Raw genomic sequence first — 144,179 nt, 5'->3', positions numbered from 1 at the left:
GGATCAGCATTTCCACACTACTCAGAGAATTTTTATTTTCAGAGATGGATTTTTAGCCCAAACCAAGTTGAAGAAAAGTGGTTTCGTGAAAATCGCAGAAAATTTTTTTTCAGAAACTCCGGGGTGCCTGGAGGTCGCGGTGCACCACGCGACAGTTGTATTCCAAAACTGAGTCACTCAGATCACACGAATACCCAAGCATGCTTGAAACTCATTCAAATGCAAGTGCTTCTATCTGTTTCCATGATTGTTTCCCGCTCATTCCTTTTGGTTTGGGGAACATGTCAAAATCCCATGCCCAGAGAACTTCACATAGAGTTCGCGGAAATGCTCAGTGGACACCCCAGGTAGGGTAAGGATCAGCATTTCCACACTACTCAGAGAATTTTTATTTTCAGGGATGGATTTTTAGCCCAAACCAAGTTGAAGAAAAGTGGTTTCATGAAAATCGCAGAAAATTTTTTTTCAGAAATTCCGGGGTGCCTGGAGGTCGCGGTGCACAACGCGACGGTTGTATTCCAAAACTGAGTCACTCAGATCACACGAGTACCCAAGCATCCTTGAAACTCATTCAAATGCAAGTGCTTCTATCTGTTTCCATGATTGTTTCCCGCTCATTCCTTTTGGTTTGGGGAACATGTCAAAATCCCATGCCCAGAGAACTTCACATAGAGTTCGCAGAAATGTTCAGTGGACACCTCAGGTAGGGTAAGGATCAGCATTTCCACACTACTCAGAGAATTTTTATTTTCAGGGATGGATTTTTAGCCCAAACCAAGTTGAAGAAAAGTGGTTTCGTGAAAATCGCAGATATTTTTTTTTCAGAAACTCCGGGGTGCCTGGAGGTCGCGGTGCACCACGCGACGGTTGTATTCCAAAACTGAGTCACTCAGATCACACGAATACCCAAGCATGCTTGAAACTCATTCAAATGCAAGTGCTTCTATTTGTTTCCATGATTGTTTCCCGCTCCTTCCTTTTGGTTTGGGGAACATGTCAAAATCCCATGCCCAGAGAACTTCACATAGAGTTCGCGGAAATGCTCAGTGGACACCCCAGGTAGGGTAAGGATCAGCATTTCCACACTACTCAGAGAATTTTTATTTTCAGGGATGGATTTTTAGCCCAATCCAAGTTGAAGAAAAGTGGTTTCGTGAAAATCGCAGAAAATTTTTTTTCAGAAACTCCGGGGTGCCTGGAGGTCGCGGTGCACCACGCGACAGTTATATTCCAAAACTGAGTCACTCAGATCACAAGAATACCCAAGCATGCTTGAAACTCATTCAAATGCAAGTGCTTCTATCTGTTTCCATGATTGTTTCCCGCTCATTCCTTTTGGTTTGGGGAACATGTCAAAATCCCATGCCCAGAGAACTTCACATAGAGTTCGCGGAAATACTCAGTGGACACCCCAGGTAGGGTAAGGATCAGCATTTCCACACTACTCAGAGAATTTTTATTTTCAGGGATGGATTTTTAGCCCAAATCAAGTTGAAGAAAAGTGGTTTCGTCAAAATCGCAGAACATTTTTTTTTCAGAAACTCCGGGGTGCCTGGAGGTCGAGGTGCACCACGCGACGGTTGTATTCCAAAACTGAGTCACTCAGATCACACGAGTACCCAAGCATCCTTGAAACTCATTCAAATGCAAGTGCTTCTATCTGTTGTCTTGATTGTTTCCCACTCATTCCTTTTGGGTTGGGGAACATGTCAAAATCCCATGCCCAGAGAACTTCAGATAGAGTTCGCGGAAATGCTCAGTGGACACCCCAGGTAGGGTAAGGATCAGCATTTCCACACTACTCAGAGAATTTATATTTTCAGAGATGGATTTTTAGCCCAAACCAAGTTGAAGAAAAGTGGTTTCGTGAAAATCGCAGAAAATTTTTTTTCAGAAACTCCGGGGTGCCTGGAGGTCGCGGTGCACCACGCGACAGTTGTATTCCAAAACTGAGTCACTCAGATCACACGAATACCCAAGCATGCTTGAAACTCATTCAAATGCAAGTGCTTCTATCTGTTTCCATGATTGTTTCCCGCTCATTCCTTTTGGTTTGGGGAACATGTCAAAATCCCATGCCCAGAGAACTTCACATAGAGTTCGCGGAAATGCTCAGTGGACACCCCAGGTAGGGTAAGGATCAGCATTTCCACACTACTCAGAGAATTTTTATTTTCAGGGATGGATTTTTAGCCCAAACCAAGTTGAAGAAAAGTGGTTTCATGAAAATCGCAGAAAATTTTTTTTCAGAAACTCCGGGGTGCCTGGAGGTCGCGGTGCACCACGCGACGGTTGTATTCCAAAACTGAGTCACTTAGATCACACGAGTACCCAAGCATCCTTGAAACTCATTCAAATGCAAGTGCTTCTATCTGTTTCCATGATTGTTTCCCGCTCATTCCTTTTGGTTTGGGGAACATGTCAAAATCCCATGCCCAGAGAACTTCAAATAGAGTTCGCGGAAATGTTCAGTGGACACCTCAGGTAGGGTAAGGATCAGCATTTCCACACTACTCAGAGAATTTTTATTTTCAGGGATGGATTTTTAGCCCAAACCAAGTTGAAGAAAAGTGGTTTCGTGAAAATCGCAGATATTTTTTTTTCAGAAACTCCGGGGTGCCTGGAGGTCGCGGTGCACCACGCGACAGTTGTATTCCAAAACTGAGTCACTCAGATCACACGAATACCCAAGCATGCTTGAAACTCATTCAAATGCAAGTGCTTCTATTTGTTTCCATGATTGTTTCCCGCTCCTTCCTTTTGGTTTGGGGAACATGTCAAAATCCCATGCCCAGAGAACTTCAGATAGAGTTCGCGGAAATGCTCAGTGGACACCCCAGGTAGGGTAGGGATCAGCATTTCCACACTACTCAGAGAATTTTTATTTTCAGGGATGGATTTTTAGCCCAAATCAAGTTGAAGAAAAGTGGTTTCGTGAAAATCGCAGAACATTTTTATTCAGAAACTCCGGGGTGCCTGGAGGTCGCGGTGCACCACGCGACGGTTGTATTCCAAAACTGAGTCACTCAGATCACACGAGTACCCAAGCATCCTTGAAACTCATTCAAATGCAAGTGCTTCTATCTGTTGTCTTGATTGTTTCCCACTCATTCCTTTTGGGTTGGGGAAAATGTCAAAATCCCATGCCCAGAGAACTTCAGATAGAGTTCGCGAAAATGCTCAGTGGACACCCCAGGTAGGGTAAGGATCAGCATTTCCACACTACTCAGAGAATTTTTATTTTCAGGGATGGATTTTTAGCCCAAATCAAGTTGAAGAAAAGTGGTTTTGTGAAAATCGAAGAAATTTTTTTTTCAGAAACTCCGGGGTGCCTGGAGGTCACGGTGCACCACGCGACAGTTGTATTCCAAAACTGAGTCACTCAGATCACACGAATACCCAAGCATGCTTGAAACTCATTCAAATGCAAGTGCTTCTATCTGTTGTCTTGATTGTTTCCCACTCATTCCTTTTGGGTTGGGGAACATGTCAAAATCCCATGCCCAGAGAACTTCAGATAGAGTTCGCGGAAATGCTCAGTGGACACCCCAGGTAGGGTAAGGATCAGCATTTCCACACTACTCAGAGAATTTTTATTTTCAGGGATGGATTTTTAGCCCAAACCAAGTTGAAGAAAAGTGGTTTCATGAAAATCGCAGATATTTTTTTTTCAGAAACTCCGGGGTGCCTGGAGGTCGCGGTGCACCACGCGACGGTTGTATTCCAAAACTGAGTCACTCAGATCACACGAATACCCAAGCATGCTTGAAACTCATTCAAATGCAAGTGCTTCTATTTGTTTCCATGATTGTTTCCCGCTCCTTCCTTTTGGTTTGGGGAACATGTCAAAATCCCATGCCCAGAGAACTTCACATAGAGTTCGCGGAAATGCTCAGTGGACACCCCAGGTAGGGTAAGGATCAGCATTTCCACACTACTCAGAGAATTTTTATTTTCAGGGATGGATTTTTAGCCCAATCCAAGTTGAAGAAAAGTGGTTTCGTGAAAATCGCAGAAAATTTTTTTTCAGAAACTCCAGGGTGCCTGGAGGTCGCGGTGCACCACGCGACAGTTATATTCCAAAACTGAGTCACTCAGATCACAAGAATACCCAAGCATGCTTGAAACTCATTCAAATGCAAGTGCTTCTATCTGTTTCCATGATTGTTTCCCGCTCATTCCTTTTGGTTTGGGGAACATGTCAAAATCCCATGCCCAGAGAACTTCACATAGAGTTCGCGGAAATACTCAGTGGACACCCCAGGTAGGGTAAGGATCAGCATTTCCACACTACTCAGAGAATTTTTATTTTCAGGGATGGATTTGTAGCCCAAATCAAGTTGAAGAAAAGTGGTTTCGTCAAAATCGCAGAACATTTTTTTTTCAGAAACTCCGGGGTGCCTGGAGGTCGAGGTGCACCACGCGACGGTTGTATTCCAAAACTGAGTCACTCAGATCACACGAGTACCCAAGCATCCTTGAAACTCATTCAAATGCAAGTGCTTCTATCTGTTGTCTTGATTGTTTCCCACTCATTCCTTTTGGGTTGGGGAACATGTCAAAATCCCATGCCCAGAGAACTTCAGATAGAGTTCGCGGAAATGCTCAGTGGACACCCCAGGTAGGGTAAGGATCAGCATTTCCACACTACTCAGAGAATTTATATTTTCAGAGATGGATTTTTAGCCCAAACCAAGTTGAAGGAAAGTGGTTTCGTGAAAATCGCAGAAAATTTTTTTTCAGAAACTCCGGGGTGCCTGGAGGTCGCGGTGCACCACGCGACAGTTGTATTCCAAAACTGAGTCACTCAGATCACACGAATACCCAAGCATGCTTGAAACTCATTCAAATGCAAGTGCTTCTATCTGTTTCCATGATTGTTTCCCGCTCATTCCTTTTGGTTTGGGGAACATGTCAAAATCCCATGCCCAGAGAACTTCACATAGAGTTCGCGGAAATGCTCAGTGGACACCCCAGGTAGGGTAAGGATCAGCATTTCCACACTACTCAGAGAATTTTTATTTTCAGGGATGGATTTTTAGCCCAAACCAAGTTGAAGAAAAGTGGTTTCATGAAAATCGCAGAAAATTTTTTTTCAGAAACTCCGGGGTGCCTGGAGGTCGCGGTGCACCACGCGACGGTTGTATTCCAAAACTGAGTCACTTAGATCACACGAGTACCCAAGCATCCTTGAAACTCATTCAAATGCAAGTGCTTCTATCTGTTTCCATGATTGTTTCCCGCTCATTCCTTTTGGTTTGGGGAACATGTCAAAATCCCATGCCCAGAGAACTTCACATAGAGTTCGCGGAAATGTTCAGTGGACACCTCAGGTAGGGTAAGGATCAGCATTTCCACACTACTCAGAGAATTTTTATTTTCAGGGATGGATTTTTAGCCCAAACCAAGTTGAAGAAAAGTGGTTTCGTGAAAATCGCAGATATTTTTTTTTCAGAAACTCCGGGGTGCCTGGAGGTCGCGGTGCACCACGCGACGGTTGTATTCCAAAACTGAGTCACTCAGATCACACGAATACCCAAGCATGCTTGAAACTCATTCAAATGCAAGTGCTTCTATTTGTTTCCATGATTGTTTCCCGCTCCTTCCTTTTGGTTTGGGGAACATGTCAAAATCCCATGCCCAGAGAACTTCAGATAGAGTTCCCGGAAATGCTCAGTGGACACCCCAGGTAGGGTAGGGATCAGCATTTCCACACTACTCAGAGAATTTTTATTTTCAGGGATGGATTTTTAGCCCAAATCAAGTTGAAGAAAAGTGGTTTCGTGAAAATCGCAGAACATTTTTATTCAGAAACTCCGGGGTGCCTGGAGGTCGCGGTGCACCACGCGACGGTTGTATTCCAAAACTGAGTCACTCAGATCACACGAGTACCCAAGCATCCTTGAAACTCATTCAAATGCAAGTGCTTCTATCTGTTGTCTTGATTGTTTCCCACTCATTCCTTTTGGGTTGGGGAACATGTCAAAATCCCATGCCCAGAGAACTTCAGATAGAGTTCGCGGAAATGCTCAGTGGACACCCCAGGTAGGGTAAGGATCAGCATTTCCACACTACTCAGATAATTTTTATTTTCAGGGATGGATTTTTAGCCCAAACCAAGTTGAAGAAAAGTGGTTTAATGAAAATCGCAGAAAATTTTTTTTCAGAAACTCCGGGGTGCCTGGAGGTCGCGGTGCACCACGCGACGGTTGTATTCCAAAACTGAGTCATTCAGATCACACGAGTACCCAAGCATCCTTGAAACTCATTCAAATGCAAGTGCTTCTATCTGTTTCCATGATTGTTTCCCGCTCATTCCTTTTGGTTTGGGAAACATGTCAAAATCCCATGCCCAGAGAACTTCACATAGAGTTCGCGGAAATGCTCAGTGGACACCCCAGGTAGGGTAAGGATCAGCATTTCCACACTACTCAGAGAATTTTTATTTTCAGGGATGGATTTTTAGCCCAAACCAAGTTGAAGAAAAGTGGTTTCATGAAAATCGCAGATATTTTTTTTTCAGAAACTCCGGGGTGCCTGGAGGTCGCGGTGCACCACGCGACGGTTGTATTCCAAAACTGAGTCACTCAGATCACACGAATACCCAAGCATGCTTGAAACTCATTCAAATGCAAGTGCTTCTATTTGTTTCCATGATTGTTTCCCGCTCCTTCCTTTTGGTTTGGGGAACATGTCAAAATCCCATGCCCAGAGAACTTCACATAGAGTTCGCGGAAATGCTCAGTGGACACCCCAGGTAGGGTAAGGATCAGCATTTCCACACTACTCAGAGAATTTTTATTTTCAGGGATGGATTTTTAGCCCAATCCAAGTTGAAGAAAAGTGGTTTCGTGAAAATCGCAGAAAATTTTATTTCAGAAACTCCGGGGTGCCTGGAGGTCGCGGTGCACCACGCGACAGTTATATTCCAAAACTGAGTCACTCAGATCACAAGAATACCCAAGCATGCTTGAAACTCATTCAAATGCAAGTGCTTCTATCTGTTGTCTTGATTGTTTCCCACTCATTCCTTTTGGTTTGGGGAACATGTCAAAATCCCATGCCCAGAGAACTTCACATAGAGTTTGCGGAAATACTCAGTGGACACCCCAGGTAGGGTAAGGATCAGCATTTCCACACTACTAAGAGAATTTTTATTTTCAGGGATGGATTTTTAGCCCAAATCAAGTTGAAGAAAAGTGGTTTCGTCAAAATCGCAGAACATTTTTTTTCAGAAACTCCGGGGTGCCTGGAGGTCGAGGTGCACCACGCGACGGTTGTATTCCAAAACTGAGTCACTCAGATCACACGAGTACCCAAACATCCTTGAAACTCATTCAAATGCAAGTGCTTCTATCTGTTGTCTTGATTGTTTCCCACTCATTCCTTTTGGGTTGGGGAACATGTCAAAATCCCATGCCCAGAGAACTTCACATAGAGTTCGCGGAAATACTCAGTGGACACCCCAGGTAGAGTAAGGATCAGCATTTCCACACTACTCAGATAATTTTTATTTTCAGGGATGGATTTTTAGCCCAAATCAAGTTGAAGAAAAGTGGTTTCGTGAAAATCGCAGAACATTTTTATTCAGAAACTCCGGGGTGCCTGGAGGTCGCGGTGCACCACGCGACGGTTGTATTCCAAAACTGAGTCACTCAGATCACACGAGTACCCAAGCATCCTTGAAACTCATTCAAATGCAAGTGCTTCTATCTGTTGTCTTGATTGTTTCCCACTCATTCCTTTTGGGTTGGGGAAAATGTCAAAATCCCATGCCCAGAGAACTTCAGATAGAGTTCGCGAAAATGCTCAGTGGACACCCCAGGTAGGGTAAGGATCAGCATTTCCACACTACTCAGAGAATTTTTATTTTCAGGGATGGATTTTTAGCCCAAATCAAGTTGAAGAAAAGTGGTTTTGTGAAAATCGAAGAAATTTTTTTTTCAGAAACTCCGGGGTGCCTGGAGGTCACGGTGCACCACGCGACAGTTGTATTCCAAAACTGAGTCACTCAGATCACACGAATACCCAAGCATGCTTGAAACTCATTCAAATGCAAGTGCTTCTATCTGTTGTCTTGATTGTTTCCCACTCATTCCTTTTGGGTTGGGGAACATGTCAAAATCCCATGCCCAGAGAACTTCAGATAGAGTTCGCGGAAATGCTCAGTGGACACCCCAGGTAGGGTAAGGATCAGCATTTCCACACTACTCAGATAATTTTTATTTTCAGGGATGGATTTTTAGCCCAAACCAAGTTGAAGAAAAGTGGTTTAATGAAAATCGCAGAAAATTTTTTTTCAGAAACTCCGGGGTGCCTGGAGGTCGCGGTGCACCACGCGACGGTTGTATTCCAAAACTGAGTCATTCAGATCACACGAGTACCCAAGCATCCTTGAAACTCATTCAAATGCAAGTGCTTCTATCTGTTTCCATGATTGTTTCCCGCTCATTCCTTTTGGTTTGGGAAACATGTCAAAATCCCATGCCCAGAGAACTTCACATAGAGTTCGCGGAAATGCTCAGTGGACACCCCAGGTAGGGTAAGGATCAGCATTTCCACACTACTCAGAGAATTTTTATTTTCAGGGATGGATTTTTAGCCCAAACCAAGTTGAAGAAAAGTGGTTTCATGAAAATCGCAGATATTTTTTTTTCAGAAACTCCGGGGTGCCTGGAGGTCGCGGTGCACCACGCGACGGTTGTATTCCAAAACTGAGTCACTCAGATCACACGAATACCCAAGCATGCTTGAAACTCATTCAAATGCAAGTGCTTCTATTTGTTTCCATGATTGTTTCCCGCTCCTTCCTTTTGGTTTGGGGAACATGTCAAAATCCCATGCCCAGAGAACTTCACATAGAGTTCGCGGAAATGCTCAGTGGACACCCCAGGTAGGGTAAGGATCAGCATTTCCACACTACTCAGAGAATTTTTATTTTCAGGGATGGATTTTTAGCCCAAACCAAGTTGAAGAAAAGTGGTTTCGTGAAAATCGCAGAAAATTTTTTTTCAGAAACTCCGGGGTGCCTGGAGGTCGCGGTGCACCACGCGACAGTTATATTCCAAAACTGAGTCACTCAGATCACAAGAATACCCAAGCATGCTTGAAACTCATTCAAATGCAAGTGCTTCTATCTGTTGTCTTGATTGTTTCCCACTCATTCCTTTTGGTTTGGGGAACATGTCAAAATCCCATGCCCAGAGAACTTCACATAGAGTTTGCGGAAATACTCAGTGGACACCCCAGGTAGGGTAAGGATCAGCATTTCCACACTACTAAGAGAATTTTTATTTTCAGGGATGGATTTTTAGCCCAAATCAAGTTGAAGAAAAGTGGTTTCGTCAAAATCGCAGAACATTTTTTTTCAGAAACTCCGGGGTGCCTGGAGGTCGAGGTGCACCACGCGACGGTTGTATTCCAAAACTGAGTCACTCAGATCACACGAGTACCCAAACATCCTTGAAACTCATTCAAATGCAAGTGCTTCTATCTGTTGTCTTGATTGTTTCCCACTCATTCCTTTTGGGTTGGGGAACATGTCAAAATCCCATGCCCAGAGAACTTCACATAGAGTTCGCGGAAATACTCAGTGGACACCCCAGGTAGGGTAAGGATCAGCATTTCCACACTACTCAGAGAATTTTTATTTTCAGGGATGGATTTTTAGCCCAAATCAAGTTGAAGAAAAGTGGTTTCGTCAAAATCGCAGAACATTTTTTTTCAGAAATTCCGGGGTGCCTGGAGGTCACGGTGCACCACGCGACAGTTGTATTCCAAAACTGAGTCACTCAGATCACACGAATACCCAAGCATGCTTGAAACTCATTCAAATGCAAGTGCTTCTATCTGTTGTCTTGATTGTTTCCCACTCATTCCTTTTGGGTTGGGGAACATGTCAAAATCCCATGCCCAGAGAACTTCAGATAGAGTTCGCGGAAATGCTCAGTGGACACCCCAGGTAGGGTAGGGATCAGCATTTCCACACTACTCAGAGAATTTTTATTTTCAGGGATGGATTTTTAGCCCAAATCAAGTTGAAGAAAAGTGGTTTCGTGAAAATCGCAGAACATTTTTATTCAGAAACTCCGGGGTGCCTGGAGGTCGCGGTGCACCACGCGACGGTTGTATTCCAAAACTGAGTCACTCAGATCACACGAGTACCCAAGCATCCTTGAAACTCATTCAAATGCAAGTGCTTCTATCTGTTGTCTTGATTGTTTCCCACTCATTCCTTTTGGGTTGGGGAAAATGTCAAAATCCCATGCCCAGAGAACTTCAGATAGAGTTCACGAAAATGCTCAGTGGACACCCCAGGTAGGGTAAGTATCAGCATTTCCACACTACTCAGGGAATTTTTATTTTCAGGGATGGATTTTTAGCCCAAACCAAGTTGAAGAAAAGTGGTTTCATGAAAATCGCAGATATTTTTTTTTCAGAAACTCCGGGGTGCTGGGAGGTCGCGGTGCACCACGCGACGGTTGTATTCCAAAACTGAGTCACTCAGATCACACGAATACCCAAGCATGCTTGAAACTCATTCAAATGCAAGTGCTTCTATTTGTTTCCATGATTGTTTCCCGCTCCTTCCTTTTGGTTTGGGGAACATGTCAAAATCCCATGCCCAGAGAACTTCACATAGAGTTCGCGGAAATGCTCAGTGGACACCCCAGGTAGGGTAAGGATCAGCATTTCCACACTACTCAGAGAATTTTTATTTTCAGGGATGGATTTTTAGCCCAATCCAAGTTGAAGAAAAGTGGTTTCGTGAAAATCGCAGAAAATTTTTCTTCAGAAACTCCGGGGTGCCTGGAGGTCGCGGTGCACCACGCGACAGTTATATTCCAAAACTGAGTCACTCAGATCACAAGAATACCCAAGCATGCTTGAAACTCATTCAAATGCAAGTGCTTCTATCTGTTGTCTTGATTGTTTCCCACTCATTCCTTTTGGTTTGGGGAACATGTCAAAATCCCATGCCCAGAGAACTTCACATAGAGTTTGCGGAAATACTCAGTGGACACCCCAGGTAGGGTAAGGATCAGCATTTCCACACTACTCAGAGAATTTTTATTTTCAGGGATGGATTTTTAGCCCAAATCAAGTTGAAGAAAAGTGGTTTCGTCAAAATCGCAGAACATTTTTTTTCAGAAACTCCGGGGTGCCTGGAGGTCGAGGTGCACACGCGACGGTTGTATTCCAAAACTGAGTCACTCAGATCACACGAGTACCCAAACATCCTTGAAACTCATTCAAATGCAAGTGCTTCTATCTGTTGTCTTGATTGTTTCCCACTCATTCCTTTTGGGTTGGGGAACATGTCAAAATCCCATGCCCAGAGAACTTCACATAGAGTTCGCGGAAATACTCAGTGGACACCCCAGGTAGGGTAAGGATCAGCATTTCCACACTACTCAGAGAATTTTTATTTTCAGGGATGGATTTTTAGCCCAAATCAAGTTGAAGAAAAGTGGTTTCGTCAAAATCGCAGAACATTTTTTTTCAGAAACTCCGGGGTGCCTGGAGGTCACGGTGCACCACGCGACAGTTGTATTCCAAAACTGAGTCACTCAGATCACACGAATACCCAAGCATGCTTGAAACTCATTCAAATGCAAGTGCTTCTATCTGTTGTCTTGATTGTTTCCCACTCATTCCTTTTGGGTTGGGGAACATGTCAAAATCCCATGCCCAGAGAACTTCAGATAGAGTTCGCGGAAATGCTCAGTGGACACCCCAGGTAGGGTAGGGATCAGCATTTCCACACTACTCAGAGAATTTTTATTTTCAGGGATGGATTTTTAGCCCAAATCAAGTTGAAGAAAAGTGGTTTCGTGAAAATCGCAGAACATTTTTATTCAGAAACTCCGGGGTGCCTGGAGTTCGCGGTGTACCACGCGACGGTTGTATTCCAAAACTGAGTCACTCAGATCACACGAGTACCCAAGCATCCTTGAAACTCATTCAAATGCAAGTGCTTCTATCTGTTGTCTTGATTGTTTCCCACTCATTCCTTTTGGGTTGGGGAAAATGTCAAAATCCCATGCCCAGAGAACTTCAGATAGAGTTCGCGAAAATGCTCAGTGGACACCCCAGGTAGGGTAAGGATCAGCATTTCCACACTACTCAGAGAATTTTTATTTTCAGGGATGGATTTTTAGCCCAAATCAAGTTGAAGAAAAGTGGTTTTGTGAAAATCGAAGAAATTTTTTTTTCAGAAACTCCGGGGTGCCTGGAGGTCACGGTGCACCACGCGACAGTTGTATTCCAAAACTGAGTCACTCAGATCACACGAATACCCAAGCATGCTTGAAACTCATTCAAATGCAAGTGCTTCTATCGGTTGTCTTGATTGTTTCCCACTCATTCCTTTTGGGTTGGGGAACATGTCAAAATCCCATGCCCAGAGAACTTCAGATAGAGTTCGCGGAAATGCTCAGTGGACACCCCAGGTAGGGTAAGGATCAGCATTTCCACACTACTCAGATAATTTTTATTTTCAGGGATGGATTTTTAGCCCAAACCAAGTTGAAGAAAAGTGGTTTCATGAAAATCGCAGAAAATTTTTTTTTCAGAAACTCCGGGGTGCCTGGAGGTCGCGGTGCACCACGCGACGGTTGTATTCCAAAACTGAGTCATTCAGATCACACGAGTACCCAAGCATCCTTGAAACTCATTCAAATGCAAGTGCTTCTATCTGTTTCCATGATTGTTTCCCGCTCATTCCTTTTGGTTTGGGAAACATGTCAAAATCCCATGCCCAGAGAACTTCAGATAGAGTTCACGAAAATGCTCAGTGGACACCCCAGGTAGGGTAAGTATCAGCATTTCCACACTACTCAGGGAATTTTTATTTTCAGGGATGGATTTTTAGCCCAAACCAAGTTGAAGAAAAGTGGTTTCATGAAAATCGCAGATATTTTTTTTTCAGAAACTCCGGGGTGCTGGGAGGTCGCGGTGCACCACGCGACGGTTGTATTCCAAAACTGAGTCACTCAGATCACACGAATACCCAAGCATGCTTGAAACTCATTCAAATGCAAGTGCTTCTATTTGTTTCCATGATTGTTTCCCGCTCCTTCCTTTTGGTTTGGGGAACATGTCAAAATCCCATGCCCAGAGAACTTCACATAGAGTTCGCGGAAATGCTCAGTGGACACCCCAGGTAGGGTAAGGATCAGCATTTCCACACTACTCAGAGAATTTTTATTTTCAGGGATGGATTTTTAGCCCAATCCAAGTTGAAGAAAAGTGGTTTCGTGAAAATCGCAGAAAATTTTTCTTCAGAAACTCCGGGGTGCCTGGAGGTCGCGGTGCACCACGCGACAGTTATATTCCAAAACTGAGTCACTCAGATCACAAGAATACCCAAGCATGCTTGAAACTCATTCAAATGCAAGTGCTTCTATCTGTTGTCTTGATTGTTTCCCACTCATTCCTTTTGGTTTGGGGAACATGTCAAAATCCCATGCCCAGAGAACTTCACATAGAGTTTGCGGAAATACTCAGTGGACACCCCAGGTAGGGTAAGGATCAGCATTTCCACACTACTCAGAGAATTTTTATTTTCAGGGATGGATTTTTAGCCCAAATCAAGTTGAAGAAAAGTGGTTTCGTCAAAATCGCAGAACATTTTTTTTCAGAAACTCCGGGGTGCCTGGAGGTCGAGGTGCACACGCGACGGTTGTATTCCAAAACTGAGTCACTCAGATCACACGAGTACCCAAACATCCTTGAAACTCATTCAAATGCAAGTGCTTCTATCTGTTGTCTTGATTGTTTCCCACTCATTCCTTTTGGGTTGGGGAACATGTCAAAATCCCATGCCCAGAGAACTTCACATAGAGTTCGCGGAAATACTCAGTGGACACCCCAGGTAGGGTAAGGATCAGCATTTCCACACTACTCAGAGAATTTTTATTTTCAGGGATGGATTTTTAGCCCAAATCAAGTTGAAGAAAAGTGGTTTCGTCAAAATCGCAGAACATTTTTATTCAGAAACTCCGGGGTGCCTGGAGGTCGCGGTGCACCACGCGACGGTTGTATTCCAAAACTGAGTCACTCAGATCACACGAGTACCCAAGCATCCTTGAAACTCATTCAAATGCAAGTGCTTCTATCTGTTGTCTTGATTGTTTCCCACTCATTCCTTTTGGGTTGGGGAAAATGTCAAAATCCCATGCCCAGAGAACTTCAGATAGAGTTCACGAAAATGCTCAGTGGACACCCCAGGTAGGGTAAGTATCAGCATTTCCACACTACTCAGGGAATTTTTATTTTCAGGGATGGATTTTTAGCCCAAACCAAGTTGAAGAAAAGTGGTTTCATGAAAATCGCAGATATTTTTTTTTCAGAAACTCCGGGGTGCTGGGAGGTCGCGGTGCACCACGCGACGGTTGTATTCCAAAACTGAGTCACTCAGATCACACGAATACCCAAGCATGCTTGAAACTCATTCAAATGCAAGTGCTTCTATTTGTTTCCATGATTGTTTCCCGCTCCTTCCTTTTGGTTTGGGGAACATGTCAAAATCCCATGCCCAGAGAACTTCACATAGAGTTCGCGGAAATGCTCAGTGGACACCCCAGGTAGGGTAAGGATCAGCATTTCCACACTACTCAGAGAATTTTTATTTTCAGGGATGGATTTTTAGCCCAATCCAAGTTGAAGAAAAGTGGTTTCGTGAAAATCGCAGAAAATTTTTCTTCAGAAACTCCGGGGTGCCTGGAGGTCGCGGTGCACCACGCGACAGTTATATTCCAAAACTGAGTCACTCAGATCACAAGAATACCCAAGCATGCTTGAAACTCATTCAAATGCAAGTGCTTCTATCTGTTGTCTTGATTGTTTCCCACTCATTCCTTTTGGTTTGGGGAACATGTCAAAATCCCATGCCCAGAGAACTTCACATAGAGTTTGCGGAAATACTCAGTGGACACCCCAGGTAGGGTAAGGATCAGCATTTCCACACTACTCAGAGAATTTTTATTTTCAGGGATGGATTTTTAGCCCAAATCAAGTTGAAGAAAAGTGGTTTCGTCAAAATCGCAGAACATTTTTTTTCAGAAACTCCGGGGTGCCTGGAGGTCGAGGTGCACACGCGACGGTTGTATTCCAAAACTGAGTCACTCAGATCACACGAGTACCCAAACATCCTTGAAACTCATTCAAATGCAAGTGCTTCTATCTGTTGTCTTGATTGTTTCCCACTCATTCCTTTTGGGTTGGGGAACATGTCAAAATCCCATGCCCAGAGAACTTCACATAGAGTTCGCGGAAATACTCAGTGGACACCCCAGGTAGGGTAAGGATCAGCATTTCCACACTACTCAGAGAATTTTTATTTTCAGGGATGGATTTTTAGCCCAAATCAAGTTGAAGAAAAGTGGTTTCGTCAAAATCGCAGAACATTTTTTTTCAGAAACTCCGGGGTGCCTGGAGGTCACGGTGCACCACGCGACAGTTGTATTCCAAAACTGAGTCACTCAGATCACACGAATACCCAAGCATGCTTGAAACTCATTCAAATGCAAGTGCTTCTATCTGTTGTCTTGATTGTTTCCCACTCATTCCTTTTGGGTTGGGGAACATGTCAAAATCCCATGCCCAGAGAACTTCAGATAGAGTTCGCGGAAATGCTCAGTGGACACCCCAGGTAGGGTAGGGATCAGCATTTCCACACTACTCAGAGAATTTTTATTTTCAGGGATGGATTTTTAGCCCAAATCAAGTTGAAGAAAAGTGGTTTCGTGAAAATCGCAGAACATTTTTATTCAGAAACTCCGGGGTGCCTGGAGTTCGCGGTGTACCACGCGACGGTTGTATTCCAAAACTGAGTCACTCAGATCACACGAGTACCCAAGCATCCTTGAAACTCATTCAAATGCAAGTGCTTCTATCTGTTGTCTTGATTGTTTCCCACTCATTCCTTTTGGGTTGGGGAAAATGTCAAAATCCCATGCCCAGAGAACTTCAGATAGAGTTCGCGAAAATGCTCAGTGGACACCCCAGGTAGGGTAAGGATCAGCATTTCCACACTACTCAGAGAATTTTTATTTTCAGGGATGGATTTTTAGCCCAAATCAAGTTGAAGAAAAGTGGTTTTGTGAAAATCGAAGAAATTTTTTTTTCAGAAACTCCGGGGTGCCTGGAGGTCACGGTGCACCACGCGACAGTTGTATTCCAAAACTGAGTCACTCAGATCACACGAATACCCAAGCATGCTTGAAACTCATTCAAATGCAAGTGCTTCTATCGGTTGTCTTGATTGTTTCCCACTCATTCCTTTTGGGTTGGGGAACATGTCAAAATCCCATGCCCAGAGAACTTCAGATAGAGTTCGCGGAAATGCTCAGTGGACACCCCAGGTAGGGTAAGGATCAGCATTTCCACACTACTCAGAGAATTTTTATTTTCAGGGATGGATTTTTAGCCCAAACCAAGTTGAAGAAAAGTGGTTTCATGAAAATCGCAGATATTTTTTTTTCAGAAACTCCGGGGTGCCTGGAGGTCGCGGTGCACCACGCGACGGTTGTATTCCAAAACTGAGTCACTCAGATCACACGAATACCCAAGCATGCTTGAAACTCATTCAAATGCAAGTGCTTCTATTTGTTTCCATGATTGTTTCCCGCTCCTTCCTTTTGGTTTGGGGAACATGTCAAAATCCCATGCCCAGAGAACTTCACATAGAGTTCGCGGAAATGCTCAGTGGACACCCCAGGTAGGGTAAGGATCAGCATTTCCACACTACTCAGAGAATTTTTATTTTCAGGGATGGATTTTTAGCCCAAACCAAGTTGAAGAAAAGTGGTTTCGTGAAAATCGCAGAAAATTTTTTTTCAGAAACTCCGGGGTGCCTGGAGGTCGCGGTGCACCACGCGACAGTTATATTCCAAAACTGAGTCACTCAGATCACAAGAATACCCAAGCATGCTTGAAACTCATTCAAATGCAAGTGCTTCTATCTGTTGTCTTGATTGTTTCCCACTCATTCCTTTTGGTTTGGGGAACATGTCAAAATCCCATGCCCAGAGAACTTCACATAGAGTTTGCGGAAATACTCAGTGGACACCCCAGGTAGGGTAAGGATCAGCATTTCCACACTACTAAGAGAATTTTTATTTTCAGGGATGGATTTTTAGCCCAAATCAAGTTGAAGAAAAGTGGTTTCGTCAAAATCGCAGAACATTTTTTTTCAGAAACTCCGGGGTGCCTGGAGGTCGAGGTGCACCACGCGACGGTTGTATTCCAAAACTGAGTCACTCAGATCACACGAGTACCCAAACATCCTTGAAACTCATTCAAATGCAAGTGCTTCTATCTGTTGTCTTGATTGTTTCCCACTCATTCCTTTTGGGTTGGGGAACATGTCAAAATCCCATGCCCAGAGAACTTCACATAGAGTTCGCGGAAATACTCAGTGGACACCCCAGGTAGGGTAAGGATCAGCATTTCCACACTACTCAGAGAATTTTTATTTTCAGGGATGGATTTTTAGCCCAAATCAAGTTGAAGAAAAGTGGTTTCGTCAAAATCGCAGAACATTTTTTTTCAGAAATTCCGGGGTGCCTGGAGGTCACGGTGCACCACGCGACAGTTGTATTCCAAAACTGAGTCACTCAGATCACACGAATACCCAAGCATGCTTGAAACTCATTCAAATGCAAGTGCTTCTATCTGTTGTCTTGATTGTTTCCCACTCATTCCTTTTGGGTTGGGGAACATGTCAAAATCCCATGCCCAGAGAACTTCAGATAGAGTTCGCGGAAATGCTCAGTGGACACCCCAGGTAGGGTAGGGATCAGCATTTCCACACTACTCAGAGAATTTTTATTTTCAGGGATGGATTTTTAGCCCAAATCAAGTTGAAGAAAAGTGGTTTCGTGAAAATCGCAGAACATTTTTATTCAGAAACTCCGGGGTGCCTGGAGGTCGCGGTGCACCACGCGACGGTTGTATTCCAAAACTGAGTCACTCAGATCACACGAGTACCCAAGCATCCTTGAAACTCATTCAAATGCAAGTGCTTCTATCTGTTGTCTTGATTGTTTCCCACTCATTCCTTTTGGGTTGGGGAAAATGTCAAAATCCCATGCCCAGAGAACTTCAGATAGAGTTCACGAAAATGCTCAGTGGACACCCCAGGTAGGGTAAGTATCAGCATTTCCACACTACTCAGGGAATTTTTATTTTCAGGGATGGATTTTTAGCCCAAACCAAGTTGAAGAAAAGTGGTTTCATGAAAATCGCAGATATTTTTTTTTCAGAAACTCCGGGGTGCTGGGAGGTCGCGGTGCACCACGCGACGGTTGTATTCCAAAACTGAGTCACTCAGATCACACGAATACCCAAGCATGCTTGAAACTCATTCAAATGCAAGTGCTTCTATTTGTTTCCATGATTGTTTCCCGCTCCTTCCTTTTGGTTTGGGGAACATGTCAAAATCCCATGCCCAGAGAACTTCACATAGAGTTCGCGGAAATGCTCAGTGGACACCCCAGGTAGGGTAAGGATCAGCATTTCCACACTACTCAGAGAATTTTTATTTTCAGGGATGGATTTTTAGCCCAATCCAAGTTGAAGAAAAGTGGTTTCGTGAAAATCGCAGAAAATTTTTCTTCAGAAACTCCGGGGTGCCTGGAGGTCGCGGTGCACCACGCGACAGTTATATTCCAAAACTGAGTCACTCAGATCACAAGAATACCCAAGCATGCTTGAAACTCATTCAAATGCAAGTGCTTCTATCTGTTGTCTTGATTGTTTCCCACTCATTCCTTTTGGTTTGGGGAACATGTCAAAATCCCATGCCCAGAGAACTTCACATAGAGTTTGCGGAAATACTCAGTGGACACCCCAGGTAGGGTAAGGATCAGCATTTCCACACTACTCAGAGAATTTTTATTTTCAGGGATGGATTTTTAGCCCAAATCAAGTTGAAGAAAAGTGGTTTCGTCAAAATCGCAGAACATTTTTTTTCAGAAACTCCGGGGTGCCTGGAGGTCGAGGTGCACACGCGACGGTTGTATTCCAAAACTGAGTCACTCAGATCACACGAGTACCCAAACATCCTTGAAACTCATTCAAATGCAAGTGCTTCTATCTGTTGTCTTGATTGTTTCCCACTCATTCCTTTTGGGTTGGGGAACATGTCAAAATCCCATGCCCAGAGAACTTCACATAGAGTTCGCGGAAATACTCAGTGGACACCCCAGGTAGGGTAAGGATCAGCATTTCCACACTACTCAGAGAATTTTTATTTTCAGGGATGGATTTTTAGCCCAAATCAAGTTGAAGAAAAGTGGTTTCGTCAAAATCGCAGAACATTTTTTTTCAGAAACTCCGGGGTGCCTGGAGGTCACGGTGCACCACGCGACAGTTGTATTCCAAAACTGAGTCACTCAGATCACACGAATACCCAAGCATGCTTGAAACTCATTCAAATGCAAGTGCTTCTATCTGTTGTCTTGATTGTTTCCCACTCATTCCTTTTGGGTTGGGGAACATGTCAAAATCCCATGCCCAGAGAACTTCAGATAGAGTTCGCGGAAATGCTCAGTGGACACCCCAGGTAGGGTAGGGATCAGCATTTCCACACTACTCAGAGAATTTTTATTTTCAGGGATGGATTTTTAGCCCAAATCAAGTTGAAGAAAAGTGGTTTCGTGAAAATCGCAGAACATTTTTATTCAGAAACTCCGGGGTGCCTGGAGTTCGCGGTGTACCACGCGACGGTTGTATTCCAAAACTGAGTCACTCAGATCACACGAGTACCCAAGCATCCTTGAAACTCATTCAAATGCAAGTGCTTCTATCTGTTGTCTTGATTGTTTCCCACTCATTCCTTTTGGGTTGGGGAAAATGTCAAAATCCCATGCCCAGAGAACTTCAGATAGAGTTCGCGAAAATGCTCAGTGGACACCCCAGGTAGGGTAAGGATCAGCATTTCCACACTACTCAGAGAATTTTTATTTTCAGGGATGGATTTTTAGCCCAAATCAAGTTGAAGAAAAGTGGTTTTGTGAAAATCGAAGAAATTTTTTTTTCAGAAACTCCGGGGTGCCTGGAGGTCACGGTGCACCACGCGACAGTTGTATTCCAAAACTGAGTCACTCAGATCACACGAATACCCAAGCATGCTTGAAACTCATTCAAATGCAAGTGCTTCTATCGGTTGTCTTGATTGTTTCCCACTCATTCCTTTTGGGTTGGGGAACATGTCAAAATCCCATGCCCAGAGAACTTCAGATAGAGTTCGCGGAAATGCTCAGTGGACACCCCAGGTAGGGTAAGGATCAGCATTTCCACACTACTCAGATAATTTTTATTTTCAGGGATGGATTTTTAGCCCAAACCAAGTTGAAGAAAAGTGGTTTCATGAAAATCGCAGAAAATTTTTTTTTCAGAAACTCCGGGGTGCCTGGAGGTCGCGGTGCACCACGCGACGGTTGTATTCCAAAACTGAGTCATTCAGATCACACGAGTACCCAAGCATCCTTGAAACTCATTCAAATGCAAGTGCTTCTATCTGTTTCCATGATTGTTTCCCGCTCATTCCTTTTGGTTTGGGAAACATGTCAAAATCCCATGCCCAGAGAACTTCAGATAGAGTTCACGAAAATGCTCAGTGGACACCCCAGGTAGGGTAAGTATCAGCATTTCCACACTACTCAGGGAATTTTTATTTTCAGGGATGGATTTTTAGCCCAAACCAAGTTGAAGAAAAGTGGTTTCATGAAAATCGCAGATATTTTTTTTTCAGAAACTCCGGGGTGCTGGGAGGTCGCGGTGCACCACGCGACGGTTGTATTCCAAAACTGAGTCACTCAGATCACACGAATACCCAAGCATGCTTGAAACTCATTCAAATGCAAGTGCTTCTATTTGTTTCCATGATTGTTTCCCGCTCCTTCCTTTTGGTTTGGGGAACATGTCAAAATCCCATGCCCAGAGAACTTCACATAGAGTTCGCGGAAATGCTCAGTGGACACCCCAGGTAGGGTAAGGATCAGCATTTCCACACTACTCAGAGAATTTTTATTTTCAGGGATGGATTTTTAGCCCAATCCAAGTTGAAGAAAAGTGGTTTCGTGAAAATCGCAGAAAATTTTTCTTCAGAAACTCCGGGGTGCCTGGAGGTCGCGGTGCACCACGCGACAGTTATATTCCAAAACTGAGTCACTCAGATCACAAGAATACCCAAGCATGCTTGAAACTCATTCAAATGCAAGTGCTTCTATCTGTTGTCTTGATTGTTTCCCACTCATTCCTTTTGGTTTGGGGAACATGTCAAAATCCCATGCCCAGAGAACTTCACATAGAGTTTGCGGAAATACTCAGTGGACACCCCAGGTAGGGTAAGGATCAGCATTTCCACACTACTCAGAGAATTTTTATTTTCAGGGATGGATTTTTAGCCCAAATCAAGTTGAAGAAAAGTGGTTTCGTCAAAATCGCAGAACATTTTTTTTCAGAAACTCCGGGGTGCCTGGAGGTCGAGGTGCACACGCGACGGTTGTATTCCAAAACTGAGTCACTCAGATCACACGAGTACCCAAACATCCTTGAAACTCATTCAAATGCAAGTGCTTCTATCTGTTGTCTTGATTGTTTCCCACTCATTCCTTTTGGGTTGGGGAACATGTCAAAATCCCATGCCCAGAGAACTTCACATAGAGTTCGCGGAAATACTCAGTGGACACCCCAGGTAGGGTAAGGATCAGCATTTCCACACTACTCAGAGAATTTTTATTTTCAGGGATGGATTTTTAGCCCAAATCAAGTTGAAGAAAAGTGGTTTCGTCAAAATCGCAGAACATTTTTATTCAGAAACTCCGGGGTGCCTGGAGGTCGCGGTGCACCACGCGACGGTTGTATTCCAAAACTGAGTCACTCAGATCACACGAGTACCCAAGCATCCTTGAAACTCATTCAAATGCAAGTGCTTCTATCTGTTGTCTTGATTGTTTCCCACTCATTCCTTTTGGGTTGGGGAAAATGTCAAAATCCCATGCCCAGAGAACTTCAGATAGAGTTCACGAAAATGCTCAGTGGACACCCCAGGTAGGGTAAGTATCAGCATTTCCACACTACTCAGGGAATTTTTATTTTCAGGGATGGATTTTTAGCCCAAACCAAGTTGAAGAAAAGTGGTTTCATGAAAATCGCAGATATTTTTTTTTCAGAAACTCCGGGGTGCTGGGAGGTCGCGGTGCACCACGCGACGGTTGTATTCCAAAACTGAGTCACTCAGATCACACGAATACCCAAGCATGCTTGAAACTCATTCAAATGCAAGTGCTTCTATTTGTTTCCATGATTGTTTCCCGCTCCTTCCTTTTGGTTTGGGGAACATGTCAAAATCCCATGCCCAGAGAACTTCACATAGAGTTCGCGGAAATGCTCAGTGGACACCCCAGGTAGGGTAAGGATCAGCATTTCCACACTACTCAGAGAATTTTTATTTTCAGGGATGGATTTTTAGCCCAATCCAAGTTGAAGAAAAGTGGTTTCGTGAAAATCGCAGAAAATTTTTCTTCAGAAACTCCGGGGTGCCTGGAGGTCGCGGTGCACCACGCGACAGTTATATTCCAAAACTGAGTCACTCAGATCACAAGAATACCCAAGCATGCTTGAAACTCATTCAAATGCAAGTGCTTCTATCTGTTGTCTTGATTGTTTCCCACTCATTCCTTTTGGTTTGGGGAACATGTCAAAATCCCATGCCCAGAGAACTTCACATAGAGTTTGCGGAAATACTCAGTGGACACCCCAGGTAGGGTAAGGATCAGCATTTCCACACTACTCAGAGAATTTTTATTTTCAGGGATGGATTTTTAGCCCAAATCAAGTTGAAGAAAAGTGGTTTCGTCAAAATCGCAGAACATTTTTTTTCAGAAACTCCGGGGTGCCTGGAGGTCGAGGTGCACACGCGACGGTTGTATTCCAAAACTGAGTCACTCAGATCACACGAGTACCCAAACATCCTTGAAACTCATTCAAATGCAAGTGCTTCTATCTGTTGTCTTGATTGTTTCCCACTCATTCCTTTTGGGTTGGGGAACATGTCAAAATCCCATGCCCAGAGAACTTCACATAGAGTTCGCGGAAATACTCAGTGGACACCCCAGGTAGGGTAAGGATCAGCATTTCCACACTACTCAGAGAATTTTTATTTTCAGGGATGGATTTTTAGCCCAAATCAAGTTGAAGAAAAGTGGTTTCGTCAAAATCGCAGAACATTTTTTTTCAGAAACTCCGGGGTGCCTGGAGGTCACGGTGCACCACGCGACAGTTGTATTCCAAAACTGAGTCACTCAGATCACACGAATACCCAAGCATGCTTGAAACTCATTCAAATGCAAGTGCTTCTATCTGTTGTCTTGATTGTTTCCCACTCATTCCTTTTGGGTTGGGGAACATGTCAAAATCCCATGCCCAGAGAACTTCAGATAGAGTTCGCGGAAATGCTCAGTGGACACCCCAGGTAGGGTAGGGATCAGCATTTCCACACTACTCAGAGAATTTTTATTTTCAGGGATGGATTTTTAGCCCAAATCAAGTTGAAGAAAAGTGGTTTCGTGAAAATCGCAGAACATTTTTATTCAGAAACTCCGGGGTGCCTGGAGTTCGCGGTGTACCACGCGACGGTTGTATTCCAAAACTGAGTCACTCAGATCACACGAGTACCCAAGCATCCTTGAAACTCATTCAAATGCAAGTGCTTCTATCTGTTGTCTTGATTGTTTCCCACTCATTCCTTTTGGGTTGGGGAAAATGTCAAAATCCCATGCCCAGAGAACTTCAGATAGAGTTCGCGAAAATGCTCAGTGGACACCCCAGGTAGGGTAAGGATCAGCATTTCCACACTACTCAGAGAATTTTTATTTTCAGGGATGGATTTTTAGCCCAAATCAAGTTGAAGAAAAGTGGTTTTGTGAAAATCGAAGAAATTTTTTTTTCAGAAACTCCGGGGTGCCTGGAGGTCACGGTGCACCACGCGACAGTTGTATTCCAAAACTGAGTCACTCAGATCACACGAATACCCAAGCATGCTTGAAACTCATTCAAATGCAAGTGCTTCTATCGGTTGTCTTGATTGTTTCCCACTCATTCCTTTTGGGTTGGGGAACATGTCAAAATCCCATGCCCAGAGAACTTCAGATAGAGTTCGCGGAAATGCTCAGTGGACACCCCAGGTAGGGTAAGGATCAGCATTTCCACACTACTCAGATAATTTTTATTTTCAGGGATGGATTTTTAGCCCAAACCAAGTTGAAGAAAAGTGGTTTCATGAAAATCGCAGAAAATTTTTTTTTCAGAAACTCCGGGGTGCCTGGAGGTCGCGGTGCACCACGCGACGGTTGTATTCCAAAACTGAGTCATTCAGATCACACGAGTACCCAAGCATCCTTGAAACTCATTCAAATGCAAGTGCTTCTATCTGTTTCCATGATTGTTTCCCGCTCATTCCTTTTGGTTTGGGAAACATGTCAAAATCCCATGCCCAGAGAACTTCAGATAGAGTTCACGAAAATGCTCAGTGGACACCCCAGGTAGGGTAAGTATCAGCATTTCCACACTACTCAGGGAATTTTTATTTTCAGGGATGGATTTTTAGCCCAAACCAAGTTGAAGAAAAGTGGTTTCATGAAAATCGCAGATATTTTTTTTTCAGAAACTCCGGGGTGCTGGGAGGTCGCGGTGCACCACGCGACGGTTGTATTCCAAAACTGAGTCACTCAGATCACACGAATACCCAAGCATGCTTGAAACTCATTCAAATGCAAGTGCTTCTATTTGTTTCCATGATTGTTTCCCGCTCCTTCCTTTTGGTTTGGGGAACATGTCAAAATCCCATGCCCAGAGAACTTCACATAGAGTTCGCGGAAATGCTCAGTGGACACCCCAGGTAGGGTAAGGATCAGCATTTCCACACTACTCAGAGAATTTTTATTTTCAGGGATGGATTTTTAGCCCAATCCAAGTTGAAGAAAAGTGGTTTCGTGAAAATCGCAGAAAATTTTTCTTCAGAAACTCCGGGGTGCCTGGAGGTCGCGGTGCACCACGCGACAGTTATATTCCAAAACTGAGTCACTCAGATCACAAGAATACCCAAGCATGCTTGAAACTCATTCAAATGCAAGTGCTTCTATCTGTTGTCTTGATTGTTTCCCACTCATTCCTTTTGGTTTGGGGAACATGTCAAAATCCCATGCCCAGAGAACTTCACATAGAGTTTGCGGAAATACTCAGTGGACACCCCAGGTAGGGTAAGGATCAGCATTTCCACACTACTCAGAGAATTTTTATTTTCAGGGATGGATTTTTAGCCCAAATCAAGTTGAAGAAAAGTGGTTTCGTCAAAATCGCAGAACATTTTTTTTCAGAAACTCCGGGGTGCCTGGAGGTCGAGGTGCACACGCGACGGTTGTATTCCAAAACTGAGTCACTCAGATCACACGAGTACCCAAACATCCTTGAAACTCATTCAAATGCAAGTGCTTCTATCTGTTGTCTTGATTGTTTCCCACTCATTCCTTTTGGGTTGGGGAACATGTCAAAATCCCATGCCCAGAGAACTTCACATAGAGTTCGCGGAAATACTCAGTGGACACCCCAGGTAGGGTAAGGATCAGCATTTCCACACTACTCAGAGAATTTTTATTTTCAGGGATGGATTTTTAGCCCAAATCAAGTTGAAGAAAAGTGGTTTCGTCAAAATCGCAGAACATTTTTTTTCAGAAACTCCGGGGTGCCTGGAGGTCACGGTGCACCACGCGACAGTTGTATTCCAAAACTGAGTCACTCAGATCACACGAATACCCAAGCATGCTTGAAACTCATTCAAATGCAAGTGCTTCTATCTGTTGTCTTGATTGTTTCCCACTCATTCCTTTTGGGTTGGGGAACATGTCAAAATCCCATGCCCAGAGAACTTCAGATAGAGTTCGCGGAAATGCTCAGTGGACACCCCAGGTAGGGTAGGGATCAGCATTTCCACACTACTCAGAGAATTTTTATTTTCAGGGATGGATTTTTAGCCCAAATCAAGTTGAAGAAAAGTGGTTTCGTGAAAATCGCAGAACATTTTTATTCAGAAACTCCGGGGTGCCTGGAGTTCGCGGTGTACCACGCGACGGTTGTATTCCAAAACTGAGTCACTCAGATCACACGAGTACCCAAGCATCCTTGAAACTCATTCAAATGCAAGTGCTTCTATCTGTTGTCTTGATTGTTTCCCACTCATTCCTTTTGGGTTGGGGAAAATGTCAAAATCCCATGCCCAGAGAACTTCAGATAGAGTTCGCGAAAATGCTCAGTGGACACCCCAGGTAGGGTAAGGATCAGCATTTCCACACTACTCAGAGAATTTTTATTTTCAGGGATGGATTTTTAGCCCAAATCAAGTTGAAGAAAAGTGGTTTTGTGAAAATCGAAGAAATTTTTTTTTCAGAAACTCCGGGGTGCCTGGAGGTCACGGTGCACCACGCGACAGTTGTATTCCAAAACTGAGTCACTCAGATCACACGAATACCCAAGCATGCTTGAAACTCATTCAAATGCAAGTGCTTCTATCGGTTGTCTTGATTGTTTCCCACTCATTCCTTTTGGGTTGGGGAACATGTCAAAATCCCATGCCCAGAGAACTTCAGATAGAGTTCGCGGAAATGCTCAGTGGACACCCCAGGTAGGGTAAGGATCAGCATTTCCACACTACTCAGATAATTTTTATTTTCAGGGATGGATTTTTAGCCCAAACCAAGTTGAAGAAAAGTGGTTTCATGAAAATCGCAGAAAATTTTTTTTTCAGAAACTCCGGGGTGCCTGGAGGTCGCGGTGCACCACGCGACGGTTGTATTCCAAAACTGAGTCATTCAGATCACACGAGTACCCAAGCATCCTTGAAACTCATTCAAATGCAAGTGCTTCTATCTGTTTCCATGATTGTTTCCCGCTCATTCCTTTTGGTTTGGGAAACATGTCAAAATCCCATGCCCAGAGAACTTCACATAGAGTTCGCGGAAATGCTCAGTGGACACCCCAGGTAGGGTAAGGATCAGCATTTCCACACTACTCAGAGAATTTTTATTTTCAGGGATGGATTTTTAGCCCAAACCAAGTTGAAGAAAAGTGGTTTCATGAAAATCGCAGATATTTTTTTTTCAGAAACTCCGGGGTGCCTGGAGGTCGCGGTGCACCACGCGACGGTTGTATTCCAAAACTGAGTCACTCAGATCACACGAATACCCAAGCATGCTTGAAACTCATTCAAATGCAAGTGCTTCTATTTGTTTCCATGATTGTTTCCCGCTCCTTCCTTTTGGTTTGGGGAACATGTCAAAATCCCATGCCCAGAGAACTTCACATAGAGTTCGCGGAAATGCTCAGTGGACACCCCAGGTAGGGTAAGGATCAGCATTTCCACACTACTCAGAGAATTTTTATTTTCAGGGATGGATTTTTAGCCCAATCCAAGTTGAAGAAAAGTGGTTTCGTGAAAATCGCAGAAAATTTTTTTTCAGAAACTCCGGGGTGCCTGGAGGTCGCGGTGCACCACGCGACAGATATATTCCAAAACTGAGTCACTCAGATCACAAGAATACCCAAGCATGCTTGAAACTCATTCAAATGCAAGTGCTTCTATCTGTTGTCTTGATTGTTTCCCACTCATTCCTTTTGGTTTGGGGAACATGTCAAAATCCCATGCCCAGAGAACTTCACATAGAGTTTGCGGAAATACTCAGTGGACACCCCAGGTAGGGTAAGGATCAGCATTTCCACACTACTCAGAGAATTTTTATTTTCAGGGATGGATTTTTAGCCCAAATCAAGTTGAAGAAAAGTGGTTTCGTCAAAATCGCAGAACATTTTTTTTCAGAAACTCCGGGGTGCCTGGAGGTCGAGGTGCACCACGCGACGGTTGTATTCCAAAACTGAGTCACTCAGATCACACGAGTACCCAAACATCCTTGAAACTCATTCAAATGCAAGTGCTTCTATCTGTTGTCTTGATTGTTTCCCACTCATTCCTTTTGGGTTGGGGAACATGTCAAAATCCCATGCCCAGAGAACTTCACATAGAGTTCGCGGAAATGCTCAGTGGACACCCCAGGTAGGGTAAGGATCAGCATTTCCACACTACTCAGAGAATTTTTATTTTCAGGGATAGATTTTTAGCCCAAACCAAGTTGAAGAAAAGTGGTTTCGTGAAAATCGCAGAAAATTTTTTTTCAGAAACTCCGGGGTGCCTGGAGGTCGCGGTGCACCACGCGACGGTTGTATTCCAAAACTGAGTCACTCAGATCACACGAGTACCCAAGCATCCTTGAAACTCATTCAAATGCAAGTGCTTCTATCTGTTGTCTTGATTGTTTCCCACTCATTCCTTTTGGGTTGGGGAACATGTCAAAATCCCATGCCCAGAGAACTTCACATGGAGTTCGCGGAAATGCTCAGTGGACACCCCAGGTAGGGTAAGGATCAGCATTTCCACACTACTCAGAGAATTTTTATTTTCAGGGATGGATTTTTAGCCCAATCCAAGTTGAAGAAAAGTGGTTTCGTGAAAATCGCAGAAAATTTTTTTTCAGAAACTCCGGGGTGCCTGGAGGTCGCGGTGCACCACGCGACGGTTGTATTCCAAAAGTGAGTCACTCAGATCACACGAGTACCCAAGCATCCTTGAAACTCATTCAAATGCAAGTGCTTCTATCTGTTGTCTTGATTGTTTCCCACTCATTCCTTTTGGGTTGGGGAACATGTCAAAATCCCATGACCAGAGAACTTCACATGGAGATCGCGGAAATGCTCAGTGGACACCCCAGGTAGGGTAAGGATCAGCATTTCCACACTACTCAGAGAATTTTTATTTTCAGGGATGGATTTTTAGCCCAATCCAAGTTGAAGAAAAGTGGTTTCGTGAAAATCGCAGAAAATTTTTTTTCAGAAACTCCGGGGTGCCTGGAGGTCGCGGTGCACCACGCGACAGTTATATTCCAAAACTGAGTCACTCAGATCACAAGAATACCCAAGCATGCTTGAAACTCATTCAAATGCAAGTGCTTCTATCTGTTTCCATGATTGTTTCCCGCTCATTCCTTTTGGTTTGGGGAACATGTCAAAATCCAATGCCCAGAGAACTTCACATAGAGTTCGCGGAAATGCTCAGTGGACACCCCAGGTAGGGTAAGGATCAGCATTTCCACACTACTCAGAGAATTTTTATTTTCAGGGATAGATTTTTAGCCCAAACCAAGTTGAAGAAAAGTGGTTTCGTGAAAATCGCAGAAAATTTTTTTTCAGAAACTCCGGGGTGCCTGGAGGTCGCGGTGCACCACGCGACGGTTGTATTCCAAAACTGAGTCACTCAGATCACACGAGTACCCAAGAATCCTTGAAACTCATTCAAATGCAAGTGCTTCTATCTGTTGTCTTGATTGTTTCCTACTCATTCCTTTTGAGTTGGGGAACATGTCAAAATCCCATGCCCAGAGAACTTCACATGGAGTTCGCGGAAATGCTCAGTGGACACCCCAGGTAGGGTAAGGATCAGCATTTCCACACTACTCAGAGAATTTTTATTTTCAGGGATGGATTTTTAGCCCAAACCAAGTTGAAGAAAAGTGGTTTCGTGAAAATCGCAGAAAATTTTTTTTCAGAAACTCTGGGGTGCCTGGAGGTCGCGGTGCACCACGCGACAGTTGTATTCCAAAACTGAGTCACTCAGATCACACGAATACCCAAGCATGCTTGAAACTCATTCAAATGCAAGTGCTTCTATTTGTTTCCATGATTGTTTCCCGCTCCTTCCTTTTGGTTTGGGGAACATGTCAAAATCCCATGCCCAGAGAACTTCACATAGAGTTCGCGGAAATGCTCAGTGGACACCCCAGGTAGGGTAAGGATCAGCATTTCCACACTACTCAGAGAATTTTTATTTTCAGGGATAGATTTTTAGCCCAAACCAAGTTGAAGAAAAGTGGTTTCGTGAAAATCGCAGAAAATTTTTTTTCAGAAACTCCGGGGTGCCTGGAGGTCGCGGTGCACCACGCGACGGTTGTATTCCAAAACTGAGTCACTCAGATCACACGAGTACCCAAGCATCCTTGAAACTCATTCAAATGCAAGTGCTTCTATCTGTTGTCTTGATTGTTTCCTACTCATTCCTTTTGGGTTGGGGAACATGTCAAAATCCCATGCCCAGAGAACTTCACATGGAGTTCGCGGAAATGCTCAGTGGACACCCCAGGTAGGGTAAGGATCAGCATTTCCACACTACTCAGAGAATTTTTATTTTCAGGGATGGATTTTTAGCCCAAACCAAGTTGAAGAAAAGTGGTTTCGTGAAAATCGCAGAAAATTTTTTTTCAGAAACTCTGGGGTGCCTGGAGGTCGCGGTGCACCACGCGACAGTTGTATTCCAAAACTGAGTCACTCAGATCACACGAATACCCAAGCATGCTTGAAACTCATTCAAATGCAAGTGCTTCTATTTGTTTCCATGATTGTTTCCCGCTCCTTCCTTTTGGTTTGGGGAACATGTCAAAATCCCATGCCCAGAGAACTTCACATAGAGTTCGCGGAAATGCTCAGTGGACACCCCAGGTAGGGTAAGGATCAGCATTTCCACACTACTCAGAGAATTTTTATTTTCAGGGATAGATTTTTAGCCCAAACCAAGTTGAAGAAAAGTGGTTTCGTGAAAATCGCAGAAAATTTTTTTTCAGAAACTCCGGGGTGCCTGGAGGTCGCGGTGCACCACGCGACGGTTGTATTCCAAAACTGAGTCACTCAGATCACACGAGTACCCAAGCATCCTTGAAACTCATTCAAATGCAAGTGCTTCTATCTGTTGTCTTGATTGTTTCCTACTCATTCCTTTTGGGTTGGGGAACATGTCAAAATCCCATGCCCAGAGAACTTCACATGGAGTTCGCGGAAATGCTCAGTGGACACCCCAGGTAGGGTAAGGATCAGCATTTCCACACTACTCAGAGAATTTTTATTTTCAGGGATGGATTTTTAGCCCAAACCAAGTTGAAGAAAAGTGGTTTCGTGAAAATCGCAGAAAATTTTTTTTCAGAAACTCCGGGGTGCCTGGAGGTCGCGGTGCACCACGCGACAGTTGTATTCCAAAACTGAGTCACTCAGATCACACGAATACCCAAGCATGCTTGAAACTCATTCAAATGCAAGTGCTTCTATTTGTTTCCATGATTGTTTCCCGCTCCTTCCTTTTGGTTTGGGGAACATGTCAAAATCCCATGCCCAGAGAACTTCACATAGAGTTCGCGGAAATGCTCAGTGGACACCCCAGGTAGGGTAAGGATCAGCATTTCCACACTACTCAGAGAATTTTTATTTTCAGGGATGGATTTTTAGCCCAAACCAAGTTGAAGAAAAGTGGTTTTGTGAAAATCGCAGAAAATTTTTTTTCAGAAACTCCGGGGTGCCTGGAGGTCGCGGTGCACCACGCGACGGTTGTATTCCAAAACTGAGTCACTCAGATCACACGAGTACCCAAGCATCCTTGAAACTCATTCAAATGCAAGTGCTTCTATCTGTTGTCTTGATTGTTTCCCACTCATTCCTTTTGGGTTGGGGAACATGTCAAAATCCCATGCCCAGAGAACTTCAGATAGAGTTCGCGGAAATGCTCAGTGGACACCCCAGGTAGGGTAAGGATCAGCATTTCCACACTACTCAGAGAATTTTTATTTTCAGGGATGGATTTTTAGCCCAAACCAAGTTGAAGAAAAGTGGTTTCGTGAAAATCGCAGAAAATTTTTTTTCAGAAACTCCGGGGTGCCTGGAGGTCGCGGTGCACCACGCGACAGTTGTATTCCAAAACTGAGTCACTCAGATCACACGAATACCCAAGCATGCTTGAAACTCATTCAAATGCAAGTGCTTCTATTTGTTTCCATGATTGTTTCCCGCTCCTTCCTTTTGGTTTGGGGAACATGTCAAAATCCCATGCCCAGAGAACTTCACATAGAGTTCGCGGAAATGCTCAGTGGACACCCCAGGTAGGGTAAGGATCAGCATTTCCACACTACTCAGAGAATTTTTATTTTCAGGGATAGATTTTTAGCCCAAACCAAGTTGAAGAAAAGTGGTTTCGTGAAAATCGCAGAAAATTTTTTTTCAGAAACTCCGGGGTGCCTGGAGGTCGCGGTGCACCACGCGACGGTTGTATTCCAAAACTGAGTCACTCAGATCACACGAGTACCCAAGCATCCTTGAAACTCATTCAAATGCAAGTGCTTCTATCTGTTGTCTTGATTGTTTCCCACTCATTCCTTTTGGGTTGGGGAACATGTCAAAATCCCATGCCCAGAGAACTTCACATGGAGTTCGCGGAAATGCTCAGTGGACACCCCAGGTAGGGTAAGGATCAGCATTTCCACACTACTCAGAGAATTTTTATTTTCAGGGATGGATTTTTAGCCCAATCCAAGTTGAAGAAAAGTGGTTTCGTGAAAATCGCAGAAAATTTTTTTTCAGAAACTCCGGGGTGCCTGGAGGTCGCGGTGCACCACGCGACGGTTGTATTCCAAAACTGAGTCACTCAGATCACACGAGTACCCAAGCATCCTTGAAACTCATTCAAATGCAAGTGCTTCTATCTGTTGTCTTGATTGTTTCCCACTCATTCCTTTTGGGTTGGGGAACATGTCAAAATCCTATGCCCAGAGAACTTCACATGGAGTTCGCGGAAATGCTCAGTGGACACCCCAGGTAGGGTAAGGATCAGCATTTCCACACTACTCAGAGAATTTTTATTTTCAGGGATGGATTTTTAGCCCAAACCAAGTTGAAGAAAAGTGGTTTCGTGAAAATCGCAGAAAATTTTTTTTCAGAAACTCTGGGGTGCCTGGAGGTCGCGGTGCACCACGCGACAGTTGTATTCCAAAACTGAGTCACTCAGATCACACGAATACCCAAGCATGCTTGAAACTCATTCAAATGCAAGTGCTTCTATTTGTTTCCATGATTGTTTCCCGCTCCTTCCTTTTGGTTTGGGGAACATGTCAAAATCCCATGCCCAGAGAACTTCACATAGAGTTCGCGGAAATGCTCAGTGGACACCCCAGGTAGGGTAAGGATCAGCATTTCCACACTACTCAGAGAATTTTTATTTTCAGGGATAGATTTTTAGCCCAAACCAAGTTGAAGAAAAGTGGTTTCGTGAAAATCGCAGAAAATTTTTTTTCAGAAACTCCGGGGTGCCTGGAGGTCGCGGTGCACCACGCGACAGTTGTATTCCAAAACTGAGTCACTCAGATCACACGAATACCCAAGCATGCTTGAAACTCATTCAAATGCAAGTGCTTCTATTTGTTTCCATGATTGTTTCCCGCTCCTTCCTTTTGGTTTGGGGAACATGTCAAAATCCCATGCCCAGAGAACTTCACATAGAGTTCGCGGAAATGCTCAGTGGACACCCCAGGTAGGGTAAGGATCAGCATTTCCACACTACTCAGAGAATTTTTATTTTCAGGGATGGATTTTTAGCCCAAACCAAGTGGAAGAAAAGTGGTTTCGTGAAAAAAGCAGAAATTTTTTTTCAGAAACTCCGGGGTGCCTGGAGGTCGCGGTGCACCACGCGACGGTTGTATTCCAAAACTGAGTCACTCAGATCACACGAGTACCCAAGCATCTTGAAACTCATTCAAATGCAAGTGCTTCTATCTGTTGTCTTGATTGTTTCCCACTCATTCCTTTTGGGTTGGGGAACATGTCAAAATCCCATGTCCAGAGAACTTCACATGGAGTTCGCGGAAATGCTCAGTGGACACCCCAGGTAGGGTAAGGATCAGCATTTCCACACTACTCAGAGAATTTTTATTTTCAGGGATGGATTTTTAGCCCAAACCAAGTTGAAGAAAAGTGGTTTCGTGAAAATCGCAGAAAATTTTTTTTCAGAAACTCCAGGGTGCCTGGAGGTCGCGGTGCACCACGCGACAGTTATATTCCAAAACTGAGTCACTCAGATCACAAGAATACCCAAGCATGCTTGAAACTCATTCAAATGCAAGTGCTTCGATCTGTTTCCATGATTGTTTCCCGCTCATTCCTTTTGGTTTGGGGAACATGTCAAAATCCCATGCCCAGAGAACTTCACATAGAGTTCGCGGAAATGCTCAGTGGACACCCCAGGTAGGGTAAGGATCAGCATTTCCACACTACTCAGAGAATTTTTATTTTCAGGGATGGATTTTTAGCCCAAACCAAGTTGAAGAAAAGTGGTTTTGTGAAAATCGCAGAAAATTTTTTTTCAGAAACTCCGGGGTGCCTGGAGGTCGCGGTGCACCACGCGACGGTTGTATTCCAAAACTGAGTCACTCAGATCACACGAGTACCCAAGCATCCTTGAAACTCATTCAAATGCAAGTGCTTCTATCTGTTGTCTTGATTGTTTCCCACTCATTCCTTTTGGGTTGGGGAACATGTCAAAATCCCATGCCCAGAGAACTTCAGATAGAGTTCGCGGAAATGCTCAGTGGACACCCCAGGTAGGGTAAGGATCAGCATTTCCACACTACTCAGAGAATTTTTATTTTCAGGGATGGATTTTTAGCCCAAACCAAGTTGAAGAAAAGTGGTTTCGTGAAAATCGCAGAAAATTTTTTTTCAGAAACTCCGGGGTGCCTGGAGGTCGCGGTGCACCACGCGACAGTTGTATTCCAAAACTGAGTCACTCAGATCACACGAATACCCAAGCATGCTTGAAACTCATTAAAATGCAAGTGCTTCTATTTGTTTCCATGATTGTTTCCCGCTCCTTCCTTTTGGTTTGGGGAACATGTCAAAATCCCATGCCCAGAGAACTTCACATAGAGTTCGCGGAAATGCTCAGTGGACACCCCAGGTAGGGTAAGGATCAGCATTTCCACACTACTCAGAGAATTTTTATTTTCAGGGATGGATTTTTAGCCCAAACCAAGTTGAAGAAAAGTGGTTTTGTGAAAATCGCAGAAAATTTTTTTTCAGAAACTCCGGGGTGCCTGGAGGTCGCGGTGCACCACGCGACGGTTGTATTCCAAAACTGAGTCACTCAGATCACACGAGTACCCAAGCATCCTTGAAACTCATTCAAATGCAAGTGCTTCTATCTGTTGTCTTGATTGTTTCCCACTCATTCCTTTTGGGTTGGGGAACATGTCAAAATCCCATGCCCAGAGAACTTCACATAGAGTTCGCGGAAATGCTCAGTGGACACCCCAGGTAGGGTAAGGATCAGCATTTCCACACTACTCAGAGAATTTTTATTTTCAGGGATGGATTTTTAGCCCAATCCAAGTTGAAGAAAAGTGGTTTCGTGAAAATCGCAGAAAATTTTTTTTCAGAAACTCCGGGGTGCCTGGAGGTCGCGGTGTACCACGCGACAGTTATATTCCAAAACTGAGTCACTCAGATCACAATAATACCCAAGCATGCTTGAAACTCATTCAAATGCAAGTGCTTCTATCTGTTGTCTTGATTGTTTCCCACTCATTCCTTTTGGGTTGGGGAACATGTCAAAATCCCATGCCCAGAGAACTTCAGATAGAGTTCGCGGAAATGCTCAGTGGACACCCCAGGTAGGGTAAGGATCAGCATTTCCACACTACTCAGAGAATTTTTATTTTCAGGGATGGATTTTTAGCCCAAACCAAGTTGAAGAAAAGTGGTTTCGTGAAAATCGCAGAAAATTTTTTTTCAGAAACTCCGGGGTGCCTGGAGGTCGCGGTGCACCACGCGACGGTTGTATTCCAAAACTGAGTCACTCAGATCACACGAGTACCCAAGCATCCTTGAAACTCATTCAAATGCAAGTGCTTCTATCTGTTTCCATGATTGTTTCCCGCTCATTCCTTTTGGTTTGGGAAACATGTCAAAATCCCATGCCCAGAGAACTTCACATGGAGTTCGCGGAAATGCTCAGTGGACACCCCAGGTAGGGTAAGGATCAGCATTTCCACACTACTCAGAGAATTTTTATTTTCAGGGATGGATTTTTAGCCCAAACCAAGTTGAAGAAAAGTGGTTTCATGAAAATCGCAGATATTTTTTTTTCAGAAACTCCGGGGTGCCTGGAGGTCGCGGTGCACCACGCGACGGTTGTATTCCAAAACTGAGTCACTCAGATCACACGAATACCCAAGCATGCTTGAAACTCATTCAAATGCAAGTGCTTCTATTTGTTTCCATGATTGTTTCCCGCTCCTTCCTTTTGGTTTGGGGAACATGTCAAAATCCCATGCCCAGAGAACTTCACATAGAGTTCGCGGAAATGCTCAGTGGACACCCCAGGTAGGGTAAGGATCAGCATTTCCACACTACTCAGAGAATTTTTATTTTCAGGGATGGATTTTTAGCCCAATCCAAGTTGAAGAAAAGTGGTTTCGTGAAAATCGCAGAAAATTTTTTTTCAGAAACTCCGGGGTGCCTGGAGGTCGCGGTGCACCACGCGACAGTTATATTCCAAAACTGAGTCACTCAGATCACAAGAATACCCAAGCATGCTTGAAACTCATTCAAATGCAAGTGCTTCTATCTGTTGTCTTGATTGTTTCCCACTCATTCCTTTTGGTTTGGGGAACATGTCAAAATCCCATGCCCAGAGAACTTCACATAGAGTTTGCGGAAATACTCAGTGGACACCCCAGGTAGGGTAAGGATCAGCATTTCCACACTACTCAGAGAATTTTTATTTTCAGGGATGGATTTTTAGCCCAAATCAAGTTGAAGAAAAGTGGTTTCGTCAAAATCGCAGAAAATTTTTTTTCAGAAACTCCGGGGTGCCTGGAGGTCGAGGTGCACCACGCGACGGTTGTATTCCAAAACTGAGTCACTCAGATCACACGAGTACCCAAACATCCTTGAAACTCATTCAAATGCAAGTGCTTCTATCTGTTGTCTTGATTGTTTCCCACTCATTCCTTTTGGGTTGGGGAACATGTCAAAATCCCATGCCCAGAGAACTTCACATAGAGTTCGCGGAAATACTCAGTGGACACCCCAGGTAGGGTAAGGATCAGCATTTCCACACTACTCAGAGAATTTTTATTTTCAGGGATGGATTTTTAGCCCAAACCAAGTTGAAGAAAAGTGGTTTCGTGAAAATCGCAGAAATTTTTTTTTCAGAAACTCTGGGGTGCCTGGAGGTCGCGGTGCACCACGCGACAGTTGTATTCCAAAACTGAGTCACTCAGATCACACGAATACCCAAGCATGCTTGAAACTCATTCAAATGCAAGTGCTTCTATTTGTTTCCATGATTGTTTCCCGCTCCTTCCTTTTGGTTTGGGGAACATGTCAAAATCCCATGCCCAGAGAACTTCACATAGAGTTCGCGGAAATGCTCAGTGGACACCCCAGGTAGGGTAAGGATCAGCATTTCCACACTACTCAGAGAATTTTTATTTTCAGGGATGGATTTTTAGCCCAATCCAAGTTGAAAAAAAGTGGTTTCGTGAAAATCGCAGAAAATTTTTTTTCAGAAACTCCGGGGTGCCTGGAGGTCGCGGTGCACCACGCGACAGTTGTATTCCAAAACTGAGTCACTCAGATCACACGAATACCCAAGCATGCTTGAAACTCATTCAAATGCAAGTGCTTCTATTTGTTTCCATGATTGTTTCCCGCTCCTTCCTTTTGGTTTGGGGAACATGTCAAAATCCCATGCCCAGAGAACTTCACATAGAGTTCGCGGAAATGCTCAGTGGACACCCCAGGTAGGGTAAGGATCAGCATTTCCACACTACTCAGAGAATTTTTATTTTCAGGGATGGATTTTTAGCCCAAACCAAGTTGAAGAAAAGTGGTTTCGTGAAAAAAGCAGAAAATTTTTTTTCAGAAACTCCGGGGTGCCTGGAGGTCGCGGTGCACCACGCGACGGTTGTATTCCAAAACTGAGTCACTCAGATCACACGAGTACCCAAGCATCTTGAAACTCATTCAAATGCAAGTGCTTCTATCTGTTGTCTTGATTGTTTCCCACTCATTCCTTTTGGGTTGGGGAACATGTCAAAATCCCATGCCCAGAGAACTTCACATGGAGTTCGCGGAAATGCTCAGTGGACACCCCAGGTAGGGTAAGGATCAGCATTTCCACACTACTCAGAGAATTTTTATTTTCAGGGATGGATTTTTAGCCCAAACCAAGTTGAAGAAAAGTGGTTTCGTGAAAATCGCAGAAAATTTTTTTTCAGAAACTCCAGGGTGCCTGGAGGTCGCGGTGCACCACGCGACAGTTATATTCCAAAACTGAGTCACTCAGATCACAAGAATACCCAAGCATGCTTGAAACTCATTCAAATGCAAGTGCTTCGATCTGTTTCCATGATTGTTTCCCGCTCATTCCTTTTGGTTTGGGGAACATGTCAAAATCCCATGCCCAGAGAACTTCACATAGAGTTCGCGGAAATGCTCAGTGGACACCCCAGGTAGGGTAAGGATCAGCATTTCCACACTACTCAGAGAATTTTTATTTTCAGGGATGGATTTTTAGCCCAAACCAAGTTGAAGAAAAGTGGTTTCGTGAAAATCGCAGAAAATTTTTTTTCAGAAACTCCGGGGTGCCTGGAGGTCGCGGTGCACCACGCGACAGTTGTATTCCAAAACTGAGTCACTCAGATCACACGAATACCCAAGCATGCTTGAAACTCATTCAAATGCAAGTGCTTCTATTTGTTTCCATGATTGTTTCCCGCTCCTTCCTTTTGGTTTGGGGAACATGTCAAAATCCCATGCCCAGAGAACTTCACATAGAGTTCGCGGAAATGCTCAGTGGACACCCCAGGTAGGGTAAGGATCAGCATTTCCACACTACTCAGAGAATTTTTATTTTCAGGGATGGATTTTTAGCCCAAACCAAGTTGAAGAAAAGTGGTTTCGTGAAAAAAGCAGAAAATTTTTTTTCAGAAACTCCGGGGTGCCTGGAGGTCGCGGTGCACCACGCGACGGTTGTATTCCAAAACTGAGTCACTCAGATCACACGAGTACCCAAGCATCTTGAAACTCATTCAAATGCAAGTGCTTCTATCTGTTGTCTTGATTGTTTCCCACTCATTCCTTTTGGGTTGGGGAACATGTCAAAATCCCATGCCCAGAGAACTTCACATGGAGTTCGCGGAAATGCTCAGTGGACACCCCAGGTAGGGTACGGATCAGCATTTCCACACTACTCAGAGAATTTTTATTTTCAGGGATGGATTTTTAGCCCAAACCAAGTTGAAGAAAAGTGGTTTCGTGAAAATCGCAGAAAATTTTTTTTCAGAAACTCCAGGGTGCCTGGAGGTCGCGGTGCACCACGCGACAGTTACATTCCAAAACTGAGTCACTCAGATCACAAGAATACCCAAGCATGCTTGAAACTCATTCAAATGCAAGTGCTTCGATCTGTTTCCATGATTGTTTCCCGCTCATTCCTTTTGGTTTGGGGAACATGTCAAAATCCCATGCCCAGAGAACTTCACATAGAGTTCGCGGAAATGCTCAGTGGACACCCCAGGTAGGGTAAGGATCAGCATTTCCACACTACTCAGAGAATTTTTATTTTCAGGGATGGATTTTTAGCCCAAACCAAGTTGAAGAAAAGTGGTTTCGTGAAAAAAGCAGAAAATTTTTTTTCAGAAACTCCGGGGTGCCTGGAGGTCGCGGTGCACCACGCGACGGTTGTATTCCAAAACTGAGTCACTCAGATCACACGAGTACCCAAGCATCTTGAAACTCATTCAAATGCAAGTGCTTCTATCTGTTGTCTTGATTGTTTCCCACTCATTCCTTTTGGGTTGGGGAACATGTCAAAATCCCATGCCCAGAGAACTTCACATGGAGTTCGCGGAAATGCTCAGTGGACACCCCAGGTAGGGTAAGGATCAGCATTTCCACACTACTCAGAGAATTTTTATTTTCAGGGATGGATTTTTAGCCCAAACCAAGTTGAAGAAAAGTGGTTTCGTGAAAATCGCAGAAAATTTTTTTTCAGAAACTCCAGGGTGCCTGGAGGTCGCGGTGCACCACGCGACAGTTATATTCCAAAACTGAGTCACTCAGATCACAAGAATACCCAAGCATGCTTGAAACTCATTCAAATGCAAGTGCTTCGATCTGTTTCCATGATTGTTTCCCGCTCATTCCTTTTGGTTTGGGGAACATGTCAAAATCCCATGCCCAGAGAACTTCACATAGAGTTCGCGGAAATGCTCAGTGGACACCCCAGGTAGGGTAAGGATCAGCATTTCCACACTACTCAGAGAATTTTTATTTTCAGGGATGGATTTTTAGCCCAAACCAAGTTGAAGAAAAGTGGTTTTGTGAAAATCGCAGAAAATTTTTTTCAGAAACTCCGGGGTGCCTGGAGGTCGCGGTGCACCACGCGACGGTTGTATTCCAAAACTGAGTCACTCAGATCACACGAGTACCCAAGCATCCTTGAAACTCATTCAAATGCAAGTGCTTCTATCTGTTGTCTTGATTGTTTCCCACTCATTCCTTTTGGGTTGGGGAACATGTCAAAATCCCATGCCCAGAGAACTTCAGATAGAGTTCGCGGAAATGCTCAGTGGACACCCCAGGTAGGGTAAGGATCAGCATTTCCACACTACTCAGAGAATTTTTATTTTCAGGGATGGATTTTTAGCCCAAACCAAGTTGAAGAAAAGTGGTTTCGTGAAAATCGCAGAAAATTTTTTTTCAGAAACTCCGGGGTGCCTGGAGGTCGCGGTGCACCACGCGACAGTTGTATTCCAAAACTGAGTCACTCAGATCACACGAATACCCAAGCATGCTTGAAACTCATTAAAATGCAAGTGCTTCTATTTGTTTCCATGATTGTTTCCCGCTCCTTCCTTTTGGTTTGGGGAACATGTCAAAATCCCATGCCCAGAGAACTTCACATAGAGTTCGCGGAAATGCTCAGTGGACACCCCAGGTAGGGTAAGGATCAGCATTTCCACACTACTCAGAGAATTTTTATTTTCAGGGATGGATTTTTAGCCCAATCCAAGTTGAAGAAAAGTGGTTTCGTGAAAATCGCAGAAAATTTTTTTTCAGAAACTCCGGGGTGCCTGGAGGTCGCGGTGTACCACGCGACAGTTATATTCCAAAACTGAGTCACTCAGATCACAATAATACCCAAGCATGCTTGAAACTCATTCAAATGCAAGTGCTTCTATCTGTTGTCTTGATTGTTTCCCACTCATTCCTTTTGGGTTGGGGAACATGTCAAAATCCCATGCCCAGAGAACTTCAGATAGAGTTCGCGGAAATGCTCAGTGGACACCCCAGGTAGGGTAAGGATCAGCATTTCCACACTACTCAGAGAATTTTTATTTTCAGGGATGGATTTTTAGCCCAAACCAAGTTGAAGAAAAGTGGTTTCGTGAAAATCGCAGAAAATTTTTTTTCAGAAACTCCGGGGTGCCTGGAGGTCGCGGTGCACCACGCGACGGTTGTATTCCAAAACTGAGTCACTCAGATCACACGAGTACCCAAGCATCCTTGAAACTCATTCAAATGCAAGTGCTTCTATCTGTTTCCATGATTGTTTCCCGCTCATTCCTTTTGGTTTGGGAAACATGTCAAAATCCCATGCCCAGAGAACTTCACATGGAGTTCGCGGAAATGCTCAGTGGACACCCCAGGTAGGGTAAGGATCAGCATTTCCACACTACTCAGAGAATTTTTATTTTCAGGGATGGATTTTTAGCCCAAACCAAGTTGAAGAAAAGTGGTTTCATGAAAATCGCAGATATTTTTTTTTCAGAAACTCCGGGGTGCCTGGAGGTCGCGGTGCACCACGCGACGGTTGTATTCCAAAACTGAGTCACTCAGATCACACGAATACCCAAGCATGCTTGAAACTCATTCAAATGCAAGTGCTTCTATTTGTTTCCATGATTGTTTCCCGCTCCTTCCTTTTGGTTTGGGGAACATGTCAAAATCCCATGCCCAGAGAACTTCACATAGAGTTCGCGGAAATGCTCAGTGGACACCCCAGGTAGGGTAAGGATCAGCATTTCCACACTACTCAGAGAATTTTTATTTTCAGGGATGGATTTTTAGCCCAATCCAAGTTGAAGAAAAGTGGTTTCGTGAAAATCGCAGAAAATTTTTTTTCAGAAACTCCGGGGTGCCTGGAGGTCGCGGTGCACCACGCGACAGTTATATTCCAAAACTGAGTCACTCAGATCACAAGAATACCCAAGCATGCTTGAAACTCATTCAAATGCAAGTGCTTCTATCTGTTGTCTTGATTGTTTCCCACTCATTCCTTTTGGTTTGGGGAACATGTCAAAATCCCATGCCCAGAGAACTTCACATAGAGTTTGCGGAAATACTCAGTGGACACCCCAGGTAGGGTAAGGATCAGCATTTCCACACTACTCAGAGAATTTTTATTTTCAGGGATGGATTTTTAGCCCAAATCAAGTTGAAGAAAAGTGGTTTCGTCAAAATCGCAGAAAATTTTTTTTCAGAAACTCCGGGGTGCCTGGAGGTCGAGGTGCACCACGCGACGGTTGTATTCCAAAACTGAGTCACTCAGATCACACGAGTACCCAAACATCCTTGAAACTCATTCAAATGCAAGTGCTTCTATCTGTTGTCTTGATTGTTTCCCACTCATTCCTTTTGGGTTGGGGAACATGTCAAAATCCCATGCCCAGAGAACTTCACATAGAGTTCGCGGAAATACTCAGTGGACACCCCAGGTAGGGTAAGGATCAGCATTTCCACACTACTCAGAGAATTTTTATTTTCAGGGATGGATTTTTAGCCCAAACCAAGTTGAAGAAAAGTGGTTTCGTGAAAATCGCAGAAAATTTTTTTTCAGAAACTCTGGGGTGCCTGGAGGTCGCGGTGCACCACGCGACAGTTGTATTCCAAAACTGAGTCACTCAGATCACACGAATACCCAAGCATGCTTGAAACTCATTCAAATGCAAGTGCTTCTATTTGTTTCCATGATTGTTTCCCGCTCCTTCCTTTTGGTTTGGGGAACATGTCAAAATCCCATGCCCAGAGAACTTCACATAGAGTTCGCGGAAATGCTCAGTGGACACCCCAGGTAGGGTAAGGATCAGCATTTCCACACTACTCAGAGAATTTTTATTTTCAGGGATGGATTTTTAGCCCAATCCAAGTTGAAGAAAAGTGGTTTCGTGAAAATCGCAGAAAATTTTTTTTCAGAAACTCCGGGGTGCCTGGAGGTCGCGGTGCACCACGCGACAGTTGTATTCCAAAACTGAGTCACTCAGATCACACGAATACCCAAGCATGCTTGAAACTCATTCAAATGCAAGTGCTTCTATTTGTTTCCATGATTGTTTCCCGCTCCTTCCTTTTGGTTTGGGGAACATGTCAAAATCCCATGCCCAGAGAACTTCACATAGAGTTCGCGGAAATGCTCAGTGGACACCCCAGGTAGGGTAAGGATCAGCATTTCCACACTACTCAGAGAATTTTTATTTTCAGGGATGGATTTTTAGCCCAAACCAAGTTGAAGAAAAGTGGTTTCGTGAAAAAAGCAGAAAATTTTTTTTCAGAAACTCCGGGGTGCCTGGAGGTCGCGGTGCACCACGCGACGGTTGTATTCCAAAACTGAGTCACTCAGATCACACGAGTACCCAAGCATCTTGAAACTCATTCAAATGCAAGTGCTTCTATCTGTTGTCTTGATTGTTTCCCACTCATTCCTTTTGGGTTGGGGAACATGTCAAAATCCCATGCCCAGAGAACTTCACATGGAGTTCGCGGAAATGCTCAGTGGACACCCCAGGTAGGGTAAGGATCAGCATTTCCACACTACTCAGAGAATTTTTATTTTCAGGGATGGATTTTTAGCCCAAACCAAGTTGAAGAAAAGTGGTTTCGTGAAAATCGCAGAAAATTTTTTTTCAGAAACTCCAGGGTGCCTGGAGGTCGCGGTGCACCACGCGACAGTTATATTCCAAAACTGAGTCACTCAGATCACAAGAATACCCAAGCATGCTTGAAACTCATTCAAATGCAAGTGCTTCGATCTGTTTCCATGATTGTTTCCCGCTCATTCCTTTTGGTTTGGGGAACATGTCAAAATCCCATGCCCAGAGAACTTCACATAGAGTTCGCGGAAATGCTCAGTGGACACCCCAGGTAGGGTAAGGATCAGCATTTCCACACTACTCAGAGAATTTTTATTTTCAGGGATGGATTTTTAGCCCAAACCATGTTGAAGAAAAGTGGTTTCGTGAAAATCGCAGAAAATTTTTTTTCAGAAACTCCGGGGTGCCTGGAGGTCGCGGTGCACCACGCGACGGTTGTATTCCAAAACTGAGTCACTCAGATCACACGAGTACCCAAGCATCCTTGAAACTCATTCAAATGCAAGTGCTTCTATCTGTTGTCTTGATTGTTTCCTACTCATTCCTTTTGGGTTGGGGAACATGTCAAAATCCCATGCCCAGAGAACTTCACATGGAGTTCGCGGAAATGCTCAGTGGACACCCCAGGTAGGGTAAGGATCAGCATTTCCACACTACTCAGAGAATTTTTATTTTCAGGGATGGATTTTTAGCCCAAACCAAGTTGAAGAAAAGTGGTTTCGTGAAAATCGCAGAAAATTTTTTTTCAGAAACTCTGGGGTGCCTGGAGGTCGCGGTGCACCACGCGACAGTTGTATTCCAAAACTGAGTCACTCAGATCACACGAATACCCAAGCATGCTTGAAACTCATTCAAATGCAAGTGCTTCTATTTGTTTCCATGATTGTTTCCCGCTCCTTCCTTTTGGTTTGGAGAACATGTCAAAATCCCATGCCCAGAGAACTTCACATAGAGTTCGCGGAAATGCTCAGTGGACACCCCAGGTAGGGTAAGGATCAGCATTTCCACACTACTCAGAGAATTTTTATTTTCAGGGATGGATTTTTAGCCCAATCCAAGTTGAAGAAAAGTGGTTTAGTGAAAATCGCAGAAAATTTTTTTTCAGAAACTCCGGGGTGCCTGGAGGTCGCGGTGCACCACGCGACAGTTGTATTCCAAAACTGAGTCACTCAGATCACACGAATACCCAAGCATGCTTGAAACTCATTCAAATGCAAGTGCTTCTATTTGTTTCCATGATTGTTTCCCGCTCCTTCCTTTTGGTTTGGGGAACATGTCAAAATCCCATGCCCAGAGAACTTCACATAGAGTTCGCGGAAATGCTCAGTGGACACCCCAGGTAGGGTAAGGATCAGCATTTCCACACTACTCAGAGAATTTTTATTTTCAGGGATGGATTTTTAGCCCAAACCAAGTTGAAGAAAAGTGGTTTCGTGAAAAAAGCAGAAAATTTTTTTTCAGAAACTCCGGGGTGCCTGGAGGTCGCGGTGCACCACGCGACGGTTGTATTCCAAAACTGAGTCACTCAGATCACACGAGTACCCAAGCATCTTGAAACTCATTCAAATGCAAGTGCTTCTATCTGTTGTCTTGATTGTTTCCCACTCATTCCTTTTGGGTTGGGGAACATGTCAAAATCCCATGCCCAGAGAACTTCACATGGAGTTCGCGGAAATGCTCAGTGGACACCCCAGGTAGGGTACGGATCAGCATTTCCACACTACTCAGAGAATTTTTATTTTCAGGGATGGATTTTTAGCCCAAACCAAGTTGAAGAAAAGTGGTTTCGTGAAAATCGCAGAAAATTTTTTTTCAGAAACTCCAGGGTGCCTGGAGGTCGCGGTGCACCACGCGACAGTTATATTCCAAAACTGAGTCACTCAGATCACAAGAATACCCAAGCATGCTTGAAACTCATTCAAATGCAAGTGCTTCGATCTGTTTCCATGATTGTTTCCCGCTCATTCCTTTTGGTTTGGGGAACATGTCAAAATCCCATGCCCAGAGAACTTCACATAGAGTTCGCGGAAATGCTCAGTGGACACCCCAGGTAGGGTAAGGATCAGCATTTCCACACTACTCAGAGAATTTTTATTTTCAGGGATGGATTTTTAGCCCAAACCAAGTTGAAGAAAAGTGGTTTTGTGAAAATCGCAGAAAATTTTTTTTCAGAAACTCCGGGGTGCCTGGAGGTCGCGGTGCACCACGCGACGGTTGTATTCCAAAACTGAGTCACTCAGATCACACGAGTACCCAAGCATCCTTGAAACTCATTCAAATGCAAGTGCTTCTATCTGTTGTCTTGATTGTTTCCCACTCATTCCTTTTGGGTTGGGGAACATGTCAAAATCCCATGCCCAGAGAACTTCAGATAGAGTTCGCGGAAATGCTCAGTGGACACCCCAGGTAGGGTAAGGATCAGCATTTCCACACTACTCAGAGAATTTTTATTTTCAGGGATGGATTTTTAGCCCAAACCAAGTTGAAGAAAAGTGGTTTCGTGAAAATCGCAGAAAATTTTTTTTCAGAAACTCCGGGGTGCCTGGAGGTCGCGGTGCACCACGCGACAGTTGTATTCCAAAACTGAGTCACTCAGATCACACGAATACCCAAGCATGCTTGAAACTCATTAAAATGCAAGTGCTTCTATTTGTTTCCATGATTGTTTCCCGCTCCTTCCTTTTGGTTTGGGGAACATGTCAAAATCCCATGCCCAGAGAACTTCACATAGAGTTCGCGGAAATGCTCAGTGGACACCCCAGGTAGGGTAAGGATCAGCATTTCCACACTACTCAGAGAATTTTTATTTTCAGGGATGGATTTTTAGCCCAATCCAAGTTGAAGAAAAGTGGTTTCGTGAAAATCGCAGAAAATTTTTTTTCAGAAACTCCGGGGTGCCTGGAGGTCGCGGTGTACCACGCGACAGTTATATTCCAAAACTGAGTCACTCAGATCACAATAATACCCAAGCATGCTTGAAACTCATTCAAATGCAAGTGCTTCTATCTGTTGTCTTGATTGTTTCCCACTCATTCCTTTTGGGTTGGGGAACATGTCAAAATCCCATGCCCAGAGAACTTCAGATAGAGTTCGCGGAAATGCTCAGTGGACACCCCAGGTAGGGTAAGGATCAGCATTTCCACACTACTCAGAGAATTTTTATTTTCAGGGATGGATTTTTAGCCCAAACCAAGTTGAAGAAAAGTGGTTTCGTGAAAATCGCAGAAAATTTTTTTTCAGAAACTCCGGGGTGCCTGGAGGTCGCGGTGCACCACGCGACGGTTGTATTCCAAAACTGAGTCACTCAGATCACACGAGTACCCAAGCATCCTTGAAACTCATTCAAATGCAAGTGCTTCTATCTGTTTCCATGATTGTTTCCCGCTCATTCCTTTTGGTTTGGGAAACATGTCAAAATCCCATGCCCAGAGAACTTCACATGGAGTTCGCGGAAATGCTCAGTGGACACCCCAGGTAGGGTAAGGATCAGCATTTCCACACTACTCAGAGAATTTTTATTTTCAGGGATGGATTTTTAGCCCAAACCAAGTTGAAGAAAAGTGGTTTCATGAAAATCGCAGATATTTTTTTTTCAGAAACTCCGGGGTGCCTGGAGGTCGCGGTGCACCACGCGACGGTTGTATTCCAAAACTGAGTCACTCAGATCACACGAATACCCAAGCATGCTTGAAACTCATTCAAATGCAAGTGCTTCTATTTGTTTCCATGATTGTTTCCCGCTCCTTCCTTTTGGTTTGGGGAACATGTCAAAATCCCATGCCCAGAGAACTTCACATAGAGTTCGCGGAAATGCTCAGTGGACACCCCAGGTAGGGTAAGGATCAGCATTTCCACACTACTCAGAGAATTTTTATTTTCAGGGATGGATTTTTAGCCCAATCCAAGTTGAAGAAAAGTGGTTTCGTGAAAATCGCAGAAAATTTTTTTTCAGAAACTCCGGGGTGCCTGGAGGTCGCGGTGCACCACGCGACAGTTATATTCCAAAACTGAGTCACTCAGATCACAAGAATACCCAAGCATGCTTGAAACTCATTCAAATGCAAGTGCTTCTATCTGTTGTCTTGATTGTTTCCCACTCATTCCTTTTGGTTTGGGGAACATGTCAAAATCCCATGCCCAGAGAACTTCACATAGAGTTTGCGGAAATACTCAGTGGACACCCCAGGTAGGGTAAGGATCAGCATTTCCACACTACTCAGAGAATTTTTATTTTCAGGGATGGATTTTTAGCCCAAATCAAGTTGAAGAAAAGTGGTTTCGTCAAAATCGCAGAAAATTTTTTTTCAGAAACTCCGGGGTGCCTGGAGGTCGAGGTGCACCACGCGACGGTTGTATTCCAAAACTGAGTCACTCAGATCACACGAGTACCCAAACATCCTTGAAACTCATTCAAATGCAAGTGCTTCTATCTGTTGTCTTGATTGTTTCCCACTCATTCCTTTTGGGTTGGGGAACATGTCAAAATCCCATGCCCAGAGAACTTCACATAGAGTTCGCGGAAATACTCAGTGGACACCCCAGGTAGGGTAAGGATCAGCATTTCCACACTACTCAGAGAATTTTTATTTTCAGGGATGGATTTTTAGCCCAAACCAAGTTGAAGAAAAGTGGTTTCGTGAAAATCGCAGAAAATTTTTTTTCAGAAACTCTGGGGTGCCTGGAGGTCGCGGTGCACCACGCGACAGTTGTATTCCAAAACTGAGTCACTCAGATCACACGAATACCCAAGCATGCTTGAAACTCATTCAAATGCAAGTGCTTCTATTTGTTTCCATGATTGTTTCCCGCTCCTTCCTTTTGGTTTGGGGAACATGTCAAAATCCCATGCCCAGAGAACTTCACATAGAGTTCGCGGAAATGCTCAGTGGACACCCCAGGTAGGGTAAGGATCAGCATTTCCACACTACTCAGAGAATTTTTATTTTCAGGGATGGATTTTTAGCCCAATCCAAGTTGAAGAAAAGTGGTTTCGTGAAAATCGCAGAAAATTTTTTTTCAGAAACTCCGGGGTGCCTGGAGGTCGCGGTGTACCACGCGACAGTTATATTCCAAAACTGAGTCACTCAGATCACAATAATACCCAAGCATGCTTGAAACTCATTCAAATGCAAGTGCTTCTATCTGTTGTCTTGATTGTTTCCCACTCATTCCTTTTGGGTTGGGGAACATGTCAAAATCCCATGCCCAGAGAACTTCAGATAGAGTTCGCGGAAATGCTCAGTGGACACCCCAGGTAGGGTAAGGATCAGCATTTCCACACTACTCAGAGAATTTTTATTTTCAGGGATGGATTTTTAGCCCAAACCAAGTTGAAGAAAAGTGGTTTCGTGAAAATCGCAGAAAATTTTTTTTCAGAAACTCCGGGGTGCCTGGAGGTCGCGGTGCACCACGCGACGGTTGTATTCCAAAACTGAGTCACTCAGATCACACGAGTACCCAAGCATCCTTGAAACTCATTCAAATGCAAGTGCTTCTATCTGTTTCCATGATTGTTTCCCGCTCATTCCTTTTGGTTTGGGAAACATGTCAAAATCCCATGCCCAGAGAACTTCACATGGAGTTCGCGGAAATGCTCAGTGGACACCCCAGGTAGGGTAAGGATCAGCATTTCCACACTACTCAGAGAATTTTTATTTTCAGGGATGGATTTTTAGCCCAAACCAAGTTGAAGAAAAGTGGTTTCATGAAAATCGCAGATATTTTTTTTTCAGAAACTCCGGGGTGCCTGGAGGTCGCGGTGCACCACGCGACGGTTGTATTCCAAAACTGAGTCACTCAGATCACACGAATACCCAAGCATGCTTGAAACTCATTCAAATGCAAGTGCTTCTATTTGTTTCCATGATTGTTTCCCGCTCCTTCCTTTTGGTTTGGGGAACATGTCAAAATCCCATGCCCAGAGAACTTCACATAGAGTTCGCGGAAATGCTCAGTGGACACCCCAGGTAGGGTAAGGATCAGCATTTCCACACTACTCAGAGAATTTTTATTTTCAGGGATGGATTTTTAGCCCAATCCAAGTTGAAGAAAAGTGGTTTCGTGAAAATCGCAGAAAATTTTTTTTCAGAAACTCCGGGGTGCCTGGAGGTCGCGGTGCACCACGCGACAGTTATATTCCAAAACTGAGTCACTCAGATCACAAGAATACCCAAGCATGCTTGAAACTCATTCAAATGCAAGTGCTTCTATCTGTTGTCTTGATTGTTTCCCACTCATTCCTTTTGGTTTGGGGAACATGTCAAAATCCCATGCCCAGAGAACTTCACATAGAGTTTGCGGAAATACTCAGTGGACACCCCAGGTAGGGTAAGGATCAGCATTTCCACACTACTCAGAGAATTTTTATTTTCAGGGATGGATTTTTAGCCCAAATCAAGTTGAAGAAAAGTGGTTTCGTCAAAATCGCAGAAAATTTTTTTTCAGAAACTCCGGGGTGCCTGGAGGTCGAGGTGCACCACGCGACGGTTGTATTCCAAAACTGAGTCACTCAGATCACACGAGTACCCAAACATCCTTGAAACTCATTCAAATGCAAGTGCTTCTATCTGTTGTCTTGATTGTTTCCCACTCATTCCTTTTGGGTTGGGGAACATGTCAAAATCCCATGCCCAGAGAACTTCACATAGAGTTCGCGGAAATACTCAGTGGACACCCCAGGTAGGGTAAGGATCAGCATTTCCACACTACTCAGAGAATTTTTATTTTCAGGGATGGATTTTTAGCCCAAACCAAGTTGAAGAAAAGTGGTTTCGTGAAAATCGCAGAAAATTTTTTTTCAGAAACTCTGGGGTGCCTGGAGGTCGCGGTGCACCACGCGACAGTTGTATTCCAAAACTGAGTCACTCAGATCACACGAATACCCAAGCATGCTTGAAACTCATTCAAATGCAAGTGCTTCTATTTGTTTCCATGATTGTTTCCCGCTCCTTCCTTTTGGTTTGGGGAACATGTCAAAATCCCATGCCCAGAGAACTTCACATAGAGTTCGCGGAAATGCTCAGTGGACACCCCAGGTAGGGTAAGGATCAGCATTTCCACACTACTCAGAGAATTTTTATTTTCAGGGATGGATTTTTAGCCCAATCCAAGTTGAAGAAAAGTGGTTTCGTGAAAATCGCAGAAAATTTTTTTTCAGAAACTCCGGGGTGCCTGGAGGTCGCGGTGCACCACGCGACAGTTGTATTCCAAAACTGAGTCACTCAGATCACACGAATACCCAAGCATGCTTGAAACTCATTCAAATGCAAGTGCTTCTATTTGTTTCCATGATTGTTTCCCGCTCCTTCCTTTTGGTTTGGGGAACATGTCAAAATCCCATGCCCAGAGAACTTCACATAGAGTTCGCGGAAATGCTCAGTGGACACCCCAGGTAGGGTAAGGATCAGCATTTCCACACTACTCAGAGAATTTTTATTTTCAGGGATGGATTTTTAGCCCAAACCAAGTTGAAGAAAAGTGGTTTCGTGAAAAAAGCAGAAAATTTTTTTTCAGAAACTCCGGGGTGCCTGGAGGTCGCGGTGCACCACGCGACGGTTATATTCCAAAACTGAGTCACTCAGATCACAAGAATACCCAAGCATGCTTGAAACTCATTCAAATGCAAGTGCTTCGATCTGTTTCCATGATTGTTTCCCGCTCATTCCTTTTGGTTTGGGGAACATGTCAAAATCCCATGCCCAGAGAACTTCACATAGAGTTCGCGGAAATGCTCAGTGGACACCCCAGGTAGGGTAAGGATCAGCATTTCCACACTACTCAGAGAATTTTTATTTTCAGGGATGGATTTTTAGCCCAAACCAAGTTGAAGAAAAGTGGTTTCGTGAAAATCGCAGAAAATTTTTTTTCAGAAACTCCGGGGTGCCTGGAGGTCGCGGTGCACCACGCGACGGTTGTATTCCAAAACTGAGTCACTCAGATCACACGAGTACCCAAGCATCCTTGAAACTCATTCAAATGCAAGTGCTTCTATCTGTTGTCTTGATTGTTTCCTACTCATTCCTTTTGGGTTGGGGAACATGTCAAAATCCCATGCCCAGAGAACTTCACATGGAGTTCGCGGAAATGCTCAGTGGACACCCCAGGTAGGGTAAGGATCAGCATTTCCACACTACTCAGAGAATTTTTATTTTCAGGGATGGATTTTTAGCCCAAACCAAGTTGAAGAAAAGTGGTTTCGTGAAAATCGCAGAAAATTTTTTTTCAGAAACTCTGGGGTGCCTGGAGGTCGCGGTGCACCACGCGACAGTTGTATTCCAAAACTGAGTCACTCAGATCACACGAATACCCAAGCATGCTTGAAACTCATTCAAATGCAAGTGCTTCTATTTGTTTCCATGATTGTTTCCCGCTCCTTCCTTTTGGTTTGGAGAACATGTCAAAATCCCATGCCCAGAGAACTTCACATAGAGTTCGCGGAAATGCTCAGTGGACACCCCAGGTAGGGTAAGGATCAGCATTTCCACACTACTCAGAGAATTTTTATTTTCAGGGATGGATTTTTAGCCCAATCCAAGTTGAAGAAAAGTGGTTTCGTGAAAATCGCAGAAAATTTTTTTTCAGAAACTCCGGGGTGCCTGGAGGTCGCGGTGCACCACGCGACAGTTGTATTCCAAAACTGAGTCACTCAGATCACACGAATACCCAAGCATGCTTGAAACTCATTCAAATGCAAGTGCTTCTATTTGTTTCCATGATTGTTTCCCGCTCCTTCCTTTTGGTTTGGGGAACATGTCAAAATCCCATGCCCAGAGAACTTCACATAGAGTTCGCGGAAATGCTCAGTGGACACCCCAGGTAGGGTAAGGATCAGCATTTCCACACTACTCAGAGAATTTTTATTTTCAGGGATGGATTTTTAGCCCAAACCAAGTTGAAGAAAAGTGGTTTCGTGAAAAAAGCAGAAAATTTTTTTTCAGAAACTCCGGGGTGCCTGGAGGTCGCGGTGCACCACGCGACGGTTGTATTCCAAAACTGAGTCACTCAGATCACACGAGTACCCAAGCATCTTGAAACTCATTCAAATGCAAGTGCTTCTATCTGTTGTCTTGATTGTTTCCCACTCATTCCTTTTGGGTTGGGGAACATGTCAAAATCCCATGCCCAGAGAACTTCACATGGAGTTCGCGGAAATGCTCAGTGGACACCCCAGGTAGGGTACGGATCAGCATTTCCACACTACTCAGAGAATTTTTATTTTCAGGGATGGATTTTTAGCCCAAACCAAGTTGAAGAAAAGTGGTTTCGTGAAAATCGCAGAAAATTTTTTTTCAGAAACTCCAGGGTGCCTGGAGGTCGCGGTGCACCACGCGACAGTTATATTCCAAAACTGAGTCACTCAGATCACAAGAATACCCAAGCATGCTTGAAACTCATTCAAATGCAAGTGCTTCGATCTGTTTCCATGATTGTTTCCCGCTCATTCCTTTTGGTTTGGGGAACATGTCAAAATCCCATGCCCAGAGAACTTCACATAGAGTTCGCGGAAATGCTCAGTGGACACCCCAGGTAGGGTAAGGATCAGCATTTCCACACTACTCAGAGAATTTTTATTTTCAGGGATGGATTTTTAGCCCAAACCAAGTTGAAGAAAAGTGGTTTTGTGAAAATCGCAGAAAATTTTTTTTCAGAAACTCCGGGGTGCCTGGAGGTCGCGGTGCACCACGCGACGGTTGTATTCCAAAACTGAGTCACTCAGATCACACGAGTACCCAAGCATCCTTGAAACTCATTCAAATGCAAGTGCTTCTATCTGTTGTCTTGATTGTTTCCCACTCATTCCTTTTGGGTTGGGGAACATGTCAAAATCCCATGCCCAGAGAACTTCAGATAGAGTTCGCGGAAATGCTCAGTGGACACCCCAGGTAGGGTAAGGATCAGCATTTCCACACTACTCAGAGAATTTTTATTTTCAGGGATGGATTTTTAGCCCAAACCAAGTTGAAGAAAAGTGGTTTCGTGAAAATCGCAGAAAATTTTTTTTCAGAAACTCCGGGGTGCCTGGAGGTCGCGGTGCACCACGCGACAGTTGTATTCCAAAACTGAGTCACTCAGATCACACGAATACCCAAGCATGCTTGAAACTCATTCAAATGCAAGTGCTTCTATTTGTTTCCATGATTGTTTCCCGCTCCTTCCTTTTGGTTTGGGGAACATGTCAAAATCCCATGCCCAGAGAACTTCACATAGAGTTCGCGGAAATGCTCAGTGGACACCCCAGGTAGGGTAAGGATCAGCATTTCCACACTACTCAGAGAATTTTTATTTTCAGGGATGGATTTTTAGCCCAATCCAAGTTGAAGAAAAGTGGTTTCGTGAAAATCGCAGAAAATTTTTTTTCAGAAACTCCGGGGTGCCTGGAGGTCGCGGTGTACCACGCGACAGTTATATTCCAAAACTGAGTCACTCAGATCACAATAATACCCAAGCATGCTTGAAACTCATTCAAATGCAAGTGCTTCTATCTGTTGTCTTGATTGTTTCCCACTCATTCCTTTTGGGTTGGGGAACATGTCAAAATCCCATGCCCAGAGAACTTCAGATAGAGTTCGCGGAAATGCTCAGTGGACACCCCAGGTAGGGTAAGGATCAGCATTTCCACACTACTCAGAGAATTTTTATTTTCAGGGATGGATTTTTAGCCCAAACCAAGTTGAAGAAAAGTGGTTTCGTGAAAATCGCAGAAAATTTTTTTTCAGAAACTCCGGGGTGCCTGGAGGTCGCGGTGCACCACGCGACGGTTGTATTCCAAAACTGAGTCACTCAGATCACACGAGTACCCAAGCATCCTTGAAACTCATTCAAATGCAAGTGCTTCTATCTGTTTCCATGATTGTTTCCCGCTCATTCCTTTTGGTTTGGGAAACATGTCAAAATCCCATGCCCAGAGAACTTCACATGGAGTTCGCGGAAATGCTCAGTGGACACCCCAGGTAGGGTAAGGATCAGCATTTCCACACTACTCAGAGAATTTTTATTTTCAGGGATGGATTTTTAGCCCAAACCAAGTTGAAGAAAAGTGGTTTCATGAAAATCGCAGATATTTTTTTTTCAGAAACTCCGGGGTGCCTGGAGGTCGCGGTGCACCACGCGACGGTTGTATTCCAAAACTGAGTCACTCAGATCACACGAATACCCAAGCATGCTTGAAACTCATTCAAATGCAAGTGCTTCTATTTGTTTCCATGATTGTTTCCCGCTCCTTCCTTTTGGTTTGGGGAACATGTCAAAATCCCATGCCCAGAGAACTTCACATAGAGTTCGCGGAAATGCTCAGTGGACACCCCAGGTAGGGTAAGGATCAGCATTTCCACACTACTCAGAGAATTTTTATTTTCAGGGATGGATTTTTAGCCCAATCCAAGTTGAAGAAAAGTGGTTTCGTGAAAATCGCAGAAAATTTTTTTTCAGAAACTCCGGGGTGCCTGGAGGTCGCGGTGCACCACGCGACAGTTATATTCCAAAACTGAGTCACTCAGATCACAAGAATACCCAAGCATGCTTGAAACTCATTCAAATGCAAGTGCTTCTATCTGTTGTCTTGATTGTTTCCCACTCATTCCTTTTGGTTTGGGGAACATGTCAAAATCCCATGCCCAGAGAACTTCACATAGAGTTTGCGGAAATACTCAGTGGACACCCCAGGTAGGGTAAGGATCAGCATTTCCACACTACTCAGAGAATTTTTATTTTCAGGGATGGATTTTTAGCCCAAATCAAGTTGAAGAAAAGTGGTTTCGTCAAAATCGCAGAAAATTTTTTTTCAGAAACTCCGGGGTGCCTGGAGGTCGAGGTGCACCACGCGACGGTTGTATTCCAAAACTGAGTCACTCAGATCACACGAGTACCCAAACATCCTTGAAACTCATTCAAATGCAAGTGCTTCTATCTGTTGTCTTGATTGTTTCCCACTCATTCCTTTTGGGTTGGGGAACATGTCAAAATCCCATGCCCAGAGAACTTCACATAGAGTTCGCGGAAATACTCAGTGGACACCCCAGGTAGGGTAAGGATCAGCATTTCCACACTACTCAGAGAATTTTTATTTTCAGGGATGGATTTTTAGCCCAAACCAAGTTGAAGAAAAGTGGTTTCGTGAAAATCGCAGAAAATTTTTTTTCAGAAACTCTGGGGTGCCTGGAGGTCGCGGTGCACCACGCGACAGTTGTATTCCAAAACTGAGTCACTCAGATCACACGAATACCCAAGCATGCTTGAAACTCATTCAAATGCAAGTGCTTCTATTTGTTTCCATGATTGTTTCCCGCTCCTTCCTTTTGGTTTGGGGAACATGTCAAAATCCCATGCCCAGAGAACTTCACATAGAGTTCGCGGAAATGCTCAGTGGACACCCCAGGTAGGGTAAGGATCAGCATTTCCACACTACTCAGAGAATTTTTATTTTCAGGGATGGATTTTTAGCCCAATCCAAGTTGAAGAAAAGTGGTTTCGTGAAAATCGCAGAAAATTTTTTTTCAGAAACTCCGGGGTGCCTGGAGGTCGCGGTGCACCACGCGACAGTTGTATTCCAAAACTGAGTCACTCAGATCACACGAATACCCAAGCATGCTTGAAACTCATTCAAATGCAAGTGCTTCTATTTGTTTCCATGATTGTTTCCCGCTCCTTCCTTTTGGTTTGGGGAACATGTCAAAATCCCATGCCCAGAGAACTTCACATAGAGTTCGCGGAAATGCTCAGTGGACACCCCAGGTAGGGTAAGGATCAGCATTTCCACACTACTCAGAGAATTTTTATTTTCAGGGATGGATTTTTAGCCCAAACCAAGTTGAAGAAAAGTGGTTTCGTGAAAAAAGCAGAAAATTTTTTTTCAGAAACTCCGGGGTGCCTGGAGGTCGCGGTGCACCACGCGACGGTTGTATTCCAAAACTGAGTCACTCAGATCACACGAGTACCCAAGCATCTTGAAACTCATTCAAATGCAAGTGCTTCTATCTGTTGTCTTGATTGTTTCCCACTCATTCCTTTTGGGTTGGGGAACATGTCAAAATCCCATGCCCAGAGAACTTCACATGGAGTTCGCGGAAATGCTCAGTGGACACCCCAGGTAGGGTAAGGATCAGCATTTCCACACTACTCAGAGAATTTTTATTTTCAGGGATGGATTTTTAGCCCAAACCAAGTTGAAGAAAAGTGGTTTCGTGAAAATCGCAGAAAATTTTTTTTCAGAAACTCCAGGGTGCCTGGAGGTCGCGGTGCACCACGCGACAGTTATATTCCAAAACTGAGTCACTCAGATCACAAGAATACCCAAGCATGCTTGAAACTCATTCAAATGCAAGTGCTTCGATCTGTTTCCATGATTGTTTCCCGCTCATTCCTTTTGGTTTGGGGAACATGTCAAAATCCCATGCCCAGAGAACTTCACATAGAGTTCGCGGAAATGCTCAGTGGACACCCCAGGTAGGGTAAGGATCAGCATTTCCACACTACTCAGAGAATTTTTATTTTCAGGGATGGATTTTTAGCCCAAACCAAGTTGAAGAAAAGTGGTTTCGTGAAAATCGCAGAAAATTTTTTTTCAGAAACTCCGGGGTGCCTGGAGGTCGCGGTGCACCACGCGACGGTTGTATTCCAAAACTGAGTCACTCAGATCACACGAGTACCCAAGCATCCTTGAAACTCATTCAAATGCAAGTGCTTCTATCTGTTGTCTTGATTGTTTCCTACTCATTCCTTTTGGGTTGGGGAACATGTCAAAATCCCATGCCCAGAGAACTTCACATGGAGTTCGCGGAAATGCTCAGTGGACACCCCAGGTAGGGTAAGGATCAGCATTTCCACACTACTCAGAGAATTTTTATTTTCAGGGATGGATTTTTAGCCCAAACCAAGTTGAAGAAAAGTGGTTTCGTGAAAATCGCAGAAAATTTTTTTTCAGAAACTCTGGGGTGCCTGGAGGTCGCGGTGCACCACGCGACAGTTGTATTCCAAAACTGAGTCACTCAGATCACACGAATACCCAAGCATGCTTGAAACTCATTCAAATGCAAGTGCTTCTATTTGTTTCCATGATTGTTTCCCGCTCCTTCCTTTTGGTTTGGAGAACATGTCAAAATCCCATGCCCAGAGAACTTCACATAGAGTTCGCGGAAATGCTCAGTGGACACCCCAGGTAGGGTAAGGATCAGCATTTCCACACTACTCAGAGAATTTTTATTTTCAGGGATGGATTTTTAGCCCAATCCAAGTTGAAGAAAAGTGGTTTCGTGAAAATCGCAGAAAATTTTTTTTCAGAAACTCCGGGGTGCCTGGAGGTCGCGGTGCACCACGCGACAGTTGTATTCCAAAACTGAGTCACTCAGATCACACGAATACCCAAGCATGCTTGAAACTCATTCAAATGCAAGTGCTTCTATTTGTTTCCATGATTGTTTCCCGCTCCTTCCTTTTGGTTTGGGGAACATGTCAAAATCCCATGCCCAGAGAACTTCACATAGAGTTCGCGGAAATGCTCAGTGGACACCCCAGGTAGGGTAAGGATCAGCATTTCCACACTACTCAGAGAATTTTTATTTTCAGGGATGGATTTTTAGCCCAAACCAAGTTGAAGAAAAGTGGTTTCGTGAAAAAAGCAGAAAATTTTTTTTCAGAAACTCCGGGGTGCCTGGAGGTCGCGGTGCACCACGCGACGGTTGTATTCCAAAACTGAGTCACTCAGATCACACGAGTACCCAAGCATCTTGAAACTCATTCAAATGCAAGTGCTTCTATCTGTTGTCTTGATTGTTTCCCACTCATTCCTTTTGGGTTGGGGAACATGTCAAAATCCCATGCCCAGAGAACTTCACATGGAGTTCGCGGAAATGCTCAGTGGACACCCCAGGTAGGGTACGGATCAGCATTTCCACACTACTCAGAGAATTTTTATTTTCAGGGATGGATTTTTAGCCCAAACCAAGTTGAAGAAAAGTGGTTTCGTGAAAATCGCAGAAAATTTTTTTTCAGAAACTCCAGGGTGCCTGGAGGTCGCGGTGCACCACGCGACAGTTATATTCCAAAACTGAGTCACTCAGATCACAAGAATACCCAAGCATGCTTGAAACTCATTCAAATGCAAGTGCTTCGATCTGTTTCCATGATTGTTTCCCGCTCATTCCTTTTGGTTTGGGGAACATGTCAAAATCCCATGCCCAGAGAACTTCACATAGAGTTCGCGGAAATGCTCAGTGGACACCCCAGGTAGGGTAAGGATCAGCATTTCCACACTACTCAGAGAATTTTTATTTTCAGGGATGGATTTTTAGCCCAAACCAAGTTGAAGAAAAGTGGTTTTGTGAAAATCGCAGAAAATTTTTTTTCAGAAACTCCGGGGTGCCTGGAGGTCGCGGTGCACCACGCGACGGTTGTATTCCAAAACTGAGTCACTCAGATCACACGAGTACCCAAGCATCCTTGAAACTCATTCAAATGCAAGTGCTTCTATCTGTTGTCTTGATTGTTTCCCACTCATTCCTTTTGGGTTGGGGAACATGTCAAAATCCCATGCCCAGAGAACTTCAGATAGAGTTCGCGGAAATGCTCAGTGGACACCCCAGGTAGGGTAAGGATCAGCATTTCCACACTACTCAGAGAATTTTTATTTTCAGGGATGGATTTTTAGCCCAAACCAAGTTGAAGAAAAGTGGTTTCGTGAAAATCGCAGAAAATTTTTTTTCAGAAACTCCGGGGTGCCTGGAGGTCGCGGTGCACCACGCGACAGTTGTATTCCAAAACTGAGTCACTCAGATCACACGAATACCCAAGCATGCTTGAAACTCATTAAAATGCAAGTGCTTCTATTTGTTTCCATGATTGTTTCCCGCTCCTTCCTTTTGGTTTGGGGAACATGTCAAAATCCCATGCCCAGAGAACTTCACATAGAGTTCGCGGAAATGCTCAGTGGACACCCCAGGTAGGGTAAGGATCAGCATTTCCACACTACTCAGAGAATTTTTATTTTCAGGGATGGATTTTTAGCCCAATCCAAGTTGAAGAAAAGTGGTTTCGTGAAAATCGCAGAAAATTTTTTTTCAGAAACTCCGGGGTGCCTGGAGGTCGCGGTGCACCACGCGACAGTTGTATTCCAAAACTGAGTCACTCAGATCACACGAATACCCAAGCATGCTTGAAACTCATTCAAATGCAAGTGCTTCTATTTGTTTCCATGATTGTTTCCCGCTCCTTCCTTTTGGTTTGGGGAACATGTCAAAATCCCATGCCCAGAGAACTTCACATAGAGTTCGCGGAAATGCTCAGTGGACACCCCAGGTAGGGTAAGGATCAGCATTTCCACACTACTCAGAGAATTTTTATTTTCAGGGATGGATTTTTAGCCCAAACCAAGTTGAAGAAAAGTGGTTTCGTGAAAAAAGCAGAAAATTTTTTTTCAGAAACTCCGGGGTGCCTGGAGGTCGCGGTGCACCACGCGACGGTTGTATTCCAAAACTGAGTCACTCAGATCACACGAGTACCCAAGCATCTTGAAACTCATTCAAATGCAAGTGCTTCTATCTGTTGTCTTGATTGTTTCCCACTCATTCCTTTTGGGTTGGGGAACATGTCAAAATCCCATGCCCAGAGAACTTCACATGGAGTTCGCGGAAATGCTCAGTGGACACCCCAGGTAGGGTACGGATCAGCATTTCCACACTACTCAGAGAATTTTTATTTTCAGGGATGGATTTTTAGCCCAAACCAAGTTGAAGAAAAGTGGTTTCGTGAAAATCGCAGAAAATTTTTTTTCAGAAACTCCAGGGTGCCTGGAGGTCGCGGTGCACCACGCGACAGTTATATTCCAAAACTGAGTCACTCAGATCACAAGAATACCCAAGCATGCTTGAAACTCATTCAAATGCAAGTGCTTCGATCTGTTTCCATGATTGTTTCCCGCTCATTCCTTTTGGTTTGGGGAACATGTCAAAATCCCATGCCCAGAGAACTTCACATAGAGTTCGCGGAAATGCTCAGTGGACACCCCAGGTAGGGTAAGGATCAGCATTTCCACACTACTCAGAGAATTTTTATTTTCAGGGATGGATTTTTAGCCCAAACCAAGTTGAAGAAAAGTGGTTTTGTGAAAATCGCAGAAAATTTTTTTTCAGAAACTCCGGGGTGCCTGGAGGTCGCGGTGCACCACGCGACGGTTGTATTCCAAAACTGAGTCACTCAGATCACACGAGTACCCAAGCATCCTTGAAACTCATTCAAATGCAAGTGCTTCTATCTGTTGTCTTGATTGTTTCCCACTCATTCCTTTTGGGTTGGGGAACATGTCAAAATCCCATGCCCAGAGAACTTCAGATAGAGTTCGCGGAAATGCTCAGTGGACACCCCAGGTAGGGTAAGGATCAGCATTTCCACACTACTCAGAGAATTTTTATTTTCAGGGATGGATTTTTAGCCCAAACCAAGTTGAAGAAAAGTGGTTTCGTGAAAATCGCAGAAAATTTTTTTTCAGAAACTCCGGGGTGCCTGGAGGTCGCGGTGCACCACGCGACAGTTGTATTACAAAACTGAGTCACTCAGATCACACGAATACCCAAGCATGCTTGAAACTCATTAAAATGCAAGTGCTTCTATTTGTTTCCATGATTGTTTCCCGCTCCTTCCTTTTGGTTTGGGGAACATGTCAAAATCCCATGCCCAGAGAACTTCACATAGAGTTCGCGGAAATGCTCAGTGGACACCCCAGGTAGGGTAAGGATCAGCATTTCCACACTACTCAGAGAATTTTTATTTTCAGGGATGGATTTTTAGCCCAATCCAAGTTGAAGAAATGTGGTTTCGTGAAAATCGCAGAAAATTTTTTTTCAGAAACTCCGGGGTGCCTGGAGGTCGCGGTGTACCACGCGACAGTTATATTCCAAAACTGAGTCACTCAGATCACAATAATACCCAAGCATGCTTGAAACTCATTCAAATGCAAGTGCTTCTATCTGTTGTCTTGATTGTTTCCCACTCATTCCTTTTGGGTTGGGGAACATGTCAAAATCCCATGCCCAGAGAACTTCAGATAGAGTTCGCGGAAATGCTCAGTGGACACCCCAGGTAGGGTAAGGATCAGCATTTCCACACTACTCAGAGAATTTTTATTTTCAGGGATGGATTTTTAGCCCAAACCAAGTTGAAGAAAAGTGGTTTCATGAAAATCGCAGAAAATTTTTTTTCAGAAACTCCGGGGTGCCTGGAGGTCGCGGTGCACCACGCGACGGTTGTATTCCAAAACTGAGTCACTCAGATCACACGAGTACCCAAGCATCCTTGAAACTCATTCAAATGCAAGTGCTTCTATCTGTTTCCATGATTGTTTCCCGCTCATTCCTTTTGGTTTGGGAAACATGTCAAAATCCCATGCCCAGAGAACTTCACATAGAGTTCGCGGAAATGCTCAGTGGACACCCCAGGTAGGGTAAGGATCAGCATTTCCACACTACTCAGAGAATTTTTATTTTCAGGGATGGATTTTTAGCCCAAACCAAGTTGAAGAAAAGTGGTTTCATGAAAATCGCAGATATTTTTTTTTCAGAAACTCCGGGGTGCCTGGAGGTCGCGGTGCACCACGCGACGGTTGTATTCCAAAACTGAGTCACTCAGATCACACGAATACCCAAGCATGCTTGAAACTCATTCAAATGCAAGTGCTTCTATTTGTTTCCATGATTGTTTCCCGCTCCTTCCTTTTGGTTTGGGGAACATGTCAAAATCCCATGCCCAGAGAACTTCACATAGAGTTCGCGGAAATGCTCAGTGGACACCCCAGGTAGGGTAAGGATCAGCATTTCCACACTACTCAGAGAATTTTTATTTTCAGGGATGGATTTTTAGCCCAATCCAAGTTGAAGAAAAGTGGTTTCGTGAAAATCGCAGAAAATTTTTTTTCAGAAACTCCGGGGTGCCTGGAGGTCGCGGTGCACCACGCGACAGTTATATTCCAAAACTGAGTCACTCAGATCACAAGAATACCCAAGCATGCTTGAAACTCATTCAAATGCAAGTGCTTCTATCTGTTGTCTTGATTGTTTCCCACTCATTCCTTTTGGTTTGGGGAACATGTCAAAATCCCATGCCCAGAGAACTTCACATAGAGTTTGCGGAAATACTCAGTGGACACCCCAGGTAGGGTAAGGATCAGCATTTCCACACTACTCAGAGAATTTTTATTTTCAGGGATGGATTTTTAGCCCAAATCAAGTTGAAGAAAAGTGGATTCGTCAAAATCGCAGAACATTTTTTTTCAGAAACTCCGGGGTGCCTGGAGGTCGAGGTGCACCACGCGACGGTTGTATTCCAAAACTGAGTCACTCAGATCACACGAGTACCCAAACATCCTTGAAACTCATTCAAATGCAAGTGCTTCTATCTGTTGTCTTGATTGTTTCCCACTCATTCCTTTTGGGTTGGGGAACATGTCAAAATCCCATGCCCAGAGAACTTCACATAGAGTTCGCGGAAATACTCAGTGGACACCCCAGGTAGGGTAGGGATCAGCATTTCCACACTACTCAGAGAATTTTTATTTTCAGGGATGGATTTTTAGCCCAAATCAAGTTGAAGAAAAGTGGTTTCGTGAAAATCGCAGAACATTTTTATTCAGAAACTCCGGGGTGCCTGGAGGTCGCGGTGCACCACGCGACGGTTGTATTCCAAAACTGAGTTACTCAGATCACACGAGTACCCAAGCATCCTTGAAACTCATTCAAATGCAAGTGCTTCTATCTGTTGTCTTGATTGTTTCCCACTCATTCCTTTTGGGTTGGGGAAAATGTCAAAATCCCATGCCCAGAGAACTTCAGATAGAGTTCGCGAAAATGCTCAGTGGACACCCCAGGTAGGGTAAGGATCAGCATTTCCACACTACTCAGAGAATTTTTATTTTCAGGGATGGATTTTTAGCCCAAATCAAGTTGAAGAAAAGTGGTTTTGTGAAAATCGAAGAAATTTTTTTTTCAGAAACTCCGGGGTGCCTGGAGGTCACGGTGCACCACGCGACAGTTGTATTCCAAAACTGAGTCAGTCAGATCACACGAGTACCCAAGCATCCTTGAAACTCATTCAAATGCAAGTGCTTCTATCTGTTGTCTTGATTGTTTCCCACTCATTCCTTTTGGGTTGGGGAACATGTCAAAATCCCATGCCCAGAGAACTTCACATGGAGTTCGCGGAAATGCTCAGTGGACACCCCAGGTAGGGTAAGGATCAGCATTTCCACACTACTCAGAGAATTTTTATTTTCAGGGATGGATTTTTAGCCCAAACCAAGTTGAAGAAAAGTGGTTTCGTGAAAATCGCAGAAAATTTTTTTTCAGAAACTCCGGGGTGCCTGGAGGTCGCGGTGCACCACGCGGCAGTTGTATTCCAAAACTGAGTCACTCAGATCACACGAATACCCAAGCATGCTTGAAACTCATTCAAATGCAAGTGCTTCTATTTGTTTCCATGATTGTTTCCCGCTCCTTCCTTTTGGTTTGGGGAACATGTCAAAATCCCATGCCCAGAGAACTTCACATAGAGTTCGCGGAAATGCTCAGTGGACACCCCAGGTAGGGTAAGGATCAGCATTTCCACACTACTCAGAGAATTTTTATTTTCAGGGATAGATTTTTAGCCCAAACCAAGTTGAAGAAAAGTGGTTTCGTGAAAATCGCAGAAAATTTTTTTTCAGAAACTCCGGGGTGCCTGGAGGTCGCGGTGCACCACGCGACGGTTGTATTCCAAAACTGAGTCACTCACATCACACGAGTACCCAAGCATCCTTGAAACTCATTCAAATGCAAGTGCTTCTATCTGTTGTCTTGATTGTTTCCCACTCATTCCTTTTGGGTTGGGGAACATGTCAAAATCCCATGCCCAGAGAACTTCACATGGAGTTCGCGGAAATGCTCAGTGGACACCCCAGGTAGGGTAAGGATCAGCATTTCCACACTACTCAGAGAATTTTTATTTTCAGGGATGGATTTTTAGCCCAAACCAAGTTGAAGAAAAGTGGTTTCGTGAAAATCGCAGAAAATTTTTTTTCAGAAACTCCAGGGTGCCTGGAGGTCGCGGTGCACCACGCGACAGTTATATTCCAAAACTGAGTCACTCAGATCACAAGAATACCCAAGCATGCTTGAAACTCATTCAAATGCAAGTGCTTCGATCTGTTTCCATGATTGTTTCCCGCTCATTCCTTTTGGTTTGGGGAACATGTCAAAATCCCATGCCCAGAGAACTTCACATAGAGTTCGCGGAAATGCTCAGTGGACACCCCAGGTAGGGTAAGGATCAGCATTTCCACACTACTCAGAGAATTTTTATTTTCAGGGATGGATTTTTAGCCCAAACCAAGTTGAAGAAAAGTGGTTTTGTGAAAATCGCAGAAAATTTTTTTTCAGAAACTCCGGGGTGCCTGGAGGTCGCGGTGCACCACGCGACGGTTGTATTCCAAAACTGAGTCACTCAGATCACACGAGTACCCAAGCATCCTTGAAACTCATTCAAATGCAAGTGCTTCTATCTGTTGTCTTGATTGTTTCCCACTCATTCCTTTTGGGTTGGGGAACATGTCAAAATCCCATGCCCAGAGAACTTCAGATAGAGTTCGCGGAAATGCTCAGTGGACACCCCAGGTAGGGTAAGGATCAGCATTTCCACACTACTCAGAGAATTTTTATTTTCAGGGATGGATTTTTAGCCCAAACCAAGTTGAAGAAAAGTGGTTTCGTGAAAATCGCAGAAAATTTTTTTTCAGAAACTCCGGGGTGCCTGGAGGTCGCGGTGCACCACGCGACAGTTGTATTCCAAAACTGAGTCACTCAGATCACACGAATACCCAAGCATTCTTGAAACTCATTAAAATGCAAGTGCTTCTATTTGTTTCCATGATTGTTTCCCGCTCCTTCCTTTTGGTTTGGGGAACATGTCAAAATCCCATGCCCAGAGAACTTCACATAGAGTTCGCGGAAATGCTCAGTGGACACCCCAGGTAGGGTAAGGATCAGCATTTCCACACTACTCAGAGAATTTTTATTTTCAGGGATGGATTTTTAGCCCAATCCAAGTTGAAGAAAAGTGGTTTCGTGAAAATCGCAGAAAATTTTTTTTCAGAAACTCCGGGGTGCCTGGAGGTCGCGGTGTACCACGCGACAGTTATATTCCAAAACTGAGTCACTCAGATCACAATAATACCCAAGCATGCTTGAAACTCATTCAAATGCAAGTGCTTCTATCTGTTGTCTTGATTGTTTCCCACTCATTCCTTTTGGGTTGGGGAACATGTCAAAATCCCATGCCCAGAGAACTTCAGATAGAGTTCGCGGAAATGCTCAGTGGACACCCCAGGTAGGGTAAGGATCAGCATTTCCACACTACTCAGAGAATTTTTATTTTCAGGGATGGATTTTTAGCCCAAACCAAGTTGAAGAAAAGTGGTTTCGTGAAAATCGCAGAAAATTTTTTTTCAGAAACTCCGGGGTGCCTGGAGGTCGCGGTGCACCACGCGACGGTTGTATTCCAAAACTGAGTCACTCAGATCACACGAGTACCCAAGCATCCTTGAAACTCATTCAAATGCAAGTGCTTCTATCTGTTGTCTTGATTGTTTCCCACTCATTCCTTTTGGGTTGGGGAACATGTCAAAATCCCATGCCCAGAGAACTTCAGATAGAGTTCGCGGAAATGCTCAGTGGACACCCCAGGTAGGGTAAGGATCAGCATTTCCACACTACTCAGAGAATTTTTATTTTCAGGGATGGATTTTTAGCCCAAACCAAGTTGAAGAAAAGTGGTTTCGTGAAAATCGCAGAAAATTTTTTTTCAGAAACTCCGGGGTGCCTGGAGGTCGCGGTGCACCACGCGACAGTTGTATTCCAAAACTGAGTCACTCAGATCACACGAATACCCAAGCATGCTTGAAACTCATTAAAATGCAAGTGCTTCTATTTGTTTCCATGATTGTTTCCCGCTCCTTCCTTTTGGTTTGGGGAACATGTCAAAATCCCATGCCCAGAGAACTTCACATAGAGTTCGCGGAAATGCTCAGTGGACACCCCAGGTAGGGTAAGGATCAGCATTTCCACACTACTCAGAGAATTTTTATTTTCAGGGATGGATTTTTAGCCCAATCCAAGTTGAAGAAAAGTGGTTTCGTGAAAATCGCAGAAAATTTTTTTTCAGAAACTCCGGGGTGCCTGGAGGTCGCGGTGTACCACGCGACAGTTATATTCCAAAACTGAGTCACTCAGATCACAATAATACCCAAGCATGCTTGAAACTCATTCAAATGCAAGTGCTTCTATCTGTTGTCTTGATTGTTTCCCACTCATTCCTTTTGGGTTGGGGAACATGTCAAAATCCCATGCCCAGAGAACTTCAGATAGAGTTCGCGGAAATGCTCAGTGGACACCCCAGGTAGGGTAAGGATCAGTATTTCCACACTACTCAGAGAATTTTTATTTTCAGGGATGGATTTTTAGCCCAAACCAAGTTGAAGAAAAGTGGTTTCGTGAAAATCGCAGAAAATTTTTTTTCAGAAACTCCGGGGTGCCTGGAGGTCGCGGTGCACCACGCGGCAGTTGTATTCCAAAACTGAGTCACTCAGATCACACGAATACCCAAGCATGCTTGAAACTCATTCAAATGCAAGTGCTTCTATTTGTTTCCATGATTGTTTCCCGCTCCTTCCTTTTGGTTTGGGGAACATGTCAAAATCCCATGCCCAGAGAACTTCACATAGAGTTCGCGGAAATGCTCAGTGGACACATCAGGTAGGGTAAGGATCAGCATTTCCACACTACTCAGAGAATTTTTATTTTCAGGGATAGATTTTTAGCCCAAACCAAGTTGAAGAAAAGTGGTTTCGTGAAAATCGCAGATAATTTTTTTTCAGAAACTCCGGGGTGCCTGGAGGTCGCGGTGCACCACGCGACGGTTGTATTCCAAAACTGAGTCACTCAGATCACACGAGTACCCAAGCATCCTTGAAACTCATTCAAATGCAAGTGCTTCTATCTGTTGTCTTGATTGTTTCCCACTCATTCCTTTTGGGTTGGGGAACATGTCAAAATCAATGCCCAGAGAACTTCAGAAAGAGTTCGCGGAAATGCTCAGTGGACACCCCAGGTAGGGTAAGGATCAGCATTTCCAAACTACTCAGAGAATTTTTATTTTCAGGGATGGATTTTTAGCCCAAACCAAGTTGAAGAAAAGTGGTTTCGTGAAAATCGCAGAAAATGTTTTTTCAGAAACTCCGGGGTGCCTGGAGGTCACGGTGCACCACGCGACAGTTATATTCCAAAACTGAGTCACTCAGATCACAAGAATACCCAAGCATGCTTGAAACTCATTCAAATGCAAGTGCTTCTATCTGTTTCCATGATTGTTTCCCGCTCATTCCTTTTGGTTTGGGGAACATGTCAAAATCCCATGCCCAGAGAACTTCACATAGAGTTCGCGGAAATGCTCAGTGGACTCCCCAGGTAGGGTAAGGATCAGCATTTCCACACTACTCAGAGAATTTTTATTTTCAGGGATGGATTTTTAGAACAATCCAAGTTGAAGAAAAGTGGTTTCGTGAAAATCGCAGAAAATTTCTTTTCAGAAACTCCGGGGTGCCTGGAGGTCGCGGTGCACCACGCGACGGATGTATTCCAAAACTGAGTCACTCAGATCACACGAATACCCAAGCATGCTTGAAACTCATTCAAATGCAAGTGCTTCTATCTGTTTCCATGATTGTTTCCCGCTCCTTCCTTTTGGTTTGGGGAACATGTCAAAATCCCATGCCCAGAGAACTTCACATAGAGTTCGCGGAAATGCTCAGTGGACACATCAGGTAGGGTAAGGATCAGCATTTCCACACTACTCAGAGAATTTTTATTTTCAGGGATAGATTTTTAGCCCAAACCAAGTTGAAGAAAAGTGGTTTCGTGAAAATCGCAGATAATTTTTTTTCAGAAACTCCGGGGTGCCTGGAGGTCGCGGTGCACCACGCGACGGTTGTATTCCAAAACTGAGTCACTCAGATCACACGAGTACCCAAGCATCCTTGAAACTCATTCAAATGCAAGTGCTTCTATCTGTTGTCTTGATTGTTTCCCACTCATTCCTTTTGGGTTGGGGAACATGTCAAAATCCCATGCCCAGAGAACTTCAGATAGAGTTCGCGGAAATGCTCAGTGGACACCCCAGGTAGGGTAAGGATCAGCATTTCCACACTACTCAGAGAATTTTTATTTTCAGGGATGGATTTTTAGCCCAAACCAAGTTGAAGAAAAGTGGTTTCGTGAAAATCGCAGAAAATTTTTTTTCAGAAACTCCGGGGTGCCTGGAGGTCGCGGTGCACCACGCGACAGTTGTATTCCAAAACTGAGTCACTCAGATCACACGAATACCCAAGCATGCTTGAAACTCATTAAAATGCAAGTGCTTCTATTTGTTTCCATGATTGTTTCCCGCTCCTTCCTTTTGGTTTGGGGAACATGTCAAAATCCCATGCCCAGAGAACTTCACATAGAGTTCGCGGAAATGCTCAGTGGACACCCCAGGTAGGGTAAGGATCAGCATTTCCACACTACTCAGAGAATTTTTATTTTCAGGGATGGATTTTTAGCCCAATCCAAGTTGAAGAAAAGTGGTTTCGTGAAAATCGCAGAAAATTTTTTTTCAGAAACTCCGGGGTGCCTGGAGGTCGCGGTGTACCACGCGACAGTTATATTCCAAAACTGAGTCACTCAGATCACAATAATACCCAAGCATGCTTGAAACTCATTCAAATGCAAGTGCTTCTATCTGTTGTCTTGATTGTTTCCCACTCATTCCTTTTGGGTTGGGGAACATGTCAAAATCCCATGCCCAGAGAACTTCAGATAGAGTTCGCGGAAATGCTCAGTGGACACCCCAGGTAGGGTAAGGATCAGTATTTCCACACTACTCAGAGAATTTTTATTTTCAGGGATGGATTTTTAGCCCAAACCAAGTTGAAGAAAAGTGGTTTCGTGAAAATCGCAGAAAATTTTTTTTCAGAAACTCCGGGGTGCCTGGAGGTCGCGGTGCACCACGCGGCAGTTGTATTCCAAAACTGAGTCACTCAGATCACACGAATACCCAAGCATGCTTGAAACTCATTCAAATGCAAGTGCTTCTATTTGTTTCCATGATTGTTTCCCGCTCCTTCCTTTTGGTTTGGGGAACATGTCAAAATCCCATGCCCAGAGAACTTCACATAGAGTTCGCGGAAATGCTCAGTGGACACATCAGGTAGGGTAAGGATCAGCATTTCCACACTACTCAGAGAATTTTTATTTTCAGGGATAGATTTTTAGCCCAAACCAAGTTGAAGAAAAGTGGTTTCGTGAAAATCGCAGATAATTTTTTTTCAGAAACTCCGGGGTGCCTGGAGGTCGCGGTGCACCACGCGACGGTTGTATTCCAAAACTGAGTCACTCAGATCACACGAGTACCCAAGCATCCTTGAAACTCATTCAAATGCAAGTGCTTCTATCTGTTGTCTTGATTGTTTCCCACTCATTCCTTTTGGGTTGGGGAACATGTCAAAATCAATGCCCAGAGAACTTCAGAAAGAGTTCGCGGAAATGCTCAGTGGACACCCCAGGTAGGGTAAGGATCAGCATTTCCAAACTACTCAGAGAATTTTTATTTTCAGGGATGGATTTTTAGCCCAAACCAAGTTGAAGAAAAGTGGTTTCGTGAAAATCGCAGAAAATGTTTTTTCAGAAACTCCGGGGTGCCTGGAGGTCACGGTGCACCACGCGACAGTTATATTCCAAAACTGAGTCACTCAGATCACAAGAATACCCAAGCATGCTTGAAACTCATTCAAATGCAAGTGCTTCTATCTGTTTCCATGATTGTTTCCCGCTCATTCCTTTTGGTTTGGGGAACATGTCAAAATCCCATGCCCAGAGAACTTCACATAGAGTTCGCGGAAATGCTCAGTGGACTCCCCAGGTAGGGTAAGGATCAGCATTTCCACACTACTCAGAGAATTTTTATTTTCAGGGATGGATTTTTAGAACAATCCAAGTTGAAGAAAAGTGGTTTCGTGAAAATCGCAGAAAATTTCTTTTCAGAAACTCCGGGGTGCCTGGAGGTCGCGGTGCACCACGCGACGGATGTATTCCAAAACTGAGTCACTCAGATCACACGAATACCCAAGCATGCTTGAAACTCATTCAAATGCAAGTGCTTCTATCTGTTTCCATGATTGTTTCCCGCTCCTTCCTTTTGGTTTGGGGAACATGTCAAAATCCCATGCCCAGAGAACTTCACATAGAGTTCGCGGAAATGCTCAGTGGACACATCAGGTAGGGTAAGGATCAGCATTTCCACACTACTCAGAGAATTTTTATTTTCAGGGATAGATTTTTAGCCCAAACCAAGTTGAAGAAAAGTGGTTTCGTGAAAATCGCAGATAATTTTTTTTCAGAAACTCCGGGGTGCCTGGAGGTCGCGGTGCACCACGCGACGGTTGTATTCCAAAACTGAGTCACTCAGATCACACGAGTACCCAAGCATCCTTGAAACTCATTCAAATGCAAGTGCTTCTATCTGTTGTCTTGATTGTTTCCCACTCATTCCTTTTGGGTTGGGGAACATGTCAAAATCCCATGCCCAGAGAACTTCAGATAGAGTTCGCGGAAATGCTCAGTGGACACCCCAGGTAGGGTAAGGATCAGCATTTCCACAAAACTCAGAGAATTTTTATTTTCAGGGATGGATTTTTAGCCCAATCCAAGTTGAAGAAAAGTGGTTTCGTGAAAATCTCAGAAAATTTTTTTTCAGAAACTCCGGGGTGCCTGGAGGTCGCGGTGCACCACGCGACAGTTATATTCCAAAACTGAGTCACTCAGATCACAATAATACCCAAGCATGCTTGAAACTCATTCAAATGCAAGTGCTTCTATCTGTTGTCTTGATTGTTTCCCACTCATTCCTTTTGGGTTGGGGAACATGTCAAAATCCCATGCCCAGAGAACTTCAGATAGAGTTCGCGGAAATGCTCAGTGGACACCCCAGGTAGGGTAAGGATCAGCATTTCCACACTACTCAGAGAATTTTTATTTTCAGGGATGGATTTTTAGCCCAAACCAAGTTGAAGAAAAGTGGTTTCGTGAAAATCACAGAAAATTTTTTTTCAGAAACTCCGGGGTGCCTGGAGGTCGCGGTGCACCACGCGACGGTTGTATTCCAAAACTGAGTCACTCAGATCACACGAGTACCCAAGCATCCTTGAAACTCATTCAAATGCAAGTGCTTCTATCTGTTGTCTTGATTGTTTCCCACTCAATCCTTTTGGGTTGGGGAAAATGTCAAAATCCCATGCCCAGAGAACTTCAGATAGAGTTCGCGAAAATGCTCAGTGGACACCCCAGGTAGGGTAAGGATCAGCATTTCCACACTACTCAGAGAATTTTTATTTTCAGGGATGAATTTTTAGCGCAAATCAAGTTGAAGAAAAGTGGTTTCGTGAAAATCGCAGAAAATTTTTTTTCAGAAACTCTGGGGTGCCTGGAGGTCGCGGTGCACCACGCGACAGTTGTATTCCAAAACTGAGTCACTCAGATCACACGAATACCCAAGCATGCTTGAAACTCATTCAAATGCAAGTGCTTCTATCTGTTGTCTTGATTGTTTCCCACTCATTCCTTTTGGGTTGGGGAACATGTCAAAATCCCATGCCCAGAGAACTTCAGATAGAGTTCGCGGAAATGCTCAGTGGACACCCCAGGTAGGGTAAGGATCAGCATTTCCACACTACTCAGAGAATTTTTATTTTCAGGGATGGATTTTTAGCCCAAACCAAGTTGAAGAAAAGTGGTTTCGTGAAAATCGCAGAAAATTTTTTTTCAGAAACTCCGGGGTGCCTGGAGGTCGCGGTGCACCACGCGACAGTTGTATTCCAAAACTGAGTCACTCAGATCACACGAATACCCAAGCATGCTTGAAACTCATTCAAATGCAAGTGCTTCTATTTGTTTCCATGATTGTTTCCCGCTCCTTCCTTTTGGTTTGGGGAACATGTCAAAATCCCATGCCCAGAGAACTTCACATAGAGTTCGCGGAAATGCTCAGTGGACACCCCAGGTAGGGTAAGGATCAGCATTTCCACACAACTCAGAGAATTTTTATTTTCAGGGATGGATTTTTAGAACAATCCAAGTTGAAGAAAAGTGGTTTCGTGAAAATCGCAGAAAATTTTTTTTCAGAAACTCCGGGGTACCTGGAGGTCGCGGTGCACCACGCGACGGTTGTATTCCAAAACTGAGTCACTCAGATCACACGAGTACCCAAGCATCCTTGAAACTCATTCAAATGCAAGTGCTTCTATCTGTTGTCTTGATTGTTTCCCACTCATTCCTTTTGGGTTGGGGAACATGTCAAAATCCCATGCCCAGAGAATTTCACATGGAGTTCGCGGAAATGCTCAGTGGACACCCCAGGTAGGGTAAGGATCAGCATTTCCACACTACTCAGAGAATTTTTATTTTCAGGGATGGATTTTTAGCCCAAACCAAGTTGAAGAAAAGTGGTTTCGTGAAAATCGCAGAAAATTTTTTTTCAGAAACTCCGGGGTGCCTGGAGGTCGCGGTGCACCACGCGACAGTTGTATTCCAAAACTGAGTCACTCAGATCACACGAATACCCAAGCATGCTTGAAACTCATTCAAATGCAAGTGCTTCTATTTGTTTCCATGATTGTTTCCCGCTCCTTCCTTTTGGTTTGGGGAACATGTCAAAATCCCATGCCCATAGAACTTCACATAGAGTTCGCGGAAATGCTCAGCGGACACCCCAGGTAGGGTAAGGATCAGCATTTCCACACTACTCAGAGAATTTTTATTTTCAGGGATGGATTTTTAGAACAATCCAAGTTGAAGAAAAGTGGTTTCGTGAAAATCGCAGAAAATTTCTTTTTAGAAACTCCGGGGTGCCTGGAGGTCGCGGTGCACCACGCGACGGTTGTATTCCAAAACTGAGTCACTCAGATCACACGAGTACCCAAGCATCCTTGAAACTCATTCAAATGCAAGTGCTTCTATCTGTTGTCTTGATTGTTTCCCACTCATTCCTTTTGGGTTGGGGAACATGTCAAAATCCCATGCCCAGAGAACTTCACATAGAGTTCGCGGAAATGCTCAGTGGACACCCCAGGTAGGGTAAGGATCAGCATTTCCACACTACTCAGAGAATTTTTATTTTCAGGGATGGATTTTTAGCCCAAACCAAGTTGAAGAAAAGTGGTTTCGTGAAAATCGCAGAAAATTTTTTTTCAGAAACTCCGGGGTGCCTGGAAGTCGCGGTGCACCACGCGACAGTTGTATTCCAAAACTGAGTCACTCAGATCACACGAATACCCAAGCATGCTTGAAACTCATTAAAATGCAAGTGCTTCTATTTGTTTCCATGATTGTTTCCCGCTCCTTCCTTTTGGTTTGGGGAACATGTCAAAATCCCATGCCCAGAGAACTTCACATAGAGTTCGCGGAAATGCTCAGTGGACACCCCAGGTAGGGTAAGGATCAGCATTTCCACACTACTCAGAGAATTTTTATTTTCAGGGATGGATTTTTAGCCCAATCCAAGTTGAAGAAAAGTGGTTTCGTGAAAATCGCAGAAAATTTTTTTTCAGAAACTCCGGGGTGCCTGGAGGTCGCGGTGCACCACGCGACAGTTATATTCCAAAACTGAGTCACTCAGATCACAATAATACCCAAGCATGCTTGAAACTCATTCAAATGCAAGTGCTTCTATCTGTTGTCTTGATTGTTTCCCAATCATTCCTTTTGGGTTGGGGAACATGTCAAAATCCCATGCCCAGAGAACTTCAGATAGAGTTCGCGGAAATGCTCAGTGGACACCCCAGGTAGGGTAAGGATCAGCATTTCCACACTACTCAGAGATTTTTTATTTTCAGGGATGGATTTTTAGCCCAAACCAAGTTGAAGAAAAGTGGTTTCGTGAAAATCGCAGAAAATTTTTTTTCAGAAACTCCGGGGTGCCTGGAGGTCGCGGTGCACCACGCGACGGTTGTATTCCAAAACTGAGTCACTCAGATCACACGAGTACCCAAGCATCCTTGAAACTCATTCAAATGCAAGTGCTTCTATCTGTTGTCTTGATTGTTTCCCACTCATTCCTTTTGGGTTGGGGAAAATGTCAAAATCCCATGCCCAGAGAACTTCAGATAGAGTTCGCGAAAATGCTCAGTGGACACCCCAGGTAGGGTAAGGATCAGCATTTCCACACTACTCAGAGAATTTTTATTTTCAGGGATGGATTTTTAGCGCAAATCAAGTTGTAGAAAAGTGGTTTCGTGAAAATCGCAGAAAATTTTTTTTCAGAAACTCCGGGGTGCCTGGAGGTCGCGGTGCACCACGCGACAGTTGTATTCCAAAACTGAGTCACTCAGATCACACGAATACCCAAGCATGCTTGAAACTCATTCAAATGCAAGTGCTTCTATTTGTTTCCATGATTGTTTCCCGCTCCTTCCTTTTGGTTTGGGGAACATGTCAAAATCCCATGCCCATAGAACTTCACATAGAGTTCGCGGAAATGCTCAGCGGACACCCCAGGTAGGGTAAGGATCAGCATTTCCACACTACTCAGAGAATTTTTATTTTCAGGGATGGATTTTTAGAACAATCCAAGTTGAAGAAAAGTGGTTTCGTGAAAATCGCAGAAAATTTCTTTTTAGAAACTCCGGGGTGCCTGGAGGTCGCGGTGCACCACGCGACGGTTGTATTCCAAAACTGAGTCACTCAGATCACACGAGTACCCAAGCATCCTTGAAACTCATTCAAATGCAAGTGCTTCTATCTGTTGTCTTGATTGTTTCCCACTCATTCCTTTTGGGTTGGGGAACATGTCAAAATCCCATGCCCAGAGAACTTCACATAGAGTTCGCGGAAATGCTCAGTGGACACCCCAGGTAGGGTAAGGATCAGCATTTCCACACTACTCAGAGAATTTTTATTTTCAGGGATGGATTTTTAGCCCAAACCAAGTTGAAGAAAAGTGGTTTCGTGAAAATCGCAGAAAAATTTTTTTCAGAAACTCCGGGGTGCCTGGAAGTCGCGGTGCACCACGCGACAGTTGTATTCCAAAACTGAGTCACTCAGATCACACGAATACCCAAGCATGCTTGAAACTCATTAAAATGCAAGTGCTTCTATTTGTTTCCATGATTGTTTCCCGCTCCTTCCTTTTGGTTTGGGGAACATGTCAAAATCCCATGCCCAGAGAACTTCACATAGAGTTCGCGGAAATGCTCAGTGGACACCCCAGGTAGGGTAAGGATCAGCATTTCCACACTACTCAGAGAATTTTTATTTTCAGGGATGGATTTTTAGCCCAATCCAAGTTGAAGAAAAGTGGTTTCGTGAAAATCGCAGAAAATTTTTTTTCAGAAACTCCGGGGTGCCTGGAGGTCGCGGTGCACCACGCGACAGTTATATTCCAAAACTGAGTCACTCAGATCACAATAATACCCAAGCATGCTTGAAACTCATTCAAATGCAAGTGCTTCTATCTGTTGTCTTGATTGTTTCCCAATCATTCCTTTTGGGTTGGGGAACATGTCAAAATCCCATGCCCAGAGAACTTCAGATAGAGTTCGCGGAAATGCTCAGTGGACACCCCAGGTAGGGTAAGGATCAGCATTTCCACACTACTCAGAGATTTTTTATTTTCAGGGATGGATTTTTAGCCCAAACCAAGTTGAAGAAAAGTGGTTTCGTGAAAATCGCAGAAAATTTTTTTTCAGAAACTCCGGGGTGCCTGGAGGTCGCGGTGCACCACGCGACGGTTGTATTCCAAAACTGAGTCACTCAGATCACACGAGTACCCAAGCATCCTTGAAACTCATTCAAATGCAAGTGCTTCTATCTGTTGTCTTGATTGTTTCCCACTCATTCCTTTTGGGTTGGGGAAAATGTCAAAATCCCATGCCCAGAGAACTTCAGATAGAGTTCGCGAAAATGCTCAGTGGACACCCCAGGTAGGGTAAGGATCAGCATTTCCACACTACTCAGAGAATTTTTATTTTCAGGGATGGATTTTTAGCGCAAATCAAGTTGTAGAAAAGTGGTTTCGTGAAAATCGCAGAAAATTTTTTTTCAGAAACTCCGGGGTGCCTGGAGGTCGCGGTGCACCACGCGACAGTTGTATTCCAAAACTGAGTCACTCAGATCACACGAATACCCAAGCATGCTTGAAACTCATTCAAATGCAAGTGCTTCTATCTGTTGTCTTGATTGTTTCCCACTCATTCCTTTTGGGTTGGGGAACATGTCAAAATCCCATGCCCAGAGAACTTCAGATAGAGTTCGCGGAAATGCTCAGTGGACACCCCAGGTAGGGTAAGGATCAGCATTTCCACACTACTCAGAGAATTTTTATTTTCAGGGATGGATTTTTAGCCCAAACCAAGTTGAAGAAAAGTGGTTTCGTGAAAATCGCAGAAAATTTTTTTGCAGAAACTCCGGGGTGCCTGGAGGTCGCGGTGCACCACGCGACAGTTGTATTCCAAAACTGAGTCACTCAGATCACACGAATACCCACGCATGCTTGAAACTCATTCAAATGCAAGTGCTTCTATCTGTTTCCATGATTGTTTCCCGCTCATTCCTTTTGGTTTGGGGAACATGTCAAAATCCCATGCCCAGAGAACTTCACATAGAGTTCGCGGAAATGCTCAGTGGACACCCCAGGTAGCGTAAGGATCAGCATTTCCACACTACTCAGAGAATTTTTATTTTCAGGGATGGATTTTTAGCCCAAACCAAGTTGAAGAAAAGTGGTTTCGTGAAAATCGCAGAAAAATTTTTTTCAGAAACTCCGGGGTGCCTGGAGGTCCCGGTGCACCACGCGACGGTTGTATTCCAAAACTGAGTCACTCAGATCACACGAATACCCAAGCATGCTTGAAACTCATTCAAATGCAAGTGCTTCTATCTGTTTCCATGATTGTTTCCCGCTCATTCCTTTTGGTTTGGGGAACATGTCAAAATCCCATGCCCAGAGAACTTCACATAGAGTTCGCGGAAATGCTCAGTGGACACCCCAGGTAGGGTAAGGATCAGCATTTCCACACTACTCAGAGAATTTTTATTTTCAGGGATGGATTTTTAGCCCAATCCAAGTTGAAGAAAAGTGGTTTCGTGAAAATCGCAGAAAATTTTTTTTCAGAAACTCCGGGGTGCCTGGAGGTCGCGGTGCACCACGCGACAGTTATATTCCAAAACTGAGTCACTCAGATCACAAGAATACCCAAGCATGCTTGAAACTCATTCAAATGCAAGTGCTTCGATCTGTTTCCATGATTGTTTCCCGCTCATTCCTTTTGGTTTGGGGAACATGTCAAAATCCCATGCCCAGAGAACTTCACATAGAGTTCGCGGAAATGCTCAGTGGACACCCCAGGTAGGGTAAGGATCAGCATTTCCACACTACTCAGAGAATTTTTATTTTCAGGGATGGATTTTTAGCCCAAACCAAGTTGAAGAAAAGTGGTTTCGTGAAAATCGCAGATAATTTTTTTTCAGAAACTCCGGGGTGCCTGGAGGTCGCGGTGCACCACGCGACGGTTGTATTCCAAAACTGAGTCACTCAGATCACACGAGTACCCAAGCATTCTTGAAACTCATTCAAATGCAAGTGCTTCTATCTGTTGTCTTGATTGTTTCCCACTCATTCCTTTTGGGTTGGGGAACATGTCAAAATCCCATGCCCAGAGAACTTCACATGGAGTTCGCGGAAATGCTCAGTGGACACCCCAGGTAGGGTAAGGATCAGCATTTCCACACTACTCAGAGAATTTTTATTTTCAGGGATGGATTTTTAGCCCAAACCAAGTTGAAGAAAAGTGGTTTCGTGAAAATCGCCGAAAATTTTTTTTCAGAAACTCCGGGATGCCTGGAGGTCGCGGTGCACCACGCGACAGTTGTATTCCAAAACTGAGTCACTCAGATCACACGAATACCCAAGCATGCTTGAAACTCATTCAAATGCGAGTGCTTCTATCTGTTGTCTTGATTGTTTCCCACTCATTCCTTTTGGTTTGGGGAACATGTCTAAATCCCATGCCCAGAGAACTTCACATAGAGTTCGCGGAAATGCTCAGTGGACACCCCAGGTAGGGTAAGGATCAGCATTTCCACACTACTCAGAGAATTTTTATTTTCAGGGATGGATTTTTAGCCCAAACCAAGTTGAAGAAAAGTGGTTTCGTGAAAATCGCCGAAAATATTTTTTCAGAAACTCCGGGATGCCTGGAGGTCGCGGTGCACCACGCGACAGTTGTATTCCAAAACTGAGTCACTCAGATCACACGAATACCCAAGCATGCTTGAAACTCATTCAAATGCAAGTGCTTCTATCTGTTGTCTTGATTGTTTCCCACTCATTCCTTTTGGGTTGGGGAACATGTCAAAATCCCATGCCCAGAGAACTTCAGATAGAGTTCGCGGAAATGCTCAGTGGACACCCCAGGTAGGGTAAGGATCAGCATTTCCACACTACTCAGAGAATTTTTATTTTCAGGGATGGATTTTTAGCCCAATCCAAGTTGAAGAAAAGTGGTTTCGTGAAAATCGCAGAAAATTTTTTTTCAGAAACTCCGGGGTGCCTGGATGTCGCGGTGCACCACGCGACAGTTGTATTCCAAAACTGAGTCACTCAGATCACACGAATACCCAAGCATGCTTGAAACTCATTCAAATGCAAGTGCTTCTATTTGTTTCCATGATTGTTTCCCGCTCCTTCCTTTCGGTTTGGGGAACATGTCAAAATCCCATGCCCAGAGAACTTCACATAGAGTTCGCGGAAATGCTCAGTGGACACCCCAGGTAGGGTAAGGATCAGCATTTCCACACTACTCAGAGAATTTTTATTTTCAGGGATGGATTTTTAGCCCAATCCAAGTTGAAGAAAAGTGGTTTCGTGAAAATCGCAGAAAATTTTTTTTCAGAAACTCCGGGGTGCCTGGAGGTCGCGGTGCACCACGCGACAGTTATATTCCAAAACTGAGTCACTCAGATCACAAGAATACCCAAGCATGCTTGAAACTCATTCAAATGCAAGTGCTTCTATCTGTTTCCATGATTGTTTCCCGCTCCTTCCTTTTGGTTTGGGGAACATGTCAAAATCCCATGCCCAGAGAACTTCACATAGAGTTCGCGGAAATGCTCAGTGGACACCCCAGGTAGGGTAAGGATCAGCATTTCCACACTACTCAGAGAATTTTTATTTTCAGGGATGGATTTTTAGCCCAAACCAAGTTGAAGAAAAGTGGTTTCGTGAAAATCGCAGATAATTTTTTTTCAGAAACTCCGGGGTGCCTGGAGGTCGCGGTGCACCACGCGACGGTTGTATTCCAAAACTGAGTCACTCAGATCACACGAGTACCCAAGCATTCTTGAAACTCATTCAAATGCAAGTGCTTCTATCTGTTGTCTTGATTGTTTCCCACTCATTCCTTTTGGGTTGGGGAACATGTCAAAATCCCATGCCCAGAGAACTTCACATGGAGTTCGCGGAAATGCTCAGTGGACACCCCAGGTAGGGTAAGGATCAGCATTTCCACACTACTCAGAGAATTTTTATTTTCAGGGATGGATTTTTAGCCCAAACCAAGTTGAAGAAAAGTGGTTTCGTGAAAATCGCCGAAAATTTTTTTTCAGAAACTCCGGGATGCCTGGAGGTCGCGGTGCACCACGCGACAGTTGTATTCCAAAACTGAGTCACTCAGATCACACGAATACCCAAGCATGCTTGAAACTCATTCAAATGCAAGTGCTTCTATCTGTTGTCTTGATTGTTTCCCACTCATTCCTTTTGGGTTGGGGAACATGTCAAAATCCCATGCCCAGAGAACTTCAGATAGAGTTCGCGGAAATGCTCAGTGGACACCCCAGGTAGGGTAAGGATCAGCATTTCCACACTACTCAGAGAATTTTTATTTTCAGGGATGGATTTTTAGCCCAATCCAAGTTGAAGAAAAGTGGTTTCGTGAAAATCGCAGAAAATTTTTTTTCAGAAACTCCGGGGTGCCTGGATGTCGCGGTGCACCACGCGACAGTTGTATTCCAAAACTGAGTCACTCAGATCACACGAATACCCAAGCATGCTTGAAACTCATTCAAATGCAAGTGCTTCTATTTGTTTCCATGATTGTTTCCCGCTCCTTCCTTTCGGTTTGGGGAACATGTCAAAATCCCATGCCCAGAGAACTTCACATAGAGTTCGCGGAAATGCTCAGTGGACACCCCAGGTAGGGTAAGGATCAGCATTTCCACACTACTCAGAGAATTTTTATTTTCAGGGATGGATTTTTAGCCCAATCCAAGTTGAAGAAAAGTGGTTTCGTGAAAATCGCAGAAAATTTTTTTTCAGAAACTCCGGGGTGCCTGGAGGTCGCGGTGCACCACGCGACAGTTATATTCCAAAACTGAGTCACTCAGATCACAAGAATACCCAAGCATGCTTGAAACTCATTCAAATGCAAGTGCTTCTATCTGTTTCCATGATTGTTTCCCGCTCCTTCCTTTTGGTTTGGGGAACATGTCAAAATCCCATGCCCAGAGAACTTCACATAGAGTTCGCGGAAATGCTCAGTGGACACCCCAGGTAGGGTAAGGATCAGCATTTCCACACTACTCAGAGAATTTTTATTTTCAGGGATGGATTTTTAGCCCAAACCAAGTTGAAGAAAAGTGGTTTCGTGAAAATCGCAGAAATTTTTTTTCAGAAACTCCGGGGTGCCTGGAGGTCGCAGTGCACCACGCGACGGTTGTATTCCAAAACTGAGTCACTCAGATCACACGAGTACCCAAGCATCCTTGAAACTCATTCAAATGCAAGTGCTTCTATCTGTTGTCTTGATTGTTTCCCACTCATTCCTTTTGGGTTGGGGAACATGTCAAAATCCCATGCCCAGAGAACTTCACATGGAGTTCGCGGAAATGCTCAGTGGACACCCCAGGTAGGGTAAGGATCAGCATTTCCACACTACTCAGAGAATTTTTATTTTCAGGGATGGATTTTTAGCCCAAACCAAGTTGAAGAAAAGTGGTTTCGTGAAAATCGCAGAAAATTTTTTTTCAGAAACTCCGGGGTGCCTGGAGGTCGCGGTGCACCACGCGACAGTTGTATTCCAAAACTGAGTCAGTCAGATCACACGAATACCCAAGCATGCTTGAAACTCATTCAAATGCAAGTGCTTCTATTTGTTTCCATGATTGTTTCCCGCTCCTTCCTTTTGGTTTGGGGAACATGTCAAAATCCCATACCCAGAGAACTTCACATAGAGTTCGCGGAAATGCTCAGTGGACACCCCAGGTAGGGTAAGGATCAGCATTTCCACACTACTCAGAGAATTTTTATTTTCAGGGATGGATTTTTAGCCCAATCCAAGTTGAAGAAAAGTGGTTTCGTGAAAATCGCAGAAAATTTTTTTTCAGAAACTCCGGGGTGCATGGAGGTCGCGGTGCACCACGCGACAGTTGTATTCCAAAACTGAGTCACTCAGATCACACGAATACCCAAGCATACTTGAAACTCATTCAAATGCAAGTGCTTCTATTTGTTTCCATGATTGTTTCCCGCTCCTTCCTTTTGGTTTGGGGAACATGTCAAAGTCCCATGCCCAGAGAACTTCACATAGAGTTCGCGGAAATGCTCAGTGGACACCCCAGGTAGGGTAAGGATCAGCATTTCCACACTACTCAGAGAATTTTTATTTTCAGGGATGGATTTTTAGCCCAATCCAAGTTGAAGAAAAGTGGTTTCGTGAAAATCGCAGAAAATTTTTTTTCAGAAACTCCGGGGTGCCTGGAGGTCGCGGTGCACCACGCGACGGTTGTATTCCAAAACTGAGTCACTCAGATCACACGAATACCCAAGCATGCTTGAAACTCATTCAAATGCAAGTGCTTCTATCTGTTTCCATGATTGTTTCCCGCTCCTTCCTTTTGGTTTGGGGAACATGACAAAATCCCATGCCCAGAGAACTTCACATAGAGTTCGCGGAAATGCTCAGTGGACACATCAGGTAGGGTAAGGATCAGCATTTCCACACTACTCAGAGAATTTTTATTTTCAGGGATAGATTTTTAGCCCAAACCAAGTTGAAGAAAAGTGGTTTCGTGAAAATCTCAGATAATTTTTTTTCAGAAACTCCGGGGTGCCTGGAGGTCGCGGTGCACCACGCGACGGTTGTATTCCAAAACTGAGTCACTCAGATCACACGAGTACCCAAGCATCCTTTAAACTCATTCAAACGCAAGTGCTTCTATCTGTTGTCTTGATTGTTTCCCACTCATTCCTTTTGGGTTGGGGAACATGTCAAAATCCCATGCCCAGAGAACTTCAGATAGAGTTCGCGGAAATGCTCAGTGGAGACCCCAGGTAGGGTAAGGATCAGCATTTCCACACTACTCAGAGAATTTTTATTTTCAGGGATGGATTTTTAGCCCAAACCAAGTTGAAGAAAAGTGGTTTCGTGAAAATCGCAGAAAATTTTTTTTCAGAAACTCCGGGGTGCCTGGAGGTCGCGGTGCACCACGCGACAGTTGTATTCCAAAACTGAGTCACTCAGATCACACGAATACCCAAGCATGCTTGAAACTCATTCAAATGCAAGTGCTTCTATTTGTTTCCATGATTGTTTAAAGCTCCTTCCTTTTGGTTTGGGGAACATGTCAAAATCCCATGCCCAGAGAACTTCACATAGAGTTCGCGGAAATGCTCAGTGGACACCCCAGGTAGGGTAAGGATCAGCATTTCCACACTACTCAGAGAATTTTTATTTTCAGGGATGGATTTTTAGACCAATCCAAGTTGAAGAAAAGTGGGTTCGTGAAAATCGCAGAAAATTTTTTTTTCAGAAACTCCGGGGTGCCTGGAGGTCGCGGTGCACCACGCGACAGTTATATTCCAAAACTGAGTCACTCAGATCACAATAATACCCAAGCATGGTTGAAACTCATTCAAATGCAAGTGCTTCTATCTGTTGTCTTGATTGTTTCCCACTCATTCCTTTTGGGTTGGGGAACATGTCAAAATCCCATGCCCAGAGAACTTCAGATAGAGTTCGCGGAAATGCTCAGTGGACACCCAGGTAGGGTAAGGATCAGCATTTCCACACTACTCAGAGATTTTTTATTTTCAGGGATGGATTTTTAGCCCAAACCAAGTTGAAGAAAAGTGGTTTCGTGAAAATCGCAGAAAATTTTTTTTCAGAAACTCCGGGGTGCCTGGAGGTCGCGGTGCACCACGCGACGGTTGTATTCCAAAACTGAGTCACTCAGATCACACGAGTACCCAAGCATCCCTGAAACTCATTCAAATGCAAGTGCTTCTATCTGTTGTCTTGATTGTTTCCCACTCATTCCTTTTGGGTTGGGGAAAATGTCAAAATCCCATGCCCAGAGAACTTCAGATAGAGTTCGCGAAAATGCTCAGTGGACACCCCAGGTAGGGTAAGGATCAGCATTTCCACACTACTTAGAGAATTTTTATTTTCAGGGATGGATTTTTAGCCCAAATCAAGTTGAAGAAAAGTGGTTTCGTGAAAATCGCAGAAATTTTTTTTTCAGAAACTCCGGGGTGCCTGGAGGTCGCGGTGCACCACGCGACAGTTGTATTCCAAAACTGAGTCACTCAGATCACAAGAATACCCAAGCATGCTTGAAACTCATTCAAATGCAAGTGCTTCTATCTGTTTCCATGATTGTTTCCCGCTCATTCCTTTTGGTTTGGGGAACATGTCAAAATCCCATGCCCAGAGAACTTCACATAGAGTTCGCGGAAATGCTCAGTGGACACCCCAGGTAGGGTAAGGATCAGCATTTCCACACTACTCAGAGAATTTTTATTTTCAGGGATGGATTTTTAGCCCAAACCAAGTTGAAGAAAAGTGGTTTCGTGAAAATCGCAGATAATTTTTTTTCAGAAACTCCGGGGTGCCTGGAAGTCGCGGTGCACCACGCGACGGTTGTATTCCAAAACTGAGTCACTCAGATCACACGAGTACCCAAGCATCCTTGAAACTCATTCAAATGCAAGTGCTTCTATCTGTTGTCTTGATTGTTTCCCACTCATTCCTTTTGGGTTGGGGAACATGTCAAAATCCCATGCCCAGAGAACTTCACATGGAGTTCGCGGAAATGCTCAGTGGACACCCCAGGTAGGGTAAGGATCAGCATTTCCACACTACTCAGAGAATTTTTATTTTCAGGGATGGATTTTTAGCCCAAACCAAGTTGAAGAAAAGTGGTTTCGTGAAAATCGAAAAAAAAAATTTTTCAGAAACTCCGGGGTGCCTGGAGGTCGTGGTGCACCACGCGACAGTTGTATTCCAAAACTAAGTCACTCAGATCACACGAATACCCAAGCATGCTTGAAACTCATTCAAATGCAAGTGCTTCTATTTGTTTCCATGATTGTTTCCCGCTCCTTCCTTTTGGTTTGGGGAACATGTCAAAATCCCATGCCCAGAGAACTTCACATAGAGTTCGCGGAAATGCTCAGTGGACACCCCAGGTAGGGTAAGGATCAGCATTTCCACACTACTCAGAGAATTTTTATTTTCAGGGATGGATTTTTAGCCCAATCCAAGTTGAAGAAAAGTGGTTTCGTGAAAATCGCAGAAAATTTTTTTTCAGAAACTCCGGGGTGCCTGGAGGTCGCGGTGCACCACGCGACAGTTATATTCCAAAACTGAGTCACTCAGATCACAAGAATACCCAAGCATGCTTGAAACTCATTCAAATGCAAGTGCTTCTATCTGTTATCATGATTGTTTCCCGCTCATTCCTTTTGGTTTGGGGAACATGTCAAAATCCCATGCCCAGAGAACTTCACATAGAGTTCGCGGAAATGCTCAGTGGACACCCCAGGTAGGGTAAGGATCAGCATTTCCACACTACTCAGAGAATTTTTATTTTCAGGGATAGATTTTTAGCCCAAACCAAGTTGAAGAAAAGTGGTTTCGTGAAAATCGCAGAAAATTTTTTTTCAGAAACTCCGGGGTGCCTGGAGGTCGCGGTGCACCACGCGACGGTTGTATTCCAAAACTGAGTCACTCAGATCACACGAGTACCCAAGCATCCTTGAAACTCATTCAAATGCAAGTGCTTCTATCTGTTGTCTAATTGTTTCCCACTCATTCCTTTTGGGTTGGGGAACATGTCAAAATCCCATGCCCAGAGAACTTCACATGGAGTTCGCGGAAATGCTCAGTGGACACCCCAGGTAGGGTAAGTATCAGCATTTCCACACTACTCAGAGAATTTTTATTTTCAGGGATGGATTTTTAGCCCAATCCAAGTTGAAGAAAAGTGGTTTCGTGAAAATCGCAGAAAATTTTTTTTCAGAAACTCCGGGGTGCCTGGAGGTCGCGGTGCACCACGCGACAGTTATATTCCAAAACTGAGTCACTCAGATCACAAGAATACCCAAGCATGCTTGAAACTCATTCAAATGCAAGTTCTTCGATCTGTTTCCATGATTGTTTCCCGCTCATTCCTTTTGGGTTGGGGAACATGTCAAAATCCCATGCCCAGAGAACTTCACATAGAGTTCGCGGAAATGCTCAGTGGACACCCCAGGTAGGGTAAGGATCAGCATTTCCACACTATTCAGAGAATTTTTATTTTCAGGGATGGATTTTTAGCCCAAACCAAGTTGAAGAAAAGTGGTTTCGTGAAAATCGCAGATAATTTTTTTTCAGAAACTCCGGGGTGCCTGGAGGTCGCGGTGCACCACGCGACAGTTGTATTCCAAAACTAAGTCACTCAGATCACACGAATACCCAAGCATGCTTGAAACTCATTCAAATGCAAGTGCTTCTATTTGTTTCCATGATTGTTTCCCGCTCCTTCCTTTTGGTTTGGGGAACATGTCAAAATCCCATGCCCAGAGAACTTCACATAGAGTTCGCGGAAATGCTCAGTGGACACCCCAGGTAGGGTAAGGATCAGCATTTCCACACTACTCAGAGAATTTTTATTTTCAGGGATGGATTTTTAGCCCAATCCAAGTTGAAGAAAAGTGGTTTCGTGAAAATCGCAGAAAATTTTTTTTCAGAAACTCCGGGGTGCCTGGAGGTCGCGGTGCACCACGCGACAGTTATATTCCAAAACTGAGTCACTCAGATCACAAGAATACCCAAGCATGCTTGAAACTCATTCAAATGCAAGTGCTTCTATCTGTTATCATGATTGTTTCCCGCTCATTCCTTTTGGTTTGGGGAACATGTCAAAATCCCATGCCCAGAGAACTTCACATAGAGTTCGCGGAAATGCTCAGTGGACACCCCAGGTAGGGTAAGGATCAGCATTTCCACACTACTCAGAGAATTTTTATTTTCAGGGATAGATTTTTAGCCCAAACCAAGTTGAAGAAAAGTGGTTTCGTGAAAATCGCAGAAAATTTTTTTTCAGAAACTCCGGGGTGCCTGGAGGTCGCGGTGCACCACGCGACGGTTGTATTCCAAAACTGAGTCACTCAGATCACACGAGTACCCAAGCATCCTTGAAACTCATTCAAATGCAAGTGCTTCTATCTGTTGTCTAATTGTTTCCCACTCATTCCTTTTGGGTTGGGGAACATGTCAAAATCCCATGCCCAGAGAACTTCACATGGAGTTCGCGGAAATGCTCAGTGGACACCCCAGGTAGGGTAAGTATCAGCATTTCCACACTACTCAGAGAATTTTTATTTTCAGGGATGGATTTTTAGCCCAATCCAAGTTGAAGAAAAGTGGTTTCGTGAAAATCGCAGAAAATTTTTTTTCAGAAACTCCGGGGTGCCTGGAGGTCGCGGTGCACCACGCGACAGTTATATTCCAAAACTGAGTCACTCAGATCACAAGAATACCCAAGCATGCTTGAAACTCATTCAAATGCAAGTTCTTCGATCTGTTTCCATGATTGTTTCCCGCTCATTCCTTTTGGGTTGGGGAACATGTCAAAATCCCATGCCCAGAGAACTTCACATAGAGTTCGCGGAAATGCTCAGTGGACACCCCAGGTAGGGTAAGGATCAGCATTTCCACACTATTCAGAGAATTTTTATTTTCAGGGATGGATTTTTAGCCCAAACCAAGTTGAAGAAAAGTGGTTTCGTGAAAATCGCAGATAATTTTTTTTCAGAAACTCCGGGGTGCCTGGAGGTCGCGGTGCACCACGCGACGGTTGTATTCCAAAACTGAGTCACTCAGATCACACGAGTACCCAAGCATCCTTGAAACTCATTCAAATGCAAGTGCTTCTATCTGTTGTCTTGATTGTTTCCCACTCATTCCTTTTGGGTTGGGGAACATGTCAAAATCCCATGCCCAGAGAACTTCACATGGAGTTCGCGGAAATGCTCAGTGGACACCCCAGGTAGGGTAAGGATCAGCATTTCCACACTACTCAGAGAATTTTTATTTTCAGGGATGGATTTTTAGCCCAAACCAAGTTGAAGAAAAGTGGTTTCGTGAAATTCGCAGAAAATTTTTTTTCAGAAACTCCGGGGTGCCTGGAGGTCGCGGTGCACCACGCGATAGTTGTATTCCAAAACTGAGTCACTCAGATCACACGAATACCCAAACATGCTTGAAACTCATTCAAATGCAAGTGCTTCTATTTGTTTCCATGATTGTTTCCCGCTCCTTCCTTTTGGTTTGGGGAACATGTCAAAATCCCATGCCCAGAGAACTTCACATAGAGTTCGCGGAAATGCTCAGTGGACACCCCAGGTAGGGTAAGGATCAGCATTTCCACACTACTCAGAGAATTTTTATTTTCAGGGATGGATTTTTAGCCCAAACCAAGTTGAAGAAAAGTGGTTTCGTGAAAATCGCAGAAAATTTTTTTTCAGAAACTCCGGGGTGCCTGGAGGTCGCGGTGCACCACGCGACAGTTATATTCCAAAACTGAGTCACTCAGATCACAAGAATACCCAAGCATGCTTGAAACTCATTCAAATGCAAGTGCTTCTATCTGTTTCCATGATTGTTTCCCGCTCATTCCTTTTGGTTTGGGGAACATGTCAAAATCCCATGCCCAGAGAACTTCACATAGAGTTCGCTGAAATGCTCAGTGGACACCCCAGGCAGGGTAAGGATCAGCATTTCCACACTACTCAGAGAATTTTTATTTTCAGGGATAGATTTTTAGCCCAAACCAAGTTGAAGAAAAGTGGTTTCGTGAAAATCGCAGAAAATTTTTTTTCAGAAACTCCGGGGTGCCTGGAGGTCGCGGTGCACCACGCGACAGTTGTATTCCAAAACTGAGTCACTCAGATCACACGAGTACCCAAGCATCCTTGAAACTCATTCAAATGCAAGTGCTTCTATCTATTGTCTTGATTGTTTCCCACTCATTCCTTTTGGGTTGGGGAACATGTCAAAATCCCATGCCCAGAGAACTTCAGATAGAGTTCGCGGAAATGCTCAGTGGACACCCCAGGTAGGGTAAGGATCAGCATTTCCACACTACTCAGAGAATTTTTATTTTCAGGGATTGATTTTTAGCCCAAACCAAGTTGAAGAAAAGTGGTTTCGTGAAAATCGCAGAAATTTTTTTTTCAGAAACTCCGGGGTGCCTGGAGGTCGCGGTGCACCACGCGACAGTTGTATTCCAAAACTGAGTCACTCAGATCACACGAATACCCAAGCATGCTTGAAACTCATTCAAATGCAAGTGCTTCTATTTGTTTCCATGATTGTTTCCCGCTCCTTCCTTTTGGTTTGGGGAACATGACAAAATCCCATGCCCAGAGAACTTCACATAGAGTTCTCGGAAATGCTCAGTGGACACCCCAGGTAGGGTAAGGATCAGCATTTCCACACTACTCAGAGAATTTTTATTTTCAGGGATGGATTTTTAGCCCAAATCAAGTTGAAGAAAAGTGGTTTCGTGAAAATCGCAGAAAATTTTTTTTCAGAAACTCCGGGGTGCCTGGAGGTCGCGGTGCACCACGCGACAGTTGTATTCCAAAACTGAGTCACTCAGATCACACGAATACCCAAGCATGCTTGAAACTCATTCAAATGCAAGTGCTTCTATCTGTTTCCATGATTGTTTCCCGCACATTCCTTTTGGTTTGGGGAACATGTCAAAATCCCATGCCCAGAGAACTTGAGATAGAGTTCGCGGAAATGCTCAGTGGACACCCCAGGTAGGGTAAGGATCAGCATTTCCACACTATTCAGAGAATTTTTATTTTCAGGGATGGATTTTTAGCCCAAACCAAGTTGAAGAAAAGTGGTTTCGTGAAAATCGCAGATAATTTTTTTTCAGAAACTCCGGGGTGCCTGGAGGTCGCGGTGCACCACGCGACGGTTGTATTCCAAAACTGAGTCACTCAGATCACACGAGTACCCAAGCATCCTTGAAACTCATTCAAATGCAAGTGCTTCTATCTGTTGTCTTGATTGTTTCCCACTCATTCCTTTTGGGTTGGGGAACATGTCAAAATCCCATGCCCAGAGAACTTCACATAGAGTTCGCGGAAATGCTCAGTGGACACATCAGGTAGGGTAAGGATCAGCATTTCCACACTACTCAGAGAATTTTTATTTTCAGGGATAGATTTTTAGCCCAAACCAAGTTGAAGAAAAGTGGTTTCGTGAAAATCGCAGATAATTTTTTTTCAGAAACTCCGGGGTGCCTGGAGGTCGCGGTGCACCACGCGACGGTTGTATTCCAAAACTGAGTCACTCAGATCACACGAGTACCCAAGCATCCTTGAAACTCATTCAAATGCAAGTGCTTCTATCTGTTGTCTTGATTGTTTCCCACTCATTCCTTTTGGGTTGGGGAACATGTCAAAATCCCATGCCCAGAGAACTTCAGATAGAGTTCGCGGAAATGCTCAGTGGACACCCCAGGTAGGGTAAGGATCAGCATTTCCACACTACTCAGAGAATTTTTATTTTCAGGGATGGATTTTTAGCCCAAACCAAGTTGAAGAAAAGTGGTTTCGTGAAAATCGCAGAAAATTTTTTTTCAGAAACTCCGGGGTGCCTGGAGGTCGCGGTGCACCACGCGACGGTTGTATTCCAAAACTGAGTCACTCAGATCACACGAGTACCCAAGCATCCCTGAAACTCATTCAAATGCAAGTGCTTCTATCTGTTGTCTTGATTGTTTCCCACTCATTCCTTTTGGGTTGGGGAAAATGTCAAAATCCCATGCCCAGAGAACTTCAGATAGAGTTCGCGAAAATGCTCAGTGGACACCCCAGGTAGGGTAAGGATCAGCATTTCCACACTACTTAGAGAATTTTTATTTTCAGGGATGGATTTTTAGCCCAAATCAAGTTGAAGAAAAGTGGTTTCGTGAAAATCGCAGAAAATTTTTTTTCAGAAACTCCGGGGTGCCTGGAGGTCGCGGTGCACCACGCGACAGTTGTATTCCAAAACTGAGTCACTCAGATCACAAGAATACCCAAGCATGCTTGAAACTCATTCAAATGCAAGTGCTTCTATCTGTTTCCATGATTGTTTCCCGCTCATTCCTTTTGGTTTGGGGAACATGTCAAAATCCCATGCCCAGAGAACTTCACATAGAGTTCGCGGAAATGCTAAGTGGACACCCCAGGTAGGGTAAGGATCAGCATTTCCACACTACTCAGAGAATTTTTATTTTCAGGGATGGATTTTTAGCCCAAACCAAGTTGAAGAAAAGTGGTTTCGTGAAAATCGCAGATAATTTTTTTTCAGAAACTCCGGGGTGCCTGGAAGTCGCGGTGCACCACGCGACGGTTGTATTCCAAAACTGAGTCACTCAGATCACACGAGTACCCAAGCATCCTTGAAACTCATTCAAATGCAAGTGCTTCTATCTGTTGTCTTGATTGTTTCCCACTCATTCCTTTTGGGTTGGGGAACATGTCAAAATCCCATGCCCAGAGAACTTCACATGGAGTTCGCGGAAATGCTCAGTGGACACCCCAGGTAGGGTAAGGATCAGCATTTCCACACTACTCAGAGAATTTTTATTTTCAGGGATGGATTTTTAGCCCAAACCAAGTTGAAGAAAAGTGGTTTCGTGAAAATCGAAAAAAAAAATTTTTCAGAAACTCCGGGGTGCCTGGAGGTCGCGGTGCACCACGCGACAGTTGTATTCCAAAACTAAGTCACTCAGATCACACGAATACCCAAGCATGCTTGAAACTCATTCAAATGCAAGTGCTTCTATTTGTTTCCATGATTGTTTCCCGCTCCTTCCTTTTGGTTTGGGGAACATGTCAAAATCCCATGCCCAGAGAACTTCACATAGAGTTCGCGGAAATGCTCAGTGGACACCCCAGGTAGGGTAAGTATCAGCATTTCCACACTACTCAGAGAATTTTTATTTTCAGGGATGGATTTTTAGCCCAATCCAAGTTGAAGAAAAGTGGTTTCGTGAAAATCGCAGAAAATTTTTTTTCAGAAACTCCGGGGTGCCTGGAGGTCGCGGTGCACCACGCGACAGTTATATTCCAAAACTGAGTCACTCAGATCACAAGAATACCCAAGCATGCTTGAAACTCATTCAAATGCAAGTTCTTCGATCTGTTTCCATGATTGTTTCCCGCTCATTCCTTTTGGGTTGGGGAACATGTCAAAATCCCATGCCCAGAGAACTTCACATAGAGTTCGCGGAAATGCTCAGTGGACACCCCAGGTAGGGTAAGGATCAGCATTTCCACACTATTCAGAGAATTTTTATTTTCAGGGATGGATTTTTAGCCCAAACCAAGTTGAAGAAAAGTGGTTTCGTGAAAATCGCAGATAATTTTTTTTCAGAAACTCCGGGGTGCCTGGAGGTCGCGGTGCAGCACGCGACGGTTGTATTCCAAAACTGAGTCACTCAGATCACACGAGTACCCAAGCATCCTTGAAACTCATTCAAATGCAAGTGCTTCTATCTGTTGTCTTGATTGTTTCCCACTCATTCCTTTTGGGTTGGGGAACATGTCAAAATCCCATGCCCAGAGAACTTCACATGGAGTTCGCGGAAATGCTCAGTGGACACCCCAGGTAGGGTAAGGATCAGCATTTCCACACTACTCAGAGAATTTTTATTTTCAGGGATGGATTTTTAGCCCAAACCAAGTTGAAGAAAAGTGGTTTCGTGAAAATCGCAGAAAATTTTTTTTCAGAAACTCCGGGGTGCCTGGAGGTCGCGGTGCACCACGCGATAGTTGTATTCCAAAACTGAGTCACTCAGATCACACGAATACCCAAACATGCTTGAAACTCATTCAAATGCAAGTGCTTCTATTTGTTTCCATGATTGTTTCCCGCTCCTTCCTTTTGGTTTGGGGAACATGTCAAAATCCCATGCCCAGAGAACTTCACATAGAGTTCGCGGAAATGCTCAGTGGACACCCCAGGTAGGGTAAGGATCAGCATTTCCACACTACTCAGAGAATTTTTATTTTCAGGGATGGATTTTTAGCCCAAACCAAGTTGAAGAAAAGTGGTTTCGTGAAAATCGCAGATAATTTTTTTTCAGAAACTCCGGGGTGCCTGGAAGTCGCGGTGCACCACGCGACGGTTGTATTCCAAAACTGAGTCACTCAGATCACACGAGTACCCAAGCATCCTTGAAACTCATTCAAATGCAAGTGCTTCTATCTGTTGTCTTGATTGTTTCCCACTCATTCCTTTTGGGTTGGGGAACATGTCAAAATCCCATGCCCAGAGAACTTCACATGGAGTTCGCGGAAATGCTCAGTGGACACCCCAGGTAGGGTAAGGATCAGCATTTCCACACTACTCAGAGAATTTTTATTTTCAGGGATGGATTTTTAGCCCAATCCAAGTTGAAGAAAAGTGGTTTCGTGAAAATCGCAGAAAATTTTTTTTCAGAAACTCCGGGGTGCCTGGAGGTCGCGGTGCACCACGCGACAGTTATATTCCAAAACTGAGTCACTCAGATCACAAGAATACCCAAGCATGCTTGAAACTCATTCAAATGCAAGTGCTTCTATCTGTTATCATGATTGTTTCCCGCTCATTCCTTTTGGTTTGGGGAACATGTCAAAATCCCATGCCCAGAGAACTTCACATAGAGTTCGCGGAAATGCTCAGTGGACACCCCAGGTAGGGTAAGGATCAGCATTTCCACACTACTCAGAGAATTTTTATTTTCAGGGATAGATTTTTAGCCCAAACCAAGTTGAAGAAAAGTGGTTTCGTGAAAATCGCAGAAAATGTTTTTTCAGAAACTCCGGGGTGCCTGGAGGTCGCGGTGCACCACGCGACGGTTGTATTCCAAAACTGAGTCACTCAGATCACACGAGTACCCAAGCATCCTTGAAACTCATTCAAATGCAAGTGCTTCTATCTGTTGTCTAATTGTTTCCCACTCATTCCTTTTGGGTTAGGGAACATGTCAAAATCCCATGCCCAGAGAACTTCACATGGAGTTCGCGGAAATGCTCAGTGGACACCCCAGGTAGGGTAAGTATCAGCATTTCCACACTACTCAGAGAATTTTTATTTTCAGGGATGGATTTTTAGCCCAATCCAAGTTGAAGAAAAGTGGTTTCGTGAAAATCGCAGAAAATTTTTTTTCAGAAACTCCGGGGTGCCTGGAGGTCGCGGTGCACCACGCGACAGTTATATTCCAAAACTGAGTCACTCAGATCACAAGAATACCCAAGCATGCTTGAAACTCATTCAAATGCAAGTTCTTCGATCTGTTTCCATGATTGTTTCCCGCTCATTCCTTTTGGGTTGGGGAACATGTCAAAATCCCATGCCCAGAGAACTTCACATAGAGTTCGCGGAAATGCTCAGTGGACACCCCAGGTAGGGTAAGGATCAGCATTTCCACACTATTCAGAGAATTTTTATTTTCAGGGATGGATTTTTAGCCCAAACCAAGTTGAAGAAAAGTGGTTTCGTGAAAATCGCAGATAATTTTTTTTCAGAAACTCCGGGGTGCCTGGAGGTCGCGGTGCAGCACGCGACGGTTGTATTCCAAAACTGAGTCACTCAGATCACACGAGTACCCAAGCATCCTTGAAACTCATTCAAATGCAAGTGCTTCTATATGTTGTCTTGATTGTTTCCCACTCATTCCTTTTGGGTTGGGGAACATGTCAAAATCCCATGCCCAGAGAACTTCACATGGAGTTCGCGGAAATGCTCAGTGGACACCCCAGGTAGGGTAAGGATCAGCATTTCCACACTACTCAGAGAATTTTTATTTTCAGGGATGGATTTTTAGCCCAAACCAAGTTGAAGAAAAGTGGTTTCGTGAAAATCGCAGAAAATTTTTTTTCAGAAACTCCGGGGTGCCTGGAGGTCGCGGTGCACCACGCGATAGTTGTATTCCAAAACTGAGTCACTCAGATCACACGAATACCCAAACATGCTTGAAACTCATTCAAATGCAAGTGCTTCTATTTGTTTCCATGATTGTTTCCCGCTCCTTCCTTTTGGTTTGGGGAACATGTCAAAATCCCATGCCCAGAGAACTTCACATAGAGTTCGCGGAAATGCTCAGTGGACACCCCAGGTAGGGTAAGGATCAGCATTTCCACACTACTCAGAGAATTTTTATTTTCAGGGATGGATTTTTAGCCCAAACCAAGTTGAAGAAAAGTGGTTTCGTGAAAATCGCAGAAAATTTTTTTTCAGAAACTCCGGGGTGCCTGGAGGTCGCGGTGCACCACGCGACAGTTATATTCCAAAACTGAGTCACTCAGATCACAAGAATACCCAAGCATGCTTGAAACTCATTCAAATGCAAGTGCTTCTATCTGTTTCCATGATTGTTTCCCGCTCATTCCTTTTGGTTTGGGGAACATGTCAAAATCCCATGCCCAGAGAACTTCACATAGAGTTCGCTGAAATGCTCAGTGGACACCCCAGGCAGGGTAAGGATCAGCATTTCCACACTACTCAGAGAATTTTTATTTTCAGGGATAGATTTTTAGCCCAAACCAAGTTGAAGAAAAGTGGTTTCTTGAAAATCGCAGAAAATTTTTTTTCAGAAACTCCGGGGTGCCTGGAGGTCGCGGTGCACCACGCGACAGTTGTATTCCAAAACTGAGTCACTCAGATCACACGAGTACCCAAGCATCCTTGAAACTCATTCAAATGCAAGTGCTTCTATCTATTGTCTTGATTGTTTCCCACTCATTCCTTTTGGGTTGGGGAACATGTCAAAATCCCATGCCCAGAGAACTTCAGATAGAGTTCGCGGAAATGCTCAGTGGACACCCCAGGTAGGGTAAGGATCAGCATTTCCACACTACTCAGAGAAGTTTTATTTTCAGGGATTGATTTTTAGCCCAAACCAAGTTGAAGAAAAGTGGTTTCGTGAAAATCGCAGAAAATTTTTTTTCAGAAACTCCGGGGTGCCTGGAGGTCGCAGTGCACCACGCGACAGTTGTATTCCAAAACTGAGTCACTCAGATCACACGAATACCCAAGCATGCTTGAAACTCATTCAAATGCAAGTGCTTCTATTTGTTTCCATGATTGTTTCCCGCTCCTTCCTTTTGGTTTGGGGAACATGACAAAATCCCATGCCCAGAGAACTTCACATAGAGTTCGCGGAAATGCTCAGTGGACACCCCAGGTAGGGTAAGGATCAGCATTTCCACACTACTCAGAGAATTTTTATTTTCAGGGATGGATTTTTAGCCCAAATCAAGTTGAAGAAAAGTGGTTTCGTGAAAATCGCAGAAAATTTTTTTTCAGAAACTCCGGGGTGCCTGGAGGTCGCGGTGCACCACGCGACAGTTGTATTCCAAAACTGAGTCACTCAGATCACACGAATACCCAAGCATGCTTGAAACTCATTCAAATGCAAGTGCTTCTATCTGTTTCCATGATTGTTTCCCGCACATTCCTTTTGGTTTGGGGAACATGTCAAAATCCCATGCCCAGAGAACTTGAGATAGAGTTCGCGGAAATGCTCAGTGGACACCCCAGGTAGGGTAAGGATCAGCATTTCCACACTATTCAGAGAATTTTTATTTTCAGGGATGGATTTTTAGCCCAAACCAAGTTGAAGAAAAGTGGTTTCGTGAAAATCGCAGATAATTTTTTTTCAGAAACTCCGGGGTGCCTGGAGGTCGCGGTGCACCACGCGACGGTTGTATTCCAAAACTGAGTCACTCAGATCACACGAGTACCCAAGCATCCTTGAAACTCATTCAAATGCAAGTGCTTCTATCTGTTGTCTTGATTGTTTCCCACTCATTCCTTTTGGGTTGGGGAACATGTCAAAATCCCATGCCCAGAGAACTTCACATAGAGTTCGCGGAAATGCTCAGTGGACACATCAGGTAGGGTAAGGATCAGCATTTCCACACTACTCAGAGAATTTTTATTTTCAGGGATAGATTTTTAGCCCAAACCAAGTTGAAGAAAAGTGGTTTCGTGAAAATCGCAGATAATTTTTTTTCAGAAACTCCGGGGTGCCTGGAGGTCGCGGTGCACCACGCGACGGTTGTATTCCAAAACTGAGTCACTCAGATCACACGAGTACCCAAGCATCCTTGAAACTCATTCAAATGCAAGTGCTTCTATCTGTTGTCTTGATTGTTTCCCACTCATTCCTTTTGGGTTGGGGAACATGTCAAAATCCCATGCCCAGAGAACTTCAGATAGAGTTCGCGGAAATGCTCAGTGGACACCCCAGGTAGGGTAAGGATCAGCATTTCCACACTACTCAGAGAATTTTTATTTTCAGGGATGGATTTTTAGCCCAAACCAAGTTGAAGAAAAGTGGTTTCGTGAAAATCGCAGATAATTTTTTTTCAGAAACTCCGGGGTGCCTGGAGGTCGCGGTGCACCACGCGACGGTTGTATTCCAAAACTGAGTCACTCAGATCACACGAGTACCCAAGCATCCTTGAAACTCATTCAAATGCAAGTGCTTCTATCTGTTGTCTTGATTGTTTCCCACTCATTCCTTTTGGGTTGGGGAAAATGTCAAAATCCCATGCCCAGAGAACTTCAGATAGAGTTCGCGGAAATGCTCAGTGGACACCCCAGGTAGGGTAAGGATCAGCATATCCACACTACTCAGAGAATTTTTATTTTCAGGGATGGATTTTTAGCCCAAATCAAGTTGAAGAAAAGTGGTTTCGTGAAAATCGCAGAAAATTTTTTTTCAGAAACTCCGGGGTGCCTGGAGGTCGCGGTGCACCACGCGACAGTTGTATTCCAAAACTGAGTCACTCAGATCACACGAATACCCATGCATGCTTGAAACTCATTCAAATGCAAGTGCTTCTATCTGTTTCCATGATTGTTTCCCGCTCATTCCTTTTGGTTTGGGGAACATGTCAAAATCCCATGCCCAGAGAACTTCACATAGAGTTCGCGGAAATGCTCAGTGGACACCCCAGGTAGGGTAAGGATCAGCATTTCCACACTACTCAGAGAATTTTTATTTTCAGGGATGGATTTTTAGCCCAATCCAAGTTGAAGAAAAGTGGTTTCGTGAAAATCGCAGAAAATTTTTTTTCAGAAACTCCGGGGTGCCTGGAGGTCGCGGTGCACCACGCGACAGTTATATTCCAAAACTGAGTCACTCAGATCACAAGAATACCCAAGCATGCTTGAAACTCATTCAAATGCAAGTTCTTCGATCTGTTTCCATGATTGTTTCCCGCTCATTCCTTTTGGGTTGGGGAACATGTCAAAATCCCATGCCCAGAGAACTTCACATAGAGTTCGCGGAAATGCTCAGTGGACACCCCAGGTAGGGTAAGGATCAGCATTTCCACACTATTCAGAGAATTTTTATTTTCAGGGATGGATTTTTAGCCCAAACCAAGTTGAAGAAAAGTGGTTTCGTGAAAATCGCAGATAATTTTTTTTCAGAAACTCCGGGGTGCCTGGAGGTCGCGGTGCACCACGCGACGGTTGTATTCCAAAACTGAGTCACTCAGATCACACGAGTACCCAAGCATCCTTGAAACTCATTCAAATGCAAGTGCTTCTATCTGTTGTCTTGATTGTTTCCCACTCATTCCTTTTGGGTTGGGGAACATGTCAAAATCCCATGCCCAGAGAACTTCACATAGAGTTCGCGGAAATGCTCAGTGGACACATCAGGTAGGGTAAGGATCAGCATTTCCACACTACTCAGAGAATTTTTATTTTCAGGGATAGATTTTTAGCCCAAACCAAGTTGAAGAAAAGTGGTTTCGTGAAAATCGCAGATAATTTTTTTTCAGAAACTCCGGGGTGCCTGGAGGTCGCGGTGCACCACGCGACGGTTGTATTCCAAAACTGAGTCACTCAGATCACACGAGTACCCAAGCATCCTTGAAACTCATTCAAATGCAAGTGCTTCTATCTGTTGTCTTGATTGTTTCCCACTCATTCCTTTTGGGTTGGGGAACATGTCAAAATCCCATGCCCAGAGAACTTCAGATAGAGTTCGCGGAAATGCTCAGTGGACACCCCAGGTAGGGTAAGGATCAGCATTTCCACACTACTCAGAGAATTTTTATTTTCAGGGATGGATTTTTAGCCCAAACCAAGTTGAAGAAAAGTGGTTTCGTGAAAATCGCAGATAATTTTTTTTCAGAAACTCCGGGGTGCCTGGAGGTCGCGGTGCACCACGCGACGGTTGTATTCCAAAACTGAGTCACTCAGATCACACGAGTACCCAAGCATCCTTGAAACTCATTCAAATGCAAGTGCTTCTATCTGTTGTCTTGATTGTTTCCCACTCATTCCTTTTGGGTTGGGGAAAATGTCAAAATCCCATGCCCAGAGAACTTCAGATAGAGTTCGCGGAAATGCTCAGTGGACACCCCAGGTAGGGTAAGGATCAGCATATCCACACTACTCAGAGAATTTTTATTTTCAGGGATGGATTTTTAGCCCAAATCAAGTTGAAGAAAAGTGGTTTCGTGAAAATCGCAGAAAATTTTTTTTCAGAAACTCCGGGGTGCCTGGAGGTCGCGGTGCACCACGCGACAGTTGTATTCCAAAACTGAGTCACTCAGATCACACGAATACCCATGCATGCTTGAAACTCATTCAAATGCAAGTGCTTCTATCTGTTTCCATGATTGTTTCCCGCTCATTCCTTTTGGTTTGGGGAACATGTCAAAATCCCATGCCCAGAGAACTTCACATAGAGTTCGCGGAAATGCTCAGTGGACACCCCAGGTAGGGTAAGGATCAGCATTTCCACACTACTCAGAGAATTTTTATTTTCAGGGATGGATTTTTAGCCCAAACCAAGTTGAAGAAAAGTGGTTTCGTGAAAATCGCAGAAAATTTTTTTTCAGAAACTCCGGGGTGCCTGGAGGTCGCGGTGCACCACGCGACAGTTATATTCCAAAACTGAGTCACTCAGATCACACGAATACCCAAGCATGCTTGAAACTCATTCAAATGCAAGTGCTTCTATCTGTTTCCATGATTGTTTCCCGCTCATTCCTTTTGGATTGGGGAACATGTCAAAATCCCATGCCCAGAGAACTTCACATAGAGTTCGCGGAAATGCTCAGTGGACACCCCAGGTAGGGTAAGGATCAGCATTTCCACACTACTCAGAGAATTTTTATTTTCAGGGATGGATTTTTAGCCCAAACCAAGTTGAAGAAAAGTGGTTTCGTGAAAATCGCAGAAAATTTTTTTTCAGAAACTCCGGGGTGCCTGGAGGTTGCGGTGCACCACGCGACGGTTGTATTCCAAAACTGAGTCACTCAGATCACACGAGTACCCAAGCATCCTTGAAACTCATTCAAATGCAAGTGCTTCTATCTGTTGTCTTGATTGTTTCCCACTCATTCCTTTTTGGTTGGGGAACATGTCAAAATCCCATGCCCAGAGAACTTCACATGGAGTTCGCGGAAATGCTCAGTGGACACCCCAGGTAGGGTAAGGATCAGCATTTCCACACTACTCAGAGAATTTTTATTTTCAGGGATGGATTTTTAGCCCAAATCAAGTTGAAGAAAAGTGGTTTCGTGAAAATCGCAGAAAATTTTTTTTCAGAAACTCCGGGGTGCCTGGAGGTCGCGGTGCACCACGCGACAGTTGTATTCCAAAACTGAGTCAGTCAGATCACACGAATACCCAAGCATGCTTGAAACTCATTCAAATACAAGCGCTTCTATTTGTTTCCATGATTGTTTCCCGCTCCGTCCTTTTGGTTTGGGGAACATGTCAAAATCCCATGCCCAGAGAACTTCACATAGAGTTCGCGGAAATGCTCAGTGGACACCCCAGGTAGGGTAAGGATCAGCATTTCCACACTACTCAGAGAATTTTTATTTTCAGGGATGGATTTTTAGCCCAATCCAAGTTGAAGAAAAGTGGTTTCGTGAAAATCGCAGAAATTTTTTTTTCAGAAACTCCGGGGTGCCTGGAGGTCGCGGTGCACCACGCGACAGTTATATTCCAAAACTGAGTCACTCAGATCACAAGAATACCCAAGCATGCTTGAAACTCATTCAAATGCAAGTGCTTCTATCTGTTTCCATGATTGTTTCCCGCTCATTCCTTTTGGTTTGGGGAACATGTCAAAATCCCATGCCCAGAGAACTTCACATAGAGTTCGCGGAAATGCTCAGTGGACACCCCAGGCAGGGTAAGGATCAGCATTTCCACACTACTCAGAGAATTTTTATTTTCAGGGATAGATTTTTAGCCCAAACCAAGTTGAAGAAAAGTGGTTTCGTGAAAATCGCAGAAAATTTTTTTTCAGAAACTCCGGGGTGCCTGGAGGTCGCGGTGCACCACGCGACAGTTGTATTCCAAAACTGAGTCACTCAGATCACACGAGTACCCAAGCATCCTTGAAACTCATTCAAATGCAAGTGCTTCTATCTATTGTCTTGATTGTTTCCCACTCATTCCTTTTGGGTTGGGGAACATGTCAAAATCCCATGCCCAGAGAACTTCAGATAGATTTCGCGGAAATGCTCAGTGGACACCCCAGGTAGGGTAAGGATCAGCATTTCCACACTACTCAGAGAATTTTTATTTTCAGGGATTGATTTTTAGCCCAAACCAAGTTGAAGAAAAGTGGTTTCGTGAAAATCGCAGAAAATTTTTTTTCAGAAACTCCGGGGTGCCTGGAGGTCGCGGTGCACCACGCGACAGTTGTATTCCAAAACTGAGTCACTCAGATCACACGAATACCCAAGCATGCTTGAAACTCATTCAAATGCAAGTGCTTCTATTTGTTTCCATGATTGTTTCCCGCTCCTTCCTTTTGGTTTGGGGAACATGTCAAAATCCCATGCCCAGAGAACTTCACATAGAGTTCGCGGAAATGCTCAGTGGACACCCCAGGTAGGGTAAGGATCAGCATTTCCACACTACTCAGAGAATTTTTATTTTCAGGGATGGATTTTTAGCCCAAATCAAGTTGAAGAAAAGTGGTTTCGTGAAAATCGCAGAAAATTTTTTTTCAGAAACTCCGGGGTGCCTGGAGGTCGCGGTGCACCACGCGACAGTTGTATTCCAAAACTGAGTCACTCAGATCACACGAATACCCAAGCATGCTTGAAACTCATTCAAATGCAAGTGCTTCTATCTGTTTCCATGATTGTTTCCCGCACATTCCTTTTGGTTTGGGGATCATGTCAAAATCCCATGCCCAGAGAACTTGAGATAGAGTTCGCGGAAATGCTCAGTGGACACCCCAGGTAGGGTAAGGATCAGCATTTCCACACTACTCAGAGAATTTTTATTTTCAGGGATGGATTTTTAGCCCAAACCAAGTTGAAGAAAAGTGGTTTCGTGAAAATCGCAGAAAATTTTTTTTCAGAAACTCCGGGGTGCCTGGAGATCGCGGTGCACCACGCGACGGTTGTATTCCACAACTGAGTCACTCAGATCACACGAATACCCAAGCATCCTTGAAACTCATTCAAATGCAAGTGCTTCTATCTGTTGTCTTGATTGTTTCCCACTCATTCCTTTTGGTTTGGGGAACATGTCAAAATCCCATGCCCAGAGAACTTCACATAGAGTTCGCGGAAATGCTCAGTGGACACCCCAGGTAGGGTAAGGATCAGCATTTCCACACTATTCAGAGAATTTTTATTTTCAGGGATGGATTTTTAGCCCAAACCAAGTTGAAGAAAAGTGGTTTCGTGAAAATCGCAGATAATTTTTTTTCAGAAACTCCGGGGTGCCTGGAGGTCGCGGTGCACCACGCGACGGTTGTATTCCAAAACTGAGTCACTCAGATCACACGAGTACCCAAGCATCCTTGAAACTCATTCAAATGCAAGTGCTTCTATCTGTTGTCTTGATTGTTTCCCACTCATTCCTTTTGGGTTGGGGAACATGTCAAAATCCCATGCCCAGAGAACTTCACATAGAGTTCGCGGAAATGCTCAGTGGACACATCAGGTAGGGTAAGGATCAGCATTTCCACACTACTCAGAGAATTTTTATTTTCAGGGATAGATTTTTAGCCCAAACCAAGTTGAAGAAAAGTGGTTTCGTGAAAATCGCAGATAATTTTTTTTCAGAAACTCCGGGGTGCCTGGAGGTCGCGGTGCACCACGCGACGGTTGTATTCCAAAACTGAGTCACTCAGATCACACGAGTACCCAAGCATCCTTGAAACTCATTCAAATGCAAGTGCTTCTATCTGTTGTCTTGATTGTTTCCCATTCATTCCTTTTGGGTTGGGGAACATGTCAAAATCCCATGCCCAGAGAACTTCACATGGAGTTCGCGGAAATGCTCAGTGGACACCCCAGGTAGGGTAAGTATCAGCATTTCCATACTACTCAGAGAATTTTTATTTTCAGGGATGGATTTTTAGCCCAATCCAAGTTGAAGAAAAGTGGTTTCGTGAAAATCGCAGAAAATTTTTTTTCAGAAACTCCGGGGTGCCTGGAGGTCGCGGTGCACCACGCGACAGTTATATTCCAAAACTGAGTCACTCAGATCACAAGAATACTCAAGCATGCTTGAAACTCATTCAAATGCAAGTGCTTCTATCTGTTTCCATGATTGTTTCCCGCTCATTCCTTTTGGTTTGGGGAACATGTCAAAATCCCATGCCCAGAGAACTTCACATAGAGTTCGCGGAAATGCTCAGTGGACACCCCAGGTAGGGTAAGGATCAGCATTTCCACACTACTCAGAGAATTTTTATTTTCAGGGATGGATTTTTAGCCCAAACCAAGTTGAAGAAAAGTGGTTTCGTGAAAATCGCAGAAAATTTTTTTTCAGAAACTCCGGGGTGCCTGGAGGTCGCGGTGCACCACGCGACGGTTGTATTCCAAAACTGAGTCACTCAGATCACACGAGTACCCAAGCATCCTTGAAACTCATTCAAATGCAAGTGCTTCTATCTGTTGTCTTGATTGTTTCCCACTCATTCCTTTTTGGTTGGGGAACATGTCAAAATCCCATGCCCAGAGAACTTCACATGGAGTTCGCGGAAATGCTCAGTGGACACCCCAGGTAGGGTAAGGATCAGCATTTCCACACTACTCAGAGAATTTTTATTTTCAGGGATGGATTTTTAGCCCAAATCAAGTTGAAGAAAAGTGGTTTCGTGAAAATCGCAGAAAATTTTTTTTCAGAAACTCCGGGGTGCCTGGAGGTCGCGGTGCACCACGCGACAGTTGTATTCCAAAACTGAGTCAGTCAGATCACACGAATACCCAAGCATGCTTGAAACTCATTCAAATACAAGTGCTTCTATTTGTTTCCATGATTGTTTCCCGCTCCTTCCTTTTGGTTTGGGGAACATGTCAAAATCCCATGCCCAGAGAACTTCACATAGAGTTCGCGGAAATGCTCAGTGGACACCCCAGGTAGGGTAAGGATCAGCATTTCCATACTACTCAGAGAATTTTTATTTTCAGGGATGGATTTTTAGCCCAATCCAAGTTGAAGAAAAGTAGTTTCGTGAAAATCGCAGAAAATTTTTTTTCAGAAACTCCGGGGTGCCTGGAGGTCGCGGTGCACCACGCGACAGTTATATTCCAAAACTGAGTCACTCAGATCACAAGAATACTCAAGCATGCTTGAAACTCATTCAAATGCAAGTGCTTCTATCTGTTTCCATGATTGTTTCCCGCTCATTCCTTTTGGTTTGGGGAACATGTCAAAATCCCATGCCCAGAGAACTTCACATAGAGTTCGCGGAAATGCTCAGTGGACACCCCAGGTAGGGTAAGGATCAGCATTTCCACACTACTCAGAGAATTTTTATTTTCAGGGATGGATTTTTAGCCCAAACCAAGTTGAAGAAAAGTGGTTTCGTGAAAATCGCAGAAAATTTTTTTTCAGAAACTCCGGGGTGCCTGGAGGTCGCGGTGCACCACGCGACGGTTGTATTCCAAAACTGAGTCACTCAGATCACACGAGTACCCAAGCATCCTTGAAACTCATTCAAATGCAAGTGCTTCTATCTGTTGTCTTGATTGTTTCCCACTCATTCCTTTTTGGTTGGGGAACATGTCAAAATCCCATGCCCAGAGAACTTCACATGGAGTTCGCGGAAATGCTCAGTGGACACCCCAGGTAGGGTAAGGATCAGCATTTCCACACTACTCAGAGAATTTTTATTTTCAGGGATGGATTTTTAGCCCAAATCAAGTTGAAGAAAAGTGGTTTCGTGAAAATCGCAGAAAATTTTTTTTCAGAAACTCCGGGGTGCCTGGAGGTCGCGGTGCACCACGCGACAGTTGTATTCCAAAACTGAGTCAGTCAGATCACACGAATACCCAAGCATGCTTGAAACTCATTCAAATACAAGTGCTTCTATTTGTTTCCATGATTGTTTCCCGCTCCTTCCTTTTGGTTTGGGGAACATGTCAAAATCCCATGCCCAGAGAACTTCACATAGAGTTCGCGGAAATGCTCAGTGGACACCCCAGGTAGGGTAAGGATCAGCATTTCCACACTACTCAGAGAATTTTTATTTTCAGGGATGGATTTTTAGCCCAATCCAAGTTGAAGAAAAGTGGTTTCGTGAAAATCGCAGAAATTTTTTTTTCAGAAACTCCGGGGTGCCTGGAGGTCGCGGTGCACCACGCGACAGTTATATTCCAAAACTGAGTCACTCAGATCACAAGAATACCCAAGCATGCTTGAAACTCATTCAAATGCAAGTGCTTCGATCTGTTTCCCTGATTGTTTCCCGCTCATTCCTTTTGGTTTGGGGAACATGTCAAAATCCCATGCCCAGAGAACTTCACATAGAGTTCGCGGAAATGCTCAGTGGACACCCCAGGTAGGGTAAGGATCAGCATTTCCACACTACTCAGAGAATTTTTATTTTCAGGGATGGATTTTTAGCCCAAACCAAGTTGAAGAAAAGTGGTTTCGTGAAAATCGCAGATAATTTTTTTTCAGAAACTCCGGGGTGCCTGGAGGTCGCGGTGCACCACGCGACGGTTGTATTCCAAAACTGAGTCACTCAGATCACACGAGTACCCAAGCATCCTTGAAACTCATTCAAATGCAAGTGCTTCTATCTGTTGTCTTGATTGTTTCCCACTCATTCCTTTTGGGTTGGGGAACATGTCAAAATCCCATGCCCAGAGAACTTCACATGGAGTTCGCGGAAATGCTCAGTGGACACCCCAGGTAGGGTAAGGATCAGCATTTCCACACTACTCAGAGAATTTTTATTTTCAGGGATGGATTTTTAGCCCAAACCAAGTTGAAGAAAAGTGGTTTCGTGAAAATCGCAGAAAATTTTTTTTCAGAAACTCCGGGGTGCCTGGAGGTCGCGGTGCACCACGCGACAGTTGTATTCCAAAACTGAGTCACTCAGATCACACGAATACCCAAGCATGCTTGAAACTCATTCAAATGCAAGTGCTTCTATCTGTTTCCATGATTGTTTCCCGCACATTCCTTTTGGTTTGGGGAACATGTCAAAATCCCATGCCCAGAGAACTTGAGATAGAGTTCGCGGAAATGCTCAGTGGACACCCCAGGTAGGGTAAGGATCAGCATTTCCACACTACTCAGAGAATTTTTATTTTCAGGGATGGATTTTTAGCCCAAACCAAGTTGAAGAAAAGTGGTTTCGTGAAAATCGCAGAAAATTTTTTTTCAGAAACTCCGGGGTGCCTGGAGGTCGCGGTGCACCACGCGACGGTTGTATTCCACAACTGAGTCACTCAGATCACACGAGTACCCAAGCATCCTTGAAACTCATTCAAATGCAAGTGCTTCTATCTGTTGTCTTGATTGTTTCCCATTCATTCCTTTTGGTTTGGGGAACATGTCAAAATCCCATGCCCAGAGAACTTCACATAGAGTTCGCGGAAATGCTCAGTGGACACCCCAGGTAGGGTAAGGATCAGCATTTCCACACTATTCAGAGAATTTTTATTTTCAGGGATGGATTTTTAGCCCAAACCAAGTTGAAGAAAAGTGGTTTCGTGAAAATCGCAGATAATTTTTTTTCAGAAACTCCGGGGTGCCTGGAGGTCGCGGTGCACCACGCGACGGTTGTATTCCAAAACTGAGTCACTCAGATCACACGAGTACCCAAGCATCCTTGAAACTCATTCAAATGCAAGTGCTTCTATCTTTTGTCTTGATTGTTTCCCACTCATTCCTTTTGGTTTGGGGAACATGTCAAAATCCCATGCCCAGAGAACTTCACATAGAGTTCGCGGAAATGCTCAGTGGACACCCCAGGTAGGGTAAGGATCAGCATTTCCACACTACTCAGAGAATTTTTATTTTCAGGGATGGATTTTTAGCCCAAATCAAGTTGAAGAAAAGTGGTTTCGTGAAAATCGCAGAAAATTTTTTTTCAGAAACTCCGGGGTGCCTGGAGGTCGCGGTGCACCACGCGACAGTTGTATTCCAAAACTGAGTCACTCAGATCACACGAATACCCAAGCATGCTTGAAACTCATTCAAATGCAAGTGCTTCTATCTGTTTCCATGATTGTTTCCCGCACATTCCTTTTGGTTTGGGGATCATGTCAAAATCCCATGCCCAGAGAACTTGAGATAGAGTTCGCGGAAATGCTCAGTGGACACCCCAGGTAGGGTAAGGATCAGCATTTCCACACTACTCAGATAATTTTTATTTTCAGGGATGGATTTTTAGCCCAAACCAAGTTGAAGAAAAGTGGTTTCGTGAAAATCGCAGAAAATTTTTTTTCAGAAACTCCGGGGTGCCTGGAGATCGCGGTGCACCACGCGACGGTTGTATTCCACAACTGAGTCACTCAGATCACACGAATACCCAAGCATCCTTGAAACTCATTCAAATGCAAGTGCTTCTATCTGTTGTCTTGATTGTTTCCCACTCATTCCTTTTGGTTTGGGGAACATGTCAAAATCCCATGCCCAGAGAACTTCAGATAGAGTTCGCGGAAATGCTCAGTGGACACCCCAGGTAGGGTAAGGATCAGCATTTCCACACTATTCAGAGAATTTTTATTTTCAGGGATGGATTTTTAGCCCAAACCAAGTTGAAGAAAAGTGGTTTCGTGAAAATCGCAGATAATTTTTTTTCAGAAACTCCGGGGTGCCTGGAGGTCGCGGTGCACCACGCGACGGTTGTATTCCAAAACTGAGTCACTCAGATCACACGAGTACCCAAGCATCCTTGAAACTCATTCAAATGCAAGTGCTTCTATCTGTTGTCTTGATTGTTTCCCACTCATTCCTTTTGGGTTGGGGAACATGTCAAAATCCCATGCCCAGAGAACTTCACATAGAGTTCGCGGAAATGCTCAGTGGACACATCAGGTAGGGTAAGGATCAGCATTTCCACACTACTCAGAGAATTTTTATTTTCAGGGATAGATTTTTAGCCCAAACCAAGTTGAAGAAAAGTGGTTTCGTGAAAATCGCAGATAATTTTTTTTCAGAAACTCCGGGGTGCCTGGAGGTCGCGGTGCACCACGCGACGGTTGTATTCCAAAACTGAGTCACTCAGATCACACGAGTACCCAAGCATCCTTGAAACTCATTCAAATGCAAGTGCTTCTATCTGTTGTCTTGATTGTTTCCCACTCATTCCTTTTGGGTTGGGGAACATGTCAAAATCCCATGCCCAGAGAACTTCAGATAGAGTTCGCGGAAATGCTCAGTGGACACCCCAGGTAGGGTAAGGATCAGCATTTCCACACTACTCAGAGAATTTTTATTTTCAGGGATGGATTTTTAGCCCAAACCAAGTTGAAGAAAAGTGGTTTCGTGAAAATCGCAGATAATTTTTTTTCAGAAACTCCGGGGTGCCTGGAGGTCTCGGTGCACCACGCGACGGTTGTATTCCAAAACTGAGTCACTCAGATCACACGAGTACCCAAGCATCCTTGAAACTCATTCAAATGCAAGTGCTTCTATCTGTTGTCTTGATTGTTTCCCACTCATTCCTTTTGGGTTGGGGAAAATGTCAAAATCCCATGCCCAGAGAACTTCAGATAGAGTTCGCGGAAATGCTCAGTGGACACCCCAGGTAGGGTAAGGATCAGCATATCCACACTACTCAGAGAATTTTTATTTTCAGGGATGGATTTTTAGCCCAAATCAAGTTGAAGAAAAGTGGTTTCGTGAAAATCGCAGAAAATTTTTTTTCAGAAACTCCGGGGTGCCTGGAGGTCGCGGTGCACCACGCGACAGTTGTATTCCAAAACTGAGTCACTCAGATCACACGAATACCCAAGCATGCTTGAAACTCATTCAAATGCAAGTGCTTCTATCTGTTTCCATGATTGTTTCCCGCTCATTCCTTTTGGTTTGGGGAACATGTCAAAATCCCATGCCCAGAGAACTTCACATAGAGTTCGCGGAAATGCTCAGTGGACACCCCAGGTAGGGTAAGGATCAGCATTTCCACACTACTCAGAGAATTTTTATTTTCAGGGATGGATTTTTAGCCCAAACCAAGTTGAAGAAAAGTGGTTTCGTGAAAATCGCAGAAAATTTTTTTTCAGAAACTCCGGGGTGCCTGGAGGTCGCGGTGCACCACGCGACGGTTGTATTCCAAAACTGAGTCACTCAGATCACACGAGTACCCAAGCATCCTTGAAACTCATTCAAATGCAAGTGCTTCTATCTGTTGTCTTGATTGTTTCCCGCTCATTCCTTTTGGTTTGGGGAACATGTCAAAATCCCATGCCCAGAGAACTTCACATGGAGTTCGCGGAAATGCTCAGTGGACACCCCAGGTAGGGTAAGTATCAGCATTTCCATACTACTCAGAGAATTTTTATTTTCAGGGATGGATTTTTAGCCCAATCCAAGTTGAAGAAAAGTGGTTTCGTGAAAATCGCAGAAAATTTTTTTTCAGAAACTCCGGGGTGCCTGGAGGTCGCGGTGCACCACGCGACAGTTATATTCCAAAACTGAGTCACTCAGATCACAAGAATACTCAAGCATGCTTGAAACTCATTCAAATGCAAGTGCTTCTATCTGTTTCCATGATTGTTTCCCGCTCATTCCTTTTGGTTTGGGGAACATGTCAAAATCCCATGCCCAGAGAACTTCACATAGAGTTCGCGGAAATGCTCAGTGGACACCCCAGGTAGGGTAAGGATCAGCATTTCCACACTACTCAGAGAATTTTTATTTTCAGGGATGGATTTTTAGCCCAAACCAAGTTGAAGAAAAGTGGTTTCGTGAAAATCGCAGAAAATTTTTTTTCAGAAACTCCGGGGTGCCTGGAGGTCGCGGTGCACCACGCGACGGTTGTATTCCAAAACTGAGTCACTCAGATCACACGAGTACCCAAGCATCCTTGAAACTCATTCAAATGCAAGTGCTTCTATCTGTTGTCTTGATTGTTTCCCACTCATTCCTTTTTGGTTGGGGAACATGTCAAAATCCCATGCCCAGAGAACTTCACATGGAGTTCGCGGAAATGCTCAGTGGACACCCCAGGTAGGGTAAGGATCAGCATTTCCACACTACTCAGAGAATTTTTATTTTCAGGGATGGATTTTTAGCCCAATCCAAGTTGAAGAAAAGTGGTTTCGTGAAAATCGCAGAAATTTTTTTTTCAGAAACTCCGGGGTGCCTGGAGGTCGCGGTGCACCACGCGACAGTTATATTCCAAAACTGAGTCACTCAGATCACAAGAATACCCAAGCATGCTTGAAACTCATTCAAATGCAAGTGCTTCGATCTGTTTCCCTGATTGTTTCCCGCTCATTCCTTTTGGTTTGGGGAACATGTCAAAATCCCATGCCCAGAGAACTTCACATAGAGTTCGCGGAAATGCTCAGTGGACACCCCAGGTAGGGTAAGGATCAGCATTTCCACACTACTCAGAGAATTTTTATTTTCAGGGATGGATTTTTAGCCCAAACCAAGTTGAAGAAAAGTGGTTTCGTGAAAATCGCAGATAATTTTTTTTCAGAAACTCCGGGGTGCCTGGAGGTCGCGGTGCACCACGCAATGGTTGTATTCCAAAACTGAGTCACTCAGATCACACGAATACCCAAGCATGCTTGAAACTCATTCAAATGCAAGTGCTTCTATTTGTTTCCATGATTGTTTCACGCTCCTTCCTTTTGGTTTGGGGAACATGTCAAAATCCCATGCCCAGAGAACTTCACATAGAGTTCGCGGAAATGCTCAGTGGACACCCCAGGTAGGGTAAGGATCAGCATTTCCACACTACTCAGAGAATTTTTATTTTCAGGGATGGATTTTTAGCCCAAATCAAGTTGAAGAAAAGTGGTTTCGTGAAAATCGCAGAAAATTTTTTTTCAGAAACTCCGGGGTGCCTGGAGGTCGCGGTGCACCACGCGACGGTTGTATTCCACAACTGAGTCACTCAGATCACACGAGTACCCAAGCATCCTTGAAACTCATTCAAATGCAAGTGCTTCTATCTGTTGTCTTGATTGTTTCCCACTCATTCCTTTTGGTTTGGGGAACATGTCAAAATCCCATGCCCAGAGAACTTCACATAGAGTTCGCGGAAATGCTCAGTGGACACCCCAGGTAGGGTAAGGATCAGCATTTCCACACTATTCAGAGAATTTTTATTTTCAGGGATGGATTTTTAGCCCAAACCAAGTTGAAGAAAAGTGGTTTCGTGAAAATCGCAGATAATTTTTTTTCAGAAACTCCGGGGTGCCTGGAGGTCGCGGTGCACCACGCGACGGTTGTATTCCAAAACTGAGTCACTCAGATCACACGAGTACCCAAGCATCCTTGAAACTCATTCAAATGCAAGTGCTTCTATCTGTTGTCTTGATTGTTTCCCACTCATTCCTTTTGGGTTGGGGAACATGTCAAAATCCCATGCCCAGAGAACTTCACATAGAGTTCGCGGAAATGCTCAGTGGACACATCAGGTAGGGTAAGGATCAGCATTTCCACACTACTCAGAGAATTTTTATTTTCAGGGATAGATTTTTAGCCCAAACCAAGTTGAAGAAAAGTGGTTTCGTGAAAATCGCAGATAATTTTTTTTCAGAAACTCCGGGGTGCCTGGAGGTCGCGGTGCACCACGCGACGGTTGTATTCCAAAACTGAGTCACTCAGATCACACGAGTACCCAAGCATCCTTGAAACTCATTCAAATGCAAGTGCTTCTATCTGTTGTCTTGATTGTTTCCCACTCATTCCTTTTGGGTTGGGGAACATGTCAAAATCCCATGCCCAGAGAACTTCAGATAGAGTTCGCGGAAATGCTCAGTGGACACCCCAGGTAGGGTAAGGATCAGCATTTCCACACTACTCAGAGAATTTTTATTTTCAGGGATGGATTTTTAGCCCAAACCAAGTTGAAGAAAAGTGGTTTCGTGAAAATCGCAGATAATTTTTTTTCAGAAACTCCGGGGTGCCTGGAGGTCGCGGTGCACCACGCGACGGTTGTATTCCAAAACTGAGTCACTCAGATCACACGAGTACCCAAGCATCCTTGAAACTCATTCAAATGCAAGTGCTTCTATCTGTTGTCTTGATTGTTTCCCACTCATTCCTTTTGGGTTGGGGAAAATGTCAAAATCCCATGCCCAGAGAACTTCACATAGAGTTCGCGGAAATGCTCAGTGGACACCCCAGGTAGGGTAAGGATCAGCATTTCCACACTACTCAGAGAATTTTTATTTTCAGGGATGGATTTTTAGCCCAAATCAAGTTGAAGAAAAGTGGTTTCATGAAAATCGCAGAAAATTTTTTTTCAGAAACTCCGGGGTGCCTGGAGGTCGCGGTGCACCACGCGACAGTTGTATTCCAAAACTGAGTCACTCAGATCACACGAATACCCAAGCATGCTTGAAACTCATTCAAATGCAAGTGCTTCTATTTGTTTCCATGATTGTTTCCCGCTCCTTCCTTTTGGTTTGGGGAACATGTCAAAATCCCATGCCCAGAGAACTTCACATAGAGTTCGCGGAAATGCTCAGTGGACACCCCAGGTAGGGTAAGGATCAGCATTTCCACACTACTCAGAGAATTTTTATTTTCAGGGATGGATTTTTAGCCCAAATCAAGTTGAAGAAAAGTGGTTTCGTGAAAATCGCAGAAAATTTTTTTTCAGAAACTCCGGGGTGCCTGGAGGTCGCGGTGCACCACGCGACAGTTGTATTCCAAAACTGAGTCACTCAGATCACACGAATACCCAAGCATGCTTGAAACTCATTCAAATGCAAGTGCTTCTATCTGTTTCCATGATTGTTTCCCGCACATTCCTTTTGGTTTGGGGAACATGTCAAAATCCCATGCCCAGAGAACTTGAGATAGAGTTCGCGGAAATGCTCAGTGGACACCCCAGGTAGGGTAAGGATCAGCATTTCCACACTACTCAGAGAATTTTTATTTTCAGGGATGGATTTTTAGCCCAAACCAAGTTGAAGAAAAGTGGTTTCGTGAAAATCGCAGAAAATTTTTTTTCAGAAACTCCGGGGTGCCTGGAGGTCGCGGTGCACCACGCGACGGTTGTATTCCACAACTGAGTCACTCAGATCACACGAGTACCCAAGCATCCTTGAAACTCATTCAAATGCAAGTGCTTCTATCTGTTGTCTTGATTGTTTCCCATTCATTCCTTTTGGTTTGGGGAACATGTCAAAATCCCATGCTCAGAGAACTTCACATAGAGTTCGCGGAAATGCTCAGTGGACACCCCAGGTAGGGTAAGGATCAGCATTTCCACACTATTCAGAGAATTTTTATTTTCAGGGATGGATTTTTAGCCCAAACCAAGTTGAAGAAAAGTGGTTTCGTGAAAATCGCAGATATTTTTTTTTTCAGAAACTCCGGGGTGCCTGGAGGTCGCGGTGCACCACGCGACGGTTGTATTCCAAAACTGAGTCACTCAGATCACACGAGTACCCAAGCATCCTTGAAACTCATTCAAATGCAAGTGCTTCTATCTGTTGTCTTGATTGTTTCCCACTCATTCCTTTTGGGTTGGGGAACATGTCAAAATCCCATGCCCAGAGAACTTCACATAGAGTTCGCGGAAATGCTCAGTGGACACATCAGGTAGGGTAAGGATCAGCATTTCCACACTACTCAGAGAATTTTTATTTTCAGGGATAGATTTTTAGCCCAAACCAAGTTGAAGAAAAGTGGTTTCGTGAAAATCGCAGATAATTTTTTTTCAGAAACTCCGGGGTGCCTGGAGGTCGCGGTGCACCACGCGACGGTTGTATTCCAAAACTGAGTCACTCAGATCACACGAGTACCCAAGCATCCTTGAAACTCATTCAAATGCAAGTGCTTCTATCTTTTGTCTTGATTGTTTCCCACTCATTCCTTTTGGGTTGGGGAACATGTCAAAATCCCATGCCCAGAGAACTTCAGATAGAGTTCACGGAAATGCTCAGTGGACACCCCAGGTAGGGTAAGGATCAGCATTTCCACACTACTCAGAGAATTTTTATTTTCAGGGATGGATTTTTAGCCCAAACCAAGTTGAAGAAAAGTGGTTTCGTGAAAATCGCAGATAATTTTTTTTCAGAAACTCCGGGGTGCCTGGAGGTCGCGGTGCACCACGCGACGGTTGTATTCCAAAACTGAGTCACTCAGATCACACGAGTACCCAAGCATCCTTGAAACTCATTCAAATGCAAGTGCTTCTATCTGTTGTCTTGATTGTTTCCCACTCATTCCTTTTGGGTTGGGGAAAATGTCAAAATCCCATGCCCAGAGAACTTCAGATAGAGTTCGCGGAAATGCTCAGTGGACACCCCAGGTAGGGTAAGGATCAGCATTTCCACACTACTCAGAGAATTTTTATTTTCAGGGATGGATTTTTAGCCCAAACCAAGTTGAAGAAAAGTGGTTTCGTGAAAATCGCAGAAAATTTTTTTTCAGAAACTCCGGGGTGCCTGGAGGTCCCGGTGCACCACGCGACGGTTGTATTCCAAAACTGAGTCACTCAGATCACACGAATACCCAAGCATGCTTGAAACTCATTCAAATGCAAGTGCTTCTATCTGTTTCCATGATTGTTTCCCGCTTATTCCTTTTGGTTTGGGGAACATGTCAAAATCCCATGCCCAGAGAACTTCACATAGAGTTCGCGGAAATGCTCAGTGGACACCCCAGGTAGGGTAAGGATCAGCATTTCCACACTACTCAGAGAATTTTTATTTTCAGGGATGGATTTTTAGCCCAAATCAAGTTGAAGAAAAGTGGTTTCGTGAAAATCGCAGAAAATTTTTTTTCAGAAACTCCGGGGTGCCTGGAGGTCGCAGTGCACCACGCGACAGTTGTATTCCAAAACTGAGTCACTCAGATCACAAGAATACCCAAGCATGCTTGTAACTCATTCAAATGCAAGTGCTTCTATCTGTTTCCATGATTGTTTCCCGCTCATTCCTTTTGGTTTGGGGAACATGTCAAAATCCCATGCCCAGAGAACTTCACATAGAGTTCGCGGAAATGCTCAGTGGACACCCCAGGTAGGGTAAGGATAAGCATTTCCACACTACTCAGAGAATTTTTATTTTCAGGGATGGATTTTTAGCCCAAACCAAGTTGAAGAAAAGTGGTTTCGTGAAAATCGCAGAAAATTTTTTTTCAGAAACTCCGGGGTGCCTGGAGGTCGCGGTGCACCACGCGACAGTTATATTCCAAAACTGAGTCACTCAGATCACAAGAATACCCAAGCATGCTTGAAACTCATTCAAATGCAAGTGCTTCGATCTGTTTCCATGATTGTTTCCCGCTCATTCCTTTTGGGTTGGGGAACATGTCAAAATCCCATGCCCAGAGAACTTCACATGGAGTTCGCGGAAATGCTCAGTGGACACCCCAGGTAGGGTAAGGATCAGCATTTCCACACTACTCAGAGAATTTTTATTTTCAGGGATGGATTTTTAGCCCAAACCAAGTTGAACAAAAGTGGTTTCGTGAAAATCGCAGAAAATTTTTTTTCAGAAACTCCGGGGTGCCTGGAGGTCGCGGTGCACCACGCGATAGTTGTATTCCAAAACTGAGTCACTCAGATCACACGAATACCCAAGCATGCTTGAAACTCATTCAAATGCAAGTGCTTCTATTTGTTTCCATGATTGTTTCCCGCTCCTTCCTTTTGGTTTGGGGAACATGTCAAAATCCCATGCCCAGAGAACTTCACATAGAGTTCACGGAAATGCTCAGTGGACACCCCAGGTAGGGTAAGGATCAGCATTTCCACACTACTCAGAGAATTTTTATTTTCAGGGATGGATTTTTAGCACAATCCAAGTTGAAGAAAAGTGGTTTCGTGAAAATCGCAGAAAATTTTTTTTCAGAAACTCCGGGGTGCCTGGAGGTCGCGGTGCACCACGCGACAGTTGTATTCCAAAACTGAGTCACTCAGATCACACAAATACCCAAGCATACTTGAAACTCATTCAAATGCAAGTGCTTCTATCTGTTTCCATGATTGTTTCCCGCTCATTCCTTTTGGTCTGGGGAACATGTCAAAATCCCATGCCCAGAGAACTTCAGATAGAGTTCGCGGAAATGCTCAGTGGACACATCAGGTAGGGTAAGGATCAGCATTTCCACACTACTCAGAGAATTTTTATTTTCAGGGATGGATTTTTAGCCCAATCCAAGTTGAAGAAAAGTGGTTTCGTGAAAATCGCAGAAAATTTTTTTTCAGAAACTCCGGGGTGCCTGGAGGTCGCGGTGCACCACGCGACAGTTATATTCCAAAACTGAGTCACTCAGATCACAAGAATACCCAAGCATGCTTGAAACTCATTCAAATGCAAGTGCTTCGATCTGTTTCCATGATTGTTTCCCGCTCATTCCTTTTGGTTTGGGGAACATGTCAAAATCCCATGCCCAGAGAACTTCACATAGAGTTCGCGGAAATGCTCAGTGGACACCCCAGGTAGGGTAAGGATCAGCATTTCCACACCACTCAGAGAATTTTTATTTTCAGGGATGGATTTTTAGCCCAAACCAAGTTGAAGAAAAGTGGTTTCGTGAAAATCGCAGATAATTTTTTTTCAGAAACTCCGGGGTGCCTGGAGGTCGCGGTGCACCACGCGACGGTTGTATTCCAAAACTGAGTCACTCAGATCACACGAGTACCCAAGCATCCTTGAAACTCATTCAAATGCAAGTGCTTCTATCTGTTGTCTTGATTGTTTCCCACTCATTCCTTTTGGGTTGGGGAACATGTCAAAATCCCATGCCCAGAGAACTTCATATGGAGTTCGCGGAAATGCTCAGTGGACACCCCAGGTAGGGTAAGGATCAGCATTTCCACACTACTCAGAGAATTTTTATTTTCAGGGATGGATTTTTAGCCCAAACCAAGTTGAAGAAAAGTGGTTTCGTGAAAATCGCAGAAAATTTTTTTTCAGAAACTCCGGGGTGCCTGGAGGTCGCGGTGCACCTCGCGACAGTTATATTCCAAAACTGAGTCACTCAGATCACAAGAATACCCAAGCATGCTTGAAACTCATTCAAATGCAAGTGCTTCTATCTGTTTCCATGATTGTTTCCCGCTCATTCCTTTTGGTTTGGGGAACATGTCAAAATCCCATGCCCAGAGAACTTCACATAGAGTTCGCGGAAATGCTCAGTGGACACCCCAGGTAGGGTAAGGATCAGCATTTCCACACTACTCAGAGAATTTTTATTTTCAGGGATGGATTTTTAGCCCAAACCAAGTTGAAGAAAAGTGGTTTCGTGAAAATCGCAGATAATTTTTTTTCAGAAACTCCGGGGTGCCTGGAGGTCGCGGTGCACCACGCGACGGTTGTATTCCACAACTGAGTCACTCAGATCACACGAGTACCCAAGCATCCTTGAAACTCATTCAAATGCAAGTGCTTCTATCTGTTGTCTTGATTGTTTCCCACTCATTCCTTTTGGTTTGGGGAACATGTCAAAATCCCATGCCCAGAGAACTTCACATAGAGTTCGCGGAAATGCTCAGTGGACACCCCAGGTAGGGTAAGGATCAGCATTTCCACACTATTCAGAGAATTTTTATTTTCAGGGATGGATTTTTAGCCCAAACCAAGTTGAAGAAAAGTGGTTTCGTGAAAATCGCAGATAATTTTTTTTCAGAAACTCCGGGGTGCCTGGAGGTCGCGGTGCACCACGCGACGGTTGTATTCCAAAACTGAGTCACTCAGATCACACGAGTACCCAAGCATCCTTGAAACTCATTCAAATGCAAGTGCTTCTATCTGTTGTCTTGATTGTTTCCCACTCATTCCTTTTGGGTTGGGGAACATGTCAAAATCCCATGCCCAGAGAACTTCACATAGAGTTCGCGGAAATGCTCAGTGGACACATCAGGTAGGGTAAGGATCAGCATTTCCACACTACTCAGAGAATTTTTATTTTCAGGGATAGATTTTTAGCCCAAACCAAGTTGAAGAAAAGTGGTTTCGTGAAAATCGCAGATAATTTTTTTTCAGAAACTCCGGGGTGCCTGGAGGTCGCGGTGCACCACGCGACGGTTGTATTCCAAAACTGAGTCACTCAGATCACACGAGTACCCAAGCATCCTTGAAACTCATTCAAATGCAAGTGCTTCTATCTGTTGTCTTGATTGTTTCCCACTCATTCCTTTTGGGTTGGGGAACATGTCAAAATCCCATGCCCAGAGAACTTCAGATAGAGTTCGCGGAAATGCTCAGTGGACACCCCAGGTAGGGTAAGGATCAGCATTTCCACACTACTCAGAGAATTTTTATTTTCAGGGATGGATTTTTAGCCCAAACCAAGTTGAAGAAAAGTGGTTTCGTGAAAATCGCAGATAATTTTTTTTCAGAAACTCCGGGGTGCCTGGAGGTCGCGGTGCACCACGCGACGGTTGTATTCCAAAACTGAGTCACTCAGATCACACGAGTACCCAAGCATCCTTGAAACTCATTCAAATGCAAGTGCTTCTATCTGTTGTCTTGATTGTTTCCCACTCATTCCTTTTGGGTTGGGGAAAATGTCAAAATCCCATGCCCAGAGAACTTCACATAGAGTTCGCGGAAATGCTCAGTGGACACCCCAGTTAGGGTAAGGATCAGCATTTCCACACTACTCAGAGAATTTTTATTTTCAGGGATGGATTTTTAGCCCAAATCAAGTTGAAGAAAAGTGGTTTCGTGAAAATCGCAGAAAATTTTTTTTCAGAAACTCCGGGGTGCCTGGAGGTCGCGGTGCACCACGCGACAGTTGTATTCCAAAACTGAGTCAGTCAGATCACACGAATACCCAAGCATGCTTGAAACTCATTCAAATACAAGTGCTTCTATTTGTTTCCATGATTGTTTCCCGCTCCTTCCTTTTGGTTTGGGGAACATGTCAAAATCCCATGCCCAGAGAACTTCACATAGAGTTCGCGGAAATGCTCAGTGGACACCCCAGGTAGGGTAAGGATCAGCATTTCCACACTACTCAGAGAATTTTTATTTTCAGGGATGGATTTTTAGCCCAATCCAAGTTGGAGAAAAGTGGTTTCGTGAAAATCGCAGAAAATTTTTTTTCAGAAACTCCGGGGTGCCTGGAGGTCGCGGTGCACCACGCAACGGTTGTATTCCAAAACTGAGTCACTCAGATCACACGAGTACCCAAGCATCCTTGAAACTCATTCAAATGCAAGTGCTTCTATCTGTTGTCTTGATTGTTTCCCACTCATTCCTTTTGGGTTGGGGAACATGTCAAAATCCCATGCCCAGAGAACTTCACATGGAGTTCGCGGAAATGCTCAGTGGACACCCCAGGTAGGGTAAGGATCAGCATTTCCACACTACTCAGAGAATTTTTATTTTCAGGGATGGATTTTTAGCCCAAACCAAGTTGAAGAAAAGTGGTTTCATGAAAATCGCAGAAAATTTTTTTTCAGAAACTCCGGGGTGCCTGGAGGTCGCGGTGCACCACGCGACAGTTGTATTCCAAAACTGAGTCACTCAGATCACACGAATACCCAAGCATGCTTGAAACTCATTCAAATGCAAGTGCTTCTATTTGTTTCCATGATTGTTTCCCGCTCCTTCCTTTTGGTTTGGGGAACATGTCAAAATCCCATGCCCAGAGAACTTCACATAGAGTTCGCGGAAATGCTCAGTGGACACCCCAGGTAGGGTAAGGATCAGCATTTCCACACTACTCAGAGAATTTTTATTTTCAGGGATGGATTTTTAGCCCAAATCAAGTTGAAGAAAAGTGGTTTCGTGAAAATCGCAGAAAAGTTTTTTTCAGAAACTCCGGGGTGCCTGGAGGTCGCGGTGCACCACGCGACAGTTGTATTCCAAAACTGAGTCACTCAGATCACACGAATACCCAAGCATGCTTGAAACTCATTCAAATGCAAGTGCTTCTATCTGTTTCCATGATTGTTTCCCGCACATTCCTTTTGGTTTGGGGAACATGTCAAAATCCCATGCCCAGAGAACTTGAGATAGAGTTCGCGGAAATGCTCAGTGGACACCCCAGGTAGGGTAAGGATCAGCATTTCCACACTACTCAGAGAATTTTTATTTTCAGGGATGGATTTTTAGCCCAAACCAAGTTGAAGAAAAGTGGTTTCGTGAAAATCGCAGAAAATTTTTTTTCAGAAACTCCGGGGTGCCTGGAGGTCGCGGTGCACCACGCGACGGTTGTATTCCACAACTGAGTCACTCAGATCACACGAGTACCCAAGCATCCTTGAAACTCATTCAAATGCAAGTGCTTCTATCTGTTGTCTTGATTGTTTCCCATTCATTCCTTTTGGTTTGGGGAACATGTCAAAATCCCATGCTCAGAGAACTTCACATAGAGTTCGCGGAAATGCTCAGTGGACACCCCAGGTAGGGTAAGGATCAGCATTTCCACACTATTCAGAGAATTTTTATTTTCAGGGATGGATTTTTAGCCCAAACCAAGTTGAAGAAAAGTGGTTTCGTGAAAATCGCAGATATTTTTTTTTTCAGAAACTCCGGGGTGCCTGGAGGTCGCGGTGCACCACGCGACGGTTGTATTCCAAAACTGAGTCACTCAGATCACACGAGTACCCAAGCATCCTTGAAACTCATTCAAATGCAAGTGCTTCTATCTGTTGTCTTGATTGTTTCCCACTCATTCCTTTTGGGTTGGGGAACATGTCAAAATCCCATGCCCAGAGAACTTCACATAGAGTTCGCGGAAATGCTCAGTGGACACATCAGGTAGGGTAAGGATCAGCATTTCCACACTACTCAGAGAATTTTTATTTTCAGGGATAGATTTTTAGCCCAAACCAAGTTGAAGAAAAGTGGTTTCGTGAAAATCGCAGATAATTTTTTTTCAGAAACTCCGGGGTGCCTGGAGGTCGCGGTGCACCACGCGACGGTTGTATTCCAAAACTGAGTCACTCAGATCACACGAGTACCCAAGCATCCTTGAAACTCATTCAAATGCAAGTGCTTCTATCTGTTGTCTTGATTGTTTCCCACTCATTCCTTTTGGGTTGGGGAACATGTCAAAATCCCATGCCCAGAGAACTTCACATAGAGTTCGCGGAAATGCTCAGTGGACACATCAGGTAGGGTAAGGATCAGCATTTCCACACTACTCAGAGAATTTTTATTTTCAGGGATAGATTTTTAGCCCAAACCAAGTTGAAGAAAAGTGGTTTCGTGAAAATCGCAGATAATTTTTTTTCAGAAACTCCGGGGTGCCTGGAGGTCGCGGTGCACCACGCGACGGTTGTATTCCAAAACTGAGTCACTCAGATCACACGAGTACCCAAGCATCCTTGAAACTCATTCAAATGCAAGTGCTTCTATCTTTTGTCTTGATTGTTTCCCACTCATTCCTTTTGGGTTGGGGAACATGTCAAAATCCCATGCCCAGAGAACTTCAGATAGAGTTCGCGGAAATGCTCAGTGGACACCCCAGGTAGGGTAAGGATCAGCATTTCCACACTACTCAGAGAATTTTTATTTTCAGGGATGGATTTTTAGCCCAAACCAAGTTGAAGAAAAGTGGTTTCGTGAAAATCGCAGAAAATTTTTTTTCAGAAACTCCGGGGTGCCTGGAGGTCCCGGTGCACCACGCGACGGTTGTATTCCAAAACTGAGTCACTCAGATCACACGAATACCCAAGCATGCTTGAAACTCATTCAAATGCAAGTGCTTCTATCTGTTTCCATGATTGTTTCCCGCTTATTCCTTTTGGTTTGGGGAACATGTCAAAATCCCATGCCCAGAGAACTTCACATAGAGTTCGCGGAAATGCTCAGTGGACACCCCAGGTAGGGTAAGGATCAGCATTTCCACACTACTCAGAGAATTTTTATTTTCAGGGATGGATTTTTAGCCCAAATCAAGTTGAAGAAAAGTGGTTTCGTGAAAATCGCAGAAAATTTTTTTTCAGAAACTCCGGGGTGCCTGGAGGTCGCAGTGCACCACGCGACAGTTGTATTCCAAAACTGAGTCACTCAGATCACAAGAATACCCAAGCATGCTTGTAACTCATTCAAATGCAAGTGCTTCTATCTGTTTCCATGATTGTTTCCCGCTCATTCCTTTTGGTTTGGGGAACATGTCAAAATCCCATGCCCAGAGAACTTCACATAGAGTTCGCGGAAATGCTCAGTGGACACCCCAGGTAGGGTAAGGATAAGCATTTCCACACTACTCAGAGAATTTTTATTTTCAGGGATGGATTTTTAGCCCAAACCAAGTTGAAGAAAAGTGGTTTCGTGAAAATCGCAGAAAATTTTTTTTCAGAAACTCCGGGGTGCCTGGAGGTCGCGGTGCACCACGCGACAGTTATATTCCAAAACTGAGTCACTCAGATCACAAGAATACCCAAGCATGCTTGAAACTCATTCAAATGCAAGTGCTTCTATCTGTTTCCATGATTGTTTCCCGCTCATTCCTTTTGGTTTGGGGAACATGTCAAAATCCCATGCCCAGAGAACTTCACATAGAGTTCGCGGAAATGCTCAGTGGACACCCCAGGTAGGGTAAGGATAAGCATTTCCACACTACTCAGAGAATTTTTATTTTCAGGGATGGATTTTTAGCCCAAACCAAGTTGAAGAAAAGTGGTTTCGTGAAAATCGCAGAAAATTTTTTTTCAGAAACTCCGGGGTGCCTGGAGGTCGCGGTGCACCACGCGACAGTTATATTCCAAAACTGAGTCACTCAGATCACAAGAATACCCAAGCATGCTTGAAACTCATTCAAATGCAAGTGCTTCGATCTGTTTCCATGATTGTTTCCCGCTCATTCCTTTTGGGTTGGGGAACATGTCAAAATCCCATGCCCAGAGAACTTCACATGGAGTTCGCGGAAATGCTCAGTGGACACCCCAGGTAGGGTAAGGATCAGCATTTCCACACTACTCAGAGAATTTTTATTTTCAGGGATGGATTTTTAGCCCAAACCAAGTTGAACAAAAGTGGTTTCGTGAAAATCGCAGAAAATTTTTTTTCAGAAACTCCGGGGTGCCTGGAGGTCGCGGTGCACCACGCGATAGTTGTATTCCAAAACTGAGTCACTCAGATCACACGAATACCCAAGCATGCTTGAAACTCATTCAAATGCAAGTGCTTCTATTTGTTTCCATGATTGTTTCCCGCTCCTTCCTTTTGGTTTGGGGAACATGTCAAAATCCCATGCCCAGAGAACTTCACATAGAGTTCACGGAAATGCTCAGTGGACACCCCAGGTAGGGTAAGGATCAGCATTTCCACACTACTCAGAGAATTTTTATTTTCAGGGATGGATTTTTAGCACAATCCAAGTTGAAGAAAAGTGGTTTCGTGAAAATCGCAGAAAATTTTTTTTCAGAAACTCCGGGGTGCCTGGAGGTCGCGGTGCACCACGCGACAGTTGTATTCCAAAACTGAGTCACTCAGATCACACAAATACCCAAGCATACTTGAAACTCATTCAAATGCAAGTGCTTCTATCTGTTTCCATGATTGTTTCCCGCTCATTCCTTTTGGTCTGGGGAACATGTCAAAATCCCATGCCCAGAGAACTTCAGATAGAGTTCGCGGAAATGCTCAGTGGACACATCAGGTAGGGTAAGGATCAGCATTTCCACACTACTCAGAGAATTTTTATTTTCAGGGATGGATTTTTAGCCCAATCCAAGTTGAAGAAAAGTGGTTTCGTGAAAATCGCAGAAAATTTTTTTTCAGAAACTCCGGGGTGCCTGGAGGTCGCGGTGCACCACGCGACAGTTATATTCCAAAACTGAGTCACTCAGATCACAAGAATACCCAAGCATGCTTGAAACTCATTCAAATGCAAGTGCTTCGATCTGTTTCCATGATTGTTTCCCGCTCATTCCTTTTGGTTTGGGGAACATGTCAAAATCCCATGCCCAGAGAACTTCACATAGAGTTCGCGGAAATGCTCAGTGGACACCCCAGGTAGGGTAAGGATCAGCATTTCCACACCACTCAGAGAATTTTTATTTTCAGGGATGGATTTTTAGCCCAAACCAAGTTGAAGAAAAGTGGTTTCGTGAAAATCGCAGATAATTTTTTTTCAGAAACTCCGGGGTGCCTGGAGGTCGCGGTGCACCACGCGACGGTTGTATTCCAAAACTGAGTCACTCAGATCACACGAGTACCCAAGCATCCTTGAAACTCATTCAAATGCAAGTGCTTCTATCTGTTGTCTTGATTGTTTCCCACTCATTCCTTTTGGGTTGGGGAACATGTCAAAATCCCATGCCCAGAGAACTTCATATGGAGTTCGCGGAAATGCTCAGTGGACACCCCAGGTAGGGTAAGGATCAGCATTTCCACACTACTCAGAGAATTTTTATTTTCAGGGATGGATTTTTAGCCCAAACCAAGTTGAAGAAAAGTGGTTTCGTGAAAATCGCAGAAAATTTTTTTTCAGAAACTCCGGGGTGCCTGGAGGTCGCGGTGCACCTCGCGACAGTTATATTCCAAAACTGAGTCACTCAGATCACAAGAATACCCAAGCATGCTTGAAACTCATTCAAATGCAAGTGCTTCTATCTGTTTCCATGATTGTTTCCCGCTCATTCCTTTTGGTTTGGGGAACATGTCAAAATCCCATGCCCAGAGAACTTCACATAGAGTTCGCGGAAATGCTCAGTGGACACCCCAGGTAGGGTAAGGATCAGCATTTCCACACTACTCAGAGAATTTTTATTTTCAGGGATGGATTTTTAGCCCAAACCAAGTTGAAGAAAAGTGGTTTCGTGAAAATCGCAGATAATTTTTTTTCAGAAACTCCGGGGTGCCTGGAGGTCGCGGTGCACCACGCGACGGTTGTATTCCAAAACTGAGTCACTCAGATCACACGAGTACCCAAGCATCCTTGAAACTCATTCAAATGCAAGTGCTTCTATCTGTTGTCTTGATTGTTTCCCACTCATTCCTTTTGGGTTGGGGAACATGTCAAAATCCCATGCCCAGAGAACGTCACATGGAGTTCGCGGAAATGCTCAGTGGACACCCCAGGTAGGGTAAGGATCAGCATTTCCACACTACTCAGAGAATTTTTATTTTCAGGGATGGATTTTTAGCCCAAACCAAGTTGAAGAAAAGTGGTTTCGTGAAAATCGCAGAAAATTTTTTTTCAGAAACTCCGGGGTGCCTGGAGGTCGCGGTGCACCACGCGACAGTTGTGTTCCAAAACTGAGTCACTCAGATCACACGAATACCCAAGCATGCTTGAAACTCATTCAAATGCAAGTGCTTCTATTTGTTTCCATGATTGTTTCCCGCTCCTTCCTTTTGGTTTGGGGAACATGTCAAAATCCCATGCCCAGAGAACTTCACATAGAGTTCACGGAAATGCTCAGTGGACACCCCAGGTAGGGTAAGGATCAGCATTTCCACACTACTCAGAGAATTTTTATTTTCAGGGATGGATTTTTAGCACAATCCAAGTTGAAGAAAAGTGGTTTCGTGAAAATCGCAGAAAATTTTTTTTCAGAAACTCCGGGGTGCCTGGAGGTCGCGGTGCACCACGCGACAGTTGTATTCCAAAACTGAGTCACTCAGATCACACAAATACCCAAGCATACTTGAAACTCATTCAAATGCAAGTGCTTCTATCTGTTTCCATGATTGTTTCCCGCTCATTCCTTTTGGTCTGGGGAACATGTCAAAATCCCATGCCCAGAGAACTTCAGATAGAGTTCGCGGAAATGCTCAGTGGACACATCAGGTAGGGTAAGGATCAGCATTTCCACACTACTCAGAGAATTTTTATTTTCAGGGATGGATTTTTAGCCCAATCCAAGTTGAAGAAAAGTGGTTTCGTGAAAATCGCAGAAAATTTTTTTTCAGAAACTCCGGGGTGCCTGGAGGTCGCGGTGCACCACGCGACAGTTATATTCCAAAACTGAGTCACTCAGATCACAAGAATACCCAAGCATGCTTGAAACTCATTCAAATGCAAGTGCTTCGATCTGTTTCCATGATTGTTTCCCGCTCATTCCTTTTGGTTTGGGGAACATGTCAAAATCCCATGCCCAGAGAACTTCACATAGAGTTCGCGGAAATGCTCAGTGGACACCCCAGGTAGGGTAAGGATCAGCATTTCCACACCACTCAGAGAATTTTTATTTTCAGGGATGGATTTTTAGCCCAAACCAAGTTGAAGAAAAGTGGTTTCGTGAAAATCGCAGATAATTTTTTTTCAGAAACTCCGGGGTGCCTGGAGGTCGCGGTGCACCACGCGACGGTTGTATTCCAAAACTGAGTCACTCAGATCACACGAGTACCCAAGCATCCTTGAAACTCATTCAAATGCAAGTGCTTCTATCTGTTGTCTTGATTGTTTCCCACTCATTCCTTTTGGGTTGGGGAACATGTCAAAATCCCATGCCCAGAGAACTTCATATGGAGTTCGCGGAAATGCTCAGTGGACACCCCAGGTAGGGTAAGGATCAGCATTTCCACACTACTCAGAGAATTTTTATTTTCAGGGATGGATTTTTAGCCCAAACCAAGTTGAAGAAAAGTGGTTTCGTGAAAATCGCAGAAAATTTTTTTTCAGAAACTCCGGGGTGCCTGGAGGTCGCGGTGCACCTCGCGACAGTTATATTCCAAAACTGAGTCACTCAGATCACAAGAATACCCAAGCATGCTTGAAACTCATTCAAATGCAAGTGCTTCTATCTGTTTCCATGATTGTTTCCCGCTCATTCCTTTTGGTTTGGGGAACATGTCAAAATCCCATGCCCAGAGAACTTCACATAGAGTTCGCGGAAATGCTCAGTGGACACCCCAGGTAGGGTAAGGATCAGCATTTCCACACTACTCAGAGAATTTTTATTTTCAGGGATGGATTTTTAGCCCAAACCAAGTTGAAGAAAAGTGGTTTCGTGAAAATCGCAGATAATTTTTTTTCAGAAACTCCGGGGTGCCTGGAGGTCGCGGTGCACCACGCGACGGTTGTATTCCAAAACTGAGTCACTCAGATCACACGAGTACCCAAGCATCCTTGAAACTCATTCAAATGCAAGTGCTTCTATCTGTTGTCTTGATTGTTTCCCACTCATTCCTTTTGGGTTGGGGAACATGTCAAAATCCCATGCCCAGAGAACGTCACATGGAGTTCGCGGAAATGCTCAGTGGACACCCCAGGTAGGGTAAGGATCAGCATTTCCACACTACTCAGAGAATTTTTATTTTCAGGGATGGATTTTTAGCCCAAACCAAGTTGAAGAAAAGTGGTTTCGTGAAAATCGCAGAAAATTTTTTTTCAGAAACTCCGGGGTGCCTGGAGGTCGCGGTGCACCACGCGACAGTTGTGTTCCAAAACTGAGTCACTCAGATCACACGAATACCCAAGCATGCTTGAAACTCATTCAAATGCAAGTGCTTCTATTTGTTTCCATGATTGTTTCCCGCTCCTTCCTTTTGGTTTGGGGAACATGTCAAAATCCCATGCCCAGAGAACTTCACATAGAGTTCGCAGAAATGCTCAGTGGACACCCCAGGTAGGGTAAGGATCAGCATTTCCACACTATTCAGAGAATTTTTATTTTCAGGGATGGATTTTTAGCCCAAACCAAGTTGAAGAAAAGTGGTTTAGTGAAAATCGCAGATAATTTTTTTTCAGAAACTCCGGGGTGCCTGGAGGTCGCGGTGCACCACGCGACGGTTGTATTCCAAAACTGAGTCACTCAGATCACACGAGTACCCAAGCATCCTTGAAACTCATTCAAATGCAAGTGCTTCTATCTGTTGTCTTGATTGTTTCCCACTCATTCCTTTTGGGTTGGGGAACATGTCAAAATCCCATGCCCAGAGAACTTCACATGGAGTTCGCGGAAATGCTCAGTGGACACCCCAGGTAGGGTAAGGATCAGCATTTCCACACTACTCAGAGAATTTTTATTTTCAGGGATGGATTTTTAGCCCAAACCAAGTTGAAGAAAAGTGGTTTCGTGAAAATCGCAGAAAATTTTTTTTCAGAAACTCCGGGGTGCCTGGAGGTCGCGGTGCACAACGCGACAGTTGTATTCCAAAACTGAGTCACTCAGATCACACGAATACCCAAGCATCCTTGAAACTCATTCAAATGCAAGTGCATCTATTTCTTTCCATGATTGTTTCCCGCTCCTTCCTTTTGGTTTGGGGAACATGTCAAAATCCCATGCCCAGAGAACTTCACATAGAGTTCGCGGAAATGCTCAGTGGACACCCCAGGTAGGGTAAGGATCAGCATTTCCACACTACTCAGAGAATTTTTATTTTCAGGGATGGATTTTTAGCCCAATCCAAGTTGAAGAAAAGTGGTTTCGTGAAAATCGCAGAAAATTTTTTTTCAGAAACTCCGGGGTGCCTGGAGGTCGCGGTGCACCACGCGACAGTTGTATTCCAAAACTGAGTCACTCAGATCACACAAATACCCAAGCATACTTGAAACTCATTCAAATGCAAGTGCTTCTATCTGTTTCCATGATTGTTTCCCGCTCATTCCTTTTGGTTTGGGGAACATGTCAAAATCCCATGCCCAGAGAACTTCAGATAGAGTTCGCGGAAATGCTCAGTGGACACCCCAGGTAGGGTAAGGATCAGCATTTCCACACTACTCAGACAATTTTTATTTTCAGGGATGGATTTTTAGCCCAATCCAAGTTGAAGAAAAGTGGTTTCGTGAAAATCGCAGAAAATTTTTTTTCAGAAACTCCGGGGTGCCTGGAGGTCGCGGTGCACCTCGCGACAGTTATATTCCAAAACTGAGTCACTCAGATCACAAGAATACCCAAGCATGCTTGAAACTCATTCAAATGCAAGTGCTTCTATCTGTTTCCATGATTGTTTCCCGCTCATTCCTTTTGGTTTGGGGAACATGTCAAAATCCCATGCCCAGAGAACTTCACATAGAGTTCGCGGAAATGCTCAGTGGACACCCCAGGTAGGGTAAGGATCAGCATTTCCACACTACTCAGAGAATTTTTATTTTCAGGGATGGATTTTTAGCCCAAACCAAGTTGAAGAAAAGTGGTTTCGTGAAAATCGCAGAAAATTTTTTTTCAGAAACTCCGGGGTGCCTGGAGGTCGCGGTGCACCACGCGACGGTTGTATTCCAAAACTGAGTCACTCAGATCACACGAGTACCCAAGCATCCTTGAAACTCATTCAAATGCAAGTGCTTCTATCTGTTGTCTTGATTGTTTCCCACTCATTCCTTTTGGGTTGGGGAACATGTCAAAATCCCATGCCCAGAGAACTTCACATGGAGTTCTTGGAAATGCTCAGTGGACACCCCAGGTAGGGTAAGGATCAGCATTTCCACACTACTCAGAGAATTTTTATTTTCAGGGATGGATTTTTAGCCCAAACCAAGTTGAAGAAAAGTGGTTTCGTGAAAATCGCAGAAAATTTTTTTTCAGAAACTCCGGGGTGCCTGGAGGTCGCGGTGCACCACGCGACAGTTGTATTCCAAAACTGAGTCACTCAGATCACACGAATACCCAAGCATGCTTGAAACTCATTCAAATGCAAGTGCTTCTATTTGTTTCCATGATTGTTTCCCGCTCCTTCCTTTTGGTTTGGGGAACATGTCAAAATCCCATGCCCAGAGAACTTCACATAGAGTTCGCAGAAATGCTCAGTGGACACCCCAGGTAGGGTAAGGATCAGCTTTTCCACACAATTCAGAGAATTTTTATTTTCAGGGATGGATTTTTAGCCCAAACCAAGTTGAAGAAAAGTGGTTTCGTGAAAATCGCAGATAATTTTTTTTCAGAAACTCCGGGGTGCCTGGAGGTCGCGGTGCACCACGCGACGGTTGTATTCCAAAACTGAGTCACTCAGATCACACGAGTACCCAAGCATCCTTGAAACTCATTCAAATGCAAGTGCTTCTATCTGTTGTCTTGATTGTTTCCCACTCATTCCTTTTGGGTTGGGGAACATGTCAAAATCCCATGCCCAGAGAACTTCACATGGAGTTCGCGGAAATGCTCAGTGGACACCCCAGGTAGGGTAAGGATCAGCATTTCCACACTACTCAGAGAATTTTTATTTTCAGGGATGGATTTTTAGCCCAAACCAAGTTGAAGAAAATTGGTTTCGTGAAAATCGCAGAAAATTTTTTTTCAGAAACTCCGGGGTGCCTGGAGGTCGCGGTGCACAACGCGACAGTTGTATTCCAAAACTGAGTCACTCAGATCACACGAATACCCAAGCATGCTTGAAACTCATTCAAATGCAAGTGCTTCTATCTGTGTCCATGATTGTTTCCCGCTCCTTCGTTTTGGTTTGGGGAACATGTCAAAATCCCATGCCCAGAGAACTTCACATAGAGTTCGCGGAAATGCTCAGTGGACACCCCAGGTAGGGTAAGGATCAGCATTTCCACACTACTCAGAGAATTTTTATTTTCAGGGATGGATTTTTAGCCCAATCCAAGTTGAAGAAAAGTGGTTTCGTGAAAATCGCAGAAAATTTTTTTTCAAAAACTCTGGGGTGCCTGGAGGTCGCGGTGCACCACGCGACAGTTATATTCCAAAACTGAGTCACTCAGATCACAAGAATACCCAAGCATGCTTGAAACTCATTCAAATGCAAGTGCTTCGATCTGTTTCCATGATTGTTTCCCGCTCATTCCTTTTGGTTTGGGGAACATGTCAAAATCCCATGCCCAGAGAACTTCACATAGAGTTCGCGGAAATGCTCAGTTGACACCCCAGGTAGGGTAAGGATCAGCATTTCCACACTACTCAGAGAATTTTTATTTTCAGGGATGGATTTTTAGCCCAAACCAAGTTGAAGAAAAGTGGTTTCGTGAAAATCGCAGATAATTTTTTTTCAGAAACTCCGGGGTGCCTGGAGGTCGCGGTGCACCACGCGACGGTTGTATTCCAAAACTGAGTCACTCAGATCACACGAGTACCCAAGCATCCTTGAAACTCATTCAAATGCAAGTGCTTCTATCTGTTGTCTTGATTGTTTCCCACTCATTCCTTTTGGGTTGGGGAACATGTCAAAATCCCATGCCCAGAGAACTTCACATGGAGTTCGCGGAAATGCTCAGTGGACACCCCAGGTAGGGTAAGGATCAGCATTTCCACACTACTCAGAGAATTTTTATTTTCAGGGATGGATTTTTAGCCCAAACCAAGTTGAAGAAAAGTGGTTTCGTGAAAATCGCAGAAAATTTTTTTTCAGAAACTCCGGGGTGCCTGGAGGTCGCGGTGCACCACGCGATAGTTGTATTCCAAAACTGAGTCACTCAGATCACACGAATACCCAAGCATGCTTGAAACTCATTCAAATGCAAGTGCTTCTATCTGTGTCCATGATTGTTTCCCGCTCCTTCCTTTTGGTTTGGGGAACATGTCAAAATCCCATGCCCAGAGAACTTCACATAGAGTTCGCGGAAATGCTCAGTGGACACCCCAGGTAGGGTAAGGATCAGCATTTCCACACTACTCAGAGAATTTTTATTTTCAGGGATGGATTTTTAGCCCAATCCAAGTTGAAGAAAAGTGGTTTCGTGAAAATCGCAGAAAATTTTTTTTCAGAAACTCCGGGGTGCCTGGAGGTCGCGGTGCACCACGCGACAGTTGTATTCCAAAACTGAGTCACTCAGATCACACAAATACCCAAGCATACTTGAAACTCATTCAAATGCAAGTGCTTCTATCTGTTTCCATGATTGTTTCCCGCTCATTCCTTTTGGTTTGGGGAACATGTCAAAATCCCATGCCCAGAGAACTTCAGATAGAGTTCGCGGAAATGCTCAGTGGACACCCCAGGTAGGGTAAGGATCAGCATTTCTACACTACTCAGACAATTTTTATTTTCAGGGATGGATTTTTAGCCCAATCCAAGTTGAAGAAAAGTGGTTTCGTGAAAATCGCAGAAAATTTTTTTTCAGAAACTCCGGGGTGCCTGGAGGTCGCGGTGCACCTCGCGACAGTTATATTCCAAAACTGAGTCACTCAGATCACAAGAATACCCAAGCATGCTTGAAACTCATTCAAATGCAAGTGCTTCTATCTGTTTCCATGATTGTTTCCCGCTCATTCCTTTTGGTTTGGGGAACATGTCAAAATCCCATGCCCAGAGAACTTCACATAGAGTTCGCGGAAATGCTCAGTGGACACCCCAGGTAGGGTAAGGATCAGCATTTCCACACTACTCAGAGAATTTTTATTTTCAGGGATGGATTTTTAGCCCAAACCAAGTTGAAGAAAAGTGGTTTCGTGAAAATCGCAGAAAATTTTTTTTCAGAAACTCCGGGGTGCCTGGAGGTCGCGGTGCACCACGCGACGGTTGTATTCCAAAACTGAGTCACTCAGATCACACGAGTACCCAAGCATCCTTGAAACTCATTCAAATGCAAGTGCTTCTATCTGTTGTCTTGATTGTTTCCCACTCATTCCTTTTGGGTTGGGGAACATGTCAAAATCCCATGCCCAGAGAACTTCACATGGAGTTCGCGGAAATGCTCAGTGGACACCCCAGGTAGGGTAAGGATCAGCATTTCCACACTACTCAGAGAATTTTTATTTTCAAGGATGGATTTTTAGCCCAAACCAAGTTGAAGAAAAGTGGTTTCGTGAAAATCGCAGAAAATTTTTTTTCAGAAACTCCGGGGTGCCTGGAGGTCGCGGTGCACCACGCGACAGTTGTATTCCAAAACTGAGTCACTCAGATCACACGAATACCCAAGCATGCTTGAAACTCATTCAAATGCAAGTGCTTCTATTTGTTTCCATGATTGTTTCCCGCTCCTTCCTTTTGGTTTGGGGAACATGTCAAAATCCCATGCCCAGAGAACTTCACATAGAGTTCGCAGAAATGCTCAGTGGACACCCCAGGTAGGGTAAGGATCAGCATTTCCACACTATTCAGAGAATTTTTATTTTCAGGGATGGATTTTTAGCCCAAACCAAGTTGAAGAAAAGTGGTTTCGTGAAAATCGCAGATAATTTTTTTTCAGAAACTCCGGGGTGCCTGGAGGTCGCGGTGCACCACGCGACGGTTGTATTCCAAAACTGAGTCACTCAGATCACACGAGTACCCAAGCATCCTTGAAACTCATTCAAATGCAAGTGCTTCTATCTGTTGTCTTGATTGTTTCCCACTCATTCCTTTTGGGTTGGGGAACATGTCAAAATCCCATGCCCAGAGAACTTCACATGGAGTTCGCGGAAATGCTCAGTGGACACCCCAGGTAGGGTAAGGATCAGCATTTCCACACTACTCAGAGAATTTTTATTTTCAGGGATGGATTTTTAGCCCAAACCAAGTTGAAGAAAAGTGGTTTCGTGAAAATCGCAGAAAATTTTTTTTCAGAAACTCCGGGGTGCCTGGAGGTCGCGGTGCACAACGCGACAGTTGTATTCCAAAACTGAGTCACTCAGATCACACGAATACCCAAGCATGCTTGAAACTCATTCAAATGCAAGTGCTTCTATCTGTGTCCATGATTGTTTCCCGCTCCTTCCTTTTGGTTTGGGGAACATGTCAAAATCCCATGCCCAGAGAACTTCACATAGAGTTCGCGGAAATGCTCAGTGGACACCCCAGGTAGGGTAAGGATCAGCATTTCCACACTACTCAGAGAATTTTTATTTTCAGGGATGGATTTTTAGCCCAATCCAAGTTGAAGAAAAGTGGTTTCGTGAAAATCGCAGAAAATTTTTTTTCAGAAACTCCGGGGTGCCTGGAGGTCGCGGTGCACCACGCGACAGTTGTATTCCAAAACTGAGTCACTCAGATCACACAAATACGCAAGCATACTTGAAACTCATTCAAATGCAAGTGCTTCTATCTGTTTCCATGACTGTTTCCCGCTCATTCCTTTTGGTTTGGGGAATATGTCAAAATCCCATGCCCAGAGAACTTCAGATAGAGTTCGCGGAAATGCTCAGTGGACACCCCAGGTAGGGTAAGGATCAGCATTTCCACACTACTCAGACAATTTTTATTTTCAGGGATGGATTTTTAGCCCAATCCAAGTTGAAGAAAAGTGGTTTCGTGAAAATCGCAGAAAATTTTTTTTCAGAAACTCCGGGGTGCCTGGAGGTCGCGGTGCACCTCGCGACAGTTATATTCCAAAACTGAGTCACTCAGATCACAAGAATACCCAAGCATGCTTGAAACTCATTCAAATGCAAGTGCTTCTATCTGTTTCCATGATTGTTTCCCGCTCATTCCTTTTGGTTTGGGGAACATGTCAAAATCCCATGCCCAGAGAACTTCACATAGAGTTCGCGGAAATGCTCAGTGGACACCCCAGGTAGGGTAAGGATCAGCATTTCCACACTACTCAGAGAATTTTTATTTTCAGGGATGGATTTTTAGCCCAAACCAAGTTGAAGAAAAGTGGTTTCGTGAAAATCGCAGATAATTTTTTTTCAGAAACTCCGGGGTGCCTGGAGGTCGCGGTGCACCACGCGACGGTTGTATTCCAAAACTGAGTCACTCAGATCACACGAGTACCCAAGCATCCTTGAAACTCATTCAAATGCAAGTGCTTCTATCTGTTGTCTTGATTGTTTCCCACTCATTCCTTTTGGGTTGGGGAACATGTCAAAATCCCATGCCCAGAGAACTTCACATGGAGTTCGCGGAAATGCTCAGTGGACACCCCAGGTAGGGTAAGGATCAGCATTTCCACACTACTCAGAGAATTTTTATTTTCAGGGATGGATTTTTAGCCCAAACCAAGTTGAAGAAAAGTGGTTTCGTGAAAATCGCAGATAATTTTTTTTCAGAAACTCCGGGGTGCCTGGAGGTCGCGGTGCACCACGCGACGGTTGTATTCCAAAACTGAGTCACTCAGATCACACGAGTACCCAAGCATCCTTGAAACTCATTCAAATGCAAGTGCTTCTATCTGTTGTCTTGATTGTTTCCCACTCATTCCTTTTGGGTTGGGGAACATGTCAAAATCCCATGCCCAGAGAACTTCACATGGAGTTCGCGGAAATGCTCAGTGGACACCCCAGGTAGGGTAAGGATCAGCATTTCCACACTACTCAGAGAATTTTTATTTTCAGGGATGGATTTTTAGCCCAAACCAAGTTGAAGAAAAGTGGTTTCGTGAAAATCGCAGAAAATTTTTTTTCAGAAACTCCGGGGTGCCTGGAGGCCGCGGTGCACCACGCGATAGTTGTATTCCAAAACTGAGTCACTCAGATCACACGAATACCCAAGCATGCTTGAAACTCATTCAAATGCAAGTGCTTCTATCTGTGTCCATGATTGTTTCCCGCTCCTTCCTTTTGGTTTGGGGAACATGTCAAAATCCCATGCCCAGAGAACTTCACATAGAGTTCGCGGAAATGCTCAGTGGACACCCCAGGTAGGGTAAGGATCAGCATTTCCACACTACTCAGAGAATTTTTATTTTCAGGGATGGATTTTTAGCCCAATCCAAGTTGAAGAAAAGTGGTTTCGTGAAAATCGCAGAAAATTTTTTTTCAGAAACTCCGGGGTGCCTGGAGGTCGCGGTGCACCACGCGACAGTTATATTCCAAAACTGAGTCACTCAGATCACAAGAATACCCAAGCATGCTTGAAACTCATTCAAATGCAAGTGCTTCGATCTGTTTCCATGATTGTTTCCCGCTCATACCTTTTGGTTTGGGGAACATGTCAAAATCCCATGCCCAGAGAACTTCACATAGAGTTCGCGGAAATGCTCAGTGGACACCCCAGGTAGGGTAAGGATCAGCATTTCCACACCACTCAGAGAATTTTTATTTTCAGGGATGGATTTTTAGCCCAAACCAAGTTGAAGAAAAGTGGTTTCGTGAAAATCGCAGATAATTTTTTTTCAGAAACTCCGGGGTGCCTGGAGGTCGCGGTGCACCACGCGACGGTTGTATTCCAAAACTGAGTCACTCAGATCACACGAGTACCCAAGCATCCTTGAAACTCATTCAAATGCAAGTGCTTCTATCTGTTGTCTTGATTGTTTCCCACTCATTCCTTTTGGGTTGGGGAACATGTCAAAATCCCATGCCCAGAGAACTTCACATGGAGTTCGCGGAAATGCTCAGTGGACACCCCAGGTAGGGTAAGGATCAGCATTTCCACACTACTCAGAGAATTTTTATTTTCAGGGATGGATTTTTAGCCCAAACCAAGTTGAAGAAAAGTGGTTTCGTGAAAATCGCAGAAAATTTTTTTTCAGAAACTCCGGGGTGCCTGGAGGTCGCGGTGCACAACGCGACAGTTGTATTCCAAAACTGAGTCACTCAGATCACACGAATACCCAAGCATGCTTGAAACTCATTCAAATGCAAGTGCTTCTATCTGTGTCCATGATTGTTTCCCGCTCCTTCCTTTTGGTTTGGGGAACATGTCAAAATCCCATGCCCAGAGAACTTCACATAGAGTTCGCGGAAATGCTCAGTGGACACCCCAGGTAGGGTAAGGATCAGCATTTCCACACTACTCAGAGAATTTTTATTTTCAGGGATGGATTTTTAGCCCAATCCAAGATGAAGAAAAGTGGTTTCGTGAAAATCGCAGAAAATTTTTTTTCAGAAACTCCGGGGTGCCTGGAGGTCGCGGTGCACCACGCGACAGTTGTATTCCAAAACTGAGTCACTCAGATCACACAATTACCCAGGCATACTTGAAACTCATTCAAATGCAAGTGCTTCTATCTGTTTCCATGATTGTTTCCCGCTCATTCCTTTTGGTTTGGGGAACATGTCAAAATCCCATGCCCAGAGAACTTCAGATAGAGTTCGCGGAAATGCTCAGTGGACACCCCAGGTAGGGTAAGGATCAGCATTTCCACACTACTCAGACAATTTTTATTTTCAGGGATGGATTTTTAGCCCAATCCAAGTTGAAGAAAAGTGGTTTCGTGAAAATCGCAGAAAATTTTTTTTCAGAAACTCCGGGGTGCCTGGAGGTCGCGGTGCACCTCGCGACAGTTATATTCCAAAACTGAGTCACTCAGATCACAAGAATACCCAAGCATGCTTGAAACTCATTCAAATGCAAGTGCTTCTATCTGTTTCCATGATTGTTTCCCGCTCATTCCTTTTGGTTTGGGGAACATGTCAAAATCCCATGCCCAGAGAACTTCACATAGAGTTCGCGGAAATGCTCAGTGGACACCCCAGGTAGGGTAAGGATCAGCATTTCCACACTACTCAGAGAATTTTTATTTTCAGGGATGGATTTTTAGCCCAAACCAAGTTGAAGAAAAGTGGTTTCGTGAAAATCGCAGAAAATTTTTTTTCAGAAACTCCGGGGTGCCTGGAGGTCGCGGTGCACCACGCGACGGTTGTATTCCAAAACTGAGTCACTCAGATCACACGAGTACCCAAGCATCCTTGAAACTCATTCAAATGCAAGTGCTTCTATCTGTTGTCTTGATTGTTTCCCACTCATTCCTTTTGGGTTGGGGAACATGTCAAAATCCCATGCCCAGAGAACTTCACATGGAGTTCGCGGAAATGCTCAGTGGACACCCCAGGTAGGGTAAGGATCAGCATTTCCACACTACTCAGAGAATTTTTATTTTCAGGGATGGATTTTTAGCCCAAACCAAGTTGAAGAAAAGTGGTTTCGTGAAAATCGCAGAAAATTTTTTTTCAGAAACTCCGGGGTGCCTGGAGGTCGCGGTGCACCACGCGACAGTTGTATTCCAAAACTGAGTCACTCAGATCACACGAATACCCAAGCATGCTTGAAACTCATTCAAATGCAAGTGCTTCTATTTGTTTCCATGATTGTTTCCCGCTCCTTCCTTTTGGTTTGGGGAACATGTCAAAATCCCATGCCCAGAGAACTTCACATAGAGTTCGCAGAAATGCTCAGTGGACACCCCAGGTAGGGTAAGGATCAGCATTTCCACAGTATTCAGAGAATTTTTATTTTCAGGGATGGATTTTTAGCCCAAACCAAGTTGAAGAAAAGTGGTTTCGTGAAAATCGCAGATAATTTTTTTTCAGAAACTCCGGGGTGCCTGGAGGTCGCGGTGCACCACGCGACGGTTGTATTCCAAAACTGAGTCACTCAGATCACACGAGTACCCAAGCATCCTTGAAACTCATTCAAATGCAAGTGCTTCTATCTGTTGTCTTGATTGTTTCCCACTCATTCCTTTTGGGTTGGGGAACATGTCAAAATCCCATGCCCAGAGAACTTCACATGGAGTTCGCGGAAATGCTCAGTGGACACCCCAGGTAGGGTAAGGATCAGCATTTCCACACTACTCAGAGAATTTTTATTTTCAGGGATGGATTTTTAGCCCAAACCAAGTTGAAGAAAAGTGGTTTCGTGAAAATCGCAGAAAATTTTTTTTCAGAAACTCCGGGGTGCCTGGAGGCCGCGGTGCACCACGCGATAGTTGTATTCCAAAACTGAGTCACTCAGATCACACGAATACCCAAGCATGCTTGAAACTCATTCAAATGCAAGTGCTTCTATCTGTGTCCATGATTGTTTCCCGCTCCTTCCTTTTGGTTTGGGGAACATGTCAAAATCCCATGCCCAGAGAACTTCACATAGAGTTCGCGGAAATGCTCAGTGGACACCCCAGGTAGGGTAAGGATCAGCATTTCCACACTACTCAGAGAATTTTTATTTTCAGGGATGGATTTTTAGCCCAATCCAAGTTGAAGAAAAGTGGTTTCGTGAAAATCGCAGAAAATTTTTTTTCAGAAACTCCGGGGTGCCTGGAGGTCGCGGTGCACCACGCGACAGTTATATTCCAAAACTGAGTCACTCAGATCACAAGAATACCCAAGCATGCTTGAAACTCATTCAAATGCAAGTGCTTCGATCTGTTTCCATGATTGTTTCCCGCTCATACCTTTTGGTTTGGGGAACATGTCAAAATCCCATGCCCAGAGAACTTCACATAGAGTTCGCGGAAATGCTCAGTGGACACCCCAGGTAGGGTAAGGATCAGCATTTCCACACCACTCAGAGAATTTTTATTTTCAGGGATGGATTTTTAGCCCAAACCAAGTTGAAGAAAAGTGGTTTCGTGAAAATCGCAGATAATTTTTTTTCAGAAACTCCGGGGTGCCTGGAGGTCGCGGTGCACCACGCGACGGTTGTATTCCAAAACTGAGTCACTCAGATCACACGAGTACCCAAGCATCCTTGAAACTCATTCAAATGCAAGTGCTTCTATCTGTTGTCTTGATTGTTTCCCACTCATTCCTTTTGGGTTGGGGAACATGTCAAAATCCCATGCCCAGAGAACTTCACATGGAGTTCGCGGAAATGCTCAGTGGACACCCCAGGTAGGGTAAGGATCAGCATTTCCACACTACTCAGAGAATTTTTATTTTCAGGGATGGATTTTTAGCCCAAACCAAGTTGAAGAAAAGTGGTTTCGTGAAAATCGCAGAAAATTTTTTTTCAGAAACTCCGGGGTGCCTGGAGGTCGCGGTGCACAACGCGACAGTTGTATTCCAAAACTGAGTCACTCAGATCACACGAATACCCAAGCATGCTTGAAACTCATTCAAATGCAAGTGCTTCTATCTGTGTCCATGATTGTTTCCCGCTCCTTCCTTTTGGTTTGGGGAACATGTCAAAATCCCATGCCCAGAGAACTTCACATAGAGTTCGCGGAAATGCTCAGTGGACACCCCAGGTAGGGTAAGGATCAGCATTTCCACACTACTCAGAGAATTTTTATTTTCAGGGATGGATTTTTAGCCCAATCCAAGATGAAGAAAAGTGGTTTCGTGAAAATCGCAGAAAATTTTTTTTCAGAAACTCCGGGGTGCCTGGAGGTCGCGGTGCACCACGCGACAGTTGTATTCCAAAACTGAGTCACTCAGATCACACAATTACCCAGGCATACTTGAAACTCATTCAAATGCAAGTGCTTCTATCTGTTTCCATGATTGTTTCCCGCTCATTCCTTTTGGTTTGGGGAACATGTCAAAATCCCATGCCCAGAGAACTTCAGATAGAGTTCGCGGAAATGCTCAGTGGACACCCCAGGTAGGGTAAGGATCAGCATTTCCACACTACTCAGACAATTTTTATTTTCAGGGATGGATTTTTAGCCCAATCCAAGTTGAAGAAAAGTGGTTTCGTGAAAATCGCAGAAAATTTTTTTTCAGAAACTCCGGGGTGCCTGGAGGTCGCGGTGCACCTCGCGACAGTTATATTCCAAAACTGAGTCACTCAGATCACAAGAATACCCAAGCATGCTTGAAACTCATTCAAATGCAAGTGCTTCTATCTGTTTCCATGATTGTTTCCCGCTCATTCCTTTTGGTTTGGGGAACATGTCAAAATCCCATGCCCAGAGAACTTCACATAGAGTTCGCGGAAATGCTCAGTGGACACCCCAGGTAGGGTAAGGATCAGCATTTCCACACTACTCAGAGAATTTTTATTTTCAGGGATGGATTTTTAGCCCAAACCAAGTTGAAGAAAAGTGGTTTCGTGAAAATCGCAGAAAATTTTTTTTCAGAAACTCCGGGGTGCCTGGAGGTCGCGGTGCACCACGCGACGGTTGTATTCCAAAACTGAGTCACTCAGATCACACGAGTACCCAAGCATCCTTGAAACTCATTCAAATGCAAGTGCTTCTATCTGTTGTCTTGATTGTTTCCCACTCATTCCTTTTGGGTTGGGGAACATGTCAAAATCCCATGCCCAGAGAACTTCACATGGAGTTCGCGGAAATGCTCAGTGGACACCCCAGGTAGGGTAAGGATCAGCATTTCCACACTACTCAGAGAATTTTTATTTTCAGGGATGGATTTTTAGCCCAAACCAAGTTGAAGAAAAGTGGTTTCGTGAAAATCGCAGAAAATTTTTTTTCAGAAACTCCGGGGTGCCTGGAGGTCGCGGTGCACCACGCGACAGTTGTATTCCAAAACTGAGTCACTCAGATCACACGAATACCCAAGCATGCTTGAAACTCATTCAAATGCAAGTGCTTCTATTTGTTTCCATGATTGTTTCCCGCTCCTTCCTTTTGGTTTGGGGAACATGTCAAAATCCCATGCCCAGAGAACTTCACATAGAGTTCGCAGAAATGCTCAGTGGACACCCCAGGTAGGGTAAGGATCAGCATTTCCACAGTATTCAGAGAATTTTTATTTTCAGGGATGGATTTTTAGCCCAAACCAAGTTGAAGAAAAGTGGTTTCGTGAAAATCGCAGATAATTTTTTTTCAGAAACTCCGGGGTGCCTGGAGGTCGCGGTGCACCACGCGACGGTTGTATTCCAAAACTGAGTCACTCAGATCACACGAGTACCCAAGCATCCTTGAAACTCATTCAAATGCAAGTGCTTCTATCTGTTGTCTTGATTGTTTCCCACTCATTCCTTTTGGGTTGGGGAACATGTCAAAATCCCATGCCCAGAGAACTTCACATGGAGTTCGCGGAAATGCTCAGTGGACACCCCAGGTAGGGTAAGGATCAGCATTTCCACACTACTCAGAGAATTTTTATTTTCAGGGATGGATTTTTAGCCCAATCCAAGTTGAAGAAAAGTGGTTTCGTGAAAATCGCAGAAAATTTTTTTTCAGAAACTCCGGGGTGCCTGGAGGTCGCGGTGCACCACGCGACAGTTGTATTCCAAAACTGAGTCACTCAGATCACACAAATACCCAAGCATACTTGAAACTCATTCAAATGCAAGTGCTTCTATCTGTTTCCATGATTGTTTCCCGCTCATTCCTTTTGGTTTGGGGAACATGTCAAAATCCCATGCCCAGAGAACTTCAGATAGAGTTCGCGGAAATGCTCAGTGGACACCCCAGGTAGGGTAAGGATCAGCATTTCCACACTACTCAGACAATTTTTATTTTCAGGGATGGATTTTTAGCCCAATCCAAGTTGAAGAAAAGTGGTTTCGTGAAAATCGCAGAAAATTTTTTTTCAGAAACTCCGGGGTGCCTGGAGGTCGCGGTGCACCTCGCGACAGTTATATTCCAAAACTGAGTCACTCAGATCACAAGAATACCCAAGCATGCTTGAAACTCATTCAAATGCAAGTGCTTCTATTTGTTTCCATGATTGTTTCCCGCTCATTCCTTTTGGTTTGGGGAACATGTCAAAATCCCATGCCCAGAGAACTTCACATAGAGTTCGCGGAAATGCTCAGTGGACACCCCAGGTAGGGTAAGGATCAGCATTTCCACACTACTCAGAGAATTTTTATTTTCAGGGATGGATTTTTAGCCCAATCCAAGTTGAAGAAAAGTGGTTTCGTGAAAATCGCAGAAAATTTTTTTTCAGAAACTCCGGGGTGCCTGGAGGTCGCGGTGCACCACGCGACGGTTGTATTCCAAAACTGAGTCACTCAGATCACACGAGTACCCAAGCATCCTTGAAACTCATTCAAATGCAAGTGCTTCTATCTGTTGTCTTGATTGTTTCCCACTCATTCCTTTTGGGTTGGGGAACATGTCAAAATCCCATGCCCAGAGAACTTCACATGGAGTTCGCGGAAATGCTCAGTGGACACCCCAGGTAGGGTAAGGATCAGCATTTCCACACTACTCAGAGAATTTTTATTTTCAGGGATGGATTTTTAGCCCAAACCAAGTTGAAGAAAAGTGGTTTCGTGAAAATCGCAGAAAATTTTTTTTCAGAAACTCCGGGGTGCCTGGAGGTCGCGGTGCACCACGCGACAGTTGTATTCCAAAACTGAGTCACTCAGATCACACGAATACCCAAGCATGCTTGAAACTCATTCAAATGCAAGTGCTTCTATTTCTTTCCATGATTGTTTCCCGCTCCTTCCTTTTGGTTTGGGGAACATGTCAAAATTCATGCCCAGAGAACTTCACATAGAGTTCGCGGAAATGCTCAGTGGACACCCCAGGTAGGGTAAGGATCAGCATTTCCACACTATTCAGAGAATTTTTATTTTCAGGGATGGATTTTTAGCCCAAACCAAGTTGAAGAAAAGTGGTTTCGTGAAAATCGCAGATAATTTTTTTTCAGAAACTCCGGGGTGCCTGGAGGTCGCGGTGCACCACGCGACGGTTGTATTCCAAAACTGAGTCACTCAGATCACACGAGTACCCAAGCATCCTTGAAACTCATTCAAATGCAAGTGCTTCTATCTGTTGTCTTGATTGTTTCCCACTCATTCCTTTTGGGTTGGGGAACATGTCAAAATCCCATGCCCAGAGAACTTCACATGGAGTTCGCGGAAATGCTCAGTGGACACCCCAGGTAGGGTAAGGATCAGCATTTCCACACTACTCAGAGAATTTTTATTTTCAGGGATGGATTTTTAGCCCAAACCAAGTTGAAGAAAAGTGGTTTCGTGAAAATCGCAGAAAATTTTTTTTCAGAAACTCCGGGGTGCCTGGAGGTCGCGGTGCACAACGCGACAGTTGTATTCCAAAACTGAGTCACTCAGATCACACGAATACCCAAGCATGCTTGAAACTCATTCAAATGCAAGTGCTTCTATCTGTGTCCATGATTGTTTCCCGCTCCTTCCTTTTGGTTTGGGGAACATGTCAAAATCCCATGCCCAGAGAACTTCACATAGAGTTCGCGGAAATGCTCAGTGGACACCCCAGGTAGGGTAAGGATCAGCATTTCCACA

The sequence above is a fragment of the Lepisosteus platostomus genome, chromosome 1, assembly GCF_059453375.1.
Source record: "Lepisosteus platostomus isolate fLepPlt1 chromosome 1, fLepPlt1.hap1, whole genome shotgun sequence".
In the NCBI taxonomy this organism is placed as follows: domain Eukaryota; kingdom Metazoa; phylum Chordata; class Actinopteri; order Semionotiformes; family Lepisosteidae; genus Lepisosteus; species Lepisosteus platostomus.
This window is presented reverse-complemented; position numbering follows the sequence as displayed.